This window comes from Panthera pardus, unplaced genomic scaffold, assembly GCF_024362965.1.
Source record: "Panthera pardus isolate Hobbes unplaced genomic scaffold, ASM2436296v1 HiC_scaffold_3, whole genome shotgun sequence".
Taxonomy (NCBI): domain Eukaryota; kingdom Metazoa; phylum Chordata; class Mammalia; order Carnivora; family Felidae; genus Panthera; species Panthera pardus.
Window position 1 is genome coordinate 35,225,079 of NW_026526876.1, and position 116,597 is coordinate 35,341,675.

General features: G+C 38.6%; 3 protein-coding genes across 6 annotated transcripts; 2 read left to right on the forward strand and 1 right to left on the reverse strand.

Moving 5' to 3' along the window:
* Window positions 1–7,826: 7,826 nt before the first annotated feature.
* Window positions 7,827–15,757, reverse strand: ZPBP2 (zona pellucida binding protein 2). Of its 2 annotated transcripts, none has more exons than XM_019416031.2 (8): window positions 15,553–15,757; window positions 15,344–15,409; window positions 14,078–14,203; window positions 12,710–12,871; window positions 11,912–12,130; window positions 11,195–11,277; window positions 9,628–9,735; window positions 7,827–9,006 (listed from the first exon to the last, which is right to left on the reverse strand). In XM_019416031.2, the coding sequence occupies exons 1-8, from the start codon at window positions 15,599–15,601 to the stop codon at window positions 8,836–8,838; spliced, it is 984 nt and encodes a 327-aa protein (XP_019271576.1). In that variant the 5' UTR covers window positions 15,602–15,757; the 3' UTR covers window positions 7,827–8,835. The 2 variants fall into 2 exon arrangements, with proteins under 2 accessions (XP_019271576.1, XP_019271577.1); XM_019416032.2 differs by having other exon boundaries at window positions 9,555–9,735.
* A 3,636-nt stretch (window positions 15,758–19,393) lies between these two features.
* Window positions 19,394–113,094, forward strand: IKZF3 (IKAROS family zinc finger 3). Of its 3 annotated transcripts, none has more exons than XM_019416029.2 (8): window positions 19,394–19,574; window positions 44,491–44,544; window positions 46,934–47,035; window positions 81,578–81,838; window positions 82,752–82,919; window positions 84,897–85,013; window positions 94,538–94,654; window positions 106,534–113,094. In XM_019416029.2, the coding sequence occupies exons 1-8, from the start codon at window positions 19,568–19,570 to the stop codon at window positions 107,235–107,237; spliced, it is 1,530 nt and encodes a 509-aa protein (XP_019271574.1). In that variant the 5' UTR covers window positions 19,394–19,567; the 3' UTR covers window positions 107,238–113,094. The 3 variants fall into 3 exon arrangements, with proteins under 3 accessions (XP_019271574.1, XP_019271573.1, XP_019271575.1); XM_019416028.2 differs by having other exon boundaries at window positions 19,400–19,574; window positions 46,937–47,035; XM_019416030.2 differs by lacking the exons at window positions 19,394–19,574; window positions 44,491–44,544; window positions 46,934–47,035; ... (1 more) ...; window positions 82,752–82,919; window positions 84,897–85,013 and adding an exon at window positions 94,190–94,408 and having other exon boundaries at window positions 94,536–94,654.
* LOC128774208 (ATP synthase subunit ATP5MJ, mitochondrial-like) lies at window positions 28,379–30,469 on the forward strand. Its single transcript, XM_053892692.1, has one exon. It carries the CDS (start codon window positions 29,745–29,747, stop codon window positions 29,925–29,927), a length of 183 nt encoding a protein of 60 aa, XP_053748667.1. The 5' UTR covers window positions 28,379–29,744; the 3' UTR covers window positions 29,928–30,469.
* Window positions 113,095–116,597: the final 3,503 nt, after the last annotated feature.

A 116,597-nucleotide genomic window follows, 5' to 3' on the forward strand; every position in this document is an offset into this window, starting at 1 on the left:
GAAACAGTACTGTGAAAATGTCAATTCTTCCCAAATTAATTTCTGGATACAATAAAATTCTAACAAAATTTCAACAGTTTTGTGTGTGTGTATAACTTAAGCTGATTCTGAAATTTATACAGAAGTGCAAAAGGGCAAAAATAGCTATGATACTCTTGAAGAATGAGGTGAAAAAATCTGCTCTACCAGATTGTCAAGATGGATTATAAAAACTATAATATTTTAGTGCAGCATTAGAGCAGGGATAGACAAATAGAAAAACAAAAGAGACTGCTCAGATATAGATTCTCATGTGTAAATGGACACTTCATATATGAGAGAAGTATCACTGCAGATTAGTGGGGAAAGGCTAGACTTTTCAATAAATTGTGCCAGGACAATTGAGTAACCACATGGATAAAAAATGAAATTTGATCCCTACCACACAGCATATGTAAGAATTAATTCCAGGTGGATTTTAGATCTAAATGTGAAAGGTAAAATTATACTTATATTAACATTAAAAACTTGCATTCATCAAAAGGTATCATAAAGAGGCGAAAACACAAACAGTAGAGTGGGAGAAGATATTTAAAACATATGTAACTTACAAAGCAAAGTATCCAGTATAGGGAGCTTGTATAAATCAATTAAAAAAGATGACCCAACAGAAAAATAGATAAAAGTCTTCTATAGAACTTTTTAAAAGAGAAAATCCTAATGGATATGTTTGGTACTATCTACAATGTATCCCTCACAGGAATGTATCCTTCACAGATAAGCGGGGGAGGGATTACTGTATACCTATGTAATGGAATACTATACAGCAATGGATATAAATGAACTAATGATACATGAAATTAACCTTTAGAAAGAACCAAGGCATAAAAGAATATATTTAATATGATTCTCTCTACATAATGTTCAAAAATTGGGAAACTATATTGTTTAGGAGTCTACACTTTGGTGGTAAAACTCCAAGAAAAGGAAGAGAATTATTATTACAGAGCATCCTCTTTATTTATTTATTTTTTTAAAAGTAAGCTCCACACCCAGCATGGAGCCCAGTGTGGGGTCTGAACTCATGATCCTGAGATAGAGACCTCAGCCAAGATCCAGAGTCAGACACTTAACCAACTGAGCCACGCAGGCACCCTTTGGGAGACATATTTTGGGAGATGCTTTAAAGACCATTGAATTTTGGGCTGAGCACTGGGTGTTGTATGGAAACCCATTTGACAATTACTTTCATATATTAAAAAAAAAATAAAGACCATTGAATATTAGACTCTAAGAGAGCTGGGTCAGAAGGAAACGAGAGAGGCACACGCACGCATCTTTATCCTCAATTTAGTCTTCTTCTGCATTTTAAAATTTGGCTGACTTCCTTCTATGTGAGCCGCATTCTAGAAAACTTCCACAGAAATGATGGAGGGCCCAGGAGCCTGTTCAGTCAAAAGCTGTGTGATCTATGTCTGCAAGAAATGGACTTCAAGCTAAAATTTGGACTGAAGTGTACTTCCTCTACCCTCTGAGTTGTTGTGCAACCTTTTCTAATCAGTGGTTGGTGGTTTAAACCACTTCTTTCTCTTTTTTGCTTCCTGTTTCCTTATCTTTTTTGTTTTCCAAACACCTTCATTGCTCTCTATTTGTTTCTGGATTCAGATACCAGATGATCAATGTGTTACCCTGGGATGATCCAAAGTGATAGCATAGTATCTGTTTATCCAAACACTGCCTCAAATTTCTAGCAGTCTTCATAATAAACGCTGACACTCTGGAACGATACTTTGGCACCAATCATGTTTCTGCAACCTCAGGAGCTTCAGACCTACATAAATCATTATTGTGCCATAGCTGTCTGAATTTATATTACTTCCTAACAGCTACAATTTGTTCTTTCTTGGCTACTTAATTTTCAATTCTGAGAAATGGGTTACTGGTGAAATGATAAGCCTGCTATGGTAAGAAAATAATTTCTACTCTAGGTCACTGACACCTGCACAAACCTGGCAATCTTGTGTTTTTACCCATTATTGTAACTTAAAAATTATTTTTCTTGAGATCAAGTTTTGTTTTTGACTAAAACTATTCTATTCATAGAGCTAAAGGTAATCATACTAATCTGTCAATTTATCTACTGACATTCTTCCTTCCGAGGGACTGACAAGCTTATGAAACTGAACGTGGAAGGCAAGAAGGGCCCTGAGAAACATTTATCACATGCACGGGCTGTGGGGTAAGGAAAGCTTGCCAAAGGTGAACACAGTTAAGATGCAATATGTCAACAATCTAAAGTGTAAAAGGACACTGGAGGATGAAAAACAATATGTAAAAGGAGAAAATAGTTTCTGGGCTTAGGAAAAAAATTCACAAATTTAAGAGCAGGGCCTACATTCTGTGAGATTATCTAAAGAGCAGGGGAAGGAAAGTGAAGTCACGACTCACATCATCAGAAAGCAGCAGGTGGCAATCTTATGTACTCAGCACCATTGCTAGTTATCCCTTTAACCTGTACTGTTAGTTTTCCCTCACTGGGGTTGGTTAAAATTTGTATTTTGTTTATATCTTATTTACGTAATGGGCACTTTTATTAAACTTTTATATGAAGAGCTCATATAAAATGTTAGGAATAGTTATTACCTGTTAAGCTAAAACTTCCTATGAAAAATGGAACAGCTAATTATTAAGAGCCTAGATGCTGGAGACTTCCAATGCCAACTCTACCACTTACTAGCTGTGTGACTTTGGGCAAATTACTTAACAATTATGTCCCTCTGTTTGCTCTCTATAAAATGTGAATAATGAGTATGTACCTACTATTATGAGCATGAGGACTACTGAATAAATACGTCAAAAACATTTAGAATAGTACCTGGTACACAGTGCTATACATGTGTCAGCTATCATTTGGGAGCAGATGGAGCTTTTCCCTTTGAATTCCCTAGGCATCTATCTCTCTAGGATGGTCCCGGTGATAGTTCTGTTTTCAAGGAGACATTTAATTCTTGAGGGGGCAGAAGTTTCCCCTTAGAATTCAATCATTAAAATGTTCATATTCTGTTTCTCACTTTTATAAAATTCTGTTTAAAAATGGGACAATGCTATTGTAAATAAAAAAGAATAATGCAGTAGTCTATCTCAGGGCAACATTATATTCATTAATATGTGTTAATGCTGACAGAGTAAAGCTGTCCAAACGGCAGAGATTTGACCTTACTGGAATAGACACAAATTCTGGGTGTGGATTTGCCTTCTGTGCTCATAATGCTTCTGCCAGCACCAGTGGACTCATAGGATGCCTTATCTACCATCATGACATTCCACACAGCATTGTGTCTGATCAAGGAACTCACTTCAAAGCAAAAGAAGTGAAGCAGTGGGCTCATAACCATGGAATTAAATGATCTTACCACATGCCCCATCACTCAGAAGCAACTGAAAGAAAAATGGCTTACAAAAATCTCAGTTACAGTGTCCTTTGGGAGACAATACCCTGAAATGAAGGGGTTCTGTTTCACAGGATGCAGTATATGCTTTGAATCAGAGACCAATATATAGTGCTGTCTCCCTCATAGCCAGAATAGTTCAGAAATCAGAGGTGCAAATAGGAGTGGGAAATTATACATAATAACCCACTTGCAGAATTTTTGCTTCCTATACTGGCAACTTTGAGCTCTACTGGTTTGGAGATCTTTGCCCTCAAATGTGGGATGCTTCCACCAGGAAACAATGGCTCTTGCCTGAATTGGAAGATTAGACTGCCACCTGGACATTTAAGCTCCATATGCTATGGCCAGAAAAAAGGGAGGTGGGGTATTAACCTACTGGATGGAGTGATGATCCTGATTACTAAGGGATAACTGTGTTGCTACAAAATGTTGGCAAGAAGGAGTGTTTCTGGAACCCAGGAGATTTTCTGGGGTGTCTCTTAGTTCATCCTTGCCTAATAATAAAAGTTAATGGAAAACTACATAGCAACAACAACAATAAAAAAGGGCAGAATATGAGGACCCATACCCCTTGGGAATGAAGGTTTTGGTTATTCTACCAGATAAAGAACCAGAGCAACTGTCTGGCTGAGGGCAAAAAAAATAAGGAATGAGTAGTTGAAGAAGGAATACATGGGTATCAATTACAACCTCAGGACCAATTATAGAAACCAAGTAGCTTTGCATATTTTCTATTTGCTTGCTATATTCATATGTTTATTTTGTTTTATTTTATTTATTTATTCATTTATTTATTGCATGCACAAGTGGGGGAGGGGCAGAAGGAAAGAGAGAATCTCAAGCAGGCTTCATGCCCAGCTCCATGAACTTGGGATCATGACCTGCTAAAATCAAGAATCTGATGCTCAACTGACTGAGCCACCCAGTGCCCCCATATGTTTATTTATTCATTTAAAAAATTTTAAGTTTATTTTGAGAGAGAGAGAGAGAAAGAGAGAGAGAATGAGTGGGTGATGGGCAGAGAGAGAGAATCCTAAGCAGCCCCCACACCCAGCATGAAGCCTGAAGCCTGATGTGGGGCTTGATCTGATGACCCTGAGATCATGACCTAAGCTGAAATCAAGAGTTGGATGCCTAACTGACTGAGCCACCCAGGTGCCCCCCCCATATATTTATTTTAATTTGCTACCCATTTTCTCACTTTTTATGATTTTTAGTTTATATTCAAGTTGTTGGAAGTTAATTTTACAATTTAGTTCTTAGGAAACTGAATGGTTCTGTGAATGAATTTGAGGAATAATTAATATAGCTAGGAATAAAAACAATGACTACTGGGACTATGTGTCTCTGTTTTTAGGAAATGGTGGATACTTGTAGGATGGATAGCTGTATCTCCTCAGGTAGAAATATAAATTGTCAATGCACAAGAGTTCAAACATGTGTACAAAGGTGCATATGGAGGGGTGCCTGGGTGGCTCAGTCGGTTGAGCGTCTGACTTCGGCTCAGGTCGTGATCTCACAGCTCATGAGTTCGAGCCCTGTGTTAGGCTCTGTGCTGACAGCTCAGAGCCTGATGCCTGCTTCATATTCTGGGTCTCCCTCTCTCTCTCTGCCCTCTCCCACTCATGCTGTCTCTCTCTGTCTCTCAAAAATAAATAAACATTAAAAAAATTAAAGGTGCATATGGAAGCTGACTAGCTAAAGGGTTGCATCATGCCAGTTATTATTTATTGCCTCTCAACTCCAAATATATCCTTTTTGTCTGCTTTGTGAAAATGAATCTGGGCCTTGTAAATGTTTTCCTTCACCAGCTGGCACAGTGTTAAATTTTGTCAGAAGATGATGTTGGAGTGACACTGCAGGAGGAAAGGAACTTTCTTTCTGGTTCTGGATTATTGCCTTGTCAGGCTCCTGTAGTATGTGTAATATTTCCAGTGTCCATATGCCACAGTGCATGGTGGCCAGCAGCTTTGCCAACAACCTCTCCTCCTTGTGTGATTTTGTAGACTGAGAAATTTCCCCATGAACAGTTTTTCCTTGGCACCCTAGAGGGTGGATCTCTGGAAAGTTACAGAGAGTGAATTTCCAGCATCGGTGACATCTGCTATTCGGTGACCCATGGTTGTGCCCTCTTCAATAAGGTCTGGATGTCTGCTCTGGGAGATGGTAGCTCTTTCTTGGAGACTCCATCTCAGTCCTAGTGGCAGTAGCTGCTCTTTATATCTGCTATTCCTATATTCTTAGTGTTATTTTTATATCTTACTAGCCAATTCCTTGCTATTCTAATCTTCTGTTATAGTAGTACTTCTTTATATTAAACTTTTCCTGTTCAAATTACTTTGTGTTTTTTGACTCCTAAGAGGATCCTGACTGGCTCACATGTCTACAATGTTAATACTGATACTAAACAATACTATTATTAAAATCATATAATGATATTACAAGAAAGGAAAACTACAGACCAACATCTCATAAAAATAAAAGCAAGAATCCTCAACAGGATATTAGCAAATCAAACCCAACAACGTATAAAAATGGTTATACACCATGACCCAAAGGGATTTATTCTAAATATACTAGGATGGTTCAACATTTGAAAATCAATTAATGTAATCCATCTCATTAACAAGCTAAAGAAGAAAAAATCATATTATCACATCAGTAAATACAGAAAAAGCATTTGGTAAAATCTAATACCCATTCATGATAAAAAAAAAAAAACTCTCAGGAAACTAGGAATGGAGTAGAAATTCCTCAACTTCATAAAGAACATCTACTAAAAAAAACTATAGCTAACATCATACTTACTGGTGAGAAACTGGATGCTTTCTCTCTAAGATCTGGAACAAGGCAAGGATGTCCCCTCTTAACACTCCTATTCAATATCATACTGGAAGTTCTAGTTAATGCAATAAGACAAGAAATGAAAGATATACTGATTGGTAATGAAGAAACCAAACTGTCTTTGTTCACAGATAACATGGATGTTTATGTAGAAAATCCCAAAGAATCAACAAAAAACGTCTTGGAATTTATAAGTAATTACAGTAAGATCACAGGATATAAAGTTAATATACAAAAGCCAATTGCCTTCCTAAATACCAGCAATGAACATCTGGAATTTGAAATAAAAAAGTTTTGCACCAAAAACTTTAAATATTTAGACATAGAAATCTAAGAAAGTATGTACAGGATCTATGTGAGGAGAACTACAAAACTCTGATTAAATAAATCAAAGAAGACCTAACTAAATAGAGAGCTATCACATGATCCTGGATAGGAAGACTCAGTATTTTTAAGATGTCAGTTTCCCCCTAGTCAGCCTATGGATTTAATGCAATTCCAACCAAACGCCCAGCAAGTCATCTGGGGGTTTTCAACAAACTCATTCTAAAGTTTATATGGAAAGCCAAAGATTCAGAATAACACAATACTAAAGAAGAACAAAGTCAGAGGACTGATACTGACCAAATTTAACATGTACTATACAGCAATCAAGAAACATGGTATTGATGAAAGGATAGGCAAATCGAAAAATGGAGCAGAATAGAGAACCCAGACACAGACCCACACAAATGTAGTCAAGCGATCATTGGCAAAGGAGCAAAGGTAATTCAATGGAGGAAGGATAGTGTTTTCAACCAATGATGCTGGAACTGGACATCCATATGCAAATAAATAAAAATAATAAATAAATCTGGACACAAAACTTATCCTCTTCACAAAATTAATTAATTTTAGACCTAAATGCAAAACATGAAACTATATACTTTCTAGAATATAACGGAAAAAATCTAGATGACTTTGGGTTTGGTGAAGAGTTTTGGGGTATGATGCTAAAAGCATGATCCATGAAAGAAAACTGCTAAGTTGGACTTTACTAAAATTAAAAACTTCTGCTTAATGAAAGACACTGTTAAAAGAATGAAGGGAAAGAATGGGAGAAAATATGTTCAAAACATGTAAGGAACTTGTAGCTAAAATATACAAAGAACTCTTAGAACTCAGCAATAAGAGAATAAAACGATCCAACAAAAAAAATGAACAAAGATCTGGACACCTAATCAAAGAAGATACACAAATAATTATATGAAAAGATGCTCAGCATCATATGTCATTAGAAAATTTCAAATTAAAACAACAATGAAATACCACTATATACTTCAGAATGTCCAAAATCCAAAAAACTGAAAATACCAAAAGCTGGTGAGGATGAGAAGCAAGAAGAACACATAAATTGCTGGTGAGAACACAAAAATGGTAAACCAATTTGGGAGATTATTTGTCAGTTTCTTACAAAACTAAACATATTCTTACCATACAACACAGCAATCACACTTCTAGGTATTTATGCAATTGAGTTGAAAACTTATGTCCACACAAAACATGCACACAAATGTTTACAGCAGCTTTATTCATAATCAACCAAAACTAGAAGCAACCAAGATGTCCTTTATAAATCCATACAATGGGATATTGCTCAGCAATAAAAAATGATCTATCAAGTCACAAAGAGACATGGAGGAATCTTAAATGCATATTACTAAGTGAAAGAAGCAAGCCTGAAAAGTCTGAACACTATATAATTCCAAGTACATGACATTTGGGCAAAGGCAAAATTATAGAGATAATAAAAAAATCAGTGGTGTCAAGGGTTGTGGAGCAAGAGGGAGAGATGAATAGGTAAAGCACACAGGATTTTTAGGGTGGTGAAAACTATTCTGTATGAAACTGTAATGGTAAACACAAGGCATTATGCATTCATCAAACCCCACAGAACTGTATAATACAAAGAATGAACCTTAATGTAAACTATGAACTATAGTTAATAATAATGTATCAACATTAGTTCATTAATGTAACAAATGTATCACACTAACGCAGGAGGTTAATAATAGAGGAAACCGGAAAGGGGTGATGGCATGAGCTGGAGTGGGTATGTGGAACTCTAATATCTCAGTTATTCTATAAATCTAAAACTGTATTTTTAAAAAGTCTTAATTATTTTAAAAACTAAAAGCAAAGGGACCAAAATAAATAACTTTTTTGGTTCTAATTACAACGGTAAAATATAGGCCTTTATATCATATCAGAGTGATTTCAAACAAATTAATATATGGGAGGTATAAAGTTTTTTATTATATTATACTTTGCTACTCTTTTTGATCTTAATATAGCCTTAAGTACAGAGCAACAAATTCAGTTTGTAAACAGCAAAACATATTTCATTGAAAATCATCCACTAAAAACACTTTCCTTTGTACACTGGAGATATTAAATTCCTTCTTGCAAATGCCATGTCAACTATCTTTTTAAAGTTCCTAAAATGTATGTTTTCCAATGCTCTGGTCTTACTGATCTTACTTAATGGATCTATGATGCTCTGGGATGTGAACAAATTATCTTATGTTCCCCACCTCCACAAGCAAGTAACAATACTTTCACCTCTAGTCTTCATGTTACGATTTTTTGTTTGAAGTTTATGTGCAAGATTTAGCTCCATAAATACGGACAGAAACGCAGTTTTGACAAGTAACATCAACATCAGGACTAAAAGTCCCAGGACTACAAGCCACTGTAGAGGAAAAAAACATGGAGTAGATTATTATAATTTCAGTTAGAGGTATTTTATACTAGTAATATAAATCTGCCCTCAATATCACACTGTTTCTATACCCATGTTATACTGAGTAATGTTCAGCCAATTAAGTTGTGAAAGATTATGAGTTTGAAACATTGTAATTTGAGGAAAGGTAGGAGAAAGTCAGAATCCTATTTTTTCCTTTAAAATCAGCATTTTATAGTATCTTTTGCAGTGCCCCATTTACAAGTTCCTATTTCTAATGCTGTTTTCTAGGTAGGACCATTCTGTCATTTTCCTTCATAGCCTAGCAGCTTAACTCAGAATACTATAGAGATGTATCATAATACAAAAGAATGAATTAGGAAAAATTAATATACATGAAGATAATTATATTTAGAAATCTGGGCTTTGAATTTTACTTCCCTTTAAATATAACTTTTTGTGAAAGAATCACTATATTCAATTATCCTAAGGGAATTATTCATCTATTCTTCTGACTATATAATCTAAATATTTAGATATTTATATTTTATAATTACCGCAACAGCTAGCACAATTACTGTGTAGACCTTCATTTTTTCCAAAGCCTGGACGACAGCTATCCATACGTACTACTTGAAAACTGTGGTCCACAAAATGCATAGCTGGTATAGTTTTATTAAAGTCATGGTAGTAAATATATGCTTGGCGCCGGAAAAATTCTTCTATCCGATCTCTTGCCTAAGATTTTAAAATACCAGAGAGAAGTACAATTACTAAACTGTGAACCAAATTTATCCTCCTGTATCAGAGGCAATGAAACATAGTACAAACATGTCATGCTTTATGCAACAGATGAATTCCTAAAAAGTTGTGTGTAAATACGAAAATTAGTCTAGCCTTGACCTTATCAATTATTGTCAATTCATATGTGCAATGGTTAAGAAAAATTAAATTGAGGTTTAAATTATTTGCAGCATGTCTATTCCATGTGTAGACAACTGAGAGTTCATTATTTCTTATTCCAAAGAGCCAAGCAAAATGGAAACCAAAACTGTTCTCTAATCAGCATTAAAACTAATAATGTACATTTTATTTTTTGAGCACAGAATTTAATAATAATTAATATTAACTGAGTGCTTTCCATAAGCCATGCACAATATTAAGGGCTCAAGGAACTAAATCAGGAGAGTAAAGGGATTTTTTTAGACTATGTCCTTAGCTTCTGAGAATGGCAGAGGGAAAGCAACTATAATGACCAGCATAGATACAATTTTGGAAGAACTACTGGTTTAACCTAGGATTACATGATTGTGGGGTTGTTCTTCAAGATGCTACTTAGTTGCCATTTGGGAAACAAAAACCAGGGGTCCATTCTTCTATCATAGAAGAAATACATAATATTAACCTGGAGAGCTACATATTATTCTAGATGTATTATTCCAAAACAAAACATCTTGAGATGGCCCAGACTCTCACAATCTCTGCTTTAAAAACTGAAACCAGTGGTTGGTGGTGGGGGGGGCGGGGGGGGGAAGCGCCTTGGTGGCTCAGCCAGTCAAGTATCCGACTTCCGCTCAGGTCATGATCTCACCCTTTGTGAGTTCAAGCCCTGCTTTGGGCTCTGTGCTGACAGCTTAGAGCCTGAAGCCTGCTTCCTATTCTGTGTCTCCCTCTCTCGGCCCCTCCCCTGCTCACACTCTGTCTTTCTCTCTCTCTCTCAAAAATAAACAAACAAACAAATAAATAAATAGTAAGTAAAAACTGAAACTAGGGGCACTTGGGTGGCTCAGTGGGTTAGGCATCTGACTTAAGCTCAGGTCATGATCTCTCAGTTTGTGAGTTTGAGCCCCGCATTGGGCTCTGTGCTGACAGCTCAGAGCCTAGAGCCTGCTTCAGATTCTGTGTCTCCCTCTCTCTCTGTCCCTGCCCTTGTGTTCTCTTTCTCTCTCTCAAAAATAATAAATAAACATTAAAAAAATTTTAAAAAACTAAAGCCAAAAATCAATAATACTTTATATTTTTAAAAAGAATAATTTAAATCTACCTGGTTAGAATGTCTATTATTGATAAATATTCACAACATGGAGGAATAGATTTTTGAAGAAACTTTTAAATTAATAAAATAAAGTATTCACAACAATTTTTACACAGGTTTGTTAACTATTCAAATACTTTCCCCCTACATTGAAATTCTTACCTGGAGGATATTATGATTAGTGATATCTTCACAGTCAGCAGAATCATTGCATGCACCTTTCCACCCTGGTGCAAAAGGATTAACTGGAGAGAAATAAAATACCTTCACAAAAGAATTCTAAAAAGTTCCAAACATTCCAACAAAGCCTCCAGTGCTGAATTTAGTATGCATGTGTACATGTGTTTACCTAATCTTAGTGATAAAGTAAAATACACAAGTTGAATAATTTATACATTATTATTTCACTCCATCTGGGGGCTAATCAAAGTAACTACAAGGATGAATGGAAATAAATTTGGTTTGGTTCTTCTCTTTTATTAAGTTCTTCTCAAAAATACAATTTAAAATTTTATAAGAATTTATAAATTAAATATTAGCTGCATAGTTAAAGGCCATATTTATAAAGTGATATTGACTTCTAAAAGATAAGCAGCCTGGCTGCTCAGGGGTGCCTGGCTGGCTCAGTCAGTAGAGCATGCAACTCTTGATCTTGGGGTTGTGAGTTCAAGCCCCATGTTGGGCATGGAGCCTATTTAAAAAAATTTAAAAAGAGGTAAGCAAAAATATATTGTCGTTTAAGGTAAATAATTAAAACATTGATTTTTAAAACCATAACCAGGCTAGGACCAACAATATGCTTTAGTGCACAACAAACATTTAGGGCCTACTATTTGTAAGATATCTCACATTAAAGAAATGTTAAAAAATTTTTTTTACCTTGAAAGGCTATAAATAGCTCATGTATGAGGCCGTGTTTTGGAATTTTAACAAAATGGCATTTATATGATGGTTCTATGACATGGCATGACAAATCAGAGATTAAATTATCCAAGATTTTCTTCAGCACTCTAAAAAGCAGGTCATTATATCTTCCTTCACAAGACTTTGTGGTAAAACGTACAGCCATCTGATATGAGTAATCAGGTTCCCGATAGGCTTTAAAAAATCATGAGAATAAAAACAATTGTGCTTACCATTAATTTCTTCTACCAAAGAACTTGCAAATAACATGTAATATGAAATCCCATTAATCTTGCAAATCAGCATAGAAATTTATCTAATAAAAACGTTTTATCAGTTTGTTCTAAAAAAATATATAAAACTAATAACTTTAATGAAAAAAGGTTGTTTTCATCTGATGTGTTATCTAATCAGTACAAGAGAAGAAATGGCTGGATAGATAGATATGTTAACAGTATAAAAAAATAAAATGGTGGAATAGCTTAAAATGCAGAAAGTGTCACTGCTCTCAGCACAGTCCAGTGAAAAGGATCATCAATTTGCTTTTATAGAATTAACATCAGTTTTTAAATTACTTGGCAAAATTGTGATATGGTAGATTATACTTGCATACCTAGAGGGTGGGAAGTGGGAGGCTGAAAGAGGATTGTTAAGGACATACTATCTAGATGTCAATTTAAGAGTTTGTGTGGTCATTCTCACTAAATGAAGAGACCATACACTTAATTCTTATCCAAACTAAATGTATAAGTTAAAATGTGCCCATAGTCTTACCAAAGATCATAAAGTCATATCTCTGCTTTACTATTGTTTCTTCTTGGGTTTCTGCTTTGACAGTCTTATAAGAAAGAGTACATGTGTAAAGTCCAGACAAAGCCTCCAGAAAATCTTTCACCATCAGCTTTCCTGTTTTAGTTATATTTATTTGATTATTTCCTAAACAGAAATAGTAAATTATTTGGTTGTTTAACATATAACAATTCAGACACTATTTAGTAAACTTGGGGTTACAAATAAATACAAAAATTTAAAAATTAATGGACTATTTAAACATTTAACTTCAAGAATTAAAGAAATCTTAATTCTGTTATGCTCTTGTGGAAAGCCACATGAGGTAAGCACACTTTTGAAATATATTATGGTTTTCTTTAACTTGGTTCTTGGCCTCTAATTTCAATTGGTTTATGCTGGTAACTTAGTAAATGAAATTATTCTGCTATGTAGTACTACACAATTTCCTCATGTAAAACAGAAATTAATGCTAATATTCTCCAAAACTCTTCTAACATCATGAAAAAGTATATATTGGATATTCATCTCCAATACAGATACTACAAAGATAACTTTTAGGTTTTATAAAAACTTTTGAACTAATACCGCTCTGAGAAGTAAGGTACAAAAGGTTTGCATGCTGGTTTTTACATACAGAGAAAATAAGGCACAGAGCAAGATACATAACATGATTTGTCTAAGTATGGAGCAAGTGAAACCCCAGTTAAAATTAAATTTCAGGAGTGCCTGCATGGCCCAGGCATCCAGCTTTCGGTTTTGGCTCAGGTTGGCCTCACGGTTTTGTGAGTTCGAGCCTTGCGTCAGGCTCTGCACTAACAGTGCAGAGGCTGCTTGGGATTCTCTTTCTCTTCCTCTCTCTCTCCTCCTCCCCTGCTCACGCTGTCTCTGTCTTCTTGAAATAAATAAATAAAACTTAAAAAAAATAATTTAAAACATAAGTAAATTTCAGGGCACCTAGGTGGCTCAGTCGGTTGGGCCACTGACTTGATTTTGGCTCTCAAAAATAAATAAACACTAGGGGCGCCTGGGTGGCTCAGTCGGTTGAGCGACCGACTTCAGCTCAGGTCATTATCTCACGGTTTGTGAGTTTGAGTCACGAGTTGGGCTCTGTGCTGACAGCTCAGAGCCTGGAGACTGCTTCGGATTCTGTGTCTCCCTCTCTCTTTGCCCCTCCCCCACTCATGCTCTGTCTCTGTCTCAGAAATAAATAAACATTAAAAATAATAATAAAAATAAATAAACACTAAAAAAATTAAATTTCAATTTGTTCATTCCAATAAGTGACAGTGCTTTTCTTTTTAAAAAAGTCCATATCATTTTAAAAGAAGATACTGATATCAAACAAATTACCTGTTAATGGCTTTTCATTAGGCCCAATCCATATGTAGGTGGGGTCCACTGTTTCTTTTTTAGCACGTCTAAAATCCATACAGACAAGGACTGGGCTATGATGATGTAATTTTACATATAATTTCACTGTGACAAAATAAAATAACATATAGCCATATTATTAGCAAAATTAAGAAATACACGTCCTACCATTTTGTCTCAAGGACACACTAATTCTTTTTGGATTTCCCTATTTGAAAAAATAGCCTATCATTATAACATTTAGAATACAAATATAAATTCCTTCTTGCTTCTTACAAGTTTTTAAAACTCTAGATTGATAGTAAATATTTTTTTTCTGTGATATAGTTTTGTTTATAAAAATGTACATGATGCATTTAGTTCATTTTAATGTACAGATTCAGAACTCACTTGAATCAATTTTTTGAAGGGTTAGTGGAATCAATTTAAAGATCAGAAAAGGGGGGCCCTTGGGTGGCTCAGTGGGCTGAGCCTCAGATGCTTACTTGGTTTCCGCCTAGGTCATGATCCCAGAGTCCTGGGATCCAGCTCTGTCTGGGTCTGGCTCCCCGCAGGTAGAGCCTGCTTGGGATTCTCTCCCTCCCATGCTTGCACTCCCCTCCCCTGCTGGCACTCACTCTCTCTCAAAATAAATAAATTAAAAAAAAAAAAAAAAAACACCTTTAAAATTAAAAAAAAAAAAAATAGTCTACTGAATGCCAGCCCCTGAACATACAAAGAAGGTACCGTCCCACGGTTTGGCAGGTGGTGAAAAGGGGAGGGACTCCAAACATGGAGAGCTTCCAAACATGACAAATGCCCAAAGTTATCCCAAAGTTATCTCAAGTTAGCCTGTGCGACCAATTTTTCCTTGGGGAGTGTGGGGAAGTGTTATCATAGTGATAAACAACATTTGAGCTGAGCCTTAAAGGATGTGTAGGAACTCCAAACAGAGGACTTGCAGCCCCGGAAATCACTCTGAGTGGGCCTTGCATGTTGCAAAGCAGTAGAGATGCCTGGAAGAAAGGTGGCATCAGAGAAAGATCTGGATTGAATCCTAGCTCCTGACGAGCTGTGCGACTTTAGGCCAGGTGATACACTAAGGTGTAGCAGGGTCTCTGTAAGGATGAAAGGACGAGAGTGCCAAGCACCAGGTGGATGGTCAATGAACTTTCTCTCCCTTTCCCTCTGCTGGAAGAACCTTAAGCAGGTCCACTGCTCCCCCCGCTCTTCTGACAGACTCTGCGGGGGAAGAGTCCTTAGTACCTGGGTGTCCGGGCTTGCCATAAATGAAACCTTTGCTTGTGCGTTCCGAAGAACGCCGACCTCCAGCTGCGGAAGAAAGAAACCACTGACTTTTTCGGTAGAAGAGGAGCCGGGGCTCACAGTGGGGTTAGGGCGGGGAGAAGCGGAGGGGACAGGACTGGGAAGAGGGACAAGGCTGTGGGGGGAGGACCGAGCGGGAGGAGCCCCACCTCCAGTGAGGTACCAGAGCACCGCAGAGAGTAGGACCCACGCTCGCATCACGGCTCAGGGGCTAGCGTCGAGGGAGGCGTCGAGGGGCGGGCTCCTTCCTACCTCAGCCCCAGCCCAACGCCTCCCCATCTCTCCTCCACAGAGCGGAGCAAACCGCCGGGATCAGCTCCCCTACCCGTCCGTCGCTACCGCGGAGCGGACGCCCAGGAGAGCGCGCGTGCGCGCTCCAGGAGCTCGCGCGCGGAGGCGGGGCCGGCGCGCGCTGGGCCCGAGCGCCGGAGGCGAGCGCCCCGCCCTCTCGCGCACACTCGGCCGCCCTCGTGCGAGTGCCTCGCGCCTCACGCCTGGCGACTGGTGGTGTCATTTTCCCGCGCTCTCCGCGACTTAATTCTGTGAACGGCTCCTGGGAGAAGGAAGGAGTAAAGTTAAAGAAGTCAAGGCTGCACGTTTCGGTTACTTAACCTTTCTGGAGGCTGAAGAGATCTACGAGAGGAACACTGCGGGCTCCCAGTGGGACGATGGGGTAAGGCAAGTGAGAGATGCAATTACATTAGGACCGGAGAGAGGGAGAAGCGTCGGAGAAATTTCCTCCCCACAGGACACAAAGAGCTTGTGGAAATTTCCTGTGCCTTGGTTCTCATGAATTCTGCCTGAAGTTGTGTGCACAATCTTTTCCAAACTCTTCCACCCGATTTTTACCTAACTGCATTTCCTACCCCCCAAACGAAGAACCGGAGGAACCACTAGTGCGCCAACAAGGCATCTCCAGCCCTTCCCACTCGAGAGGAACATTTAACCTTTATTTTCCACATCCCAGTATCAGAGGGTGTGGGGAGACCCCCATGCAAATTTATCTAGGGTTGTGAAGTAATCTTTTGAAAACGGACCCATTTGAAAGGGCAAGATCCCCAGCTCTGCTTTCCCTGTGGGGATCGATGACAAATGAGTCGAGATCACAGAGCTCTGAAAGAGACCGTGCCCCGTCATTCATGGTTCCTTCTTGGCTACCAGTTTGGTGGCCTGTTTGTTGTCTATTTCTTAGCGGTGGGACACCCTGGGTGGTGGTTTTGAGTAAGCTGGTGGGTAAAGAGACCAAGGTTCAGACAGGGTGCAGAATGATTATTTGGGGTGAGATCAAGAGTTTTCAGTTTTATTTCCTTTGAGCCAAGTCAGTACTTGGACTATCTCAGATGGTCCAGGAGCAACCTTTGTCAGTGATTTCATTTTGAGTCACTGTTAATTATACCTACATAGCTGAAGCCATGAAATGTGACTCAGTGAGTCAGATCCACCCATGTCAGTTACTGTGTCTAGATTCATGGTTTAGTCTCAACTGTTCCTTTCTTAAGGTGGTGATAGTGGAGACAGATTTAGGCATTATCTTTAATTCCCTAGTAGTTTGACTTTCCAGTGTTAGTCAAAGTACCTTTGGTAGCTTCCCAGTTATTATAAGTAAATCGATCCTTATAAATCCTGTGTGATAAACTTTGACTACTGTGAGGAGAGACTAAACTAAACGAGTCGTGGTTGTTTGCTGCAAGTACGTGTCCATTCTTCTAAAATAAACTTTTAATTTTAAAACAGTTTTAGATTTATGGGAAAATGGGGAGTATAGTACAGAGTTCTCACATGCTCCCACTTAGTTTTCCCTCCTATTGCCATCTTACATTAGTACAGTACATTTCATACAGTTAATGAACCAGTGCTGATGCATTACTATTAAATAAAGCATGTACTTTATTTAGTTTCCTTCGTTTTTACCTCATGCCCTTTTTTTCTGCTCCAGAATCCCATAGTACATTAAGTCATCGTGTCTCCTTAGGTTCTTCTTGGCTGTGACAGTTTTTCAGACATTTCTTATTTTTGATAACTTTGACAGTTAATGACAATTTTGATGACATTGACCTGACCTTCACTGGTTAGGTACTTTGCAGAATGCCTCTCTATTGGAATTTGTCTGATGTTTCTCATTATTATACTAATGTTATAGATACTGGGGTGGAAGACAATAGAGGTAAAGTGCCATTCCCATCACATCATATTAAGGATACATACTGCCAACATGCTTTATCACTCTTGATGTTATCTTGCTCATCTGGATAAGGTAGTGTTTGTCAGGTTTCTCTACTCGAAAGTTACTCTTTTTCCTCTCTTTCATACTGTGCACTTTGGAAGGAAGTCACTATGTGCAGCCCACACTTAAAGATTGGGGATTTATGATCCACCTCCTTGAGGATGGAGTAGCTAGGTAAATTATTTCATGCATCTACTTTTTATCTATTCCCTTAAGTACCATTCTCTGAGTCTGAAATACTCCATTTTGAACTAATAATTTACAGAGTAGTAACATGTTCCACTGCTAAGTGTAATAAAAGTTTTTACATCCTTTTAATAACCAAACAACTATTCATCCTTAAACCATCCCTGTGAAAATTTACAGTTCCTCTTCTGCTACTTTTGATGTGCTATTTTTGCTTTTAGAAACTAACAAACAACAAATTTCCCCTTTCAATACTATAATTAGACTTGTGTTTAGAGTATTTCTCCAAAATTGACACTATCCTGTAGAACTCCAACCCCTACAAGCTACAGAGATACCACACTGGTGTCATGATATTAAAACAAAGCCAATGCAACTTATTTACTCATTAAAGAAAAATTGCCCACCACACATGTATGTGTATGTATGTAGATACACATGCCTATATGTGTGTGTGTGTATGCCTCCTATACCAAGGCATATTTAAAATAAACTAAAATTCATAAAATTACAACATGTATATTTTAACTTGTAAGTGTGGGTTTCTTTTGATATGGTCTGCTGATGCGCAAACTCCCAACCTTAAGTCTGAAATATACACTAACAATGTAATTTTCTAGCAAGGGTGGAAGTGGCCTTTTTGAGAATCATTCACATGTCCAATTCAAAACAATGGATATCTTTATAAGGATTCACCAAAACAATGTCCCTTAGACTTCAATGTGAAGAAAAGTTCTGCTTTTGAAATATTGTTATGTGGTCACTTCCCCTTTCCTTTTCCTATAGTCAAATTTGTGCTTTACCTCTATAAAGAGGGAGGGATGTTGGGGAAAGATGTTGACTGGTACACTTTTGTGCAGTAACATCTTTGAGTTAATTTTACTATCTTATCACCCCCCCCCCCCCTTAGCTCTATTTACTTTACTTACTTTTCTGATACAGCGTGTGTGTGTGTGTGTGTGTGTGTGTGTGTGTGTGTGCATTTTTTGGTAAGCTGTCTTAGATCCTCCTTTGAAGAAGTCAGAGTAATAGAAAATAAACACACGTAAATAGAGTGCATAGTATTTTGTGAGTGGTGGCAACAGTTCTCAGACAGGAAAATAAAAGTGAGAGAATTTTTGCTTCGCGAAATGAAAAAGTTGAGTTGATAAAAGTGCCCAAATCCTTTTGAACTTAGAGTCTTCTGAAAACTTGGACGAAGAATTATCACGTGAAAAGCAAAACTGAAGAAGAAAAACATAATACTTCAAATGAAGTGTGTTCTCTTTGATAGTATTCATGGCTATCATCCCCCAATCTAGACCAAAAGTTCCAGATCTTGTTACACTTAAGACAAACCTCTTTGAACTTAAACTTGTAAGAAACAATCCAGAGCCCCTCTTCCCCCATATATTACGCTCCCATCCGTTATCCTTCTTAGACACTTTGGGACAATTTACTGATGGGCCATTTCCATCCCATCTGGGTTCTCGGGTTTGACATTCAAAAAGGGGCTGGAGGTGAGGAACCTCGGGCGCTCCGCGGTGAACGTGCTTTAAAGCCGCCGCCAGCCAGCGCCGCTGTAACCCTGTGCACCGGCGGGTCGCCCGCTCCTGCCCCTTTCAATCTGCGCCGACGCGGCGGCGCGATCCCGGGGACTCCCCGCGCCGGGAATCTCCCGCCAGCTGCGCGCTGCGTCCCGGCGACGGCAGGAGCACGTGGAGCGGCCGGGTAGCCAGAGCGGCAGCTCCAGCCCAACCCAGCCCGGCAGCGAGATGGAAGGTGAGCCTCCAGCCCGCTTCTTTTCTAAGGGTCTTTGAAAAGCTCGACCGGTGCACGCAGCAGAGAGAGTACCTTCTGAATCTCGGTTTTGCTTCTATTTATTTCTTTTGTCAAAAGTAAATATGAGGCATTTCAGAGGGCAAAGCGTGTAGTTCTTATACATCTCTCATTTTGCCCCCCCTCCAACCCCCACCTAACTTTGGGAAGTGATAATTTCTCCGCAATTTTATGTCTTAAGGGTTGTCAGACATGAGGGCTCAACTCGAAGTCTGCAGAGGAAGAGTACTTATGGGGCGTCCCTGAAATGGCAGCAAACCTGGGTTGGAATAATTGATTCTTTTGGATGTTTTTTTTCTTCCATGGCCTCAGTGTCCATTGGATTCAGGCTAACCTTAGTGACTTATTTAGAATTAAACTTAACAGTTTTTCTTCTTCTAAGAGTAAATGCTGTCATATGGGGAAGGTAAATTTTAAACTGGTTGGCACTTGTGGTTCCCTTGGAACTCGATCTTCTAATGGTCCTTTATCCAAAGCAAAAACCAGGCTCAATTAAAAAGTTTCATTTGAATTAATTTTGAGAGTCGTGAAACTATCCTCACTTCTCAAAAATTTTCAGTATATACTTACTTGGGATAACTAAAATTTCACACCATTGTTGTAAACTTTTCAACAAGGGTTTGTTACACTCTGAAAATGGAAGATTTTCAAGTTGGGGAATGCATTTCAAGTTGGGGAAGGTGCTGATATTTGGAAAACTAGAATTTGTGAGAAATGGATTCATTCTCTTAATAAATGAGATACTGACACCTAATTAAAATGTTAATTTGATAAATATTATGAATAACATGTTTTTTTCATATTAATGAATTGATCTTTGGCAACTCTAGATCTAGAGTATATAAAGTTATTTAAATTTAATTAACTACTTTGAGACACAAGATACATGTGGCAGAACTTTTTTTTTTTCCTTCAAAATATAATTAAGTGCAATATTGTGGTCCTGAATCTTCAGTTTGTACCTGGGTATGCTTACAATTTTTCTAACTGCTGTGGCCCATATAAAAAATTTTTTTTCTTTAAGTAGAATGTCAAACAATAAGTCAATAAACAGTATGTGTTTAGTATGGATATGACAACTTTTAAATAGCCATTATGAATAATGCTTCAAGTGTTTTATGAAAAACTATGCTTTTAAAATGTTAAATTATTAGGGTTTAAAAAAATAACTCTTAAAATTGACACTGTGAATATTTTAAAAATGGTCTATGAAGTATAATTGTTATCATGTAAAGGCTTTGTTGACCAAGAACAGGAAAAAAAATTAGGTCACTGTACACTATGAAAAAATAATTTTAAAAATTCTCATGCTTTAATTATTATAAATGAATTGCTGAATTTATTTTGTGAAGTCATAAATCAATATTCAACACTATTTTTTCTTATTCCTAATCATTTCACTTCTCCAGACTAACATGCAGAATAGTGTAAATCCATGGAAACTAGAGTGTTTCCCTGTAAATGTTAATACTCTTGGATTCATTTATTTAATGTGAAATAAAGAAATTATTAAATAAATAGCATAATTTGGGATAGTAATGCCCTTAACAAAGACTTTTAGATAAGCCTGAATAAAGGCTCTCTGAAAAAGAAAGGAATGAAAACTTGTATAGAATTTGGTTTAGAATGCACAAACTATAAATGGAAAGAGATGGAATCTGGAATATAGGCAGTGATCAACTGTGAGTTTATATGTCTAGATTAAATTCATAGGTCCGTAGAGATGGATGGTATATAGTATGCTTAATGCAAAAACTTGAAAGAAAAGAAAAGGTTAATGATATGAATTTGGCTGTGCTCACATCAGGTCCCTGAGGACAGAGTATTTGATGCAGTAAAATATCTAGTTCTTTACTGCCACCCGAGATTGACTGTGTTTGATATTTAAAATATTTTTATATTATCTTGACATTTTGGTCTCAATATAAAGAAATTTGACCTGGAATGTATACCTCTCATTTCTTGGTAGTATAAGAAAGTAGAATACTTTATGGAATACCTTTATTTTCTGCCTAATTTGGTGGTAAAATTTACATGCTATAGTTTATTGCAAAATGTGAAGCTGTTTAGTCATTCCTTCAACATATAAAATCTTTTTCAAATTCATTCATCAATAGATGTTTATTGAGACTTTCTATTATGATTTCAGATGAAATAAGCTTTGAAATTGAAATTTTGTCATGTAAAAATGAAAAGTTAATGCATATAATAAATCAAAAGCTGTAACTTTTTTCTTTTCTCACAATCTTTGATCCTAAGTATTTTCTATCCAAAGACTCTTGATGTTGCTAAGTTTTGTAATTTGTGTTATAATAACAGTATCTTCTTCTTTTTGTTATGGTTGAGAAATGAGGTGGTTCACAAAAATGGATTTCATAGGTATTGGCATGTTTCTCATTTAATATAAAACCTTTCTATTTAAATGATATTGGGTAGAGATCTTTCTAAGTGCATTTATTACACAGCCTCCTCCCTGTCTTATAAACAAAGTACATGAGAGATCACTTTATCTTGGTAACCTTGAGTCACTATTCTGACCATCAGGTAATGTTCTATAGTATATTCTTATGGGGGATTTGAACTGTGCAGAGCTGAATGCCCCTACACTAAATATTCCAGGGTTATTGAACAAATTTTGTTTCCTTGATGTCAGCTTCTGCTTCTTATCACATGGCTTTTGTGGAAGCCATTTTTCACTTCTAGGTCCCTTTCTATGCTTTGGATGGTTGAGTTTTACAGAGATATAGCCTCCAAATGGTGGAGTTTACTAGCCCTCCATTATGAGCATATGAAGGATGAAATGGTAAAGTTCAAAGGAACAAAAATGACAGAAAGGTCACAGGATCCTGACAGAATATAATTTTAGAAAATTCCTGTGTGTACTTCCTATGATCCAATATGCTATTTCACACTTCCATGTCTTCACTAAGATTTTCAGCCCATTTTCTACCTGGTTATGCTTACTCATCCTTCGCTCTGCAGGTGCCCTCCTTCTGATGACCTTCTCTGATGCCTTCTGGTGGTCTCCCTACTGGTCCCTCACCTCCCTTCACCTAGGCCAAGGTCCTTTCCTTTCTGTACACACTTCTGCCAGTTGTATTTATTGCTTTAAATGTTTCTAACCCCACTGGTCTTTAAGCTCTTAGAGGGCAGAGAGTATGTTTTATTTTTGTGTGCTCGGTGTCAGAAATAGTTTCTGTTCATAAAAGACCCTCACAGTTTGTTGCATTCAATTAAGAAAATAGTGCTGAAAAGTAATTTTCATTATGTTTATATGACACCTTTTATTTAATTAATTTCTATGAGTAGGAGATTGGTGCTAGCAATTCTTTGATAGAACTCAGAAAAATTTTAAAGTATTTAATTAAATGGTATAATAGAAAAAACAGAGAAAACAAAAATGTTATTATTTTTTTTTTTTTGGCTAAACTAGCCTTAAGGCAAAATCTTATCTATTAGCTATACATCAGCAGATTTCAGGATTACATGTAAGTCTATTAAAATATGGATCAAATATGAACAGAAATTTGCTTTCTCAGTCAGTAAGATAGAAATGACACTGTAAAATTAGCATACAACTTTCCAGTAATACCTTTTTAATACATTATTATAAACTTGTCAATATATTAACTGTATATACTCACTTATTTAGTACTAAAATGTTAGTCATAGATCTTTTATCAGTCATTCAATGTAGACCATGTATGAGAAGAACTGAGTGATTAATACAGAAACTTGCCTGTAGTAGGTGCTTAATAAATGATGTTTTCATGCTAAGGGTTCATTAATTATTGTGAAAAGAGATTCTAAACATCACAAGGACATAGAGTGCATTCTGCTATCTAGCTTTTTAAAAATATAACTCTTCATTAGCTGGTAAATTTATAATAATTAAAAAGCATAAGGATGACTCTAAGGCCTTTTGAATCACTAAAAAAAGATGAAATAATGAAACAATTATATTTCTATTATATGTAGATTATTTGAAATGTAATCTATGTATAACAGTTATTATTACTATATAGCCTATCAAAATACTTTAATCCCCAGTGATTATGAATAATTTTTTCAGTCTTAATTGAAATCTGCTTTCTGCATCCAAAATTAAAGTTCTTAGAGTCCAAAGTGTTGTAGAGTAAATCAAAATAATGTGGAGTTGATACCATATTATATTAGATATGTGTTTCATCTAAGAGACATAAAAAGTAAGTGTTTAATAAAAGATATGAAACAGAATAAAATGTATTAATGGAACACTTACCTCCTGACTTTTTGTATCAATAGAATTGGCAGCGTATTACAAATTGTATTTGTTAATGTATGTTCTTAGAGATGAAATTTTTGGTACCTCAGATTATTTGTGGGTTTATAAAGGAAACTTTTTAAAATAAGAGAAATTGAAAACATTTCAGTAGCATCACTGATGAAACAATACAAAGCTACATTTTTTAGTTATAACTCCTAATTATCTAAAAGATTACTTAACTAGATTTCTTGCTTATTTTGGTTGTTAACATACCTGTAGCCCTTCCTAGACTGTCAGGTTCCAAAGCATAGGCATATTTTTTATCATCAGCCCATTCCTCAGCACATAGTACAACAACAGTCATATTTATTGAACAAATTAATGAATGAGTTGCCTGTGTGTTTCGTCATTTGATTATTTATTTGTTCAGCTTTTAGGGCAAAGAGAGTAAAGAAAATAATGACATTGAAACTAGATAATTATGCTGGTTAATTTGTCAGAGGTACTGTAAAAGGTTTGGTAGAAGAGTCTGGAATGTTGGCTAAATCTAACAATATGAATAGTACCATCTTTTTCTAATCCAATATTGACTCTACTCTGGGAAAAATAATATAGTGCCCTCTAACTTATGGATTTGTTTAAAATTTTTGCAGCATTCTTTATGTCGATGAAGCACTGCACTTTCCACAATAAACCATTTTTCACAACAAATGTTTTGATTCTTAAAGTTGACAATAATATACTTTACTTAATTTGAGTTCTCTAACACAGCATATCAGTTCACTTGCAAAGTGATATCTATTTGAGAGACTATTAACTTATCAGAATATTTGGCACATCAGAAGAGTTTCCTGTAATAGTAGTCATGTAGGCTGTGGGTATGAAAAAAGATCATGCTCACAAACCTACAAAAATTTTTTATAGATGTGGAATTACATCATAGTTAATATATAATAATAGCTCCAGTCTGAAAACTAAGTAACTAATTTTTATAATATTTAACAACTAATCATTTTTGCTATCATCTATCTTTATCTGTAATTAGGAAAGGACTTGCTAATACTCATTAATAGTTGATTTTATGCTTGCATGCAGTATAGACAGTACCATGTATGTGCATCAGAGGCTAACTTGATTTAAATTTCATTTGACTTTCATGAGTTATCATTTACCAAATTTTAATGTGTTGAAGATTATCAATGTATAAATTTATACTCTGACCTCAAAGTGAAACTTTTTTAAATCAACTCTTTGAAACTCTTTGAAATATTAGCATTTTATAAATGTGATGAGTAAGATTACGGTTCTGCCCTCTTGGTTTTTTTCCTGTGCATATTTGCTCATGTAAAATTATTGAATTAAGAACATCATTAACTCTTCTATTCCCTGTGTTTAATTAAGTACCTATAAAGGCTCAGGCTAAGGTGGTTGGGACATGCTTTTGTTACAGTGTAGTAACCAACTGCTCAATAACAAAAAAACACATCATGATTATATATTACAAATTTTTAAAATACTTATTGTAAGTGTTGGGGGTACTTCTTGTCTTATTTTTATGTTCAGAGTTAAAGAATGTGAAGAATTGTTAAATATTTTGAGTGATTCAACTTTGAAACAAAGATAGTTTAAAAACTATTCTGAAATACAGGTGCCTGGGTGGCTCAGTCACTTAATCATCTGACTCTTGATCTCAGCTCTAGTCTTGATCTCAGGGTCATAAATTCAAGCCCTGTGCTGGGCTCTGTGCTGCGTGTGAAGCCTACTAGGCAAACAAACAAACTCTCCTGAAATAATAAGGTGAAACTCTTGCAAGTGGTAACAGTTTTTATATATATGCATCTTCATTTTTTTCATATTGACAAGACAAAATATAGAATAATGTATGTGTTGATGCTGATATAAAGCTGTAAGTTTCATCCATATCTATAGATTTTTAGTTTTTATTAAAAGGCATATTGTTCTCATTGTTTGACCTTTTGGTAATTATTACATATTTGAACTTACTATACTGTATACTAAGATACTCCTCTATGTATTTTATGTATGGCAATCTCTGTAAGATTTCATTTGAAAAATGAAGTCTCTCTTCAAAAACAATTTTAAAAACTCCTGGGATAGAAATAGATGCTTTTTAACTAAGTAGTCTCTGGAAGCCAGTATTGTCTAAGATTCAGCAAGTTCTGTAAGTTGTGATTGTTAGAAATTAAACTCCTTTTCCCTTGGTTCTACAACTTCCTTTGTTAAGGCTAAGCTTCCTAACTTCATTTTGGTACTGTGGATGTTATGTTGTACCATTCAAACCTTGAGAAATAGTTGGCCCATTGGGCTGCATGAGATATTTGTCTAAAGTAGTTGTGTGCCAGTGGATTCAAGGGGACCAAATGAGAGAAGTTATTCGTAACTGGTGTAAACCACCGATTTGCTACCTGTCTTGGTTTGAGAATTATTTCAGCAGGACAAAAGACTTTATGGACCATCCTAACCAACACACTTCTGCTTACTACCATAAAAACAAAATTCAGTGGGTGAACGATTTAGGATGAGTCATTATTTTAACATTTTTCATGCATTGTAGAAATAAGATTGTGAGCTTGTTTGATAAACAATAATTCAGTATAAGATAGACGCTTGGCATTTGTGAATATAACCTGTTGTTTTGACTCTTTGTGAGTGATCCTGAAGGAATACAATAATATGTGGAAATTTGTAAATGTTAGGGCTTTTGTAAAGGTTTAAATAGGATAATGTATATAAAAGTCCTATCTCACCTTTTTTTGCACATTTTTTAATTGGGTTTTCTTTTTTCTTACTGATTTGAAGAAGTTATTTATATATCCTACTTGGTTTTTTAAAATTTAATTTATTTTTTTAATTTACATCCAAGTTAGTTAGCATATAGTGCAACAATGATTTCAGGAGTAGATTCCTTAATGCCCCTTACCCATTTAGCCCATCCCCCCTCCCACAACCCCTCCAGTAACACTCTGTGTGTTCTCCATATTTAAGAGTCTCTTATGTTTTGTCCCCTCCCTGTTTTTATATTATTTTTGCTTCCCTTATGTTCATCTGTTTTGCATCTTAAAGTCCTCATATGAGTGAAGTCATAGGATATTTGTCTTTCTCTGACTGACGAATTTCACTTAGCATAATACCCTCCAGTTCCATCCACATAGTTGCAAATGGCAAGATTTCATTCTTTTTCATCCTGAGTAATACCCCATTGTATATATAAACCAAATCTTCTTTAACCATTCACCAGTTGATGGATATTTGGGCTCTTTCCATACTTCAGCTATTGTTGATAGTGATGCTGTAAACATTGGGGTGCACGTGCCCCTTCGAAACAGCACATCTGTATCCCTTGGATAAATACCTAGTAGTGCAATTGCTGGGTCGTAGGGTAGTTCTATTTTTAATTTTTTGAGGAAACTCCATACTGTTTTCCAGAGTGGCTGCACCAGTTTGCATTCCCACCAGCAGTGCGAAAGAGATCCTCTTTCTCCGCATCCTCACCAACATCTGTTGTTGCCTGAGTTGTTAGTGTTAGCCATTCTGACAGGTGTGCGGTGGTATCTCATGGTGGTTTTGATTTGTATTTCCCTGATGATGAGTGATGTTGAGCATTTTTCATGTGTCAGTTGGCCATCTGGATGTCTTCCTTGGAGAAGTGTCTATTCATGTCTTTTGCCCATTTCTTCACTGGATTATTTATTTTTTGGGTGTTGAGTTTGATAAGTTCTTTATAGATTTTGGATACTAACCCTTTATCTGATATGTCGTTTGCAAATATCTTCTCCCATTCTGTAGGTTGCCTTTTAGCTTTGCTGATTATTTCCTTTGCTGTGCAGAAGCTTTTTATTTTGATGAGGTCCCAGTAGTTCATTTTTGCTTTTGTTTCCCTTGCCTCCCTTCTTACTCTTGCTTCCAGAGTAAGAAGTTGCTGCAGCCAAGGTCAAAGAGGTTTATGCCTGCTTTTTCCAAGAGGATTTTGATGGCTTCCTGTCTTACATTTAGGTCTTTCATCCATTTTGAGTTTATTTTTGTGTATGGTGTAAGAAAGTGGTCCAGGTTCATTTTTCTGCATGTCACTGTCCAGTTTTTCCAGCACCAGTTGCTGAAGAGACTGTCTTTATTCCATTGGGTATTCTTTCCTGCTTTGTCAAAGATTGGTTGGCCATACATTTGTGGGTCCATTTCTGGGTTCTCTATTCTGTTCCATTGATCTGAGTGTCTGTTCTTGTGCCATCTACCTCAAATTTAAATTAGTAGGACTGAGAGACCAGAGTACACAAGTATATAGTTTATGTGTTATCCTAGCCAACAGCCTCAATGCACATCTCAATAAAAGAAATTTGGAGATTCTCAAAGGACTCCACAGTTTTCCATTGCAGACATCAATGACCTAATACAGTCCTGTTTGCCCCAAACCTAAGAAAACCTGGAGAATTTTTACAGGTAATCTAATTTAGGGATGGAGACATACTCTGTATAACGGGACACATAATGATTTTAAAAAGTTGATATTAAGAATTAATGTAATGACTCTTAGATCTTGTAGCTAGTACTCTATACAATGACACTGATGATTATATGATGGCTCCTTGGGATATTCCATGGTCATGCTCACAGTTAAATAAGAATTTGGATAAGACACAAAAACAGGAAAAAAAATTGTTTTTATCAACAGAATGCCCTTGTGTCCAAAAATCTTATGTGGGACAGATGCAAGTGTGATGTTCCAGTTAAGAGGAGGGAGAAGGCAAGAGACTACTGCTAGGCCTACCTAGCTGCTGGCCCTTTCCTTCTCCTGACACAGATGAGCACCTGTGGCAGCCCTCTGGAACCCTGGAGTTCCATAGAACACATTTTGAAAACTATCCATTCAGACTGTTAACATGTTTTTTTCTGCTGGTAATCCTGTATATAGACTTGCCTCCTTCAATCCATCCATTTTGAGGATTGCTGCCAGAATGATCTTCCTAAAATATCAAGTCACTCCCCTACTGAAAAAACCATTTTAAGGATTTCTTAGTAAGACATTTAAGATAATCCACAATGTAGCTTCAATATGCCTTGTCAGAGATAACGTCTGTCCTCTAATGTTATGCTGGACTGCTTAGTATTCCCTGAACATGCATTACTTTTCCTAACTCCCCATTTTTCTAATGTTGTTCAAACCCAACAAGTCCAAAAATTAACTCATTGTCTGTCTCTCCAATCCAAACCAACTTCTCCTGATTTCTCAACACTGTTAATAGCACCACAATCCCATTGAAATCCTCATTCATCCATTATGTTCCATCACAAATGCCATTCCTTTTAGGAAGCCATTCTTCATTCCAGGTTGGAATTTATCCCTTTTTCTGAAACTTAGTAACATTTTATGTCTAATGACTGCCAGAACCTAACTCCATTTTATGTATAAACATGAAGTATTTTTGGATGGTTTTAATACAGCCTAAGTTGTCTAGCAATGCAACTACTATATAAATGAAGAGAAGATGATTCTTTGTTATGTTGAGAGCCAAGACTCTTTTGCCATTATTGATGCAACTGTATCCTTCTGCATTTTTAGCCCTTACATTCATGGTGACTCTACAAATATATCTGACTACAATAATATTATGTTTTCTAGAATGATTGTGCTGGGATATTTACATATTGAAAGACAAATTATTTTGTTATTTTTTTATCTTTATATGACAGTTGGGGCTTTATTAAAAAAACTCACATGTGTGGATAGGTTATATTTAATTCATGATGATAAAAGAGGTATTACAAAATATTTTTTCTAAAAGGGGGACACTTCTTTCTGAGTCATTGACTGTGTGCATCAGAGTGGTCTGAGCTGGGGGTCTTTCACCAAGATGCTTCAAAGCCTTTTTAAAAATGTTTGGGTCCCCATGAAGCCCTACTATACCCAAGTGTACCAGGAGATTTGGGTAGGAATGGAGTTGATGGGCTTCATTGTTTATAAAATCGGGAATGATTATAAAAGAAATAAAGCTTTGAAAACTTTGAGTCCTGCACTTGCTTGTGGTCATCATTAACCAGGTTTACTTGGAATACACATCAGCTGGAACGTCAGTCTGTCTATAAATCTCAGTAAGTTAGTTCTGTGCTCTGTTGGATAGAAACGTGAAACATCGCTGTACACTTGTAGACATGTTGTTTCCTTTGTGGCATGAATAGATGTAACTGTGAGATGCAAAAAATAAAAAATAAAAAATAAAAATAAAAGGAAGACACTTGGCCTTGATAGATTAGGTTGAGAATCTTTCTAAGTTTACTGTACTACAAGAGAACAGCCACAGCCTAAATAAGATAATGTTTATGAAAATCATCTTGTATAGTACTAGACACAAAGTTGAGGTCTAGCAAATGTTTATTTTAGTTCATAAATCATTTACAGGTATCCTTTAGACCCTTGCCAATCTAAATATAATCTGTGGACCAGCATCAGCAACATCTGGCAGTTGTTACAAATGCAGAATCTTAGGCCAGACTTGCTGAATTAAAATCTGAATTTTAACAAGGTTCCTAGGGAATTCTTGTGCATATTGAAATCTTATCAGCCTTGGGGCGCCTGGGTGGCTCAGTCGGTTAAGCGGCCAACTTCGGCTCAGGTCATGATCTCACGGTCCGTGGGTTCGAGCCCCGCATCGGGCTCTGTGCTGACAGCTCAGAGCCTGGAGCCTGTTTCGGATTCTGTGTCTCCCTCTCTCTGACCCTCCCCCATTCATGCTCTGTCTCTCTCTGTCTCAAAAATAAATAAACGTTAAAAAAAAAAATTTGAAATCTTATCAGCCTTGCCCACAGTTTGAAAAGTGTCAGTGTAGCTTATCATCACTCTCATAGCACATGTTTGATTAGTAGTGGATCATCTTTATATATGTATTTGGAATATATATTTTATTTAATTGCTGATTTTATTTTTTAAAAACATTTTTTACTGTTTATTTTTGAGAGAGAGAGAGAGAGAGAGAGAGAGAGAGCAAGTGGAGGAGGGGCAGAGAGAGGAAGAGAGAGAATCTGAAGCAGGCTGTGTGCTGACAGCAGTGAGCCTGATGTGGGGCTCAAACTCACAGACCGCGAGATCATGACCTGGGCCGAAGTCAGATGCTCAACTGACTGAGCCACCCAGGCACCCCTAAATGCTGATTTTAAAAGATAGTTGAACAATGAAAGCTTTAGAGCATTTATTTTTTTACTTATATTGTCATACATTTGTGACACAACCTAATCCAAAAATCAGAAATCTTCATTCATTCTTCATTTAAAAAATATTTATTGAATGCCTATTATGTGCCACATATGCAAAATATTGGCATTACAGTAGTAAACAAGACAGGCAATGCTTTTGCTGACACTGAATTTAGAGTCAGGTAAGGAAGACAGGCCCCCAACAAGTAAATAACAAATGAAATAATTAAAATACTAAGTGCTGTGAAGGAAATAAAAAGAGTGCTAATATGGAGATTAATGGTGAGGGACAGAGTTGGTAAACTCTTTTTTGGTTAGAGATAGAGATTTGGTCATCTTCAGCACATAGATGATATTTAATGCCATTAGAATGGATGGGATCACCTAAAGAGAGAATGTATTGTATGAAGGGGGCCCAGGATTGAGCCTTGAGAAACATCTAACTTAAGTGGTCAGATAGAGGAGGAAGAGCCAGCAAAAGAGAAAGAGCAGCTAGCAAGACAGGAGGAAAACCAGCAGAGCATGGTGTAATGGAATTCAAGAGTTGGGAGTGTTTCATGAAGGAGTAGGTGGTCAGCTATGTTCAATGTTGCAGAAAAATCAAGTAAAGTGAGGACAAAAAGTGTGAGTTGGTTTTGGCAACATAAAACTTGCTAAGTGACCTTAACAAAAGTGGTTTTTGTGGAGTGGTGGGGATGGAGGGAACAGAGGAAGTAGAAACATTAATACAGACTATTTTCCCCAGAAATTAGCTAGGAGGTGAGGCAGAGAAATAAGTGGGCATGTTGCTGGAGAGAAATGTGGATCAAGAGATTTTGTTTGTTTTGTTTTCCAAAGACTAATAACACTTAAACCATCTGTAATATATATATATATATATATATCAAGCACCAAAATTAAAACAAATCTTGAAATCTCAATTCTCAGGGAAGTTTGGTTGGAGTATTAGCTATCACTGAAAATATCTTTATATATACTTGACACATAACATTTAAATACATTTCCTCACCATGAGAATTTTTAAGATATATGCTGCCCTTTTTAGTGGATGGTTGGTATAGATATAATCTGTATTCTGTAGAAGAATCATGAGAAACCCTTGAAAGTCACTTTTTTCAAAAGCGGGAAGATAGTATTATAATTGCATCGCTAAGGTTTGTGATTTTAGATATTTGAAAATGTTTGAGTGTTCAATAGATTTTTTTAAATTAAGGAATAAAAAGAAGAATAAAAAATAAGGAATAACTTATGCAGTGAAGTGCACATCTTATGTTATATAGCTTGATTAATTTTTACCTATATACACACCTTCCTGATCAAGATATGGAACATTTGCATCACCCTGAAGGTTCCCTTGCTCTCATTTAAAATTGGTATCAGCACTTTTCCCCATTTAAACATTATTCATACTTCTATCATCATAGTTCAGTTTTCCTATTCTTGATTTCCATATAAGTGGAATCATATAGTACATGATTTTTTGGTATCTGGCTTCTTTTGCTCAACATACTTTTTGAGATCCACTCATATTGTTACATTTATTAGTAGTTTATTTTATTTTGTTATTAAAAGGTGTAAATATACCACAATTTGCTCATTCTACTCTTAATGGACATTTGATTGTTTCCAGTATTTGTCTATATTATGAACATTCATATGCATGTCTTTTTGGTGGACATAAACATTTATTTCTCTTGGATATAGATCTAGGGCTAGCATTTCTGGGTCATAGGTTAGGTGTATACTTAGCTTTGATACATACTGACAAATAGTTTCCAAAGTGGTTGGACCAGTTTACCATCTCTCTAGCAATATTGGAGAGTTCTAGTTGTTTCACATTTTACCAACGCTTGTTATTATCAGTTGTTTTTTTTTTAATTTTAGCCATTCTTGTGGGTGTGTAATGGTATTAAATTGTGTTTTAATTTGCATTTTTCTGATGAATAATGATGTTGAATACCTTTTCATATGTTTACTGGCCATTTAGATATCCTCATTCCTGAAGTTTTGTAAGCCTTCTGTATATTTTTTTAAGTTGGGTTGTTTATATTTTTTCTTATTGATTTTGTAGGCATTTAAAACATATTTTAGGGGCACCTGGGTGGCTCAGTCAGTTAGGCGGCCAGCTCTTGATTTCGGCTCAGGTCATCATCTCACGGTTCGTGAAATCCATCCCTGCGTCAAGCTCTGTGCTGATAGTACAGAGCCTGCTTGGGATTTTCTGTCTCCCTCTCTGTATCCCTCTCTCTCTCAAAAATAAATAAATAAACATTAAAAAAATATTTTAGATGGGGTGCCTGGGTGGCTCAGTTGGTTAAGCATCTGATTTTGGCTCAGGTCATGATCTCACTGCTTGTGAGTTTGAGCCCCGCATTAGGCTCTGTGCTAACAGCTCAGAGCCTGGAGCCTGCTTCAGATTCTGTGTCTCCCTCTCTCTCTGTCCCTCCCCTGCTTGTGCTCTGTCTCTCTCTCTTTCTCTTTCTCAAAAATAAACATTAAAAAATTTAATAAAAAATAAAATAAAATAATATTTTAGAAACATGTATTTTGTCAGATGTGTATTGCAAATTTTTTCTTCCAGTTTGTAACTTGCTTATTTTCTTAATCTATTTGATAAATAGATTTTTTTTAACTTTAACTAAGACTAACATATTAAATTTTTGGGGGGAGGATTGAGTGCCTCTCACATCCTGTTTAGAAATACTTGCCTACTCTAAGACCATAAAAATATTCTCCTGAGTTTTCCTCTAGAAATTTGATTGCTTTAGCTTTCACATTTAGGTTTATTACCCACTTTAATGATTCTGGTTTTTCAAATTTTTATTTGAATTCCAGTTAGTTAGTGTATAGTGTAATATTGGTTTCAGGAGTAGAATTTAGTGATTCATCACTTACATATAACACCCAGTGCTCATCATAACAAGTGCTGTCCTTAATACCCATCACCCATCTAGCCCATCCCCACCTCCCTCCATCAACCCTTAGTTTGTTCTCTATCATTAGGAGTCTCTTATGGTTTGCTTCCCTCTCTCTGTCTTTTTCCTCCTTTCCCATATGTTCATCTGTTTTGTTGATTCTGTTTTTGACCCCAATTATTTTATAACAGAAACTAGACATTTTGCAATTAAAATGAAAATCTTACTTGGAGAATGTTGGATTCAATCATTTTAACACAAACATGTAAAAAAAATTTTAATGTTTATTTTTGAGAGAGAGACAGAGACAGAACTTGAGCAGGAAGGGGCAGAAAGAGATGGAGACACAGAATCCAAAGCAGGCTCCAGGTTCTGAGCTGTCAGCACAGAGCCTGATGAGGGGCTTGAACCCACAAGCTGTGAGATCATGAACTGAGCCGAAGTCAGACACTTAACTGACTGAGCCACCCAGGTACCCCTAACATATTTTTTTAAGTAGCGATGACATGAAATACCATTCTTCCTTTTCTCTATATATATTCATTTGGTGGCATGTGATATCTGTGGCAAAATGAATATGTATTTATTTTTCTACAACTTTAGAGTAATTGACCTTCCAAGGAAAATAACACTAGATATTGAATTTGCTGTTTTAGACCTGTAACCAACAGTCTATAATTTCCTCATTAGACATTTAATCTAGTTGGGAAATAGGATATTTTATTAAAAAAGAATAAGGTAGGAAAAACTGGAATGGTGATGTGGGCTGTATTTGATCTGGTGTCCTTAGAGAAGTAATCTTGATATTTATTTATTTTTTATTTTTTTAATGTTTATTTATTTGGGGGAGACAGAGAGACAGAGTGCAAGCAGGGGAGGGGCAGAAAGAGAGGGAAACAGAATCCGAAGCAGGCTCCAGGCTCTGAGCTGTTTGCATAGAGCCCCATGCGGGGGTCGAACCTACAAAGCACAGGATCATGAACCTGGGCTGAAGTCAGATGCTTAACCAACTGAGCCACCCAGGCACCCAGTAATCTTGATATTTCTTAACCTTTACCTTAGTCCAAGGTAGAAGAAGGAAAGGAAGTATTTCATGACATGAAAGGAAGTATTCCTCATGAGAGTAGAGGAATTACTCTCATTTTATATCTTCCTTTCCCCTCAATCATAGTCAACTGAAGTGTTTGAAATTATTAGGTCTGAAATCTTTTCTAGTTTTGGCCTTCTTCTAAAATCTGTAATCTATATAGGAAATCACTTTAAACATTATTTAAATTTTTTGAAACAAAAGGGAAATTCAAGACATGAATCCTGCTTCTTAATGTGTCACTGACATTGTACCCTTAGACAATTACGTGACTTTATATTTCTTGTCTTTCTTTGTGTCTTGAATTTTGTCTGTATAATGGGGAGATAATAAATGCCATTGCACCTGTTTATCTTCCAGAGATGCTATGAGATAATATGAAATCTTCATTTGTACTACTGGGCTAAGTGGTTGATGTCACATTTTTGGAGAACCACAAGCAAACAAAACCAGGTTCAGAAGAAAGCTCTAACCATGAGTGAGAGTGTTAGCATTTGAGTGATAACTTATCCTGTATGTTTCCAGAGAGCTGAACTTGGACCTGAAATGTACATTTCAGGAAATTTGAGTTCAGCTATCTATATTTAAGGAGGAACTTTTTTTTTAACCATTAGAGCTTTTCTGAAATGGCAAGGAATAACATTCTATATTATTGGAAGTGTGTAAGCAGAGGCTGTGCAACCCAAATAGGGGGGTATTGGAGGAAATTCAGGTAGCAGAGGAAGAAGAGGTAAGATAGCTAAGATATCCATTCCAATTCTTATATTTTAATTTCATTAGGTTATAAGGATCATTTTTCATTAAACAGAACTATTCTTGGGGAGCCTGGGTCAGTTAGGCATCCAACTCTGATTTCAGCTCAGGTCATGAACTCACATGGTTTGTGAGATCAATCCCCCCATTGGGCTTCATGCTGACGGCACATGGGCCTTCTTGGGATTCTCTCTCCCTCTTTCTTTGCCTCTCCCCCGCTCACCCACGTGCTTGTGCTGCCTCTCTCTTTCTCTCAAAAATAAATAAATAAACTAAAAAGCATAACTAATCCTGTGTGGTAAGATTTCAGGAATGATTATACCTGGTAGTATTAAGAGAATTAGAGAAAGACCTTTCAGAAATAGTAGCTCACCCTTCTGTTGCCGCATTTATAGTACTAAGTGTTAATTTTGTTATTGTCGAACACATTTTTGTAGTCAATGACTCAGTTTCCTAAGCTTTTAGTTAAAAAAATTAAAAGTGGACCTTTTAGAGAAGAGAAAGCTTTTTTGTTTTTTTTTTAAGAGGCATGAGGATAGGGGAGTCAGTTTACCGTTATGAAGATAAAAAGGAGTGTCAACACTCAGAGACAGTTTTCTGGCAGCTGTCAGGGACCAATGCTACAGGCAGCTGTCGCACTTGGTACAGGATTCTTTCTAAAATTTGACATTTTGCTCTCCTTTAGCACCTACACTTCCTACCAGGAAAACAGAATAGTGAATAAAATCTGATCTCTGAAACTAAGAATAGAATTTTGTTAGCTGATATTCTTCATTGAATGTCAGTTACTTAATAGTATCAAAATAAAGGCAAGTTTACAACCACTTGAGTTAAAAATATGGTTACAAATTCTGTTGCTAATGAAAATATTTGGTTTTGTTCATAGATAATTTATTTTAGAGTTAAGAAGTAAAAACCTTCACACGTGAACTTTGATGAAATCTCTATTAACCAGACTGCTGCCATTTCCAAGTTTAAATTTTATTTGTTATCTACCCCCTTTCATTTAGCAGTGCGTAAAATGCTAGAATCTCTGAGAAAAATCTTAGTATCTTTTTTTATTTTTGAATGTTTATTTATTTTTGAAGGAGAGAGAGAGAGACAGAGCATGAGCAGGGAAGGAGAAGAGAGAAAGGGAAACAAGAACCCAAAGTGGGCTCCAGGCTCTGCGCTGTCAGCACAGAGCCCAATGCGTGTCTCAAACTCACAAATCATGAGATCATGACCTGAGCCAAAGTCAGACACTTAACCAACTGAGCCACCCAGGTGCCCCCAAAAATCTTAGTATCTTAACAAAAATTCTAACTAGTGAAATTGTTTTAAATGGCATCTTCGCCAATGAAAAGAGAATCTGAAGGAATAAAAACAAATTGGAAACTGTCATTTCTCAGCAAACATATGATGAAGGCTTGTTTTCAATACTGGTAGAAAACAATTTGAGATTGCTAGTAAAGCTTTGAGACTCTGGAGTACTTGGAAAGCTACAGAAGAAATAACCTTTAATTTTCCAGTCAAATTAGTTTGTCAGCCATCTCAGTAATAGAATAGATATAATTTTTATAACGTTTGTTATTTAAAGGTCAAGGGAAAACACTAACGATTTAATTAAAACATATGAGGAGATTGGTTATTTAGTTGTAGGAAGGGCAGGAGGACAAATGATATGAAAAGAGTGTTTGCTAGGGTTTTCTGCTAGATTATAATTTTGGCTTTTAAATGAGATAAGAAAATTGGTTTTATCAAACGATACCAAAAAAATCCTAATGGAAATATGATGCTAAGTATATTTGTGCACATACATGTGAGTATGCTTTAAAATATTTTATCTGGATGTTTGTCATCATGTGGTGTTTTATTTTATTTTATTTTACCCTCCAAAAAAGTCACATTAATGTTTCAGTCAGTATGGAAGGTGTTGTCTAGATGCTTTATATCGTTGATTACTACATTAATGAAAACTACAACTTTTTCCTGAAATTCCAACTATAGGAATTTTGGAAATATTGATAGAAGATTGCCATTGTTAAATTGTTTCCTGGTATAATATCTTTGATTTTTTCTTGGTATTTAATTTTTATATGTGGTTTGATTTATTTTTTTCCTGATCCAGAGTTTTAATGTTTGTTTTAAAGAAATAGCTTTGCAGTGGTATCCCAAGCAACAGCAGGATATTCTAAAATCTAGAGCAGTGCCATTCAGTAGAACTTTCTGTGATGATGGAAAGGTTCCTTGTCTATGCTGTCCAGTATAGTAACCACTAGCCGCATGTTCTGTTGAGTACTTGAAATGTGGGTGGTGGAACTGAGAAACTAAATTTTTAATTTTAATTAATTTACGTTTAAAGTTAAATCGCCACATGTGGCTGGTGGCTACTGTATTGGATGATACAGTATTAGTATTAGTAATAGATCTAGAGCATGGCTTGGTAAACTTTTCTGTAAATGACAAGATAGTGACTTTTATAGGCTTTGTGAGTCATATAGTCCCTGTTGCAACTTTTCAGCTATGTACTCCATTGGAGTACAGAAGCAGCCATAGACAACACGTAAATGAATGAGTTTGGCTGTGTGCCAATAAAACTTTATTTTTGGATACTGAAATTTGAATTTCATATAATTTTCCAGGGGCATGAAACAGTATTCTGATTGTTTTATCCATTTAAAAATGTAAAAACCACTCTTATTTCCCATGCTATACAAAAACAGGTGGTAAGCTGTAGTTTGCAGAACTTTGATCTAGAGTGTCTATAAGGATCAATAATAGAGGTATAAAAATTCATGTGTCCATTCAATAAATATTTATTGAGTGCCCATCATGGTTGGGCACTATTTTGGGACCTGAAGATACAGCAAAATAGTAATAAAAAATACAGACAACATTCCTGTTGTCATGAACTTACATTCTGTTAGAGGGAGATAGGTTAAAAAAATAACAAATATATGTGTATATATGTCAGGTGGTGACAATGAAGAAATTTTATGAAGAAAAATAAGGCAGGGTAAGAGAAAAGAAAGTGACAATGGAGGATGACATTTTATTTTTTTTAATTTTTAATTAAGTTAAAAATTTTAATTTTAGTAGAGTCAACACAGTGTTATATTACTTTCAGATGTACAATATGGTGACTCAACAATTCTATACATTACTTAATGTTCATCATGATAAGTGTACTCTTAATCCCCATCACCTGTTTCACCCTCCCTCCTCCCCCAACAGAGGATGATGTTTTTGTATAGGATAGTTAGGTAAAGCTTGTTTGGTAAGGTGGTTTTTGAGCACACATCTGAATGAAGAGAGGAAACTGGCCACATGGTGATCTGGGGGAAGAGCATTCTGGTCAGAAGGAAAGGTAAGTGAAAAGGTCTTGAGGCAGGAGTATGATTTACCTATTCAAGTAACAGGAGAGATGTAGAAAATGAGGAGACTTATATTTAAACAAAATTAACACACTCTGGGATTCTTCTATCATCTGCACCAGTTATGATAAACATTGGTACAGGAAACTATATTTCAAAAGCAATACAGGGACCCTTCATTCTTAACTTTCTAGAGCATTCTTTTGGAAAATATTGTAAAGCTATGTTGACTGCCAACATATTAAAAAGATGGCAGTAATTTAACATTAAAAATATTTATATTTCAAATAGAAAAATTTTGAAGCGTTTTTTTTTTGTACTGAAGTGTAAAGAAATTACAAAATGACCCATTAAAAACTGGAAAGTTTTACTGTACTTAGAAATATTTAACAGGTTTCTGGTCTTCAGTTGGAATTCCTTTCACTGTCTGTCTACTACTGGGCTTCATCATTTTATAAGGACCTTTGATTTCAGGTGCAAAAAATGTACTTCAATTTCTTTTGTCCTGTGTTTTAAATATTTTTTACTACCCAAGAAGAATATCCATGTAGCCTGATAATAGATGGTTTTAATGTTTCCTTCAAGTTCTGAATGCTAAGGTAGTCAGAATCTCCTTTTTCTCTTAGAAACTGTACTCATTTGTTTCTGGTGTTATTTGTAGCACACAAAGGCCACTTGAAAAAATATTGAGAGCTATTTAAATGTCATTGTCAGGGGGTTTAAAAGGTTCAGGGGCTGGGACCTTTTTCCTTTAGGTCACCAAATTAAAAGCCATCTTGCTCTGTAGTAAGTAAAGAATATTTTCACATGAAGGTTGTTTATGTGAAACCTTTGAGCTAGTTTTTTTTCTTTTCTTTTTTTTTTTTCCTGTTAAGAATCCCTTTAGTGTGCAGGTTAAAAGTTTCACATTTAGCTTTTTTTTAAACTTAAAAAAATACTATCAAACTTACAGAGAAGTTGCGATATAGTACAAAATTTTTTTTTCAGAAGCTTTGAGAATAGGTTGCTGACACAGTGCCCTATAATCCTTGAATACTTTAACGTACTAAAGTATACTTCTTCTATATAACCACAAAACAACGTCCAAATCGGGAAATTAACACTGATACATTACTACCATTTAATCCTCAGACCCATTCAGATTTGTCCATTTGTTTCTGCAGTGTTATTTATTGCAGGAGGATTCAGCTCACAATCACACATTGTATTTAGTTGTCAAGTCTCTTCACTCTCCTCAGTCTGGAACAGTTTCTTAGTTCCTCAGTCTTTCATGACTTGACACTTTTGAGGATTACAAGCCAGTTATTTTGTAAACTATTCCTCAGTTAGAGTTCATTTTCTCATGGTTAGATTCATGTTATGTGTTTTGGCAGCAATATCATAGAAGTGATGCTGTGTTCGGATGGCACATAATTTTCATTTGTCGTGTTACTGATGATGATCACTTTGTTCAATTACCATGGTGTCTACCAAGTTGTTTACTATGTGGTTGCTCTTTTCATCTTTGTAATAATAGGTATTTTGGAAGAAACACTTTGAAACTGTATAAATACTCCATTCATCATCTGACTTTCATTTTATTTACTTATTAATGTCAATTTGGACTCATGAATTTGTTTTTTTTTTCAATGAGTTATAATCCAATACCATCATTTTTATTTTGATACTTCCCTGTCTCAGATTTGGCCAGTGGAAACCCCTTCAAGATAATGTCTATATCCTCTAATATATCCTCTTCATTCTGTAGGCACTTCCATGCTTTGTGACACAACAAAATGTTCCAGACCCATTAAGTACTTTTCCCTGCCCAAACCCTAGAATAAGCCATTTCTCCAAGAAGCCTGGATCCTTTAAATGGAGAATGATATTTAGAAATTAATATCTGGGGGCACCTGGGTGGCTCAGTCAGTGGAGTGTCCAACTCTCGGTTTTGGCTCAAGTCATGATCTCGCAGTTCATGAAATTGAGCCCCGCATCAGGTTCTGCACACTGACAGTGGAGCTTGCTTGGGATTCTCTCTCCCTCTCTCTGTCCCTCCCCACACATGCTTGCATGCTCTCTCTTTCTCAAAAAAAAAAAAAAAAATTAAAAAAATTTAGAAGTTAATATCTGGATGCTAGAAGTTGGTGTAGTGTTACCACTCCCAGGTGCTCTCAGTGGACAGGGCTAGGGATTATATGTATGTATATCCATACATACACGTAGACATCTATATTTTATATTTATTTATGTAGAGTAGAAGCCATGCATTCACACCAGTACCTTCATTTCCAGTACAGTACCACAGGCTTCCATATTTGTAACTCCCTTCTCTGACAGAGAAAAACCCGGCTCTTATTACCTTATTGTAGTCACTTATTTGATCAATCCTCCTTTATATAACCAATCATCCATTGCCACTACCATCCCTTCATCAGCACAGATGCTTTCCTTGCCTCGTTTGGGTTCTTACATCCTGTACCATGGCCACTATGCTATTGGACACCCTTTTCAACTGCTCAGGCTCTGACACCTCCATGTAAAACTATACCTAGTAAGTGGATCCCTTCTTCACCCCTCTCAAGTTCTGAACTTTGCACTGGAGTGCTCCTGTGCATAGAAGCTCTCCCCACTGTCCCCACGTGGGTACCTTGCTCACACCCATTTAGGCTCTGAAAACCCACACCAGACCACCTCTATGTACAAATGTCCTATTCACTATGCTCAGGCTCTGATTCATACTAGGCTATCCCTTATCTTGGATACCCTTTTTATCCCTCTTGGACTCCAGCACTGCACATGAGGCAATTCTCCAGCCTGAATGCCCTCTTTAGCCTACTCATGCTCTGATTTACATGCTGTCTGCCATGTAGAATCCCTCCTTACTTCATTCAGACTTCCCACTCCATATAGTCATACTCTCACACAGCCTGCCTTGGGCTGCTTCCATTCCTTACATGGACATTCTTCTTCCACATCTTGGGTTTTGACACCCCATACTAGGGTGCCCCTTTGCTTATTTAAAAAATATGTGTATTGGGGCGCCTGGGGGGCTCGGTCGGTTAAGCGTCCGACTTCGGCTCAGGTCATGATCTCACGGTCCGTGAGTTCAAGCCCCACGTCGGGCTCTGTGCTGACAGCTCAGAGCCTGGAGCCTGTTTCAGATTCTGTGTCTCCCTCTCTCTCTGCCCCTCCCCTGTTCATGCTCTGTCTCTCTGTCTCAAAAATAAATAAACGTTAAAAAATTTTTTTTAAAAATGTGTATTTTCCCTGCCTTTATGCTTTGGCACTATCATCTAATGGATAATATGTCAAAAATTTAAAATTAGAATGTAAGCAGAGTAACTATATTTTTCAAGACAAAAATTGAAATAAGACTAGATAATAGTATAGAATATTTGAAATTAATACTATCCTGAACAGTTTTGGGTATATGATCATTATTAAAATAAGGAACAAAGAAGATTTTCTAGCAATGGAGTGATAGATTCTGAACAAAATATGAAAAAATCTATTACCTGAAGGCATAGGAAAATGACAAAAACAACCTGCTTTTATGGTTCTTTGTTTTAACTCAAGGGTTGGCATCAATTTTAGCCTTGGGGTGACCAAAACTTGAGTAGATAATCCATAGTTATACTGACTTAAAAAGTCATAGCAGCCACAGCAGCTGGGAAGGAAGGAGGGAAATCCTGGTGTGAAAAAGGCAGAGAGGGATTTTTTATCTATAAATTTTCTGGCTAATCCAGATCTCTAGCTGATTCTTGAACCACACATATATGGGTCATGCTCTGAGCAGCCCATCTGAGGCTAAAATATTGAACAGAGATTTATGCCTCTCCAAGACCAACCAATTTCCCTGAGACTGTGAAAGTTCTCTGTTCTGGAAAAACCCTCAATCCCAGGCATTCTGGGACATTTGGTTACCTTCAGTGCTGCTCACTATAATGAAACAAAATTCAAGTTTGAACCTATGTAAGTTAACTGCATGCTTTAAAAAGCAAAGTGAACAAAGAAAAAAAACTTCCTATACTATTCAGAGGAACATAACAGAACCCACAAATTCTGTAACATATCATTTATAATGTCCAGGGTACAATCCAAAATTATTAAGTCATATGAAGAAGCAGGAAAATGTAACCCATACTCAAGATAAAAGGAAGTCAATGGTAACTGACTCCAAGATGACATAGGTATTGGAATTGGAAGGCAAGAATCTTAAATAGTTATGCTACTTATGCTCAAAGATGTAAAGGAAAATATGCTTGTAATGAATTAACAAATAGGAAATCTTGGCAGAGAAACTATGACAAAAGAACAAAATGGAAATCTGAGAACTAAAAATTATAATATCTGAAATAGAAAACTCATTGGACAGACTTAACAACAAATCAAGATGACAGAAGAAAGAGTAAGTGCATTTGAAGGTATATCAATGAAAGTATTCAATCTGAACAACAGAGAAAATAAAACATTGGGGTTGGGGAAGAACAGAGCCTCAGGGGAAGTGGGGAAATATTAAAAAGTCTAACATATATGCAGTTGAAGTCCTAGAAGGAAAGGAGCAAGAGGATGGAGAAGAAAAACTATTTGAAGAAATAATAACTGAAAATTTCTCAAGTTTAGTGAAAAACATAATTTTACAGAAGCTCAGTGAGAGAGAGGGCCAAGTGGGATAAATTCAAATAAAATCATATGTAGGCATATCATAGTCAAACTGCAGAAAACCAAAGGTAAAGGGAAAATCTGGAAAGCATTCAGAGAAAAAGAATACATTGTATATAGGAAAGCAATAATACAACTATCACTGACTTCTCATCAGAAACAATAGAGCCTAGAAGGTAGTAGAATGTCATCTTTAAAGTGCTGGAAGAAAACTGTCAACCCAGAATTCTGTATCAAGCAAAAATATCCTTTAAAATTGAAGGCAAAATAAAGATATTTCCAAATAAATGTAAACTAAGAAAAGTTGTCACTCACATAGTTGCATTACTAGAAATGCTAAGGGAAGCTCTTTTGACTGAAGAGAGATAATACCAGATGGGAACTCAAGTCTTCAGGAAAAAAAAGAAAAGTACTAGAAATGTTAAGTATAAAGTTCTAATTTTTTTCCTCTTAATCTCTTTACAATACAATTGCTGTGTAAATAATTCCTTTTATTCTCCTTGAGGTACTTTTTAGGGAGGGTAGAGGAAAAGAACAGTCCTGCTCTGAAGGGGAAATCTGCTAAAGCTTCCAAAATAATATCCTTATTAAATTTAGAATCCTCAAATCTGAAAAAAAATTAAGTAGCTAATATTTATAATCCTTTTCTTTTCAGATATAAAACCAAATGTGGAACTGAAAAGCACTCAGGAACAGCCTGTGCCCACAGGTAACATCAGGTCTTTCCTTTCTAGAAATATACCTTTACTGAAATTACCAAAGAAAGATAAATATTCTGATTATAGTAAAAATGCTATAGAAATGTGTTGGGAAAAAACATAGTTGTCTCTTTCTGATACAAAAATAACTCATCCATTTACATTATATAAATTATTTGGCATCATAGGGCCAAACTTAATGTTGATCACTGTTTTTTTTTTTTTTTCCTTTTAATTATTTTTAACTGACTAGTTTAAATAAAAGCAGTTTTTGTTGACCAATGTAGTAGCTTATGTTTCATCAGCTTGTGCTTTTCACTCTAGATAGTGGTCAGCAAAATTTTTGTGAATGGCAAGATAGTAAATATTTTAGACTTTGTGGGCAATATAGGATCTCTGTCACATATTCCTCTTTATGTTTTTTGCAACCTTTTAAAAATGTACAAACCATTCCTACTTCCTGGGCCCATATAAAAACAAGCCATTGCTTGTGGCTCTCAGGCCATAGTTTGCTGACTCCTGCTCCAGAATAAACTAGAGACATTTAAAATAATCTATTTCCTAAAAATAACTTCCATGTTTCCTAGATTGATTAACCCACTTTGTTTGGATCATAATTTGTGCTACATTACAAAATTAACCACTGGAGTACCTTTTTGTTATTATCAATTATAACCTTATATTTTAATTGAACCAGGACCTCATGTTAGTTGTTCAGGTGTGCACTTTATGTTAATCATTTTAAGCTTGAGAAAAGTGAACTACTATTTAGAACAGTGTCTTATTGTTCATAGAGTACATGTTACAATATGCAGAAGTTAGGAGCTTAATGTGTTTATAAATCAAAACATGAGTCCATGATAACCATATTTTCAGCATCTGTTAGTCATGGATTTTATGAAATATGTTTCTATTTTACTCCTGTATTCCAGCACAAGTCCTGCTCCATCTGTTCGGTCACTGGTGAGCTGGAAGGAATACCACTGCAGAGTTTCTAGTCATTTCCCCTATTTCACCTAGCGTAAATGCCACAGGATTCAGTTTCTTTGACTATTTGTTGTATGTAGTAGGTACTCAATAAATATTTTATAAACATTAGAAAGGAGTTTGATAGAGGGACACCTGGGTCTCTCAGTCAGTTAAGCATCCAATTTTGGCTCAGGTCATGATCTCACGGTTCGTAGGTTCAAGCCCCATGTCGGGCTCTGTGCTGATGGCTTGTAGCCTGGAGCCTGCTTTGGATTCCAAGTCTCCCTCTCTCTCTGCCCCTCCACTGCTCATGCTCTGTCTCTCTTTCTCTCAAAATAATAAATTAACGTTAAAAAAAAGAAAAGAGGGGCGCCTGGGTGGCTCAGTCGGTTAAGCGTCCGACTTCGGCTCAGGTCATGATCTTGCGGTCCGTGGGTTCGAGCCCCGCGTCGGGCTCTGTGCTGACAGCTCAGAGCTTGGAGCCTGTTTCAGCTTCTGTGTCTCCCTCTTTCTCTGACCCTCCCCTGTTCATGCTCTCTCTCTATCTCAAAAATAAATAAATGTTAAAAAAAAATTTTAAAAAGAAAAGAGTTTGAAAATGAATAAGTTTTTAGTTTATTTCTTTTGTTAATATCTTTTTAAGCTACTATGCTTGTACATGAAATAATACACCACATTGTTCCTTTTTTCTAATGTCTAATAATATCAATATTTATTGTACAAAAGTATATTCCTGTTAAACTTGATTTTTAACAAGTTTGCTGTTTATTTAAGCATGCTTTTATTATGTCTGCTCCCTTTCACTTGTGAACTCACATAATACTTTGTATTTCCCTTACTCTCTTGTCTGAGTCTGCATTATACTTATGATCTTGTCTTAATCTATATCTGCCAATTATAAGCTCCTTGAGGATAGGAATTATTACTTATTCATATCTACAGCCTTTTCAGCATTTAGTAAATGTTCAAAGAAATAAAGGAACTTGAGGGCCAATATGTTTTCCACAGAATCACATTTATAATGTGAACAGAAAAGGAAAATAGGATTTGATATACAGTTGCATATGGGTTTCCTTTTAGGAAAGCATCTTCCCAAATCAGATTATGCCAGTATTTTTGAGCTCAGTATTTCCCATCACTACACAAATACTTCTTGGTCATAAATAACAACAGCATCCTACTGAATATTGTGAGACATATCAAAAGAGAGAGAATTTCTGTCAGGAAGGAATATGAATACATTTTAACTCAGGTGCACCCTGGGCATATTTCTAAACCTCAAGAGTTATCACATATATTCCACTTGGTGTATATATGAAAGAATTCTGTCTATCATTGAGATATTGTGCTGAAATGGGAGTCTACTTAATACATGTTTATAAAAACTCTTTAAAATTTGACTGAATAGTTAAAATTCTTTTTATCTCCTAGAAGGTCCAGTGATTTTGAATGACTACGATTTAACCAAACCTCATGAAACAGAAAATGCAGACAGTGTGGAAGGCCCAACCAATGAAGATGAAGATATAGGAGGTGAGCCATTGAGTACAGACTAAAAATGGTTATAGATATGGTTGAGGCTAAATATGTGGAAGAAATCAGAAACTTGCATTTGTGGGTTGAGTTGAAAGTAATTTTTGTTCATTTTACGAATATTAATATTTAATAATTTGCTAAAGGGTATCAGCAAACTTTGAGAATTTAAGGTGCTTATTCAGTATTCAAGTTATACTAACTTCATTTCTAAAATGTTTATTTGACTCTTTTCTGTTGTAAAAATAATACATGTTCATTATAGAAATTGTGGGGTATTTCCCAACACCAACAACCAATTCTCCAATTCTTCAGAGAATAACTGGGTGTCCCACAATTCCATTAAATTCTCATACTAACTCCTGGAATTAGCAAAGAACCCACATGTTAAAGGCTCAGTCCCACAAGACTGTCCTCACTTTAGACACCAGTTGAAACTACCAGGTCTCCATGTTACCTACATTTCTGTCCAGGTTGGCTACAAATGCAGGATTTTCCACACCCACCCTCCTCAGGTTTGATAAGTTGCTAGAATGACTCAGAGAATTTAGGAAAGTGCTTTACTATTACTAGTTTATCATAACGGATACAATTCAAGAACAGCCAAATGGAAGAAATGCATAAGGCAAAGTATGTTTAAGACTTTTTATAGAGCTCAATCTTCAGAACCTACCCAGTGCCCCCCTATCACTTTGTCTTTCTGGTGATGAACCCATCCTGACTAGGGCCCTTACCCTAAGTCGCCTCATTAGCAGAAACTTAGGTGTGATTGAAAAGAGATTATTATAAATAACAAAAGATACTCCTATCGCTCAGGAAGATTCCAAGGTTTGGGAGGACTCTTGTGCCAGGAACCTGGGACAAAGACCAAATATATTTTTGTATTTTACCATAGGCCACCCACTGGTCTTTGAGCACGAATCTCTTGTAACAAAGGATCATAGGGGCGCCTGGGTGGCTTAGTCCATTAAGCATCCAACTTCGGCTCAGGTCATGATCTCGTGGTTTGTGAGTTCGAGCCCCACACCGGGCTCTGTGCTGACAGCTCAGAGCCTGGTGCTTGCTTCAGATTCTGTGTCTCCCTCTCTCTCTGCCCCTTGCCTGCTCACTTTCAAAAATAAATAAAACACTAAAAATTTTTTTACAAAATGATCGTAAAAGTCAAGATCCTGGCACATTACTACAGTCACATTCAGTCATTAATAATTATTCTGGTTGAAAATGTCTCCCAGGGTGAGGTCACTCAGGTTTACAGCCTTCCATTTGATTTTGTCAGGTTCCAAAAACAGGAATGGTCTCAGCAATGTATGGCTTCACCTTTTCAGCATCTGGTATAATTGAACTGAGAGACAATATTTACAAGTTTCTTGTTCTGAGCCTCTCTTGGCATTTTAATATAATACTGCATTTCCTTCATTATATAATCCATTGATTGATTCCTTTACCCTCAGCTACTATTCCTTCTTCTCTTCATCTACCTGAACTTTTCCACTTTTGGAAGGAACATGAGGTTTAGCTGCTGTGCTGGTCTAGATTGCAGGCAGCAATACTAGTGTAGCAAGTGCCTCCCCCTCAATCCACTCCTGTTCATATAGGGTAGAGTTACTTAGGTACAGAACTAGCAGGCTATTTTTGCCACTAGCAGTATAGCTGCAGTCACTGTTAACCTCAGTTTTGCCAAATGGAGTGAAGGCACAACCTACCCTATCAGGCCTTTAGGAATTCTGACATAAAGGTTTAACACTGTAGCTACTTAGGACATGTGGGTGGCCCAGTCGGTTAAGTGTCCAACTTCGGCTCAGGTCATGATCTCACGGTTCATGAGTTTGAGCCCCGCATCAGGCGATGTGCTGATAGCTCAGAGCCTGGAGCCTGCTTCGGATTCTGTATCTCCGTCTCTGTCTCTCTGCCCCTCCCCTGCTCACTCTCTCTCAAAAATAAATAAACGTTAAAAATTAAATAAACAACAAACCTGTAGCTACAGTTTCTTGCTTAGGAATCATCTCTGTTTCTGTCATTTGTTGCAGCGCTGGTCCTATGACTACTGCATCAGGTAGGAAAGAGAAAGCTGAGGTGATGTGAGGAAGAAAAAAAAGTATGGTCATGAAACCAGTGTCCTCTCCTCTTAGGAAGAATTATAGTCATACCAATATTTCTCCCCCCCCCCCCCCTTGGAAAAAATTGCATAGTCACACTAGCATCCTCTTCCATCTCTCTTCCCCAGATTCACCAGAAAAACAGGAATATATCAACAGGGACATTCCCTTAATCCTGCTCATGTTAAGTGTGAGCACACATTCTTGAAGACACTAAACCAGCCAGCCCTTCATGTCTACACGTTCCCGTTTCAAACAACCAGTGTTTCAGTTGCCTGTTCCAATTCTCTATGAAACTATTCTTCTGAGGACAGTATCTCTCTGCCCATCATTTGACATTATGGACTGTAAAGTGTGTTCTTGTCCCAAAGAAATGTGATTTGGTGGCCCAAATTGATGCAGTATCTTCTGATCCGGGTTGTGGGTTTTTTTTATTTGTTTGTTTTTGGGGTTTTTTTGGTTTTGTTTTGTTTTTTAGTACCCTGACCATTTGCATCTACAACCAGGTAAGCAATACACAGTCCAGAGTCAGTGTCTATTCTGTCAAAAACCATTTGTAAGCCCCCTGGGGCTACTGGCATTGGTTCAGTGTAATCCACTTGCCAGCTATGTATAAGGCCTTACCTCTGAGGAATCTTCCCCATAGCCATCGGAAGCCTCTGTCTCTCTTGTTGGCAGATAGAACAGTTATTGTTGGCATTTTGAGCCTCAGAGAGTGCAAAAGGAATATGTCCAGATTCAGCCCTCTGTATTTCTGTGGTCCCCAAATGTCTATGCCTTTCATGGACACCATTTGGCCACTTCAAGTAAGTACACTGTGATATCCACTTGGTTCCAATCCCCTTCCAAACCTGGAAGGGGATTCTTCTGATGGGCATTGACATGTCCTACTTTAATGCACTCCTCAGATTCCTGTAGTGATTTCCATACGGTCATGCCCTATATGGGCATCGCTTTAAAAGACCAGTTTTCAAGGCACCTGGCTGGCTCAGTCAGTAGAGCATGTGACTCTTGATCTCAGGGTTGTGAGTTAGAGCCCCACACTGGGTGTAGAGATTACCTAAATAAATAATCCTTATAAATAAATAAATAAGTAAATAAATAACCAGTTTTCCTTCTACCTATCCATATGGCCTGGCCACTGGCCATCACTCATGAATCAGGTAAAAACCAAAATGTGGAGGCTTTTGTCATTGTTAAAATTCTTCCATCACTGCTAGGAAAACAGCATGTAATTCATCCCACTGAATTGATGTTTTTACATCTTCAATCAGAGTGGTGGTCTTCCAAACAGGATATTGTTCATTTACCTTGGAACAGCTATCCAGCAGCTCTTTGCTGGTCAGTCAGTAGCTGTTTATCGGGCACTTCTAAGCAATGATAGAATCTGGCAGCCTCATACAGTTCCAAAGTCAGTCCTAGGAGAGAAGAGGCTCACTGCTTGTCAGTACCTCCTGCTTGCATTCCTCAGGTAGCATAATCCTGTATAAGCCATTTCCATTTTATTGTGGAACTGTCTTGGGTATTGCCCTCCCAGAAGCATTAGAGCATTTCTGTGACATCACCTAAGATATCATGGGTATGCCAGATGTTAAGATTGTTTTTTCTGCAGTCATAGGGCAGTTTCAATTGCCTCTACTAATTGCCTCTAAAATGGAATTCTTGATTCCACCATCCCAACAGTCATCACTGGGAAACACTTGCAGACTTTTGCCATAAAGCCCAGTCTATGCTCCATATGGACCCATCATCTGTCCCCACCAGCGCTGCAGCTTCTCTTCTACACTGTGGGCTTGGGCAAGCTTATCCATCCCCATTTAGAATGTCCGATTAATAGGACAGATTTACATGACTTCTGTCTTATGGAAACAATCCCCCAGTCAGATACAATGTCCATGCCCATAATACATTCAGGTGAAAGAGATGCAGCCACTTCATACATACCAGCTTTCCTCCAGACTTTCATATTAGTCTTTCAACCCTTCCATTCTTAACTGTAGCCTCCATCAGGACTTTATGAACAGGTTTTAGTTTTATAAAATGAAGTAAGGGAGATGTTTCCCAGTCAGACATAATATCCATTCCCATAACACTTTCAGGTAAAAGAGGCACAATTTCTTTAAATACAGCCTATTTCTGGGGTGCCTCGGTGGCTCAGTCAGTTAAGCATCTGATTCTTGATTTTGGCTCAGGTCATGATCTCACAGTTCATGAGATAGAGCCCTACATGGGTCCGCACTGAGGTCTGTGCTAATAGCCAGAGCCTGCTTGGGACTCTCTCTCCCTTCTCTCTCTGCCGTTGCCCCCCTTGCATGCTCTTGCTGTCTCTCAAAATAAATAAATAAATTTTTGGGGTGCCTGGGTGGCTCAGTCGGTTAAGTGTACGACTTTGGCTCAGGTCGTGATCTCACAGTTTGTGAGTTCGATCCCCATGTTGTGCTCTGTGCTGACAGCTTGGAGCCTGGAGCCTGCTTCAGATTGTGTCTCCCTCTCTGCCCCTAAACTGCTTGCTCACTCACTCTTTCTCTCTCTCTCTCTCTCTCTCTCAAAAGTAAATAAAATATTTTTTAAAATTAAAAATAAATAAATAAATAAACTTAAAAATAATAAACAGTCCAATTTCCACCAAGCCTCCCCTTTAATCCTATCAACCCTTACATTTTTATATTCTCTCAAATTGAAGGCCCCTATAAGGCTTCACATAACAAGCCACAGTGAATGAGGTTTCCATGTCAGGGAGTCCCAGAAACTTTTCTTCTCCACCCTCCTAACCATTTTACCCCTTCACATGCTGAAGACTTTAGGTCCCTAGTTAGAAGTTGAGCCCATCCCTTTTGTCATGACAAAGATTAATCTGTCCGACTATTGCCCTAGCTGATTTCAGATCAGATTTCTGTTTGTAATCTTTGCTTTCTGGCTTTGTAAGTTCCTGTACACTGAAGAGAAGAGTGGACTTGTTTGGGGCCCTTTAAGGAAGGCGGTCCCTTTGGTCTACCCAACCTTGCACACTGCTGTCTTAAGACCTTAAGACCTTTGTTTCAACCCCATCAATATGTTTCCTTTATCCTGTTTCTTAATAACAATCTGAAGATTTTCACCCTGCTGAGATAAGTCCTTTGACTATCCCCTTTATTTTTCTTCTTTGCTTTGGACTTACCAATGTTTGCTTTATTTTTCTTATTTCTTAATAACCATTTACAATTTTCCACCTTGCTGGGACAAGTCCCTTGACTCTCCCTTCTGCCTTTTCTCATTTTCTTGTTAATTAACCTAATGTTTTTATTAGCATCTGTAAAACCCAAGAGGGGAAGCTAAGGCAGCAGATTCACTCAGGTTTCTTGGACTGTTACTTGATTTTGCAGCAGGAAGGTTACACGGGGTGCCTGTGCAAAAAGGCAGAAAACTGTGTTTTCTTAGATTCTGTATTTGTCTCTTTGGCATCCATTCACCTCAGGACCAGTTTTATTAACTGTATTGTCTTATATTCGTATTTTGGATGCTTTGACATTTGGGGTCCTTACAGACCTGAGGAAAGGCTGCTTTTCCCGGGGATAGCCAATTCTTACAGATAGCAGAGGCGTTAGCCAGGATCATGCTTTTCATATACAAATCAACCAATCTGGAGTCTGTATGTCTCGCCCATCTTCTTACCTAACTCTCATACACCAAGTTAATATTTCCTCTGCCCAAAATCATCTTACAATGAAGTATATCAGATAACTGGAGACCATTCTATGTCCCAAAGTCTTCCAGAATTATTCAAACCAGCCAATCCTAAACTATTTACTCTGCCTACCTTGCCTTTTCTCATAAACTCCAATAAAAACGCTAGCCTAGGATTTCCTTCACTGCTCTTTTCTGCCTCCTGACTGGCACTGGTGCTTTCCCCTGTGACCCTGTGTGGCATGTGGCAGTACCCCTCTATGAGTCCTGTGAGTATAATAAACTTCTTCCTTCAAATCTTTGTTCTCATCTCCTCTTATAGCTCTACCAGCGTCACCATACCATATCCAATATGCATGCTCTTAGAATACCCCTTTAAACCACAGCATTTACCATGACCAGGGTAACAGGCACATTCCATGAATGAATATGTCTGTTATCATAAAGCCAATCCTATATGGCTTACATACAAAGTATATCAGCTGTTACACTTCGGTGTTCCACTCAGCATTTATAAATGGAGGCAGACAGTCCTCTTCTCAGGGTAAACAGACCCTAGAGTGGTTTTATCTAGTCCACCAGACTGCTGTGTGTCTGGATCATGTATAGCCATCTGTGATTATTCCATAGTGAGTTGTGGGTTGGGTATCAACTCAAACATGTTCTTCTTCTCTGTAGAATTCAAAACCAAATATACTTGCTCTAAATTAGTCACTCTTACTGTCCATTTTAGTAATGGTTCTTCAAGAAGCTGATGATACTGATTCACAAAATGAGATGCCTTCACACTATACCCCCTGATTTCAATAGTTTCTCGGTTTTTCCCTCCCTCAATGTGAACTCTCTTTTTGGTGACCAGAGGTCTTAGAGGTCCTCTCTGTTGTTACCTCAAAATTTTACCTTTTGGGGAAGCTTTTAGCCTAATATCTGAAGCTTAAACCAGCCAAAGTCTGAGCTTGGTCTAACATCAAGGTTTGAGCCAAAACTCTCTTTTCATTTCATTTTCATAGTAACCAATTTCACCTTTTCCCGATTAGTTTGCATTTCTTTATGAATCCAGTGAACCACTCCCCAGGAATTGGATCCATTTCTGAAAACCCTTGGTAATTTTACCTTTAGTAACTGATCATAACATAGCTCCTTAACCATAACATGAGTCACCACATGGCCAGGACTCAGAAGTCCCTAATTTCTTGCTCTTTCTTCCTTTCTCTTCCCAAACCACATGTTTCCACAAGCCAGACTGCTCTAGCAAATCCCACTCCTGACACCAATTCTGGGATTTTTTTTTTTTTTTTTTCTTTTCCAACACCAACAACCAATTCTTCAGACTCCAATTGGGCAACTAAAAATTCAATTCAGTTATCATACTAACTCCTGGAGCATAGAACCCACAGGTTAAAGGCTCAGTCCCACAGAACCCACAGGTTAAGGGCTCAGTCCCACAAGACTGCCCTCACTTTAGATACCAGTTGGAACTACCAGGTCTCCATGTTACCTGCACTTCTCTCCATCTTGGCTACAAATGAAGGATTTTCCGTACCCACCCCCCTCAGGTTTGATAAGTTGCTAGAATGACTCAAAGAATTTAGGAGAAATTTTTACTTAATGTTTCTAGTTTAGTATAAAGGACCAACTCAGGAACAGCCAAATGGAAGAGATGCATAGAGAAAGGTATGGAGTGGTGGGGCATAGACCATCCATGCCCTCTCTGGGCACACCACCCGCCCATCATCTTGATGTGTTTACCAACCCAGAAACTCTCTGAATCTCATTATTCAAGAGTACTTATAGAGCTCAATCTCCAGTCCCTACTCCCCTTCCCAGAGCTTGGTGGTTGTGACTGAAACCCTTAACCCTTAACCACTTGGTCTTCCTGGTGACTATCCCATCCTGAGGTTAACTAAGGACCCCATCCTAAGTTCATTAGTATAAACTCAGGTATGATTGAAAGGAGGTTGTTATGAATAACAAAAGACACTCCTGTCACATAGGAAATTCCAAGGGTTTTAGGAACTCTGTCAGGAACTGGGGACAAAGACTAAATATATTTTTATATTTTACCACAGTTTGGAAAGTTCATAGAAAGAAAAAAGAAAAATTCACCTCTATCCTTGCCACCCAAATATAGTCTGTATCAGCAGTATGGAAAACTTCTAGGCTTTTTGTGAATTTGGAACACTATATTTATATTAACATTGCACACATTTTATGCTAATATTTATGTTGATAAATCCGATCACTATTCCTTTATGAATGTCACTCAGATCTCATCTTAGATGTCATTTCTTCAGAGAGATTTTCCCTAACAACCCAGTGACTGTTCTTTTTTTATCCAGTCGTTATTTTAACACACTACCCTATTTTAATTCTCTGCATGGCACTTACCGTGGATAATTTTGGAGTTTTATTTATTTCTTTATCCTTCTACCTTTTATGAGCCAGGATCTTGGGCTGTCTTTTTCACTGCTAGATATTTGTAGCACCTAGAATAGTACTTGGCTCATAGTAGGGTGTACAATAAATATTTGTCAAATAAGTAACTAAATGAGTACATTAGGTTAATTATACATGTGTATCTATGTGTTTCATAAAGGAAGAAAAGAAAAAAAAAAGAATGTTTGAGATCTTTTCCTTTTGTCTTAGATTCTTAAGGGACCAAGAAATACAATTCTGTGTCTAAAACTTCTGAGATTCAAATCACAGCTTCAACTAACATTCCAGCTCTGCCTAGCTGTACATTAATTTGTACCAGTTCTTAACCACAGAGACTGAAAAAATGCTGCCTGGCACAGGATGTGGTCATTTGTGCTGAGGAAAGGCATACAATGTTCTATCAGTTTTATGCAACCTCTTGAAGATGCCATCCATGGAGTCACACTCAGAATAAGGCAAACAATAACTGTGCCTTTGGCTTGCATTTTTCTGAATTAGTGTTTCCGAGTTCTGGTAGGTGATGCCATTTAAGTTTAAGTTTGAACTTTTGATCAGGAAATTTATAATTTATGTTAGAATTTGCTCTGGATTCAGAAGTAGCCTGTGAGTTTTATGTTTTTCAGGTGATCAGAAAAAAAAAAAAACAACCCAACAGGTTAAATACTCAAACATAAACAAAACACCAAAGAATTTCATTCAACAATAGGAATTTAAAACAAATATTGTAAAAACTCATGTGATACAGCACTTCTCTGGGAATCCATACAATAGATTCCAGTCCTCTACATTTTGACCCTGCTCCAGAAGTGCTTCCAAAGAGAAAAGAGAGAGATTCAGTCTCTGTGGTCCACTCAATCAATTTGGGTCATCTTCAACTGCTGTAGCTTCTGGTGCCATTTCTATTGCCTTACCTTCAATTCGATGTCAGTGATGATTGGGATATTGGTGTATTTTTCTCAGTTGTTAGGGGTCTGGGAGTGTCATAATGGTTCTTGGTAGAAACTAGAAGATATAATCAATCATTCTAAATGATTTGGGAAAGAGAGAAGAAATGGCTGTTTCCTTTAAGCCTGATTTAAAAAGAAAAGAACAGGGGTGCCTGGGTGGCTCAGTTGGTTAGGCGTCTGACTTGGGCTCAAGTCATGACCTCAGGGTTTGTGAGCCTGAGCCCCGCGTCAGGCTCTGTGTTGACATCTCAGAGCCTGGAGCCTGCTTTGGATTCTGTGTCTCCTTCTCTCTCTGCCCCTCCCCAACTTGTGCTCTGTCTCTCTATGTCTCTCAAAGAATAAGTAAATGTAAAGAAAAAAAAAGAAATGAACAGGCTAACTTTAGCATTATTTTATTATTTCATTATTAAACTCCAAACTGATTATTGTACTGTTAATGCTAGCACTTAATCTGAATCATATACCTTTGGAAAAGGATGTTACAAGGTCTCTGCTTTTTAAAAAGATAAAATATGATCAGTACATACAAATTATACATGCTAAATTGAAAAATAATAGAACTGAAAAGTAGCATTGCCTGATAGAAGATATGCCTATTGCATAATAAGGTACTTCTGTCATATGTAGCATAGAGATGCATTAAGACTAGTTAGGATTATACTTTTAAAGGTAGTTAGAATTAGTTTTTTAAAGAAAATTTAGCTATAATGTAATAATGATAAACAAATTTAAAAGCATACTTTAGAGGATCCGATTTTATTTAAGTTTAATGGAAGCATTTTTTCTAATGTTCTTTAAAAAGTTTTAGAACTAAGATCTGTCTTGGAATATTTTAAATTCAGAATAAATGTAATCATGTCTGATTTATATGTTAAAGAAAGTGAAATGTCATGTGCATCTAAGTTTCCAGCTCTTAGAAAATTGTTTTTTATACCAAAGAGACTCATAAATATGGAGAACAAACTGAGGGTTGCTGGAGGGGTTGTGGGAGGGGGGATGGGCTAAATGGGTAAGGGGCATTAAGGAATCTACTGAAATCATTGCTTCACTATATGCTAACTAATTTGGATGTAAATTTTAAAAAATAAAAAATAAAGTTAAATCAAAAAAGAAAAAGAAAATTGTTTTATAGAAGATTAGAATGCTAACTTTATTTTTCTCTTATGGAATGATAGACTAAATTTTTTAGGGGGAAAGAATGTTTACCAATTGGAATTATTGTGTGAGAAACAAAATAAAATATTTGGAAAAAAACTTTTAAAAGATAGTAACATTTAACATAAATTCACTTATTTCCTACCCTCCAGGTATTTTGATAATTTTTAGTTTTTGTTTTGTTTTTTAAGTAATCTCTATGCCCAGCGTGGGGCTTGAACTCACAACCCAGAGATGATCTTTTTTTTTTTTTTTTTTTTTTTTTTTTTTTTACTATATATTCCTAGGAGCCTAGTGCAGGAGTTAACAATTTTTTTCTGTAAAGGACCAGGTAGTAAATATCTTGGGCTTTGTGGCCAAATGATCTCTGTTGCCAACTTCTCAACTCTGCTGTTGTACTGTAAAGCAGCTATAGAACATACATAAATGATGTGCATGGCTGCATACTAGTAACTTTATTTACAAACACAGGCTGTGAGACAGATTTGGCCTGCAGACCATAGCTTACTGACTCCTGGTCTAATGTATACATTTATCGTATGATGAGTTAAGAAAGCTTTTGCTCCTTGAAGGGAACAATGTTCATGTAAATATTTCAAAAGGACATTAATGGGGAGTCTAACACTATTATTTTCTAAATTAGAAAAATATAGGAGCATCTGGATGGCTCAGTCAGTTAAGTGTCCCACTCTCAATCTCAGCTCAGGTCATGGTCTCATGGTTGGTGAGTTCCAACCCTGTGTTGGGCTCTTTGTGTGCAAGTGGTGCGCTCTCTCCTTCTCAAAATAAATAAATAAACTTTTTTTTAAAAAAAGAAAAGAGGGGGGCGCCTGGGTGGCTCAGTTGGTTGAGCGTCCGACTTCGGCTCAGGTCATGATCTCGCGGTCCGTGAGTTCGAGCCCCGCATCAGGCTCTGGGCTGATGGCTCAGAGCCTGGAGCCTGCTTCCGATTCTGTGTCTCCCTCTCTCTCTGCCCCTCCCCCGTTCATGCTCTGTCTCTCTCTGTCTCAAAAATAAATAAATGTTAAAAAAAAAATTTTTTTTTTTAAATAAAATAAAAAAAGAAAAGAGGGGAGGCACTGGGGTGGCTCAGTTGGTTAAGTGTCTGACTTTGGCTCAGGTCATGATCTCAGGGTTCATGAGTTCATCATCGGGCTCTGTGCTGACAGCTTAGAGTCTAGAGTCCGCTTCAGATTCTGTGTCTCCCTCTCTCTTTGCCCCTCCCCCACTCACACTCTGTTGCTCTTTGTCTCAAAAATAAACATTAAAAAATTAAAATTAAAATTAACAACTACATGGATGGAACTACAGGGTATTATGCTCAGTGAAATTAGCCAGTCAAAGAAAGACAAATACCATATGACTTCACTCATAGAAGAATTTAAGATACCAAACAGATGAACATAAGGGAAGGAAAGCAAAAATACTATTAAAACAAGGAGGGGGACAAAACATAAGAGACTCTTAAATAAAGAGAACAAACTGAGGGTTGCTGGAGGGGTTGTGGGGGAGGGGATGGGCTAAATGGGTAAGGGACATTAGGGAGGATACTTGTTTGGATGAGCACTGGGTATTATACATAGGGGATGAATCACTGGAATCTACTGAAATCATTATAGCACTATATGCTAACTAACTTGGATGTAAATTTAAATAAGTAAATAAATCAATTTAAATTTTAAAAAAATAAGAAAAAAAGAAAAGAGGGGCACCAGGGTGGCTCAGTTGGTTAAGCGTCTGACTTCAGCTCAGGTCATGATCTCACGGTTTGTGAGTTCAAGCCCTGCGTTGGACTCTGCTGACAGCTTGGAGCCCAGAGCCTGCTTTGGATTCTGTGTCTCCCTGTCTCTCTGCCTCTCCCCTGCTCACAAGCTCTCTCTCTCAAAAATAAATAAACATTAAAATATTTTTTTTTAATTTTTAAAAAATTTGAGAAGAGGAAAGAAAAATATGTATCATTACTAGCTTTGTCTATCTCACACATATATAGTGATTATGGCTCTGTACATAAACTAATTGGTCACAAATAAAATATGTGGATTAAACGTTGTGTTACCACTTAGTTGGCTCCTCCTTTCTTCTTGAAAATTTAAATCTAATAGACTAATGCACTGGAAATATTTACATCAATTCAAGTTAATTTCCTCCATGAGGCCTCCTTGTACTATCCCGCCTCCCTCAAGTGTAGTCTTAGGGCTGAGTTTTTGGAGTGTGTTTAATTAATACTTGTTTAAGCACCTAATTATACTGTATCTGGAATTGTTTGTGCATGACAAACTTTCATCCAATTCCATTATAAACTTTTTTTTAAAAAGAGCCCTAATAGCTTATATTTATATCTTTGTAAAAATACCTACCTATGAGGTGATATAATCCAAGTTAATTGAAAAAAAAAGACCTGAAGATGTTCAGAGTTCTTTTTCAAGCCTGGTCATTGACTCCTATGAATAATTATTATTTCTATTCTTCTCAGTGGTGACCAGACTGATCTTGAGCAGTAGGAAATAACCAAAGATCCCTAAGTCTTTATTTTTGTTTAGCATTTGATGAGTGCAGGGGTATTGTAAACACTTCACTGAATATGAAGGACATTGGGACCTTCCTGTCAGACCTAAGGTGTCATTGAGAAACCATAATGTCAAAAGCAGAAGTTAAAGAAATATTTACAACATTTAAAAAAAAAAAAAAAAGAATATCCCTATTTCTTGTGTTCACTGAGGAACACAATAAAATAAAAGCCTCTGGACATCAGGGCCAGAGATCAGGTGTGGTTCATAGTAGTGTACCCAGGGATATACTAGGTAGAAATGAGACAGTTGGTGGAATGTCATCCCAGCAAGGCCCTGTAAAAAAAAGTAATGCAGTCGAGTGCAAAATGACTGAGGTAGAACCTTACAGCTTTTTGTTTCAGTCCTCCTTTTGAAATTGGATCCCCATCTTTGCCATTTCCCACTTTGAATATGGAAGGAAAGATTCTGTCATGAGCAAGTAAGTTTTGAGATTGTGATTTGACATGCATGTGCTGTTGGCTTTACTTTTCCTCTTTGAATAATTAGGAAAAATTATTGTGGCCCCCAATTCTCTACATTTAACACACTACTAGCCCCCAATTTTCAGCAGCCCCTCACAACCACCATCTCTTTCTGCCTACACAAGCAGTTTGTTCTGGAGCTGCAATGGGGCCCAAAATTACACAACACACCTCAGTATCCATCAACACCACTGTTTGTCCTGCCTAAATTGCACATTTACCCTTTGAATCAGCTACCTAGGGCTTCTGTAACAAACTACCACAAACTGGAGGGCTTAAAGCAACAGTAATTTATTCTCTCACACTTCTGGAGGCCTGAAGTCTCGCTCAAATCAGGGTGTCAGCACGGCCATGCTCCCTCTGAAGGAACTTCCTTTGCTTCTGTCTAGTTTCTGCCGGCTCTCAGCAACCCTCAGCATTCCTTGGCTCATGGTAGTGTGACTCCAACCTCTGCCTTCTTCACATGGCCTTCCCCCTGTATATGTCTCTGTATGTCTTCTATTCTTATATAGACACCAGTCATTGGATTAAGGGCCCATCCTAATCCAGTGTGACCTCATCTTAACTAATAACATCTACAAAAGTCATTCTTAGATTTCTGGCAAACATGAATTTTGGGGAGATACTTCAGTGCACTACATTATTTCTGTCTCTAATCTTCACAACTATCAAATACCCCTTAAATAAAATAGATGAAATCGATTGCTTTTTAATTATTTATATAGTGGTGATCAATTAGTATTTATTTAATTATTTCTGTAAGATATAAGATTGTACCTGCTTCCATGAGAAAAGTTGAATTTGATAATTTTTGATAGACCTTAAATTTTCTCTATTGTGATATCTTGTGTGATGCTTAGATGAAATATAAAAAATTTAATTAAAAAGTCTGTTGAGAGGCTCCTGGGTGGATCAGTCAGTTGAGGATCCGACTTCGGCTCAGGTCATGATCTCATGGTCTGAGTTTGAGCCCCGCGTTGGGCTCTGTGCTGACAGCTCAGAGCCTGGAGCTTGCTTGGGATTCTGTGTCTCCCTCTCTCTGCCCCTCCTCCACTCATGGTCTGTCTCTCTCTTTCTGTCAAAAATAAATAAACATTAAAAAAAAAAAAAAAGAAAGTCTGTTGAAAGGGGCACCTCGGTGGCTCAGTTGGTTGAGTGTCCGACTTCAGCTCAGGTCATGATCCCATGGTTCGGGGGTTCTAGCCCTGCATCAGGCTCTGCACTGACAATGTGGAGCCTGCTTGGGATTCTCTCTCTCTCCCTCCCTCTCTCTCTGCCCCCCTCCTCCAACACTCACTCTCTCTCAGAATAAATAAACTTAAAAAATATATTAAAAAAAAAAAAGAAAGTCTGCTGAAAAAAAAATTCTTCCCACCTTAGGACCTAAGAAGATACAATGCCTGTCTTCAGTAGCTTTCCATATCAGAGTCTCAGTCTCTTTTGAGGTGTACAACATTTTTGCGCTCATGAGAAATACAAACTACTTTGATGCTTCTGAAAGGGGGGGAAAAAACCCAAGCCACATTTGTGGTTTATGGATGCTAATTACTGCTACATTTAGATGTGTGAAGGAGGGGTCTATGGCTGGAGCGAGCTGGGAGAGACCAAGTCAGCCTCGCCTAGGTGCTCACTGAGGTTCCAGTGGTACTGCTCAGCACACGCAAATATATGCTTCAAAAGGAAGTGCCGTTTTTATCAAAATATTACATCTCTCAAGCCCAGATCAAGACCTGTCGCTCATGGGATGCAGGGGTTATCTTACAAAATCAGCAGTGCTTTGCTGCAGAAGTTCACTCACAGGGGATTTCTGTAAGCGCTCACAATGGGCAGAGGCTTTACCGCTTCTACTGTGTCAAACGGGTAAGTTCTGTTGGTGACAGAACACCTCTCCTTGAATCTTTTTAACAGAAAACATCTCTGGACTTTTTTTTTCCAACCAAGCTGTGTAGCACAGTGAACTAAAAGGAACTTAATAGGAAAATATTTGGCATCTGCAAAAGAGGAATGGACAGTTGTGATGGTTGACAAAAATGGATCTGCTCACTGTCCTTGGTGGGTCCTCAAAGACTCTTCCCCCCTTCCTTTTGTGTTTCTTTAACTGTGGAGCAGGTGTACATGTGCCTCCTTGGAGTGGAAACAAGATGCATGTGAAATAAAATGTAGATTCCAATCCAGTTGGTTATCTGTATTCGTGAAACACCCATGTGTGCCTGATAACTAACTCTCATAGGATCTGATCTTGCCAAGTGAGTTCAGCTGCTCAAACTAAATTTGGCACCAGGCATAGTGACCTGGGCCATTGTGTACCCTGGTGCAGTTTGGTAACCACATGAAGGCACCCTGCTGAGGAATAAGTGAGGAATCCCAGTGGTGTGCCAGAGTCAGCTTATAATCTCTTATTAAACTTTCAGGAATTTTGTCAGCCGGTTGACTTCACACTGGAAGCTTGAATTGGGCCATGGTATTTATACCACTGACATCAGCAAGTGCTACAAATAAGCTCTTCCCCCGCTCTGCATTGGTTTTTAAGCACTTACCAGCATACCACTAGACTGAGGACTGAATGAAATCCTGTTCTGGCTCGCCAGGTCATCATTTTTCATAATCTGTCAGAGGGGCCTTTTTTTCTTTTTCTTTTTCCTTGTAATTTGCATGGGGGAAAATAGTGTTGGAGATGAGAAGAGTATGAGACATTTCCACAACATGGTAGGTAGGATCCACAAATTTTATCTTTACAGTATGGGGATCACATGATTGTAAAGTTAATGAAATAATAGGAGGTACTGTTACAAAAAGCACAAAGCAATGACAGTGAGGTTTAGACTAGACACAACTGACCATACCTTAAACTTAAAATGTCCCAAAAAATCATGAGTCGGTTACTTCCTTCTGAATCCCGTAACAATTTTAGCTTGCTTCTGTCAGTGAATGGAGGATGAGTGGACAGCTGGAGGCAATTACCAATCTTGTTATATCCAATTTTATACATACTGCATTGTGGCAGGTCTTACTGTACTTTACTGTCTTCCAAAGAGTTGACAACATGGCAAGGGCAGAGTCTCTTTTTTAGTATTATTCTTCTTTTAGGCCAGAGGTGGGGTATGTAGTAAATACTCAGTATTTACCCATTTTTCTTTCTGCCTTTCCATCCAACCATCCATTTATCCATTCATCCCTGCATTGTTCCAAGTGCTCACTAAATAACTGTCATTCGGTTAAGTAAAGTGAAGAAGAGCATGTGAATACAGTTTGGCAATGGGGCTTTTTTGGCTGTGTTCTTCAAACTGGGATATGGGAAGACTTTTCAAAGATGACATAGGGGTGGGTAATTTTCAGAGGATCTACTTCAGTATGTTCTCTTTTCTAAATCTGATCTGCTCTACAAGGCTGTTGTAGTTGAGGTTCTTCTTCTGTGTCTCCCCTTTCACAGTGATCCTTTCCACTTTATAAAAGAAAGACACATCTCTTGCCCATCCCAAATCTTACTCTTTGCCCTAAGGTGTAAATACTTCCAGGATGCCAAATAAGGGGTCATTTAGATAATTTATTTTTTAAGATGATTTTTTAAAAATGTTTATTTATTTTCGAGAGAGAGAGAGAGAGTGGCTGGGGGACAGAGAGAGAGGGGGACAAAGGATCTGAAGCAGGCTCTACTGTTATAGCAGTGAGCCCAATGTGGAGCTTGAACTCACAAACAGTGAGATCATGTCCTGAGCCAAAGTCAGACACTCAACCAACTAAGCCACCCAGGCACTCTGATAATTTCTTTAATCAAACTTTTATAAAATGCATACCCCTCCACCCATATCATTAAAAGATACATTTCCAACAAATTTTAGTTTTTATATTTAACAATTATTGATCAAGGTTTGCATTATACCTATTTTGTTTTAATCAATTGTGTGCTGATAATTGTAATAACTCAATCCAGAAGAAATTTTTTAACACTTAGCACTGCATGGTAACAAAAACATTTTTATTTATACATATATTGTTGTTGTAGAGACATATGATAGGATGAGCAATAGAGATTCAAGCATAAGAGAATAGTACATAAGGATGAAGTTCTATAGGAAAAGTGAAATGGAAATAGAAGTTCAGGGAGACATTTTCTGATTTTTTTTAAAAGCTTATTTATGAATTTTTAAATTTATGATGGAGTAAATCAAATCACTAATATATACATTCCATTGGATATATCTGGAAGAGTGTAATAACAGTTTAAACCATTATAATTTAGTATAAACAAAATGTGTGCTTGTAAAATGTTTAAATTATGAGGGGTGCCTGGGTGGCTCAGTAGGTTAAGCGTCTGACTCTTGATTTCAGCTCAGGTCATGGTCTCGAGGTCATGAGATTAAGCCCCACATCAGACTGAGTGTGGAACCTGCCTGAGATTCTCTCTCCCTCTCTCTCTGTCTCTCCCACTCTCTCTTGGGCATGCTCCCTTTCTCTCTCTCTCAAAATAAATAAACATCAAATAAATAAGTAAATAAATAGATAGAGATGAAAAATTGTAGATGTCAACTTAATTTCCACTTAATGCCCACTGGGTACAGGGGAGAAATATATAACTTTCAAAATTCTTTTGAGAATACTTGAGCAAATAATTTGAAGGCCAGCCACTATCATATAAATTATATACAGTACACTGTATATAAAGGAGCCTTCAATTTAATCCTGACCCTATTTAAAAGCCTGATACAAAGATTCTCAATCCAAAATCTTAAGGTTTGGGAAACCTCTCATGTGAAATTTTGAGTTTATGGGCACGTATGCCTTTTATCTGGGTCAAGAGTACAGTTCTCATAGAAGTCCACAACCCAAAAGATTAAAAAGCTCTGACCAAAGTGTATGAGGTCTTAAGCCTTCTTAACTTTGCTGTTTTTGTAATAGTTTCATATGTAATGGTCTATAGAATGGCTCCCAACATAAATAATTTTGAGTCAGCTGTGTATGTATATAAAATAACATATACTAATAAAAAAAATCATGAAATAGGCATAATCCCCCTTGGGGCGCCTGGGTGGCTCAGTCAGTTGAGCGTCTGACGTCCACTCAGGTCCTGATCTCACAGTTCGTGAGTTCAAGCCCCACGTCAGTCTCTGCTGTCAGCACGGAGCCCACTTAAGATCCTCTGCCCTCCTTTGTTTCTGCCCCTCCCCAATTTGCACTATCTCTCTCTCTCTCTCTCAAAAATAAACATTAAAATTTTTTTTAAAGAAATAGGCATAATCCTCCTTTTTGTCACAGACCTGAAACCTATTGTAGGGCAATCTTTTAATTTTATTCCTTGCCAATTCAAAGATCTTTCCTTTTTCTTAATTTTAATAAAGAAAGTTACAGATGTTTCATCCACAGAAAAATGCCAGATGGAAATTTTTTAAACAGTTTTTTAAAAAGAATAGATAGATATCATTTGCCCCTGACAATTCTGTTGTGTGGTATCTAATTTAGCATCTAATACTCAGTGGTCTAGTAATAGGTTGATATAGTTTTCAGGCTTAGAATTAGGAAGATTACATTTGGAAGTGACTGATAGCACAGCAGTTTGAAAGCTTTGGATTTTAAAGTGTCACACACACAGCAGAAGAGTGAAGATGTCAGAGCCAAGCCTAAAGGAGGACCCTCGTAATCCAGCCCTTGGTGTATAACCTTCAAACACCAATAAACGAGATTATCTGGATTTAACATGTGACCTTTTTCATTCTGACTGGTAGGTCCAGATGTTTTCTCATTCAGTTGCCTGGTTGAAATCTGCTTTTTAACCGACTGCAATTGGATCTAGATTGGAGGTTGTAGAATGACAGTCTTGAAAACTCTATTCTGCAGGGGGTGATGCTGTCTAAACAGTAACATATGGAGACTGATGGTTTAATAATTAAAAATAATTTGTGACCTTACCCTTAATAGATTTGTTAATTATGTCAGCTGAATAAGTAAAAATGGGATTGTGGTAGATATTTCACTATATTAGTCAGTCTGGTGGCATTAAAAACATTGACAAGATTTGTTAGAACGAGGCTTTCTTGCACCTGTGTCTACAGAAGCAGAAATCCCAGTCATGCCTTTGTTACCCTTTGTTACCCCTCAAGGAAGTTCATGGCAGCCCTAGAGACAATAGGAAAGCCTCTTTATTAGGTTCTTTTAAGGCAGTCTAAGCTTATGGCTATACTTCTCATCCACCCAAACTTGGACACAACTTACTGTACGTTTATTACCTCTTTTCATTGTTTGGAGCCCAGGACTATTTCTGGAATTTTGTTATGAACTGTTCATTACAATCATCTTGGTTTTCTGGTTCTAGTCCTTTAGGTTGTACTGGTTCTGTCTCTGAGACTATATGGAAAAAATATTTATTTTCTTCTTTTCTTATGGGAGAATTAAACTCTCACATCACTGGGTAAACCCTCAGAGAGCTTCCCCATGGGCTTTTATACCACTGCTGACTTGTAGGTCAGGGATAGTCCTCATTAATTAATTAATAATCATAGCCTAGTAAGGCACACTAAATTACTAACAGAATAGAAAGTAAGACATGAAAGCAAAAAAAGACATAAAAGCACAAAATGTGACAAGGAAGTAATATAATTAGAAAATCTGGATATTTATGGATTTTAGCACAACTTAGCAAAAATCGGTGTTACTTAGGTATTCTCTGAAGTTAATAATAAAATATTATCAACCTGGTTGGTTATAAAATAATTAAGTATGGGAAATGTCTTATGAAGCCAACTCTTACAGTTACTTTAGTTTTCTTTCCTACTGCCAAGTAACAGATGCACCTGGTGTTTTTTTAACACAATACTTATTAATTTCTTTGAGAAGGTCATGACATTAGTTACACAGGAACAAAAGGAGTTAAAGTTAGTTTCATAAGGATTTGTCATATGGGATTAATCGTAGGTCAAAAGCTACACTTGTCACAATGCTTCCTGTAATAGTTGGTAAATAAGTAGCTAAACTCTACCTTCTTGAGACAGAATCAGTATCCGTGTAGCTAGATATTAGTTGTCAGGTTAGTTTTTTTTTTTAATTCTTATAGAGTTTTTTTAAATAGCTTTTTAAAAAATGTTTATTTATGTTTGAGAGAGAGAGAGAGAAAGTGCAAGAGGAGGGAGGGACAAAGAGAGAGGGAGACAGAAAATCCAAAGAAAGCTCTAACCTGTCAGCACAGAGCCTGACATGGGGCTTGAACTCACGAACCATGAGATCATAACCTGAGCTGAAGTCAGACTCTCAGCAGAATGAGCCACCCAGGTGCCCCTAAAAGCTTTTAATTTACATACATTTAAGTGTTCAAGTCAATGATTTTTAGTAAATTTATAGAGTTGTGCAACTAGCACCATGTTTTGGAACATTTCTATCATCCTAAAAAAATCCCTGGTACCTGTTTGCAGTGAATCCCCATTCCCAGCCCAAGACAAGTAATAATCTGATTTCTGTCTCTATATAGATTTACCATTTCTGGACATCTCATATAAAAGGAATAATACAATATGTAGTCTTTTGCTTCTGGCTTCTTTCACTTAGCATAATGTTTTTTTTTTTTAATGTTTATTTATTTTGAGAGAGAGAAAGAGAAAGGCAGAAAGAGGGAGAGAGAGAGAGAATCCCAAGCAGACTTCGCGCTGTCAGGGCAGAGCCTGATGCAGGGCTCAACTCACAAAGAGTGAGACATTGACCTGAGCCAAATGTGTTTCTTTTTTTTTTTTTTTAACTTTATCTGTATCATTGCATGTTTTAGTACTTTGTTTCTTTTTATTTCTGAATAATATTCTATTTTATTGATGAAATACATTTTGTTTATTAATTCACCAATTGGTAGACCTTCTGACTGTTTCCATTTTTTGGCTCATGAATAATCCTGCTATGAATGTTTGTGTACAAGTCTTTGTGCAGACTTATGTTTTCATTTCTTTTGGGTAGATACCTAGGAGTCAAATTGCTGGGTTGTATGATAAATTTATGTTTAATTTTATAAGAAATGTCTGTATTAGTTATCTATTGCTATGTAACAAATTACCCCAAACCTTAGCAGCCTAAAGCAATACAAATTTATTATCTCAGAAATACAGGCACAGTTTATTTGGATTCTCTGTTTCTTTCAAAGCTGCAATCAAGGTATTGACCTAGACTGTGGTTTCATCTGCAGGCTTGACTAGGGAAGGATCAAATTCCAAACTCATTCGTGTAATTGTCAGGATTCAGTTCCTTGAGGGTTCTTGGACTGGGCCTTGTTTCCTCACTGTAGGTTGGCTAGAAATAGCCTTCAGTTCTTCACCACATAGGCTCTCTAGCTTACTTCATCAGAGAAGCACATGAGAAGCACCTGAGAGAGAGAACAGGATGGAAATCATAGGTTTTTATAATCTAACAACAGAAGTGATTTCCCATCGCTTTTGCCATGTTCTTTTAACTAGAAGCAAATCACCTAGGTCCAATCCACATTCAAGGGGAGGAGATTATAAAAGGATATGAATACTAGGAGTCAGAGATTATTTGGAACCATTTCAGAAGGCTATCTATTACACAGCCAAATTTTTCCCAAATGGCTGTGCCATTTTACATTCCCACCAGCAGCATATTATGAGTGCATATTCTCCATATCCTTACCAACACTCATAGCTGTCTTTTTGATCATAGCCATTGTAGTGGGTATGAAGTGGCATTTCATTGTGCTTTTAATTTGCATGCCTCTAATTACTAATGATGCTGAACATCATTTCATTTGCTGATTGTTCATTTGTATAATTTCTTTGGTGAAATGTTAATTCAAATATTTTTCACATTTTTAATTGGATTATTTGGCTTACTATTGAATTATAAGATGTTTTCATTTATGAATCATGCTTTTAGGAGGGCGCCTGGGTGGCTCAGTCGGTTATGCATCTGACTTCAGCTCAGGTCATGATCTCACAGTTCATGGGTTTGAGCCTCACGTCGGGCTTTATGCTGACAGGTCAGAGCCTGGAGCCTGCTTTGGATTCTGTCTCCCTCTCTCTGCCTCTTTTCCCACTCACACTCTGTCTCTGTCTCTCAAAAATAAATAAATAAATGTTAAAAAAAATTTTTTTAATGAATCATGCTTTTGGTATCATATCTAAGAAATCTTTGCCTAACTCAAGGTCACAAAGATATTATGTGTCAGCTACTATGCTAGGCCTTTATATACATTATTTTGCCTAATGTAATTACAGTAACAGCCCTGTTAGGTGTAGATAATATCATCATTGTACAAGTGAGAAAATTTACAGAAATCAAGCGACTTGCTGAGATCACACAAGTAGAGTACAGCTTGAACCTAGATTTTGTCTACTCCAAAGCCTTTTCTCTTTCATCAGAACTTTAAAAAAAAATACATTCAAATCATTTTTAGTGGGCAACATAAGAGGGAAATACCCTATTGTCTTTTCCTTATAATTATCAGTACCCACTCCGGTGCTATTTGAATACTGTTAATAAAAACCTCTCTATTCATTATCATTGGAGGTTGTCTTTTGAAGTAGAAAAAGACTTGTACTCCAGTTTACAGCTAGATTCCATCCTGGTTTTATTCTGCCAGACATTATACCCTCCACTGTTTCTGGTAGAGCAACAATAGATCTTTGCTTGCAGTCTTGAAGTGTGTTACTGGGCAGCTGTTAAGCAGTTGTTATACTTTACCCCCAGGGACAAGCATGTTCCAGTGACAAGATAGCTTATTCCCTTATGTGCTTTTAGCATTGTACATTCACCTAGGACAAGTCAGTGCTGAGTTTTTCCTTGTATCTTAGTGCTCTAATTCCATTATTTGAAAACCAGAGAGAATGGAGGAAGCAGAGAGGAAGAAAAGTCCAAATAATATGTAGCAGATAGTAAATTTTATTTTATATGTATTTTGTTTTAATCAATATAATGTTAAAAAGAGCAAGAATCCTCTAATTCTTAATCCATATACTCATTTTCTTCTCTTTCAAGAATGCTTTAAATCCTTTGGGTCTGGTTGGTATACCATAAGTTAGAAATACAATTTGTTGTTTTCCTCTGCTGTGGCCTAACATGCTAACCTTAGGCAAAATTACAATCTGCGCAATTTTTAAAAAACGTCTCCAACCTTAGTTTTGTACTTGAAGCAAAGAACAGAATAATTGTGCACCCCTTCCTTCCTTCTTGCCTTCTTTCCTTCCTTTCTTCTGTTCATTTGGTAAGCAGTAACTAAGCTAAACTGTGTTCCTGGCACAGTGCTACATGTTAAGTTTGTTAGTGGAATAATATACAGACATTGACAATGAGCAGCCACTAGGTAAAGGGGAAAACAGGGACTAGTATAGCGGGAGCAGATTTGGAAGGAAAGTCAAAAAGAGAGAAATAATGAGCTAGGTTGCAACTTGTTGAGTGTGGAACAAGTAGAAGAAATCTAAGAAGTAATTGGAAGTACCTGTTGGGCTGAGCAGGGAAAACTGGGCTAGAAATAAAGATGTGGGGTCATCCACAACAGAAGGTTGGATTAGGAGAATATGTAAAGTGAAAAAACAAAAGGTTAAAGAAACAGGCCCCAGGAGACCACTGACACCTAGGAGACCAAGAAAAAGGAGTAGACTGAAGAAACAAATAAGTGAGGTAGAATAGAATCAGGCAGGAATAGAGCTCAGGGAAGAGGTTTAAGAAGCAGGGACTGGGCGGGGGGGGGGGGGGGGGGGGGGGGGGCAGTGCCTGGGTGACTCAGTGAGTTAAGTATTTCTTGATTTCAGCTCAGGTCATGATCTCTCAGTTCATGAGTTTGAACTCCGCATAGCGTTCCATGCTGACAGTACAGAGCCTGCTTGGGATTCAATCTCTCTCCCTCTCTCTCTGCCCCTCCCCTACTGCCACATTCACTTTCTCTCTCCTCTCAAAATAAATAAATAAACTTAAAAAAAAAAAAAAAAAAAAAGCAGGGACTGGTCATACTATTCCAAAGGATGACATCCTGTTCCAAAGTGAGGGAATAGGGGAGACAAAAGGCTGACCACCATGAGCAAAGAAGTCAACTGGAGAACTGGTTATCTATCACTGTGGGGCTTGGGTGTTTTTCTAATGTATCATGAGGAGAAATTCTGCTTACCACGTCTCAGCTTCAGAGTGTTGTAGACAAATTAGGGAGTGGTACAGCAAAGTGGCTTATTCCTTCTTCCCTTCCTGGCCGCCTTCTTCTTCGTCATCTTGTTTAAGTTTATTTATTTTGAGAGAGACAGAGAGAGTACAAACAGGGGAGGGGCAGAGAGAGAGGGAGAATCCCAAGCAGGCCTGTGTGGTCCTTGCACAGAACCTGATGGGGAGCTCAAACTCATGAACCTGGAGATCATGACCTGAGGCAAAATCATGAGATGGACGCTTAACCGACTGAGCCACCCAGGTGCCCCCCTTCCTCTTAAATTGGTTCAGGCTGCCCAAAGAGTTCATTCATCCATTCATTTATTCATTCAATACCTAGAGTAAGTGAGCCCTCTGAAAGCTTCTGGGGACACAAATATTATTAAATATTAAAACCTGACCCCTGCCTTGAAGATACTCCTAATCTATATGGGAAATAAACATGTTAACTGTCATGTAACACAACACATACTATGCATACCAGGAACTTCTGTAGTGAATGTGGAGGCATTTTCATTCCTTTCTTTACCTGTGATCCTCAGTTTAGTGTTGTGTCAGTCAGGTTATTTTTAGCCAATTTAACTGTATTTGGACGATAATTTTTTAATTTTTCTAAGTATTCTATTTTAATATGCTTTAAATGTTTTAATTGCACTCAAAAAAGAGAGTGAATATTCTATACAAAGGAATTATAAATGAAAAGAAAGATTTTTCTTCTGTATTTATTAATGAAATGTCTACTAGGTAAACAATCTCTGATTGGGCAACATCTTAAACCTCAACCTCTTTATTTTCTAAATATATTTTTTAAACTTATTTATTTATTTTGAGAGAGAGAGTGAGAGAGAGAAAGCAAGCACATGAGACGGGGAGAGGCAGAGAGTGAGGGAGAGAAAATCCCAAGCAGGCTCCCAAACTATGAGATCATGACCTGAGCTGAAATCAAAAGTTGGCTGCTCAACTGACTGAGCCACCCAAGCGCTCCAAACCTCAATCTTTTTAGATATATTTTCATTCTTTATTTTTCAATGGATAGTAGTTACTTCTCAGAAATAGAAATATAAAATAATACATAGGTTAAATGATCAATAGAAAAGTTCATAGTTAGAGAGAAATGAAAAAGCCACTATATTTGTATACTGCTTTATAGTTTAGAAGGAACTTTCACACACCATGTTCTTCAATCCTCACAACTGTAGATGAAGACATCTGAAGAGTAAATTTAGCCCACTGAGCAGCTGGAACCTCACCTACCACTGATATGTAGTATATTCCTGTTAAAAGTAATAAATCTCTTGTTCTGATAGGGAAGCAAAGCATCACATTGAAATTATTAAACAAAATTAGTTTTATTATGGCAATGAATGAGCTATTTGATAGTCAGATAATAAGACAAAGATTAACATCATTAGTTAAGTGGAGAATGGTTCCTTTGCAACAGAAACCTCCTTCATGTTTTCATGCTAAAGTTTTTGAATAAGAAGCGACATGATTTAGCAATTACCAGTTTAGATTTTTTTAAATGTTCATTAATTTATTTTTGAGAGAGAGAGGGAGAGGAAGAGAAAGAGAGAGAGAGAGAGAGAACGAGCAGGGGAGGGACAGAGAGAGAATTCCAAGTAGGCTTCACACTCACCACAGAGCCTGACTCGGAGCTCGATCATGACCTGAGCTGAAATCAAGAGTCAGACGTTTAACTGACTGAGCCATCCAGGTGCCCCTACAGTTGAGATTTTTTTAAGGGCAGATTTAAGTCTGATAAGAATATGTTTTAATGAAAACTTTAACCAAACCAAATATTAGCCAAACTGCTTATCTCTTATTTTGCTGCTATTAAGATATAATATTTCATCTCTTAGCCATCTGGTTCACCTTTTCCAGTTTTTTCCTAATTTTAAAATAGGTGTTTTAAAAATTAATAGATGTCTATCATTTTAAATTTTAAAAGAAGAAAAAAAGGAAAACATAATAGATCCTATAAATCAATGACCAAAACTTTTGCTTTCATTGAAGCTTTATAATTTTACTGGTTAGCAAATACTAGAACTTAGTATTCTTTAGTTGGCAAAATAACATTGGTTTTCCTCCCTCCTCACTTTACAAATAAAAATGTAAATTAGAAAATGAAAATGACCCATGATTTCAGTGTTCTTGTTTCTGATACAAAGAGACCATTGTAGGAAAGGAGTAGAGATATTAATTTTATAAGGAAAACTGTTTTAGTTGATCTATTTCTGTTGTATTGGATGGTAGCAACAAATTCTGTAGGCTAAATACCTACAATACATATATCTCCCGTTTTGCTCTTTAGTGCTTCAAGCTTCTAAATCCTATTAACAGCTGTCAAAACCTGGTAAACTATTTAGATGCTTTCACAATTTGTTTAATTGGATAGTTAGAAAATGGCATGCTAGAAAAGCCCACCCCCCCTTTCTTTTAGCCTGGCTGAACATCTGTAGCATTAGGGCCTCATTATCTCTGAATTGGCATAGCAAATCAGTGGCATCATTAAAATGCCACATTAAGATGATTAAGCTTCTTTGTTATCCAGTTGACTTTTGCATGTGCTGAGGATTTCATGGTTATGACCCCTAATCCTTGTAAAACACTTAAACAACATCACCCTTTTGTGTCTTCCCTGTTCAAGAGCCTCTATCTTGTTTTGCCCCTTCCCGCAATATCTCTGGAAAACTTAAGGCTATTACTCCAAGCTTTGTCCTTCTTTGAGTTGGATTCTGAGATCCATAATTCAGAGTGGAAACTCAGAACCCCCTTTCTGCACTGGGAAATTCCTACTAACCTGCTATCTAAGACATCCAAGTTGCCTGTTCCATTTGCCATCTTTGATAGGTTCTTCTCTCCAACTGAGCATTTTATGTGCCTGTAAAAACAAACTGAGGCACAGTTGGCTGAGAGTGCTATTGCCCCTGAAGGATTTAGATGTTGGATCCTTTCCAAGACCCATTGTTTTTGCAGTGTCTCAGGTGAAACCAAAAATGTCTACTCTGGAGTGCAAGCCTTTCATGTGATAACCATCACCCCAGGAAATGAAACCATGTGCATCAGCCCCAGTGAGCCAAGCCTTTGTTCTCTTCAGCCTACAAAATTCTCTCTGGGGTGTGTGTGTGTGTGCGTGTGTGTGTGTGTGTGTGTGTGTGTGTGTTAGTGTATGTCATCTTCCTAAGAGGCCTCCATAACATAGACAAAGATGGGAGCAATTGTACCCCAGAGTATCTCCTTTAGGAAGAAGTTCAGTTTAATCTAATTTTCTATGGGTTAGATTCAATTTAGACATATTTTTCCCCCCTCTGGGAATGTTAAGCAATTACCTTTATCAGCAATTTGTGGTTTGGTATGTTCTCTTCTCCACAAGTTCACTTATAAAAAATTTACTCAGGAAGCCTTTAACATTTTTTACTATGAAATATATCATACACACAGAAAGGCAAATATAATTACATGTATAGTTGAAAGAATAACTACAAAACAAGAATACATGGACCCACCACCTGAATTAAGAAATAAAATATTGCTAGTGCCTGTGAAGATTCTTGATAGTATTTTTTTTTAATTTTTTTAAATGTTTATTTATTTTTGAGAGAGACAGAGACAGAATGCAAGTGGGTTAGGGGCAGAGAGAAGGAGACACAGAATCTGAAGCAGGCTCCAGGCCCTGAGCCGTCCGCACAGAGCCCGATGTGGGGCTCGAACCCACAGAGCTGTGAGATCATGACCTGAGCCAAAGTCAGGCGCTCAACCGACTGAGCCACTCAGGGGCCCCTTGATAGTATTTTAAGTGGCAATTTAAGTTGTGTGTCTAAGAAACCTGATACATATGATAGGAAACTGGAATTTACAAAAGTAAGATATGAAATTATTCACGTTACAAAAGGTTTATTCACTTTACAAAACCTTTCGGATATTGTTGGACAGTTCTTCACTGTATTTAAGTATTTCTTGCCAGATCTTTAATATTTTCTACTTTTAGGGGCCCCTGGGTGGCTCAGTTGGTTAAGCATCCAACTTTGGCTCAGGTCATGATCTCGCAGTTCATAGATTCAGAACCCGCATCGGGTTCTGTGCTGACAGCTTAGAGCCTGTACCCTGCTTTGAATTCTGTGTCTCCCTCTCTCTCTGCCCCTCCTCTCTCTCTCTCTCTCTCTCTCTCTCTCTCTCAAAAATAAATAAACATTAAAAAAAATTTTTTTTAAAGATTTTCTGCTTTCACTAACAGTTCACATGTTGCCAGTTACTGACAACTGAAAATCATAGAAAAATGAAGAGAAACATCTCTGGATGTATAATTTAAATCAGTGGAACAATATTATTGGTTTTACATGCAACACTTTATGAACATATCACCTATATTAAGGTGAATCTGTACAGGCTTAGTGATATGCTAAATATAAGGGAGAGTGAGGTAGGTATATGAGAAAGCACAGAAACAAGAGAATTTTTTTCTACTTTAGAGTGTCAAGGAAGACTGCATGGAAGAAATGGCATTTAAATAGCATCTGGAAGTTTGAATAGAACGTTGATGTCAGAGAAGGGTATGTTAGGTATGGAAAAGACTAGAGAAGAGGCTTGGAAAACTGCAATTAGATTGCTGCTATACTTCTCAAACTTTAATGTGCATAGGAATCCTTGAGGATTTTGTTTAAAATGCAAATTTTGATCCAGTAAGTCTGGGGTGAGACCTGAGAGTCTGCATTTCTAATAAGCTCCCTGGGGATGCTGGAACTGCTGATCCAAGGACTTCATTTTGAGTAGCAAGGCTCTAGTCTAGAAAAAGTGTTGATTCAAGAGGACTAGTGAGAAATGAGATGATTGGGAAGGCTCAGGGCAGGTTCTGGATAGGCCCTTGATGGTCTTGCTAAGGAGTTTAGACTTTGTTCTAGAAATAGAATGAAATCATAGAAAGTTTTTGAAAAAGATTTTTAGTGCTACAGGTTGATTAATCTGGAAATAAGATATAGTATAAAATAGAGGTCACATATACTGTGGGCCATTTAGGAGGCTAATGCAGTGGTATATTCATGTACTAAGTATTTATTATGTATGTACTTTATGCAGAATACTGTGTCAAACTAGAGAGTGGCAGTTCTCAAACTCCATTGTATACAAGATCTACTACCCAAAGAGCTAGGGGCGCCTGGGTGATTCAGTCGGTTAAGCGTTAGACTCAATTTCAGCTCAGGTCATGATCCCAGGGTTGTGGGATCAAACCCTGCATCAGGCTCCAAGATGAGTGTGGAGCCTGCTTCAGATTCTCTCTCTTTCCCTCTGCCCCTCTCCCCATCTTGTGGGTGCTCTCTCTCTCTCAAATAATAATCATAATAATGATGATGATGATGATATTTACTGGGGCACCTGGGTGGCTCAGTCGGTTGGGCGTCAGACTTTTGATTTTGGCTCAGGTCATGATCTGACCTGTTCATGAGATGGAACCCCATGTTGGGCTGCACATGCACTCTCTCTCTCTCAAAATAAAAAATAAATTAACTTTTAAAAAAAGATTTACTTACGGAGCATATTTTTAATGCATATTTCCAGTCTCCACATCAAATTAGTAGACCCCCAAAATTTCTATGTTAAAACCACACAGTCTTGTATCAGCAGATACAAGTTAAGCAGTGTCACAGGGGATACTGAGTTAAAAAAAACAAACCTGTGTAACTTCTGACCTCAGATAGCTTACATGACCACATGGGAGATGAAGTAAATTTATAAATAATTCAGAGAAAGAAGGAACAGATTATTTTGCAGCTGGGAGTGGGGTGAGGATCAGTGTGTGAGTGTGTGTGTGTGTGTGTGTGTGTGTGTGTGTGTGTCAGGGGGGAGATGGCATACTAGTTTTGGCTTTAAAGGATCTGTAGGATTTGGACCCACCCATGACAACATTAGGGAAAGATCTTGTATGTAAGCAGTGGAAATAATAAAAGCAAGAATACTTAGAAGTTGTTTAGTTTGGTTAAAGATATCTGAGTATTCAAAATCAACATTACAAAGATGGGGTGGAGCCAGATACTGAAAGCCCCTTTAGATTCTTTCTGAGTTTGGACTTTATTTTGTTGGCAGTATAGTATTGAAGAATTTTCACGTGGCCATGATATGACCAGAGCTATAGTTGAGGAAGAATAATGTGGTGGTAGTGTATAGGATGAACTGGAAAGAAGAGAGAAAGGAGGCAAGGAGAACAAAGTGGAGAGCATTAAGTTCCTGAGATTCAGGATACTAGGAATGCACAATAGTGGGGAGGAGAAACAGAACTGGAGAGAGGATACAAAAATAGAACCAAGGGATGATTAAATGTGGGGTACAAACAAGAGGAAGGAAATATGTCTGTAAGGAGTCTAGCCTAAGTAACTGGAAAGATACTTAGGAGGCCTTATAGGTTAGAGGACTGAAAGGGGAGAGAAAGATTACACCTGGAGATATATATATTTGGGAGTTAATCACAGAAAGTACTAGTTGAAGCCTGAATAGTAGGTGAAATTGCCACAGGGGAGGGGATGTAAAGGGAAGAAAAAACAACATTATGGGCGGTATTTATGAGGCAGAGGGAGGGAAAAGAGCTAGAAAAAAAAAACACAGCAGAAAGGTAAGGAAAGAAGTTACGGTTTCACTGAACAAATAGTATAGAAGCAAATGGTGGTCAATAGTGTCAAGGGCTACAGAAAAGCTGGGGAGAATGGCACACAAAAGGCCAGTGGATTTAGGAATCAGGACATTATTGATGATCTTCAGGGGAGTAGAATCAGTGAATTATGGAAGCGGAAACCCAGTTAGAGGCAATTTTACATCAATTTTGAGAATATACAGGCAGAAAGCATAGCATACTTTGTAGTAAATTTGTCTAAAAAGGAGTATTGAGAGAGGATGAGAGGCTAAACTAAATTGCACTGCGAATGGAAAAGAGGAATTAGCATCCAGAGAGCCTGAGGACATAGAATCTATAGGTCTTGCAGACTGAATTGATGTGGAGACTGAAAGAAAAAGGATTCCATTTTTAAGACTTGGAAGCTGGAAGAAGGAAGATGCCATTTGGAAATATAACAAAGTCATAAATTAGAAGCAAGCTTGGGTTCAAAGATGATTTTAAACATGATTGATTTTAGACAAGTTTGATTTTAGACATGATTTTAATATTTTCAAAGGATACTAAGTAGCAGAATGCTCCCCTTTCTTCTGCAATAAATCTTCCTCCCAAGAGATGGAATGAATCTCTTCATTAGAGCAGACAAGTGTCTGTGCCAGTCGTTTTGGTGGACTGTATTTGGAGGCTGGGTTCTAAACCCAATAATGTCTCAGAAATCCCATTCATATCTTAGATACTAATGTTTTCTAGTGTTCAATTCTGTGTATCTTTACATGGTAAATCATGATGAATTGTTGATCCCAGTAACCATGCAGAGAGGCCATTCAGGTCTTTCATCTAAAAGTAGTAACTCTCCTGGGCTGCCCGGGTGGCTCAAAGTGGTTGAGCATCTGACTCTTGATTTTGGCTCAGGTTCATGAGACTGAGCCCTGTGTTGGTCTCTGCACTGACAGTGTGGAACCTGCTTGGGATTCTCTCTCTCATCCTGTCTCTCTGCCCCTACCCAGCTTGTTCTCTCGAAAGAAAGAAAGAAAGAAAGAAAGAAAGAAAGAAAGAAAGAAAGAAAGAAAAGGAAAAGAAAGGAAAAGAAAAGAAAAGAAAAGAAAAGAAAAGAAAAGAAAAGAAAAGAAAAGAAAAGAAGTACGAGTTCCAAGGCAAACCAACAACTGTACCAGGAACTCTTGGTCCATTAAGTCCAACGGACTTTCCTAATACTCTGTCCATGAGTCTCTTATGCTTTCCCTTAGGGCTCTGGGTCTCAAATACCATCTTCCTTGTTCTACAGCTAAATCCTAAGGGACCAAAGCCAAGATTTTTCCCTTGGGCCAGGTTGGTGTGGTATTGAGTTCTAGATCAAGCCCATTAAAGCCAAAGTCCTGAGGGAAGTAGCAACTCTCTTTTGTCCTGCCATTTTCAGAAAGACCCAACACATTTATCTTCCTAGTTTTTTATTGTCACTGACCATGGAATGGCTCAAGTTTGCTCATATTAACATTTTATAACCAAAATGAAAAGGATCTTTTTCTGCGGGCCCCTATCTGCTGTTTTTGGTTTTCAGTAGCTGAAGTTTTCCGTTGAGGTTCTTTTAAACGCCTACATGCAAACTGAAGAGCACTCAAGCTTTGGTGGGATATCACCCACAGCTGGAGTGATGGAGGAAGGGAGGAGGGTACAAGCCTCAGGTGCATCCTTCTCTTAAAAAAAATTTTTTTTAAAAAGCAAAACCACTTGAGCAAACCAATTCCATCTGAAAGCAGGTGAGACCTATCCAGAGAAAGAAGGGAATGAACCTCTTTCCATGTGGAAATGGATATGGATTCATGTATGACCCAGATGTACAGAACGGACAAATTTGAAAAATGTTTGACTGATCCTATAGCCTTGCATCTCTTCTAACCAAAGAGTGAAAGGCTATGAACCATGAACTGTGGTGAGAAGCAGAGGAACAGTGTTGCAGCAATGGCTCCTCGGTTGGTGGTTAGGCCCTGTCTTGCTCTATTAAGCAAACACAGTTAATATAGATAAAAGGTAACCTTGATAGAAGTGAAAATTGAAACTCGAGTTGAAGGTAGCAAGCCAGGCACAGCTGCAGTTGTACTTCCTCCTGTGTGGCAACAGGAGCTCTGCACTCACTGGTGTTTTTTTGGAAGGGATGCAGTTTTTTTAAAATATCTTTTCTTCAGAGTGTTTTGGTTTTTAATGTCTTCACCATTGATGAGAGAGTGGAATATGTTAGTAAGAAGCCACTTAGACTTTCTACATCTAGTGTGTGAGGTCAAATCCACGTTCAGCATTCTAATCACACCTCTGCTATTAAGTGGCTGTGTAACCTTGGACAAATCACTGAAAATATCTCTGGTGTCAGATTTCCTTATCTGAAGAACAAAAGGGGGTTGGATTAGATGATCCCTAAATTCCCTTCCAGCCCTAAAATTCCATTGACTTATAATTCCTCATGAGGAAGCATAACTTCCAATTTCTAAGAACAAATGTTGGGAAAAGTAAGCAGTTTATCTTATATATGAAAAGTCCCTTGCAAATGTTTATTAAGATTAATATCAGGCAAATATTTAGGTGTTATCAGTGTCACTACATATATTTGCCTTCTTCACTTCTTATGCTCTTCAACTCAAGAGTGTGGCAACTCTTTTTAAGAGACTGCCTGGTTAGCAAATTCTTTTGGGCCAGTCCCTCCTCTCCTCTCCAGTTCTATACAGTTCCAGGATCTTGAGTTTCATCCTCCCTAACATGGGTACAGGTGCCTTTTCCCTTGTTTAGGTTGAGCTCTATTTACCTGTGTCAATGAAAGTGACTCCTTAGAAGATTATGTTAAAGAACTACTTCTCCTTTTATCTTTCTCAACAGTATTTCACTAGTACTGCCAGCTTCCTCTATATTCAATGTTGTTTCTTTATCAGTTCCAAGAGAAACAGAGAGATAAGACTCTTTTTAGCAGTGCATATACATGGAAGGGGAAGAGGCAAAGCATGGCTTAAAATCAGAAAAACCATAACAACTATTCAACTCTCACTCTTAGTGGCTTAAATTGAATGCATTTGAAGGACTGAAACAGTATTTTCTTTTTGAAACCAAAGAGCTCCATCACCTTACCTTTTAACTGCGGCCACCAAAAAAGGTACTAAGTCTGAGAACCTTTCTTCTCCCCCGGTACTGGAGAAGAGTTGCTCAAAATGTTTTTTTCATGGCCGCTTTGAGCAGTGACAGCTAAATCTATTCTGTCTCATTTTCTGGATGGTGCAAGTCATTGTCACGTGTGTGTGTGTGTGTGTGTGTGTGTGTGTGTGTGTGTTTCCCCCTGACTGTGGTTCTGAATTCAGATAATGAGTGATCATCCTAATGGTGCTTTCTTATTTTGTAGATGTACAATATTATGTTAACTTCATTTGGTATTTGATTGTCAGTTGTGGGTCTCTCTCTTTGAGCTGCTTTGATAGCTCCAAATACAATCATTGTTCATTCCTTGCATTTTCCTGCCTGCAGATGATTCAATGAAAGTGAAAGATGAATACAGTGAAAGGGATGAGAATATTTTAAAGCCAGAGCCCATGGGAAATGCAGAAGAGCCTGAAATTCCATACAGCTTTTCGAGAGAATATAATGAATATGAAAACATTAAGTTGGAAAGACATGTTGTCTCGTATGATAGTAGCAGGCCAACCAGTGGCAAGATGAACTGCGATGTGTGTGGACTCTCCTGCATTAGCTTCAATGTCTTAATGGTTCATAAGCGGAGCCATACTGGTAAATAAGTTTCCTTCATCCATTCTTCTGAAAACTGTCCTAATGCAGCCATGTGAGAAATGAAATGGTGGAATTTGGGACTTTTGATTACTTTCATTGATTTTTGCTATAATACTGATGTACCTCCCCCTCTCTGCATTTTCATTTACCCAGTGATTTTCATTCCTGCTTTACTATGCATTTGGCAAACATTGCATATGCCATGAATAAAAACACTATAGTAAGCACAGTGTTCTAGGTCAGCCAAATATTTTTCTTCAGCTAATAAGTAGGAGTTGAATTTTGTGATATGCTTCTTAAGCATCTTTCATACATTTTTGCATAACTTTTTGAAAAGCAGACCTCCTTATTATATCGGGTTCAAATTTGATAGATGAAAGGATATAGTTTTTATTATCAGTTTAAAATTTTTATCTTCAGACAAATAAACAGCCAGTCTATAGAACTGCATACAAACACAACAGTCCCATTGAGCCCAATAGATTCCATCTGACATTTGATATGGAATTTTAAAAAAGAGGTATTTATGGCCCTCAATACCTTATTAGAGTTTGAGTATGTGATTCTTTTTTTCAGATTGAGATTATATTCAAATAGAATGCTAAGTAATGTTACAAATTTACATCTAGAAAGCACTTCTAGAGCTATCTTTCTCCCCCCCCAACCCCCCCACTCTGATCCAAGACAAGATGATACCTAAAATAGCCTTACTAGATGAATGCTTTTTCTCTTCTACAGAGAAAATTCTAGAAGTAAGTTGTATGCTTGCCTTGAAATATAGTTCCCAGCTGATCCCAATATGATATGAACAGATATTGTCTAAAAGATGAGCTTTTGCCATAGGCGTCTAATCTGTGCATATGCTTTGCCACTTGCTGGGTGATCAGAAGTCTCCTTTTTGTCCTTTTTAAAGGTGAACGCCCATTCCAGTGTAATCAGTGTGGGGCATCTTTTACTCAGAAAGGTAACCTCCTCCGCCACATTAAACTGCACACAGGGGAAAAACCTTTTAAGTGTCACCTCTGCAACTACGCATGCCAGAGAAGAGACGCACTCACAGGTCACCTTAGGACACATTCTGGTAAGTGAGAGCAATGAGCATTCCATATCTAGTAAATTTGTGTTTCTCAGTGCCCATTGAGGAAACTAGAAAGAGTTAAGTATGGAGGTTTTAATCCGTCATTCCTGTTCTGAAGGGTTACAACAGCAGAGACCTCTAGGGCTAATTACACTTCCATTAAGGCATTAATTGCTCTCCGTCTGGCTCAATGGAGATGATCATCTCCTCACCATCCTTGTTCCCTTAGAGAACAACACAGTCAGACAGGAAGAGCCTGCCCTATAAAAATGCCTTTTAAAATTTTGTGAAAAAATTATAGTCATTGGTATTTTCTTATGGTAAACTTTATTAAGAGATTATTTTCCTAAGAAACACATGCACACACTTTTCATTCAGAAGTCTGGACAAGCAAATGATGTACAGTTTGCAAACTGAGTGTAATTAATTGTCAGATGGTTTCTTTTGGCCATTCTGGGCTAAAAAATTTTTAATTGGGATATAACTGACAATGTGACATTGTATTAGTTTTAGGTGTACATGGGGTAAATTTCTTAAACCTGACTTTTTTCTTGATCAGCCTATTTATTTTTAATCTCTAGAAGATGAGCAGAATTAAAAAAAAACAAATAACTATGTTCTATCTTAATGTTTTCACATTTTATTTTAACCAAGCAAGATAATAAATTTTTTTTCAACATTTAGAATTTCCCTCCTAGAAAACTAAAACTGAGTTTATTTTCAAATTTGGGACCTCATGTTCTTGATGTTATCTGGCAAACTTTTAATTGAAAAAAAAAAAAAAAGGTTTGTTTTTATGTCAATCCACGTACTGCTTTGACTAAAACCCAGCCCCAAACCCACAACTGGTCACAATTCAGAGACTAAGGATTAAACAAATCAGCCCCAGCGAAACCCACCATGAGAGATATTAAGTGGCAAAAGAAAGGTTTCATTTACAGCTCATCATTCAAAGTAATGAATTAAAGATGAGTTTAATCCAAAAAATTAGAACAGTCTTGTCTATTGCTTTTTTCAAGTAAGATCCAAATACAGTGGTCATTTTTGAGATAGATTCTAGACGACCCCAATTTATGCAGAACACTTAAAACAATTTTAGCCCTAGCAAACCTGCATTCATTTTAATTTGGGATTCCAGAGGGATTGTTTAGTGCTTTATGTCCCAAAGACTCTGTTTTAAACAGAGCAAGAGGATTAAAAAATAAAAGTCTCAGTTCCTAAAACTCTGACAAATTCTTAGGGTACGCTTTATCCACAAATCAGAAAACCAGCCCTGCACAGTTGAAATTATTACTTACATATTTTAAGCAATAAAGCACTTGGAGGAGTTGGGAGGACAAAGGTGGCTTGAATTTTACGGATGAACTGTTGAGGAAAGTTTGCTTTATCTCAGAAATTAAGATAAAGTCATTTTTGTAATTCATTCTTATTTCTATTATTCAAAAATATCTTCAGTTAGCTCAGTTTTTATTGATTTAGCCCAGATTTCACTATAGCCACTTGGCAAGGATAAGCTAAATTTATCCAAATATGTCAATGCTCTGAAAAGGCCATCAACTGGCTGAATGGCTAACTCCCAGCATTCTTTACTTACAAGCCAGATGGATGTCACAAAATAAGGAATCTCTTTCTGTTTCATTTTTAAGCCACACAAACCTCCTTGAAGAATAAAAAGGCCCTATATATTTTCCTAAAGAAACAAGATTGGATCTGGAGCCAAAACACCATGCTCAGCGATAGTCATTATATCCAAATCCTTTCATTTGTGAAAGGAGGCTGTCCTTCCGAAGAAAACTCTAATGTGACCATAACCTGATTTTACTTTATTAAATTTAAAAGTAGTATAGATGCAAAAATATCCAAATACCCTGGCTTCTCTCAGCAGTCTCATTCCTAAAGGATAGTTTGCACAGTACCCCAAGACATCATTTATTCTGTAACCGTGAGGGTCACTGAGTGCCCCTTGTGCTCTCCTTATAGTCGAGAAACCCTATAAATGTGAGTTTTGTGGAAGGAGCTACAAGCAGAGAAGTTCCCTTGAGGAGCACAAGGAGCGCTGCCGTACATTTCTTCAGAGCACGGACCTGGGTGAGACCGGTGAGTTCATGCAACACTCGTTCTATCTGCATGTAGTGAGCATCTGCTCTTCTAGGTGGTGGGATATAGTAGTAAGTAAAACAAGCAAACAAACAAACAAACAAACATCTGCCCTCACAGTTTATACTTCAGTGGAGAAAGGCAGACCATAAGCAAAGTAAATAAGTAACATATACCGTTTCTTAGAAGATAGTTAAGTATTATTAAGAAAAATGAAGCAAGGAGGTACCTAGGTGGCTCAGTAGACTAGGCATCCAACTCTTGACTTCAGCTCAGGTCATGGTCTCATGGTTCTTGGGAATGAGCCCCACAGCACAGAGCCTGCTTGGGATTCTCTCTCCCCCCATCTCTCTGCCCCTCCTCTGCTCACACTCCCTCTCCCAAAATAAATAAATAAACTTTAAAAAAGAAAGGATGGAAGAAAAGGAAAGGAAAGGAAAGGGAAAGAAGAAAAAAGAAAAGAAAAGAAGAAGAAAAATGAAGCAGCTACTGGGGGCAGAACCTGAGTCAGGGAGCTGACATTTTAACAGGCTTAAAGGGACAAAGAGAAAGCCCTGCAGATAAGGAGGAAATAGCAAGTGCAAAGGCCCTGGGGCTTGAGTTTGACAAAGTATAAATAGTCCTGTGTCTCTGGAGCAGAGTGGGTAATAGAACATGTGGCCAGAAAGGAAATGGGAAACCAGATCTTATCAAGCTTTGTGGGCTACTATAAAGGCTGACTTTTACTCTGAATGAAATTCAAGATCTTCAAAACATTTTGAACTGAAAGGTGACACTTTTCTCATTAAAAAAAAAATCACTCTACTTGCTATTGAGAATAGATTGTATTTGCAGCAAAATTGGGAATTGTTTGAGAGTCCAGCTAGGAAGCCATCGTAATAATTCAAGCAGGAGAAAATTGTGTCTTGGTAGCGGTAGAGGTGGTGAGAAATATTCTAATTCTATATATACTTTAAAGGTGGAGCCAACAGGATTTCCTAACAGATTGATGTGGGATGTGATGAAGAATGCAGTTGCATGGGGCACCTGGGTGGCTCAGCTGGTTAAGTGTCCAACTTCAGCTCAGGTCATGGTCTCACAGTTCATAGGTTCAAGTCCTGTGTCAGGCTCTGTGCTGACAGCTCAGAGCCTGGAGCCTGCCCTTACCCCACTCATGTTCTGCCTCTCTCTCTCTCTCTCAAAAATAAATAAACATTAAAAAAAAAAGAATGCAGTTGCCATTAACTGAAAAAGCAATTGAGAGTAGAGTGGGTTGAGGAATGGCTAGGGCAGAGTCAGTTAAAACTACAAGGATTTTCTTTGTCCAAGGCCCCAAAATCATATATTTGTCTACTCCTATGATTTACTGTGATGCTTATCTTTGCCTTTGGGAGTTTCACATTTTATTTAGTGTTTTGAATTATATGCCTAGGAGAAATTGGTTGAAATACTAGATGCCTTTCCATATATCAATTATGGTTTTATTTCCTTTTCATTCTTCAGTTGAAATAGCATGAAACTTCTTTGTGTCACATCTCTGCAGTTGTCCTTTGTCCCATCCAGTTGACCATCATCCTGGTTCTGCAGCTTGGGTTGTCTGACATTTTCATTCGATTACTTGAACCAGTTGCATATTCAGAGTATCAAACCCTGAGGGGATTTGCTGTTTGACAGCAGTAGGTGCAGTTGAGTGGTTTGAAGGTTCTAAAGCAGAAAGATTACAAAAGTATGACAGAAATAATGGGAAATGGAGTGGAAATCATAAGTAGCTTAGCTGTACCTATTTTGAGTGGGAGGAAACTTTTGTTTTAGATAAAGCCTATTTTACAGTGTTAGGAACTGGCCAACTGAATTCCGTTGGTTTGCACGCTTCTGCTTTTTATCCTGATGGCATCTTTGGTTTTATCAAGGAGTTGGATTTCCTCCTTATTTCTAAAGAGAAATGTTTGCAACAGACAGTACTCTTAACTGTGAGACATTCCCAAGTTATCAACACCAATTGTATTCCAAATAGAATTATTGTATTTAAAGCTAGAAGGTTAAAGAGAGCATCTAGTCCTACCATCTCATTTTAGACATGAGGATATTGAAACTCATCAAAAATTCAGTGACTTGCTTAAAAATCACTAGGACTTCTCATGTTCCCATGGTTAAATATATTTTTTATTTTCAAAAATTCATTGCAATATAATTCACTTACCATAAAAGTCACCTTTTAAAGTGTACAGTTCAGGGGCGCCTGGGTGGCTCAGTCAGGTAAGCATCTGACTTCAGCTCAGGTCATGATCTCACAGCTTGTGAGTTCAAGCCCCATATCAGGCTCTGTGCTGACAGCTCAGAGCCTGGAGCCTGCTTTGGATTCTGTCTCCGTCTCTCTGCCTCTCCTACCCCCTGCGCGTGCGCACACACACACACACACACACACACACACTCACTCTCTCTCTCTTTCTCTTTCTCTTAAATATAAATAAACATTAAAAAATTAAAGTGTGCAATTCAGTAGTTTTTAACATATTCACAAAGTTATACAACCATCACCACTAATTCCATAACATTTTCATCACTCTCAAAAGAAACCTTGTACCCCTTAGCAGTCATTCCCTCTTCCCCCTCTCTTTAGCCCCTGGCACCCACTGATCTACTTTCTGTCTTTATGGGTTTGCCTATTCTGAATATTTCACATAATTAGAATCATATAATACACGGCCTTTTATGTCTAGCTTCTTTCACTTAGCATAATGTTTTCAGGGCTCATCCATGTTTAGCATGTATCAGCACTTCGTTCCTTTTTTATGGCCAAATAATATTCCATTATATGGATTTACTGCATTTAAAATACAAATCTATTGATCAGTTAATAGACATTTGTTTTTTTTCCACTTTGGGAAAATATGGCTTGATTAGCTATTTTTAAGGTTATACATTATCTGGTTAGTGAAAGAAATATGGTAACACACATATGAGTAGACACACACATATGCATGTATGTATGTCTTGATTCTCTTGGAAGTAGGGGAAAAGTCAGTACACTGTCCCCTATGAGTAGCAAGTTCAAAATTATGGATTTTAAAGTAAGGTTACCATCTTATTTCCCATATCTACAATCATTTTTAGGAATTTCAAATTAGGAAAGTATCAAAGAAATATTTTAGCTGTCTTCAGTGGCTTAAGGTGATTCAGGAAATGCTGAAATACAGAAGTTGAGTTAATTTGCATTTCATAGGGTGGTTTGATGGATGCATGCAACATACTTTAAGTTTCAGTAAAAATAAACAAATAAATAAAGGGTTAACTGAGTCAGCAAGTTTTAATTTTTGTTGCTGTTGTTTAAAACAAGTATGTTGTAATGGTGGTTTCATGTTACAAAATGTTTAAAGTCAGTTTAATCAAGTATAATAAATACTGCATGTCAGTCAATATATTATTCTCTTTTATATTTCAAATAGTTCCCATGATTTTTCCTGAATTCCAAAATGTAAACATTAAAAAAAATTTATTTTTTTAAGTTTATTTATTTATTTTTTTTTTAGTAATCTCTACACCCAACATGGGCCTCAAATCCATGACCCTAAGACCAAGGGTCATTGGCTCTTCTGAGTGAGCCAGCCAGGTGCCCCCAAAAACATAAAGAATGTTTATCCATACAAGCCAATCTTTTTTTTGGGGGGGGGGGTTGTTGAGAGAGAGAGTACAAGGGGGGAAGGGACAGACAGAGAGAGAGAATCTTTAAAAAAATTTTTTTTATGTTTATTTATTTTTGAGAGAGAGAGAGAGAGAGAGAAAGAGCATGAGCAGGGGAGGGGCGGAGAGAGGGAGACACAGAATCTGAAGCAGGCTCCAGGCTCTGAGCTGTCAGCACAAGAGCCTGACGTGGGGCTTGAATTCACAGACTACAAGATCATGATCTGAGCCAAAGTCAGACGCTTAACCTACTAAACCACCCAGGCACCCTGAGAGAGTGTGTGTGAGAGAGAGAGAGAGAGAGAGGGAGAGAGAATCTTAAGCAGGCTCTATGCTGAGCATCCCATGACCATGAGATCATGACCTGAGCTGAAATCAAGAGTTGGATGCTTAACTGACTGAGCCACCCAGGTGCCATACCAAACTTTAATTACTGCCACTGCTCCCTATATGGTTTCCATTTTTGTTTCCTTCTTAAAATTGGGAGTCCCAGTCTGGATATCATGTTCCATTCTGAGCCTAACCAACATACTATCACCAGTGGTATATCTTATCCCTTCATCCCTAGTTTTTAAAGTAATGATAGTAATGTGCTACTGTGGGTATAGCATTTATTCATCAAGTACTTTTTTTTTTTTTAAGTTTATTTATTTATTTTGAGAGCAAAAGAGAGTGTGAGTGGGGGAGGAACAGAGAGAGAGGTAGAGAATCCTAAGCAGGCTCCACACTATCAGCACAGAGCCCAATGCAGGGCTTGATCTCATGAACCGTGAGATCATGACCTGAGCCAAAATCAAGAGTTGGATGCTTAACCTATTGAACCACCCAGGCGCCCCCATTAAGTGCTTAGTGTAAATTGAAGTGCAGCCTAGTCTAAGACCCAAGCTTTGAGACAGACCTGCTCCCATCAGGAAGCAGGTCTTTATGGAAGCAGAACAGATAAAAAGACCTTGGACTGGAGACCAGTTTGCAAAAGAATGTTGTGTTGGGAAATAGGACTTCTGGCCTCACTAATCAGTTCTTTTTATTATTATTATTATTATTATTATTATTATTATTACTCAGATAGCATTTGTTAGATTCTCTAGGTGCCAGAACTGTGGCAGAGTTGTTTGTAAAAATGAATGAAAGTTTAGCCCCTATCCTTGGAGAAATCACAATCCAACAAGGCAATGGGCATTTGATCTATTAATATAATACAAAGGTCTAAGAGAGGTACATGTGATACAGCTACTTCAGGCCAAGTTTTTACTCCAGACCTCATGAGTGACATCATCAAGATAATCCAATTCTGCTGTCTTAATGGAATGTATATGAAAAAAATAGAGAAGAACACGGATTTCATTTTCTCATTAGCTTGATTCTTATCCCAGAAAGGGACTAACAGCTGGCATAGAGATTCATTTAGCCTCATTTCACACAGATTATGAGTACTTGGAGCAGGACATATTTTTGTATGACAATGAGTTCTAGCAATAACAAGATTTTTAAAGTAATTGAATAATTATATTTATTTATGAATCTGGGAGTCACAACCTTTTATCTTCACTCTCATTGTTTCAGCTGAGCCAATACAAGCATGAGAATTTTAGAATAAACTTATATTTTTCCCAAGGAGCAGACCAAAGAAAAAGTTTAAATGTTTTAAAAGTTGATTTTCCCAACTGATTTTTCTTCTTAAAAAGTGATACTATCTCACAGGTAGTATTCATTCTACTTGCTCAAAAAGGCAACAATTTTATGTAGCTTTTTTTGTTAGAACCTGCCTCAGTCTTTGATAGCAATCTTTTGTTAGACAATTCTCGTTACACAATAACACCCCTTTGTTCCACTGTCCATTAGCTACTTACTGACCACACCAGAGAAGAGACAGGAAGCAATGCCTCTTATTTGAGTTCCATTTAACACTTCAAGATCAAATGACAGATTTGGAACAAACACAAAAACACAACCAATTACACAGTTAAATCTGCAATCACTTTGAGATAGAAATTGCATCATGGAAATAGTTAACTGAAAGACAGACAATTAAGACTTGTGTGGCGATTAAAGGTAGAAACCTGTTCTGTAATTATGACTTCATATTAGTTTTAATATTTTTTTCAACATGTCTTTAAAATCATTTTGCTAATGAAAATTGGTATAGCCACTATGTAGTAGGCAAGTGACATGAAGGGGAATTGATCCAGAATTACAGCCCTACCCCTATGCTCACTCATGAACCAAGTGTGTAAATTGCTTTTTGCCACTATCCCGTATTCCCCACACCCACCCCTTGCAACATTAAACTGCCAAACACCACCCAGGAACGGATTTCCTATTTCATCATTTAAACCCATTATCTTGTCCCCTTACTATCTTGCCAAACTGGTTTCCCTCCACTTACATTTTTGAGACATGATGTGGCAAGATAACAAGTCTAGACTCTATAAGTAGACAGTTGGGTCTTCAAGTTGAAGCAGAGGACCAAAAGCCAGTGGTCCTCTTTGTTTGCTTTTCAGTGTACTGCCTAAACTCCTCGTAATCCCAAAGAGATCCTCTAACTGCAGAGCATTTCTTTGTGTATTAAAGAGCAGACAGCAGCTGACCGATAACTGCAAGGCAAAAGACCTGCAGTTTGGGAAGAAAGAGTGCAGCACGTTGAATTGAAGCGTTAGCCTTTGCCTAACTTGCCGATTTGACAATGGTTAACTCAGTAAAGATGAACATAATCTCTAGAGCGTGTTCACATGTCTGGTGACGGTTGGGATCTTGGAGTTGCTATTTTGAGTGAACAAGCCAGAGAGGGGCTTAGGGGGACAGAAGCCCTCTCGATTCGCTTCAGAGGATTTCTTTCACTCTATTGTGGGAATGGGAAAGTCTCCACCCATGTCCCCAATTATCTGTCCATCCACACACTTCAGAATGTTATCTTTTTAAATGTCAGGCATTTGGCCACTGGTTTACAGAGTAAGAGTTATCTAGAAATGACTGTCAAGAGGAGCTTGGTGAGTAACCAGGGATAAAAGATGATGTTATCTCGGAAGGTTGCCATTTAGTGACATGCCCTCATTACATTATTTAGGTCATGTATCCCCGCTCTAGCATCCTCCCAAATATAGAAGATATTGAGTATGTGTCCTCAGAAAGTTGCTTGTGGTAATTGATAGTGACTTGGTAAAATGTAGACAGTGACTACTGAGAGCTCAATGGGAAAACTAGGCTGGCAACATAATGCTTGGGGTGAGTCCTGGGGCTGAAGGCACAAGATCTCTGGGACATGATTGGCCCATTAGAAGAGTGACTGAAGATACCAATACAAATAGGGGTAAAATGGGGTGGAATTAAAAATTCCCACAGGACTGTTTTTCATTCTCCTTTCGCTTTAAATCTTTCTGATAATAATACACAGTTGGGGGTAGGGAGAGGGCAGGGTGTGGATTTAATCCTCCCAAAGTTGCTCAAACCACAATGAATGTTCCCAGTCAAAGCACCCTTAGCTGTTTCTAAGAAAAAGCCTCCTTATAACAGCCTCAGGAACTGATTTCAAATCCCGGGCCTTTGTCTTTCATCTCTTTGCTCTTGGGGCTCGGGGTAGTGCCACATCTGGTGGTGGTTTGTGTGAAAGGAAATAATATATATAATAGTTTCCTGTTTGGTCATTTAAACCTGTCCCTGTGCTGGACAGAATTTGACCCACTTCACTCAATAGCAACGTGTCCTGTTGCTGAAGTACCCATTATTTACAATGGCCAGCCAGCCAAAGTGACAGTGCTTTACCACCAGCCCCAAAGCTGCCCAGGCCCCTTATTCTGACCCTTACTGTTTTCATTGACACATAGAGTGTTGTTAATAGCTTAAACCAGAGACTGGGACTTATTTCTTTGGAGCATATAATTATATTTGACAAGAAACTCACAAAGTCTAGTAAGTATGGTTATCATCCTCTTCTCTTAATCCTTTTTGGAGCCAGATTCCATTTTATTCCTGAATTTTAAAAACCGTGAGCTTTATAATTTATTGTGTAACGACTGGCAACCAAAAACTAAGACATGCTAATAATACAATGAAACATATTTGGTATTTTGAATTCTCTTTTTCTAATTTGACTTTAGTTTTCTTGCCCTGACCATAATTGACAGTCCTGCCCTGGAGGTTTTTCTCTTTTGTTTACTTGCAGAGGTGGCCAATTTTCTTCTCTCTGGGCATACCAATTTGTGGTACTGAATGTCTGAGAGACCATGGAATATGTGACATTATTTCTGTATATTAGAATCTGTTCACACAGCAAACTCTTCAACTACGGAATGAGCACTGACCATCCCTAAATCTGTGCATATATTTGAGAAGAAAAAAATCCATTCTGCAGCCATCACTTGCTTTTTACTCTAGTCTCTTAAACTAATTTCAATTTCTTCTTTCTTAGAGACATTAGAAATGTATGGATACATCATTTTAGTTTGGACCTCCTGAAATGCTTATGATAAAACAGAGAGGAATGTTTGTAGTAACACAATATGATTATGGAGGACAGGAGTGAACAAACTGTGACCCATGAGCCAAATGTAGCCAGCAGACTGTTTGTGTACGAGGTTTTTACATTTTTAAAGGGTGATGGGTTGGAGGAAAAATCAAAGAATATGGAACAGAGACTAGATGTGTCCCACAAAGTTGAAAATATTTACTATCTGGCCCTTTACAGAAAAGTTTTCTGATCTGTAGCTTGGGCTAGCATCGTTTGCTAAAGTGTAAAGCCTTACATCTAGATCAGCTGGTATCTCTTTGAACTTTAGATACAGACTGTTATTGAGTACTACCTGCTATACCAGGGCAAATTATACTATACTTATTCCAATTTACCATTTAATCGATTAGATGTTAGTACTATCTATATATTCTAATGGTTTTCAATTCTGGCTGAATTTTAAAATCATCTGAAGAGCTTTAAAAATACTGTTGCCTAGGTGCCTACACCAGAGATCCTGATTTTAGGATCTGAAGGGGAAGCTGGACATAGGTGTGTCCTACATTCTCTTCAGCTGATTCTAATGTTCAGGCAGGTCTGAGAACCACAGGCCTGCACCATTTAGGGGTCTATTCGTGGATTAACAACTAGACCATATTCTTAGGCAGTTTTTATTTACATTGTTCATTAGAAATATAATAAAGATGCATTATACAAATTGCTCTTTAATTTCAAGACAGAAGTGTTGCTCAGGGAAATTCTGAGACAATTTTGAAATGTGAGGAGCATATGAAACAGATAATGCAGAGCCCAGAGAAATAGAATTTAAGAGATAGGAACTGAAAGGAACATGCTGGAAAAAAAGAAAAGGAAAGGAAAGAAAAAAGAAAACCACTCAGAATTACAATACACAAATCACTGAGTAGATTTCTTGCTGTCTGGGTAAGTGTATCTATTTTCAAAAGTGCTATTAACATAAACAGAACAGTAAATCTGGGGCACCATACTTTTTTTTTTTTTAAGTTGTTTAGAAGAATTATATCAGTCTGCAGGTGTCACACGCAGTTACTCAGAATCAGAAAGAAGGCTGATCGGGGGTTAGAAGATCTCCATCTATCTATCTTTTTGCAACCAACCACGTCCAGGCTGTTTATTTAATACTTCCTCTTGCTAATGAAGATACTGGTTGGGGATGGGTCGGGCTTTCCCATCTCAGCATAAGACTGCAAGATTTGAACGTGCCCTGGTGCTGGCTTCACTGACCACAGCAGGTACCCCGGGCAAGAATCTGAGCAGTAATAACAGGTAACAACAGAGTGTGCATCAGATGTCTGATACTTTTCCTTCCAGTTTATTTCCTTTTCTCCCTCATTTACCACCGTGTTCTTTTCCCTCTTCTTTTTACATTTTTCCAAACCAGCAAGTGCGGAGGCAAGACACATCAAAGCAGAGATGGGAAGTGAAAGAGCTCTCGTTCTGGACAGATTAGCAAGCAATGTGGCAAAACGAAAAAGCTCAATGCCTCAGAAATTCATTGGTAAGAATACAACCCTTTTTTTCCTGCTGTTGTTAGCAGATAGTTTAAATGAGATAACGTAGGATGCTTATATATTACACAGGCCCTTCCTAGCTTAATCGCTGTTAAAATAAGGTAATTGGTTTTCCATTGTACACTTTTTATTCTTCATGCTTCATTCTGATACCTCGGGCAAATAGAATAAGATATTTTAACTGAATAATCTTAACTCCTGAAGATGGAAGTATTTGATATCCAATTTCCTAAATGGAGTTGGTGTTAAAAATGCTGTTCCTTCCTCTTTATTCCGAATGACATATGTTGCATGACAAAGTTTGTGCAATTGACACCAGTAAGATGTTTGAAATAGCATTTCTGTAACCTTTTGTAGTTATATTTTACAAGTTGGTTCTGTAATCGTGCCCAAACTTTTTTTCATGCTCTAAAACTTACTGCCATTCTTTCTTGAATTTGATTGAGGACTGGCTTTAAGAGAATGTGGTTGGGAGAACATGGATTTAAATAACTAGGCTGGATTCAATCATTTGTCTTACAGGAGTTAATTTTTATGCCATTGGTTTTCACATTGTCAAACAATGGAGCAGAATGAGATGGCTAAAAAATAATTATGTTCATTAAAGTGTTAGGACTGCTGAACAGCAGAGATGTTTTGCCCAACTCTCCCAGATGTTTACATAAATGTGACCATGGTATTTAAAATAGATCTGTATTTGTGAAGAGGGCAGCTGAATTGAATGTATCAGTTTTGCTATAAATTGAAATTCAGTGATACTGAACAAAAATAGTTGTCACACGAAAATAGACCTCCCTCAACACCAGTAAAATTTTAGAGGACTGTCATTCTGTTTTTCCAAAGCTAATTGCTGCTATTGATTTCTCACTACAGTTCTTTTGTGCTTAATCTTCCCAATAGCTTTTACAGATATTACGTACCTACCTGGTTTTTAAATCTGGTTAAATTTTATTATGGTCTAGGTCATTTTTTTACAGGCAGATATTTTATGTGAATTATAGAGATTTATTGAAAGAACTAATGTGTTTCAAAATTACCTAGCTTTGTATTTATGCTTATTTAGATACTTATGCCTTCTTTATTTTATTTTGATTAGCTGAGAAGTTTTTGTATCCTCTTTTAATCACTTTAAGAATGTGTCAGACTAAAGTTGGTGCATTTCAGTTTAGAAAGACACATTCCCCCCCCCCCCAACCCCCATTACCATTTCCCCCCTCCCTGGTGAGAAATGTCAAGGGGCATGCAGTGACATCCATGTGGAGTTTAGGAGCAGTGGATCAATTGTGATTCCACGGCTCAATCTTAAGACATTGCTCATATATCTTTTGAGCTTGACTCCTGTGAAGAAGTTCTGACTGGAGTCAGAACAAAGGGAGAGTATAGTTGTTATTCTATGAGTGTAATTTACCTTGTAATTTATTTTGGGGAAAGTTTTGACTCTAGAAATGGCCGTACTTGATGTGGAGAGGGACATGGAGAGAAATGGGCAAGGAAAAAAATGTGAAGTGATGCAATTTCAATCCAATTATAGTCAATGCGTTTTGGTCTAAGACAACTAAAATATGAGAGAAGGTGCTTAGTATAGCTGCCGTATAGCAATAGTTGAGCCAAAACCCTACTTAATATAATAAAAAATATAATAAAAGTTGCTTTGTTATCTTCATGGGTTTAAGAAAACACATTTCCTGTGTTCACTTCCATGCCACTCTACTTATTACATCAGGGATCTGTTCCATTTGTTACCCTTGTGACCAGAGGATTTCCACTCCTTCATTTCCAGACTCATGAGAGATGCTTGTAGGTGCTGATTTCTCTCATCTTCTGAACCATCATGTTCTCTCTATGCTGGCATCAGGAAACCCAGTAGAGTTAGCTCTTGATTTGAGCTGAGGCAGCAACTTCAAGGCCCTGAATAACTGGGGGAAATTTTGTTTGGTAAATTGTGGTATGTTGTGCAGTAGGAAGAACACTGGATTTGAAGACAAATCACCCAGGTTCCGATTCTAGCTCAGTCATTTCTTAACTCTGTGTGTTCAGACAAATCACATAACCTTTCTGGGCCTCTGTTTATTCATCTGTGAAATGAGGAGACTGAATAGGTGATGAAGTGATCGGGAAGGTCCCTCCCAGCTCTATCATTCTACAAGTCAGTGAGATGAATTAGCAAAGGCTGCAATTATGAATACCACTTTGTGTTTATAAACCCGTATGTGTAACTTCAGGTAACTGTTTTCTCAAGGCTGTACAGACAAGGTATTTATGTTATAAACCATATCAGATATTTTAGTTTTTTGTTTTTTTTTTTTTTTAGGAAGGTGTGGTTAAATCTGAGAATCTATCAAACAGCTGCATTTGGCCAACATTCATATATCTTACTGAGGGCATTGCTACTTCTTTGGCTCTTTCATCAGGAAATGGGGATAGTGCTCCTGCCATATCCATGATGTTCTTGTTCCTAAGCCCTGTTCTAATCTTCTAGCATTAGCTTGTATCTCTTCCTTTTAGAGATTATTTTTAAATAAAGGGTTTCCTTTATTTATTGAATCATTTAATGGAATCGACCTTTTTGATAGAAAACAGTAATATCGGGGAGAGAAAAGGAACATTTGATACTGCAGTGTATGAGATGAAGAGCTACAAAACATCGGGGCTAATATTTTCTCTCCTCTTCTCTTCTGTCTCCTGTATTTCCTCTCCAAGGCACCATTTTCTGAAAAGATTCAGCTGCCAGGGAAATGGCAAAGGGTAAAGTGTGAAGGAAGAATGAGTCACTCCCTTTAATCCTTGCTGACAGTTGCACAGCACTCAGACCAACCTTTGCTTCCTTGACCTCTTGAACTGTGAGGGTTAAGGTGAAGTTATACCATCAGGTCAGCCTGTTACTTTCCCAACAGGCTAGAGATAATCACCAGTAGGTAGCATCTTCCATCAATTAGAGATTAACTGAGGAAGAGGGACAGATTGGGTTAAGCTCAGGTGCATTTAGAAACACAAAGAAGGGGCGCCTGGGTGGCGCAGTCGGTTAAGCGTCCGACTTCAGCCAGGTCACGATCTCGCGGTCCGTGGGTTCGAGCCCCGCGTCAGGCTCTGGGCTGATGGCTCGGAGCCTGGAGCCTGTTTCCGATTCTGTGTCTCCCTCTCTCTCTGACCCTCCCCCGTTCATGCTCTGTCTCTCTCTGTCCCAAAAATAAATAAAAAACGTTGAAAAAAAAAATTAAAAAAAAAAAAAAAAAAAGAAACACAAAGGAGGTACTTGGGTAGTTCAGTTGGTTAAGCGTCCGACTTCCGCTCAGGTCACGATCTCGCTGTCCGTGAGCTTGAGCCCCACATGAGGCTCTGTGCTGACAGCTCGGAGCCTGGAGCCTGCTTCAGATTCTGTGTCTCCCTCTCTCTCTGCCCCTCCCTTGCTCATGCTCTGTCTCTCTCTCTCTCTCTCTCTCTCTCTCTCTCAAAAATAGATAAACATTAAAAAAATTTTTTTAAAGGAAACACAAAGCATGCCTGTATTGAAGCATAGGAGTAAAATTAAATTGCCTACATAGGAGAAAAATAAAATAATTTCTTTCCTAATTCTCTAAGATGTTTTATTTCACTTTCCGTAAGATAGGACATAAATCAACACACATTCATTAGAAATCAGCATCTTTACATCATCAAAATAATTCTTAGTTGCTCTTTTCGAAGGACACGAAGGCCTCACTTTTAGCACCTAACCCTTTTAAGAGTTGTCCTTTCTCTGCATCTTATTCTCCTGTTATAAACTTGTTTGAATAGACTTCTAACTAGGCCATTTTCAAATACTTGGCTCAAAATAGAGGCCAGATTTCTCTCCTGGAGGGAGGAGGAAAATGACTACATTTCTGCATATTTCTTTTTCTGATTTTCATTCTTTCTCCAAAAACAGATGTGTTATTCCGACCAAAGTGGTTACCATAGCATCTCCTTATTATTTTTAATTTTATGTATTACTTTATTAAAGGAAGTTTTCATGTTGAAAAGAACATGAAAACAGATCTCACTCAGCCGCGGTAAACATTCTGGTGAGGTTTTGACACTTCAACAAACACCATCGATTCTCCTTGTGAAGTAACTAATGAGAAATTGTCTGCTTTGGTTAACAGAGCGACAGGAAGCGTTTGAAAACTCGTTTCTAACAGCAAAAAGTATCTTCTCCCACCCCTTCCCAAAGGGCTGAAATCTATAATCCTGTAAACATTATAAAATCGTAGCATTTTAGGGCTTGAAGGGATATCAGGAACACGTAGCGAGTTCTTTCACCAGAGGAGGAAAAATTGGAGAGATGGCGAGATGCAACTAGCAGGTGACAGAGCAGGGTCAGGGCAAGGCCTAAAACATGCTGCAGTCCAAGGCCTTCCTTCCTTGGGAGGTTAACCGGAGCAGTGCATGTCATGTGTGCTACACCAGGGCTTTGGACAGTGGGGAGTGTAGTCATTGAAAGCTGGTGGAAGAAAAAGTCCCTGAAGAAGGGCAATCATTCTCCCTCGAGGGTGTGTTTTCTTGAGAAAAGAAGTCTTCCCCTGGTGACTCCATCAGGACTGATGACATCCAGTAGTACCTCTCACAGAGGACAAGGCTTCTGCAACAACAAAACAGTCTCCAGCTGTCACCCCCATGGGGGGTGCCACCCCCATCACTCTCTCTCTGTTTGCTCTCCTTCTTGCCTGTTCTGTGGCTCCCCACTGCTTTCCTCCTCCTGGAAGAAATGTTAGTCACTTTGGTCTCATTTAGATTGAGATCAGAGCCATCATCTCATCAGATATTCCATTTACCCTACTTACCTGCCCCCCTCCCTTTTTTTGACATGTACTTGCAGTAAGAGTAAGCGATAATACGCATGGGATATGGTATGAAGGTAGTGGCAAATACATTTCAGTGACTTGAAGAAACTTCAAAAGAAAACCTGAATATTTCACATCACCCCTCATGATGACTATAATAGTAGAAATGTGTTATTTTTCTAAAGTTCAAATCATCCCCCCCATCTTCAAAAAAACCTTTCAGTGGCTTCCCAATGGAATAAAATCTGAACCACCCAGGTGTTCTGAGCCTAGCACAATCTGTCTCCAAGTTACCTTTTCTCATTTTATCATTTCAGCCAAGTAATCTTTTAATTCAGCCACAGTGAACTACTTCCACTTCTGTGTAATACTTTCCCTCTTATATGTAATGGTTCTGTCCATGCTGTCTGTCTGGAATACCATCACTCACATCTGCCTTTAGAAGTACACATGGTCAGAGGGCGCCTGGGTGGCTCAGTTGGTTAAGCATCTGATTTTGGCCCAGGTCATGATCTCACAGTTTATGAGTTCAAGCCCCACATCGGGCTGTGTGCTGACAGCTCAGAGCCTGGAGCCTGCTTCGGATTCTGTGTCTCCCTCTCTCTCTACCCCTCCCCTGCTCACGCTCTGTGTCTCTCTGTCTCTCAATAATAAATAAATGTTAAAAATAAATAAATAAATAAATAAAAGAAGTACACATGGTCAGGAGGTGCCTGGGTGGTTCAGTCGGTTAAGTTTCTGATTTTGGCTCAGGTCATGCATGATCTCTTGGTTCTTGAGATCAAGCCCCTCATTGGGCTTACTGTTGTCAGTGCTGAGTCTGCTTGGGATTTTCCCTCTGTCTGTCCCCCACTCTTGTACTCTCACTTGCGTGGTGCTCTCTCTCTCAAAATAAATAAATAAACAACAACAACAAAAAAGCACACACATCGTCTACATTCGCATAGTCTCCTGAGTCCTCTCTTTACTCTGTTCTCCCCCTGCACTCAAGGCAAGCTTAAACAGTTTGGTGATATATAGAACTGTCTTCACCACAATCACTGCCACCACCTCAGATAACAAGGAGACTTTAAAGAACAGAGGCGCCTGAGTGGCTCAATCAGTTAAGCATCTGACTTTGGCTCAGGTTATGATCTCTCAGTCCTTGAGTTTGAGCCTCACATCAGACTCTGTGCTGATAGCTCAGAGCCTGGAGCCTGCTTCAGATTCTGTGTCACCCTCTCTCTCTGCCCTTTCCCCACTTGTGCTCTGTCTCTGTCTCTGTCTCTCTCTCTCTCTCAAAAATAAATAAACATTTAAAAAATTTTTTTAAATAAAGAATAGATTAATATTTGTCTCACATTACATGACATATTTGAGAAGCTGTCCATATTATTCTCTTTACTCTCTTGACTACTGTATGCTTTGTATTAGGGGTACTGATTTGTAATGAAATTGCATAAATGCTACATTTCCTATTGGATTGCAATTATGTTTATATTCCTCAAAGCACGTAACATGGTGTGAGGCTAATAATAATAGTAATAATAATAAATGATCTACCACTTATTAAGTGTTTACATTTGCCAGGCACTCTTTTAAGCACTTACAGATATCACAACAATTCTGTGCATCATAGATATTTCTTGAATGCACGTTGCTGGTCCATTTGGAATAAAGCACAGTTGCTGGTCCACTGCTTCTGGGAACCACCCCAGCAGAGAATCTGAAGTCACTGTCCATGGTGGGATTGTGCAGCCATGGGCAAGGTAGCATCCAGGAAACAGCAGTTAATGCTCATGGACAGATATATTTAGGCCCTTAGATTGCATCCTAGTTCTCCATTTACTGACTAACCGACCTTAGCAAATTAACCTGTTTGTAGGTTAGGTTCTTCATCTGACTAAGAGACGCTAATTCACCTTAGGCAAATGAGACAATATACAAAAAGTACCTAGGACAGCACTGGGTATATAGTAAGGGCTCAATAAATAGTAGCTATTCCTTTTAGTATTATATATAAGGCACAGTGCTAGGTAGTGTGAAGTATAAAACCCAGAAGTAGGGGTGCCTGGGTGGATCAGTCGGTTAAGCGTCCGACTTCGGCTCAGGTCATGATCTCACGGTTCTTGGATTCAAGCCCCGCGTCGGGCTCTGTGCTGACAGCTCGGAGCCTGGAGCCTGCTTCAGATTCTGTGTCTTCCTCTCTCTCTGCCCCTCCCCTGCTCATACTCTGTCTCTCTCTGTCTCAAAAATAAATAAAAATATTTAAAAAAAAATAAAAAAAAAACCCAGAAGTAAACAGATTAGGGTGGTGGGTATTGCTTGGCCGCAAAGGCAGAGGTCTCAGCCGTGTGCTCAGCTAAGGTCCCTTTTAGCTCTAGGCTGTGATTCTGTCTGTACTTTCAAGTTGGCACTTAGAAGCCAACAACATATGCCCTCACCACATCGCAGCAATTCAGGTCAGGCAGTTGCTCAGTTTAGAGTTACCAAAGCCTAGATGGTAGGGATTGAGGGATTGACACCTTTAAAAGGAAACACGGGTAAGTAATGGCCCAACCAGGCAGCCTTGGTTCCTAAACTCAGAACTTGTTGCTGCCATTTGTACTTTCATCAGAAGGAAACCTCTAATTCAGCCTGAAGCTGCTATCATTAATCATTCAAAGGTGTGGTACGATTTTGACTACAAGCTGGACTAGAGGCTCCGTGCAGGTTTGGGAGAAGTTACACTCTTGTGGTTTGACTAACCTTTTTTATGAGTATGTTACTAAAGAAACGTGAGCTGTTGGCTTTTCAATTACTGTAGCTTACCCCTTCTGAGTTTCATACACATTGAGTCATCGTGTCTACAGGTGACTGATAATCATCTGCACTACTCAAGTTACCGTAACTCAGAGATGAGGGGATCTGATGATTGTAGGTTGCGTGCACGTGAAGATCTGAGGCTCTCCCATCTTCACAATGAACAATGGTCTGTGTTAACCACAGAACTCAGTCACATATTTCCACTCATCCAAGGGTTTATTTCCCTCTTACTGTTTTGCCTCTTACAACTTTAGCACTCAGCTGTTTTCTGACATGTGCTGCAGGTGGTATAGACTCTGAAACCGTAGGCCTAGTTCAGTAAAGCGAACTCTTGGGAGAAAGGATAAAAGCAGAGTTTATGATGTGCCTACCCCACCCCGGAAACTTTCTGGAACCTCTCTGTTAGGTGAAAAGATAAAAAGGTTCTCACAGACCCCTGGTATCTGGGGAGTTGAGTAGAACCAGCCACACTGGAAAATCATCGATGACCTTGAAAAGGCCAGGAAACCAAAGTTCATCATTTCTGTGTCACGTTCAGGAGAATGAATATTTGTGACCTTAGCTGGCTTTCATGTTCTCAGCCTCATTCTTTCAAACAGCTTTGATCAAAGATATATTCAATCTGGAAGCTGAAAATAAGAACCGCTGATGACTTTGGCAAAGGTCTACTTTTCTGTTGCTTTTTATTGAGTTGCCAAAGCAGGGTGTTTTTCTTTGCATATTTTTTCTCTCAGGTATTTGTCTAGAAACTATCATGTTGGCCTTAAGGTAGTGGGGATGCAGGACAAATCCACCTGATTCCATTAGATCTTCTAGCTGCTCTTTCTGGCTCCCATTTCTCACTGTTCTGGTCTATCTTACACTTTGCTGTTCCATTAATATCCTGAAAATAAAATTTTGACCCAAGCCTCCCTTGCTCAAGGGCATGTGGCAGTTTGTTCTTTGTTCAAATCCAAATCCAATTTCAGAATGCCCATCGTTTGGTTTCACCATGTGTTATCTTTTTTCAGTATCTCCCCAAATGTGGAATGCAAAATGCCAGGAGGCCCATGGGGCAAGAAAATTATTTTGTTTTTTAGTTCTCTCTCAATCTTCTTGATTATACCAAAGGAAAAAGGTTTAGACTTAATTTGATGTTAGATTTCATTAATACTAATCTCACACTTGGCAATCTCTGTTTTTAGCAGAGAGAGGGGATCTTTGTTTCCAAGTAGTCACAGTATCTGATCAAAACTTAGGTAAATTGCTCTATTTCATTGTCTTTATTTTTCATAACTACCTTCTATTTGCGGTAAGTGATTCTGGTTTTCCATTTGTGTTAGTAATATAAAGTTTACTTAAAAAGCAAACTTGCGGGGTGCCTGGGTGGCTCCATCAGTTAAGTGTCAGACTTAGGCTCAGGCCATGATCTCACGGTTCGTGTTTTTGAGCCCTGCGTTGCGTTCTGTACTGATAGCTCAGATAGCTGGAGCCTGCTTTGGATTCTGTGTCTCTGTCTCTCTGCCCCTCGCCTGCTTCTCTCTCTTTCTCTCTCTTTCTCTCTCTCTCTCTCTCTCTCTCTCTCAAAAGGTAAATAAACATAGGGGCGCCTGGGTGGCTCAGTCAGTTGAGTGTCCGACTTCGGCTCAGGTCATGATCTCGCGGTTCGTGGGTTCAAGCCCTGCGTCAGGCTCTGTGCTGACAGCTCGGAGCCTGGAGCCTACTTAGGATTCTGTGTCCCCCTCTCTCTCCACCCCACCCCACCCCTGCTTGTGCTCTGTCTCTGTCTTTCAAAAATGAATAAACATTAAAAAAAAAAGGTAAATAAACATTAAAAAAAGAAAGAAAGAAGAAGCAAACTCAGGGCACCCAGGTGACTTGGTCAGTTAGACATTCAACTCTTGATTTCGGCTTGGGTCATTATCTCAGGTTCATGAGATAGAACCCCACATCAGGCTCCATGCTTCTAGAGCAGAGCCTGCTTGGGATTCTCTCTCTCTTTCTCTCTCTCTCTCTCTGCCCCTCCCCCACTGGCACACGGGCACACACACTCTCCCTTTCAAAATAAATAAACATTTTTTAAAAGAAAATTCATTTTAGCAAAAAAAACCCACAAAAAACAAAAAAACAGAGAAAGAAAAGGCAAGCTGATTCCAACAAAACAAAAAATCCTAACATTTACCAAGTGCTTTCTATGTACTAGGCATTTTTCTAAGCACTTCCCAGTGACCCTGGGTGGCAGATACAATTATTATCCCCATTATACATGAGGACATGGAGCCATAGACATGTTAAGTAACTTGCCCAAGGTCACACAATGGGTAACTGATGAGCCAGCATCAGATCCAGTCTCATCTGGCCCTATTGCCCAGGCACTCAACCACCAGACCACCCTGAGGTGCCAGTATTGCAGAACGTGAGGGAATAAGTGAAGTTTCAGAAATGCTGTATTTCATTCTTCCTGAAGGAGAGCTACAGCCATACTCTCTTACTCTTCCCTGCTTGTGTCCTGTGTAGTCCCACTTCTCTGCCTTCTGTCATGCTCCTCCCTCAATTAGGATGTCTCATCAACCTCTCTGAAAAGCTACGTCATACCAGTTCATCAAGACCCTTCTCAAAATCTGGGTTTTCCAAGAAAGCTTTCGCTGCCCCAGGTACTCTTGAATGTTTTTCATTCCCTTAACACTTAAATATACAATTTCTACCAGACTGCCTTACCCTTGCCTTATAATTCTTTTTACAGAAGACATGTACTCCCCTACTTAACTGCCTTAAGCATGGCATTTAGAATAAAATCAAAGACCTCCATAGAGCAGAGCTGTCCTTTCATGACTTCTAACATTTATTTTTCTCTGCTTCCATGCATACAGGTCTTGTTTCTCTCCCACTAGTTTGGAGACAGCTCAAAAACAGAAACCAGTTCTTCCAATTCTTATGTTTTCTTGAATTCTTTCACTATTGGACCCTTTACTGTATGGCAGGGACAAGCTTTGGAACCATAACATGCCTAGGGAATGTTACGGAAGAGAGGATCTGGTTCAGCATATCCCCCCAGAATCTAGTGTCTACAAAATAAAAAAGCAGCAGCAATACCTTAGCCTCACTTTCAGTGCTTGACACATCCACCCGTTCTCTCTTCCCTCTACCAGCCACTCACCACTGAGCACATCTGCCATCACTGCAGACCCTGCTCCTGCCTTCCCTGTGGCCAGAGAGCCTCTATTTTCTAACACACAACACCCACACCCCAAAGGTGGCTAAACTCTGTTTTCAGAATTTCTCAGCAGTTTGACAGGAGCAGTAGGACAGGGTGACCACAAATACATTTTTCAGTTAAGTGTGAGATAGGTCCTAATGATCACCTGTGTATCAATGATACATTTTTTTTTCAAACAAAAGCATGACATACTTTATGAAAGGAATAAAGACTGTGATCTTTCATCGAGAAAGCTTTTCTAAAACTTTCTACATTTGAAGTTCATTTACTTAAATCTCAGTCTGGTGACAATTTGTTTGGGGAGTGGTAAGTTGGAGGTTTGGGGGCTACTTTTTCTGCCCCTGTAGCTATTTAAAAAGCTGCAGAGGCTAGTTGCTGAGCATCCCCGCTGTTTGCAGCACTTCCGTTCCCCTGGCTCTCTAGTATTACAAGCAAAATAAGAGTTTGGGAATTGATTGGATTGAGAGTCCAGGAACAGTAGAAGTGCCATGCTCCTGCACAGTGGTAGCTCCCCAGCCTCCCGTGAACCCTGCCCCAGTGTCCTCTTGCTTCTTTTTCTCTCCTTTTCTCCAGTGTCCCCTCTGATGTGAGCAGTGGAAACAGTTCACGTTGTAGCCTCAACTTAATGACATCTCTGACACTCCCTTTTGTCTGCCTGCTTAATTTATTTTGACTGTCCAAACATGTACTGTCAGCCACTGTCCCTTGAGACTTCAGCACCCATTGGAGCCATTCTGCCTGGGCGTTCTTTTTTTTTTTTTTTTAATGTTTATTTATTTTTGAGAGAGAGAGACAAGCGTGAGTGGGGGAGGAGCAGAGAGAGAAGGAGACACAGTATCTAAAGTAAGGTCCAGGCTCTGAGCTGTGAGCACAGAGCCTGATGCAGGGCTCGAACCCACAAATCGTGAGATCATGACCTGCCAAAGTCAGACGCTTAACTAACTGAGCCGCCCAGGCGCCCCAGGGCTGGGTGTTCTTGAGCAGGTGGCACATCCTTCCTCCCTTTTCAAGGACTCTGGAGAATCATTTTACAAACTCTCTGCCCGTGTGTTCTTCCTCTTGTAATTATTTCTTTCACTTGTTCTAGGTGAGAAGCGCCACTGTTTTGATGTCAACTATAATCCCGGCTATATGTACGAGAAAGAGAGTGAGATGATACAGACCCGGATGATGGACCAAGCCATCAATAATGCCATCAGCTATCTCGGTGCAGAAGCCCTGCGCCCCTTAGTCCAGACACCACCTGCTCCCACCTCTGAGATGGTTCCAGTTATCAGCAGCATGTATCCCATAGCCCTCACCCGTGCGGAGATGCCAAATGGTGCCCCCCAGGACCTGGAAAAGAAGAATATACACCTGCCAGAGAAGAGCCTGCCTTCTGAAAGAGGCCTCTCCCCCAACAATAGTGGCCATGACTCCACAGACACTGATAGCAACCATGAAGAACGCCAGAATCACATCTACCAGCAAAATCACATGGTCCCTCCCCGGGTCCGCAATGGGATGCCACTTCTGAAGGAAATCCCCCGCTCTTATGAACTCCTCAAGCCCCCACCCATCTGTCCAAGAGACTCCATCAAAGTGATCAACAAAGAAGGGGAGGTGATGGATGTGTATCGATGTGACCACTGTCGAGTCCTCTTCCTGGATTATGTGATGTTCACTATTCACATGGGTTGCCATGGCTTTCGTGACCCTTTTGAGTGTAACATGTGTGGATATCGAAGCCATGATCGGTATGAGTTCTCATCTCACATAGCCAGAGGAGAGCACAGAGCCATGCTGAAGTGAACATCTGGTCTCCAAGATGATTTACGCCTGAGCATTCAACATAATTTGTAAAAACCGATACCCCACCTAACGAATTATTCTCCAAACTCATTTCCAAACTCCCTTCCATACCATTTTTAGTGTCCAAAGAGTCATGTTCACATGGGCAACAGGGAAATGCTGTCTTCATTCAGAAATTGTTTGCAGATAATATCGTGTTATCATTTTTGTTAAACCTTTGTTTTCTCATTAGGGACTTGAATTTTTATGATATTTAAAAGCCAGTGAAGTATTTGGTCATTATCTTTTGCAGCAATGGAACAAGCAGTCCTTGGAGTTTGTTGCCATTCAAAAGAATCCCCCAGTTGTGCTGCAAGAGACATTCTTTCTGAGATACATAGATACATCAGCCATATGTGGAAAAGCATTTTGGTCATCTGCCTAGGTCCACGATGAAGAAGAGCTCACCAGCTAACCTGGCTCGGAAGCCATGCCCTTCTGTACTTAACACAGGCTGAAAGTCTAGGATATAGTCTCCTCATCCCAAATTATACTATAATGGTAAGGAAAAGAACAGTCATAAAACAAGTATCTGTTACCAGTAACTGAAGACTGAAGTCTCTAGGCAGCAGACCCATTTCTTAGCACACAAGGGGAAAAAAATCAAGTCATCCAATGATACTTCTGCTTCTACCCTTTAACCTTCCCATCATCAATTAAAAGTTGCTTTGGTTTAAACCAGTCATGAATAGGAGAAATTCTATACCAGAAGAACAGATGGCTTTAAACATAGACCATCATTGAAACTCCAGGAAGTTGTCGGCTTTGGACGATGGCATCCATTTCCTATGATCAAGACTGGCAGAACTGGGCTCTGAGGGGGAAATGGTTCAGAAGCACCATGGGGCAGTGAGGGGGATGGGTAGTTACCTAAAAGTTCTTGGTCTCCTTCATGGAGCATTAGTGTACAGACACTTACCAATGATTTCTTTTTTTGACAAAAAACCACCAAAGAATCCAAAATGAGTGACTTAGTCTCCCCCTCCCCACAGGAGAGGAATCAGGGACAGATGTCATGTGTGTTGTTTGGGTCTTTGACGAGCTTCCTGATGGGGTGAGGAGGGGGCAACTCTGCTGACAGGTTCTCCTTGATCAAGCAGGGTGGGTTTCTCTCTCCATTTTAAGTGGAGCTGCTGTATGCCACGAAAACTCCTGAAAGATCTTGATTCTGCACATGTATCGGTCAGCTTTGTCATCTGTTATGGGAAATATGCTATCAAGGGAAAGTTCAGGGATAATTGTAAAATTAGTATTGCAATAGGGGTCACGAAATCTGTTTGTGAATTCCATATTGGCTGCTAATTAGCTGTATGACTTTGGGCAAATCACTTAACTCTTAAAACAAAGTTTCTTCAACCATAAAGTAACAGTTGGGTTTATACATTCTCTAAGGTCCCTTCCAGCTTTAAATGTATGCGATTATGCTGTAACCACAGTTACTTTTTAGACCTCTTAATGCATGGGTATTAAGCAAAAGAGTATGTATATGAATATCTGTTTCACATTGCTTTGGTGTGAAAATGGTAGTGTTGTTAAATTTTTCCTTTAACCACTGAGTTGTGAATGTGAAGAGGATGGTGGGGAGGAACAAAAAACAGGAAGGTATTTTGATCTTGCCCCAAAGTATATACACAAAGTGGCACCTGCATCTGCTTGCCAAAGCCTTTTTTTTTCTCTCTCTCTCCTTTTTAAGAACTGGTGTTAGCGAAAATAAATTCTGCTTCCAGGGACAACTTCATGGAGCCTAGTTACACATTAAGAGTCAGCTTTGTGCACCTTTCTACCAGAGCCAGGAGTCCCCAATTCCTGGTAGATTAGTGTTTTATGTATCTGCCTTGATATTTCGAAAGGGCGTAGGCATTAGACTTCAACTCAACTAATTTATGTGCTGCCAGTAATTAAAATGTTCCACCTCAGACTGCACAAATGGCTTATCCTTCTTTGTAGCATGGCGTCTGTCTCAGGAAAAAAAAAAGACTTTGTGAAATTCCATGGTAACAGTCCCAACATGTCTGAGATTTCAGCTGAAAGACTAGACGTATTTCAGTGCGTAGTCTTCACTATGTTTCCGTAATCCTAGACCCCAAGCTACGCCAGGTTGCTTACACCCGTTGTGGCCGAGGAGCTGCTTATTATACTCTTGAAATGCCGCACATCCTGTTGGCTCTTCAGGGGACAAAAGAAAGAATATTTGGAAGCAAGAATTAGTAGGAGAGAAAGCTTGGGAAAGCGGGCATTTCCACCAGATTAGTGGGAAAGTCCTTCTGCAGAAGCCAACTCTTGCACCTTAAGAGTGAAAGAGGCCCATCCCACTAACCTAGGGACTTTTGTGTAGATATGACCCTCATTTTCCCTGTGACTAATAGATTTTCTAAATGATTTCTATTCTTCTGAGGTCAGTCTTCTGAGTGGGGTGGCCACTCAGAAATGCTACTTTCACTGTAGCATTCTGGGCCTAGATTGGGACACACCGAGTCCAGAGAAAATTTGCATGTACAAACTGCATATTCTTAAATCTTAAAGTCGAACCAGTTAATATGTAGTAGTGGTTGTCACCACACAGGTGAATATTTCCTTCTGTAGGCACTCCTTATACCAATTAATGTCCCTGCCCACCGCTTGCTGGTAAAGAGGGTAAAGGAGAATCTTAGCAAGATTGCTTAGTGAGAAGGGCAGAATCAGGATTCACGTTCAACCATGTTGGACAGTGAGATCTCCTTTCCCAGCCAGAGTCCCTCTGAACATGAACGTTGTGGGTCTTCGCTCATCTTCATTTCCCACCACACACCCAGGAGGCCACAATCTGAGGAAGAGCCAACCCCATGGAAAGTTCCCTTGCAGCCAAGGTGACAGAATTGGGGTGAGGCGGAAAAGGAAGAGAACTGGCTCTCCAGATGTTCCTTACCACCACTTGAATCATTGCACAGGTATTTCCTAAGGACATAGAACTAAACAGAAGTATCTCCCCCATTACCCTCCACCACCATCACCAAGGACAAAAAGACATTAATAAATCTATCAGTCTTGGGGCACCTGAGTGGCTCAGTCAATTGAGCATCCAACCCTCGGTTTCGGCTCAGGTCATGGTCTTGCAGTTTGTGAGTTCAAGCCCCGCATCAGGCTCCACACTGACAGCCTGCTTGGGATCTTTCTCTCCCTCTCTCTGCCCCTCCCATGCTCATTCTCTCCGTCTCTCTTGAAATAAATAAATAAACTTAAAATTTTTTTTAAATAAATAAATCTACCAGTCTTTAGATTCTTTAAGTCATTCTCCCCAAAAGATATTTGCCTTGACACAGATAAGCTAACTAATCTTATGCCTTGTTACCTATTTTGAGCTGTTCCTGACTCAGCTTCTGATTTTGTCAGTGACAAAATTTCTCACCTTTCAAATGCAGTGCTTAACATTTGCTAGGCCCATACTCATAGTGGTGGCCCAGATATAATATGACCTCAGATTTCTTTTGCAAAGAAAAAGGTCTGAAAACACAGAATTTTGCTTAGTTGAAACACTGTGTTACGAACAAATCTCACACTGACGTGAAGTTTTTCCTAGTAGTCTCTGTATCACTATTCTTATTCTCCTCCTCTGCTTTTTCCCCTCTGATAAATGTGAGGTTTAATGTGTTTTAAGGGAAAAAGCAATACTGCTGATAAATATCCCAGCACAGGCACAGTAAGACCGTAATGGAAATGTTAAATGCTTAGAGTCCTAACTTTAAAATGTACCCCCACAGAGAACAGGTCTGTTGGTCTCCAGTGGAGATTTGGAAACTCCAGGCCCCTCAACATTTGAATCCTCAGAGATAGCCAACCTCTTTCACAAGGGCTTGGAATTGAGATTTATGAGCTCAAGAAGAGAAAGAAAGGGGAGTGATAAAAATTTTGCCCTAGGAAGTAGCATCCAGTTGTGCAGAAGAGATATACGGCGATACTTCTCCTTTAAAGAATTGGGAGCTAATTTTTTAGGTTCAGACAGTACAGTTCAGAGAACTCTCTATAAGCAGAGTTCAGAAAAGCAGAATGGATTTGAGACTTCAGTGCCTGTGAAGAAGACAATTTTGGCCTGAAACCAAAGGCTAGAACTGGGCCACTCTAGGAAAAGGATGCTGTTCTCTAAAGATAAAGGACTGACTGGTTCTGCAAATAATCAGTGAACCCAGGGCTGGGCACTGCCTCTAAAGACCGTGGACTCAGAAGAGCCTGGAAAAGAAGTGTAGGCTTTAGACTTGTGTGAGCTCAGAATACAAGACTGTAGCTCCATTCACCCCAACTGTAGATAGTGTGTACCCCACCATGCCATCAACATGATAAACAGGTCTTTGCACTTTGAAAAAGTTGAATGCAAGTTTCCTCCAAATATTACAAGAGTGGACTGCTGAATATTCATATTGATTGAGCTGTTCTTTGAAAACGGAATGTTAATGTTTTGATTAAAAAATGTAAGGACAGAATATCTACCTCCCAAGGATGTTATGAAGTTTTATGTAATTTTGTTTATGGGGTGATGTTACTGTTTTTTTTTGGGGGGGGGGATTATGTTGGATGGTTACAAATTTTCCACTACGTGTACTGTATGTGGATTTAAAGACATGGAGATATTCCAAGGCCATACTAGGACCACAGTTCAGTCATTCAGTAGTCAGTGGAGGCATGTGATCTCTAGCACAGTCTCCTTCATGTTATTTTAATTCATAAGAGTAAAGAATATGCTGAATATTAAAACCAATATGAGTTAACCACATGCTACAGACATTTCACGGCACTGCAGCCAGGAAAGTAGAATGGCTTTGCTCCCTCCCTGTCTCATGAGCTCTTGACTATTAACTCCCCAAGTAACTTAGAGTTTCCTCAAATGCTCCTCACTATCCATCTCCCTATTGACCCTACTCTAGAAAGCCTGGAGAGCAGTCCCATAATGTAACCCCCCTTCTCCCAAGCCTGTGCCACACCTCTGTGGGGCCTAGCTTCAGATTCTGAAGCTGCTTTTCTTCTTCCTCTCATAAAAAGACTGAGAACAAACATTTTAACATAGTAAGAAAATGGAGCAGCCTTGAAAATGATCCCATTGTCAGTGACTCATTTATACAAGGACTTTTCCAGGTTAGCAGACAAAAACCCTTGTTGGTGGGCCTGCTTCTGTGGGTTCACAGAAACCAAATTACTGTGGGTTGCAAAGAATTAGCAGGTCATTTGAAAAGCAGACATCCCTTCACCCAGACTGTGGTTTTGCATGCTCAGGTTCTCAGTCTATGAGCTTTGGTGAGGGATCATTTTGGCTACTGGAAAAACCATAGGTTATTTTTAATTTCTGGTTGCCAAAGCCACCACACGTGTGGTCTGTGGATGACCCTTGTCTGCAGAATGACAGGGGAAGAAGGGAACCTGGTTTGGGGGTTCAAAGTGGCCTTCCCCCCAGGAGGAAGGGAGGGAGCCCTTGCTGAGTGGTTTCGACACGGCCTGTGCTCATAGCATTCTCTCTGGGTTTCTCAGAAATGCCCTCCCTGCCCAGCAGTGACCTTCTCTCTTAACTTCTCTCAAGTTTTACCCAGAGTCCAACTATTTTAGAGCATCGTAAGGTGCCCTATTCCTCTGTAACGACTGTTTAAAGAAAGTCAGCTTCTGAAATGCGCAATGCTAACCTTGCCAGAACCATAATGAGTGCATCACATAAAAAAAAAAAAAAAACACAAAAAAAACACACAAAAAAACAAACAAACAAAAAAAAAAAACCTGCTGATAGTTTTCAAGATTTCTATATCATGTTTGATTTTTACACTGAAAAATAAAAAAATATATACTGGTGTGTTTAAAATTAGTCATTGTGCATGCCTATCATTTATAGCTGTCAGAAAATGGAAGGACTTAATTCTGCCTCTAGGACTGTTTTCTTAATTTAGTCCCTGTGGCTATTTCTTAAGTCTAAGTACCAAGGTGAATGAAATTATCACTGAAATAAGACATCTACTCTGATGCCTTCCTGAGCCTGCCATTGGCATCCTGTTGCTGGCCCCCATACCCCTATACTGGGGTTCTCATTCCACCAGCCCTTAGTTCACTAAGGGGACCCAAGGAAGTTGGGGCCTGGATTTGGCTGGCTCAACACTGCAGTGTCTCCCAGTGCCAAGACACTGCTCTGCCCTTGTTCCCAGCATGGGTTCTTTCTAGAAGATAGGCAAGCCCTGGCTTTTTCACTGCTAGGGTCTCAGAAACATCCACCTCAGGAAGTTCAAGTGAAGTCACTAACTCAGCCACACTTACTTTTTTTAAGGTTTTATTTATTTTTTTAAGTCTTATTTATTATTTTCAGAGAGAGAGAGAGAGAGAATCCCAAGCAGGCTCCACACTGTCAGCACAGAGCCTGACTCAGGGCTTGAACCCACGAACCATGAGCTCATGACCTGAGCCCAAATCAAGAGTCCAATTCTTAACCAACTAAGCCACCCAGGTGCCCTAAGATTTTATTTTTAAGTAATCCCTACACCCAACATGGGGCTCAAACTTACAACCCCAAGATCAAGAGTCTCATGTTCCCCCGACTGAGTCAGCCAGGCGCCCCAGCTGCATTTAAAAATAGTCTTAAGAGGGGCGCCTGGGTGGCTCAGTCGGTTAAGTGTCCGACTTCAGCTCAGGTCGTGATCTCACGGTCCGTGGGTTCAAACCCCACGTCGGGCTCTGTGCTGACAGCTCAGAACCTGGAGCCTGCTTCTGATTCTGTGTCTCCCTCTCTCTCTGACCCTCCCCCCATTCATGCTCTGTCTCTCTCTGTCTCAAAAATAAATTTTAAAAAATTAAAAAAAAATAGTCTTAAGATACTTGGAGGCCCAAACCTAAGGTGCTGGGGAGAAAGTCCTAGGAGAATGGCACAGACATTTTTCAGCTTTCGCCTGGTCTTGATATCTTCTGGTCTCTCTTAGAAAATATCAGAAAAGAGACTGGGAGGTCATCTGGTGTTCTGCTCAACCTCTTCCAAAACGCCTTCCTTTTCCCCTCCTCTGTGAGAGAGGCAGAAAGAAGCCATTTCTGAAATTTAGGATCAGCAAAGGTGGGGCCAGGTTGGGGGCAGCTTCCTCTGTCTCTACGCTCAGCACCATCTCCTTCCCTACAGCACCAGACTGCTGGAAGATCTCCAGCAGGTTTTGCACTCTCAGCACTAAGGGAAGGGAGAGAGGAATTGTGTCACAGCCCGCCTTTGTATTATTACATTAAGTACTTTGAAAAGTGGCCTCTGGGTAACTGAGTGGTATGTGGCCTTTTCCTCCCCACTGCCTTCCCAAAGCGAGCAGCTCAGAGAGAAAGGGAGACCAGGAGACCCCATCCCATTTGCCAGTGAGCAGTGGAGAGAGCTGTGAGGCTGGCTGGTGCTGGGCTTGGGGCTGGATTGGCTTCCAGCCTAAGGACAGTGTCCTTTCCTAATTCTTGGAACTGATGTGACACTTTAGAGGGTGGTAGGCCTGGCAGAGGAGGCCACCCCACACCTGCACCTGCCTCCTTCCCCTCCCCCATCACTCAACACAACCAGGCCATTCACACTGCCTGCGGTGCCCAAACTTCCACCTGCAGGCAACTGCCATCCAAGGGCAGGCAAGGGCACAAGGACCTGTGTCTCTCCCCTCGCCTCTCATTCCCTAGCACCCAAAGTTTGAGCAAAAGTGGAGATGAGATCTCTGGGAAGGCCAGGAATGGTGAGGGATGGTGGAGGAGCACATTGGGCCCAGGACACAAATTCTGGCTGCAGAGCATTCCCGGTCAGACAGTTGTTTGCATAAAAGCCAAAAGCCACTGCACCTGGGGTGGGAGGCCCTCTGGGGAGGTACTCCCTGGCTTGGGGGAGAGGGGGGAAGGAAGGTGTCATGGAAAGTCCCTGAAGGACACGGGGCGTTGAATTTGCTGCGGTTTTGTTTTTAACTCTGTCTTGACCTGTGAAGTAGGCAGCTGCCTCCCTTCCCCCCAAATAACAGACCTTCCCCCAGAATAACACGAACATACCCAAGGAAAGAGCACTGCAGTGGAAAGTATGGAGGTTAGAGGGCCTGTGGGTGATGTAAACTGCCCCCCTTCCCCAGGACTGGTGGGGCAGGAAGCCCAGAGCAGTCTTTTCCCATCACCTCGCCTCCCCCCCCGCCCCAGGCCCCCTGGCCCAGAAGACCTGCCTAGTCAAATAAACCACAGCCCTGGGGGTGGCTGGTGGGAACTAGGGGCGGGCAGATGCCACCTCTTCCCCAGCCTTGTCCTTCCACCAGGTCACTCCCCATCCCACCCCCACTGGAATTTGTCTCTCTGCCTCCCTGTCACTCACAGAGCCTACCACCCTCCCTAGACTCCTGGATGAGGGGGGTGAAGGGGGAAACAGAGTCAATGAATAGAGCAAAGCTCTGAAATGTCAGTAAAGCAAATGGCAGCCTGGTGCAGACTCCAGCTGAGTACTTGGACTCCTGCGGTCCAACCCCAGCTCTGCCACTCTCTGGGTGAACCTGGGCATTTTGCTTTCCCTCTCTGGGCCTTCATTTTTCCCTGGAACTGAATCTCTGAAGTTCCTTCCAGCTGAGACCGAGTCTGGCCTCAGCCCCATTGTTCTGGCCAGGCCCTTCCTCTAACTCGAGAAACAAGAGGAAAGAAAGGGGGTACCGTGCCCTCTTCCTTTTCTCCCCACCACACCTCAGGTATTCACAGGGAGGTTCGGCGCTGGAGCTAGGGTTATGGCGGCCTATGATTTTCCCAAACGATCACTTTCTAAACCATTCTATGAAATTCCAATCCTGGCCCACAGGAGTGTGGGGGACGAGGAGGTGACAGTGGAGTTGTAGCCTCTGAATATGGGCACCGAGGCTGGGTCTGAACTCCCGGTCCCGTCCTCTCTCAGTTTCTCTTAATTCTGTGTGGACTCCACACCAGATTCCCGGGTTGGGGGTGCCCAGGTGAGGAAAGCGAAGGTCAGGCGGAGGGGGAAGAGGTGCCGTGCGGCTCGAGGTGGGAGCTGAGGGGGGTGTGAGGGGAGGGGCAGCTGCACTTCTGAGAAACAGCTCCGGCGTCTCAGCAGCCCGCAGCCTAACCCCCTGCCTGCGGCTTCACAGCTCGCTCCTCCTGCCGCCCACGCCGCTCGGGGCCTCTCCGGGGGTCGGCAGCCCCCGCGGAGGCGGCGGCTGCTGGGGAGGAGCCGCAGCTCCGGAGACAGCGGAGTGGAACCCATGGCGTGGGGGTGGAAAATGCAGGGAGGCACGGGGCGCGTGACACCCCGGGAGTAAAAAGTCATCCCTCCCCCGGGGTCCCGAGCGCCAGCCCTCGGCACGCCTGTGTGTCCCCCCTCCACCCCCACCCCAG

Bases quoted from the DNA above. Each gene is read 5' to 3' on its own strand.
- ZPBP2 (XM_019416031.2), bottom strand. From the start codon at position 15,601: ATGCGAGCGTGGGTCCTACTCTCTGCGGTGCTCTGGTACCTCACTGGA. The intron at 15,410-15,552 runs GTGGGGCTCCTC...TTTCTTCCGCAG, and splicing joins GCTCTGGTACCTCACTGGAG to CTGGAGGTCGGCGTTCTTCG. The intron at 9,007-9,627 runs GTACGTATGGAT...TTTCCTCTACAG, and splicing joins TGGACCACAGTTTTCAAGTA to TGGCTTGTAGTCCTGGGACT.
- IKZF3 (XM_019416029.2), top strand. The intron at 47,036-81,577 runs GTGAGCCATTGA...TCCTGCCTGCAG, and splicing joins TGAAGATGAAGATATAGGAG to ATGATTCAATGAAAGTGAAA. The intron at 94,655-106,533 runs GTAAGAATACAA...CACTTGTTCTAG, and splicing joins AATGCCTCAGAAATTCATTG to GTGAGAAGCGCCACTGTTTT.
- LOC128774208 (XM_053892692.1), top strand. From the start codon at position 29,745: ATGCTTCAAAGCCTTTTTAAAAATGTTTGGGTCCCCATGAAGCCCTAC.